General features: G+C 43.3%; 1 protein-coding gene across 1 annotated transcript; it reads right to left on the bottom strand.

The window, feature by feature from the left end:
• Positions 1–36,637: 36,637 nt before the first annotated feature.
• Positions 36,638–105,587, bottom strand: ANKRD55 (ankyrin repeat domain 55). Its single transcript, XM_077816286.1, has 11 exons — positions 105,533–105,587; positions 82,790–82,912; positions 79,501–79,631; positions 77,695–77,804; positions 72,739–72,799; positions 68,468–68,596; positions 57,225–57,409; positions 55,393–55,560; positions 53,047–53,714; positions 48,335–48,436; positions 36,638–36,921 (listed from the first exon to the last, which is right to left on the bottom strand). The coding sequence occupies exons 1-11, from the start codon at positions 105,585–105,587 to the stop codon at positions 36,638–36,640; spliced, it is 2,016 nt and encodes a 671-aa protein (XP_077672412.1).
• Positions 105,588–141,092: the final 35,505 nt, after the last annotated feature.

Here is a 141,092-nt window from a genome sequence, read left to right on the forward strand (position 1 = left end):
GGAATATGCTTTATGCAAAAAGTCTCTTGTAAGGTACCATTACAAAGCTTATAATCTATTGAGTGTGTTCATCCTATTTGTATGAATGTATCATTCTTGTATCTGAAGCTAGAAACATAAAGTATAACTCTGAGGTCCTATTGAAATTATGCAAAGTGTGGGCCATTGATGGTGGTTTAGAATCTTGATGTCTCCCATTGACTAGGATAATTGCTTGTAAATAGCTCTGTTGACTTGCAAGCCTTCCTGTGTTTGTGTAAGCCAGCCCAGGAAGAATGGTGGAATCCATCTTAAACCTGGTAGTTTTCCATTTAGCAGGAGGGGTGGGGATCCAGAGAGACAAAAGATTCCTGCCTTGTGCCAAAGCTATAAAAGGGGGTGGAAGAGAACAAAGGGGGTCCCAGTCATGAGAAAGCCCCTGCTTTTCACCTAAGATGCCTGCTGGAACTAACAAGGACTGTACCAGGGGAAAGGATTGGGCCCAGACTAGGAAGGAGTCTAGTCTATGAAAGAAGCTTATTGGAACATCTCTGAGGGTGAGATTTACCTGTAAACATTTTCTTAATGTATTAGGCTTAGACTCGCGTGTTTTGTTTTACTTTGCTTGGTAACTTACTTTGTTCTGTCTGTTATTACTTGAAACCACTTAAATACTACTTTTTATACTTCATAAAATCACTTTTGTTTATTAACCCAGAGTAAGATTAATACCTGGGGGGAGCAAACAGCTGTGCATATCTCTCTATCAATGTTATAGAAGGTGGACAATTTATGAGTTTACCCTGTATAAGATTTATACAGAGTAAAATGGATTTATTTGGTGTTTGGATCCCATTGGGAGCTGAGTGTCTGGGTGCTGGAGATAGGAGACCTGCTGAGAAGTTTTTAGTTAAAGTTTGCAGCTTTGGGGCACTGACCAGACCTCAGTCTGTGTTGCAGCAGGCTAGTGTGTCTGGCTCAACAAGACAGCGTACTGAAGTCCCAAGTTGCCAGGGAAAACAGGCTCAGAGGTAATTCTAGCACGTCAGGTGACAGTCCCAAGGGGGTCTCTGTGACTGAACCCGTCACAATTATTACATACTGGATGGCTTCTTTTAACTACTGTGGTTGGAAAATGTTTATCTACTTCCAGTCTCCAGAGGTGTCGGATGCTCACAGTTCTATTTTCTTCACTAATAACCAATGCTCATCTCTGAAAATTGGTCCATCACAACATGGGTCATCCTATCTATGAGCTGCTGTTAACGGAATAGATTGAACCAATGTTTTTAGATCTACAATTAGATAATGTCCTTATACTGGCAAAATTCAAAATTTGGCATGCACAATTACGCACACAATCTGTGCACACAATTACTGTGATTGTGCATGCAAAATGAGTAGTTGAGCTCCTAAATAGTCAATTATTCATCTCCGCATATGTTCATGGAATTACCCACTTAGCACATACAACAGTGGTAACTAGAGTCACACATTAGGCACAGAGTTGCACACCTCTAATTTTGAACAACAGCCCTGTATAAATGGAAGATTGTCTCATTTTCAAAATCTAGCCAACCATGCTTTTCTCCTGCAAAGTTCTCCAAATCGTTCAGAAACTACTGTATAGCCCTCACCCCATAGTCTATACCCCAGTGGTTCCCAACCTGTTTATTTTGGAGCCCTCACTATCCCTTGGGATGGATTGGCAGATGGCTACCCTCACATTTCCTCTCCATGTCCTTACATAGTTGCTGCCACCTCTCCTTTTTTCTTTTTGTTTCTCATTTTTAGTTCCCCCCCCCCTTTGTATATTTCTTCTTTGCTTTCTGCTCTTTTACATTTTTTGATGACTTTTCTTCTACTGTCTGGGTGTCAGTTGTTTCCATCCAAAGCTGAACTGAATGCTAAGGAGCAGCACGTCAGTGGGTGAGCTGCTGCCTGAGCCTGCAGGCCTGTACATAAGTGTCACTGCAGCCAGATACCTTAGGGGCCTGAATAGGAGCAGGGAGGAAAGGTTAGTGGCTTTCGATAAGCCATTTCCCTTATTATGTGCAGATGTATCAGCACATTTCCAGTGTTTGTATGAGATGAGGGGGGAACGGATATCTGGGTTCTTGCAGCTTGTTTACCTCTCATGCTGACACGTTCTCTCCTGTGCCCCATGCCTCTCCTGCACCAGTCAAGTGTTCTCCCTGCTTCGAGAACGCTGCCTTACACAACGGGAGGTTTGCTTACATGAAGACAGCAAGATTAAGCCTGATTCTATGATTTTGCACTCCATCGATTTCCACCATCTCTGGCCTGAAAGTGGCAATTGTTTAACAATATACAGTCCTGTACAGTCACTCAGCACCTGGCAGGATCGGGCCCTTAACACATAATGATATATGACCAGCATAAAAATACTCTGTGAATGTTAGAGATCAGAATGACATCTGATGCAACTGTAGCTGCAACTTCCAATTCTGCACAAAAAGTCAGTTAAATGACTGTGTACCTTATACTGAAGCTTTTCTGGTATCTGTCTCATACTCAACTTTCTTAATATGCAGGTGTTTTTCCATGTAGTAAGTATTCTATGTACACACCATTTTGAACATGATTGTTTTTTCTATGCTGGAAAATGCACTGATGAATCTATATAAGCATTTCCTGGAAGAGACGAGGGCTTATAAACTCAGCCAACAGAGAATATCACATTGCCATAATGGGCTACTTTAAACATTTGTTTTAATCAAAGTAACTGACAGGATGAAATTTAGCATCATGAAGATATCTAAACAAGAATGCAGCTGCGTCCTTAAGACAGGCTGCCCTTTAGTGTATTATAAAGTACTGCAACCTTAAATGGTGTAAATACTTATCTTTTTGTGTCTCTATTGTAGCTTTACAGCTATCTGCAGATTTACAGGGGTCATTGTCTAGCTGTCTTGGGCCATTTAAATACGTTTTAAAATATCTATATTCAAACATACAGTTCTTTCAAACCTGCTAGAGCATCTTCTGGTTCTTGATGTTGTTAGTGTTAAGGTAATAAATGAGAAGTGATCTCTGCCAGGTAGGATCTAATGCTAGTAGGGGAAATCTTTCCTGACACCAGCAGTGATCAGCTTAGCCATGAAACATGATATTTGATACTCTTTGATACTGCATGCCCATTTTTCAAAGGGACTACAACCCAGCGTCCAGTTTGCACACACACATCATTTCCCTGAGCCATTTTTGCACATTATTAATTGTACACATAAATGTTAGAATTTATATACACAAAACAACTTCGAGCTTGATTTCTGCATATAAGTAGGATTTTCTGCATGTAGATGGATCATTTGTGTGCACAAAAATTGTTTGTCCAAGTAATCGTACACACAGAGTTGACTATGTACAAATAGAAGCCTTATGACAACTTAGCTCAGAAAGGCCTAGTGTTTAAAAGGAGAATTAGGGTAAATCCTGGTTTGCCATTAACTTTAATGGAAAACTAATGGTGAAATTGTGGCCCCATCTTAACATAGGGCTACGTGTAGTTGCAGTCTGACAAAAGTAGGATGAAGAAATTTCACTTTAACAACAGACTTTTGGTTTTGGTTCCTTGAAAATCCAAAAATCTGTTGAATATAATAAGGTTTTGCAGCTATTAAAAAGTGTGAGTTTTGAACAGCAATGAAGATAAGCCAGTGCCAATTCCTTTGTGAAAGGAATGTAAAGCAAAACAAGAGTGTAGGGGTCCAACGACAGGATGCCACTACCTACCTCATTTGTTTACCTGCGGCTTGAATGGAAAGGAAACACTTGCAGCAGATCCACTTCCTACGCTGGTGCTAAAAAAAGAATAGGTTGATAACAGCAAGGCAATTTTCTTACAAGGGGCCACAGTTGTCATGTTTAAAAAAGAAACAAGCCCCAAACAACCAGATTACTGTATGGTGTGCAATAGTTAGCGTTGCGCTTTCTGTTTTAGCAGTCTTAACAATCTTTGGATGAAGCAGGACTTTTAGATCATTTCTATAGAAAAAAAAATCACTGGTCACTTTATTTTAAAACTCTAGTACATTTTCTGGAATATTTTCCTAAACGTTTCTTAGATCGAAGCCCATTCTGTTTCTTCTTTTAAAATACCTGGGGCCTCAGTCAGCTTCCATTTACAGTAATAGAGTAACTGCACACATGGGCCCAATTCACTCTTGTGTGAAAAACAACTTTGTTTATCCAGTTATTAATGAAATCTGTTATTTTTATTAGGTGACCCTATGCCTTCTTGGAGTAACTCCTGCTTAGCCTACTGAGATAAATAAAGGTGTTATCCCTACTCCTTAGTATAACAACCTATCATTGAACTGCAAAGCGTGGACAACACAGCCTGACACACATGAACATATGTGACATAGGGTTTTTAACATAACATAGAGAACTCCACACAAGAGACAGGGAGAGAAGGAGCTTCTGGTGCTCTCCTGGGTTAAGATTAGGCAGGGTGATCTTTTATAAGAAGTTTGTACAGTGCCTAGTACAATGGGCACTTGTACCGGTGCTACTGTAATACAAATAAAATAACAAGTGGATAATAATACATATCTGCCTTTGTAAAGTGCTTTGAGATCTACAGATGAAAGTATTAATATTCTATCACCTAATGCTGGTAGGGGAAATCCTCCTGACCACAACAGTGATCAGACTATGCCATGGAGGATGAGATCTGATCATTTTATTATTTTTGCTTGTGCAGTGAAAGCTATAAGTGTTATTATTAGTAACAGAATATATCCTATCCTGCCCTCCTTAGATAATGAAGGTCTTGAGGAGTAAAAGAAGCAAGGAAGAATAGACATTTTAAACTGAGGCAAAATACATTTAAATAAAAAATTTGAGTTTGCTAATTTTGTAAATCTACAGGATTTATTTTTCTTTTTAAATCAAGGGTATAAAGCCAAATTATTGGCTCTAGGCCTCTTACAGCCTATTAAATTTTCAATTTTAAGGACATTTTTTATTTTGCTAAGCCAGAGCACCAAACTAGGGGCTTGTGTTCACTACTAATTGTGACTAGCCATTTGGCAGCTATCAGTAGACGTAGTTTCCCAAACTATAATTTCTTTTAATTGCTATGCCAGTGGGACAGCAAGGGCTCCTCTGTGAGTGTCTCTTGTTGTATTTAAAAAAAATATTTCCAGTATGTCTTCCCCATACTTACTCCCAAAATAAATAAGGCTGTTATTTTCAGCAAATGTGGACCAATGTTCCTTTCCCTCACATTCAGCACATTTCCAAAGAATGCTGATGTCTATTTCTGGCAGTAACAGAAATAATAATGTTTCATAACAGTTTTCTTTGATGGTTCCAAGTATTGATGAGCCAATGGGTGTCTCTGACTTGATGCTATTGTTCAGAAACTACTGCCTTACCCATCTCTTATGGCTCACTTTTGAGCCAGAATGTGCTCTAAAGGCACAGGCACGTGTTGGAGATGGTGTAGAGCCACTCACAATACCTCCTGGAGCAACTTGGTGCATAGAAGAACCCCCATTCCTGTTATACTACCTCTCATGGCCATTTCTGCATTAGCAAAAAGCATGTTAACCACGACCAGGAATCATGTTTTTTCTTTTTTTTTTAAACACAGCTGTCCCAGTCTACACAAAGGACAAATTCATGTTCAACGTTGTGCTAGTTAAAATGTTTTTAAAACACCAAGTTTTTTCCTAGTGTAGACATGACTTAGGCAAATTGCACATTATGACTGAGACTATTTGCTATGGATTCTAGTGATTTAACATTAGAAACCAATAGTATGCTTTTCACTTCTATAGCATCTCAAAGTCCTTTATCTATACTAGCTAAGAAAATCCCACAACACACACTCTGGTACAGTATGAATGTATGAACCACCACTATCACCACCACCACAAGATTGGAAAGCACCAGCTTTTTAAGTTTGTATAGCAATTCTACACACCCGTTCGAACCAGGCATTTTAAGCGTATGATATCCAGTTGAAACTGCAAAGGAATTTTGGCTGGTTGTAACTTGCTAAGTTTGAATTTGTCAATGAGATAATCTAACACTCTTCTTCTGCATTTTAAATTGGGGGGGAGGGGGAGAAAGGAGGGAGGAAATCACCTTTATTCTGCAATGCTGCCGAAAAGAAAAATTGGAGCACTCCTATAAGCATTTTGAGTACTGATTTAACCCCTTCCTTAGAGAGATTAGACCAGAGATACGGGTTTTCTTAGCAACCATGTTAGTACATTCACAGTAAAGCAATTCTGTACTGAACCTAAGGCATATGAGCAAGAAAAACAGTAACACTAGTCTTATCTTTGTGGTTAAATTCTTGTGGTAGCAGAAAAATCTGCTTTCCCAGATCTCTTCATCAGCCATTTAATTCAAATCAGCAGTTCTAATCATCCTGGTTAAATTCACTGGCATTTAGAAAGCTGGCACAGGGCTCTCTGGAACACTTAAGTCCCATAGCAAATTTAAGGTTATGTCTACACTGGCAATTGAACGACAAAACTTTTGTCTTTCAGAGGTATTAACCCCCTGCACACATCCCGAAAGACAAAAGTTTTGCTGTGACAAGCAGCAGTGTGAACAGCACATTGTCTGCAGAAGCGCTCTCCTGCTGACAATGCAAATGCCGCTCGTTGGGGGTGGAAGTGTTTTGTCAGCAGGAGAGACGACAAACAGTGGCTACACTGAACAACTTTTAGCAGCATGGCTGTAGCAATGCGCGATGTTGCTAAAAGCTGTGTAGTATAGACATAGCCTAAGAAAAAGGGACTGTGGGCAGAGTGGCTGCTAATTAGGCTTCTGCATCCTCTCTAGATAAGGGAGGCCTGGACAGACAGGATAGGCCAGGGGTCTCAAACACATGGCTGCAGTGCCCCGTTCCCGGCCAATGGAAGCTTTGGGGGAGGTACCTGGAGGAATGGCCAGGGCAAAACACAGACCACTGTGCCCCCCCACCCCAGGTCCTGGCCGCTTCCTGGAGCAGCGCGGGGGCAGGGCAGGCAGGCAAGGAGCCTGCCCTGCCCCCGGTGCGTGCCGGGCCAGACACGCCCCCCCCGAGCCCCTCCTGCAGCTGAACCCTCTGCCCTGAGCCCCCTGCTCCACCCCAAACCCCTCCTGCACCCCGACCCCGTGCCCTAAGCCCTGCCACACCTCTCCTGCACCCCAACCCCCTGATGCACCCCACACCCCTCCTGCACCCCAACTCCCTGCCCTGAGCCGCCTGCTGCACCCTGACCCCCTCTGCCCTCAGCCCCCTGATGCACCCCACACCCCTCCTGCCCCCCAACCCCCTGCCCTGAGCCCCCTGCTGCACCCTGCACCCCTCCTGCACCCCCTGGTTTCACACACCTTTAGTTCCTGGCATGTAACCTGTTTTTTTTTTTCTGACTTGGAGGAGGGAGGGGTGAATTTCACTCTGTGCAGGAAAGTACCCTCTGTGTATAGTCCACTTGACATTGCTCCTGGACACCTGCCACATTTTCTAGTTGGACTTAAAGCCTCAAATGGTTTGACAGGCAACCTTATTTCTGGAAGTATCAGGGTGCATAAAATCTATATCTTAGCATCTTTTATGTAGATACTAGAACTACGCATGCGATTTGGGTGAGGCCCAAATTGGAGTTTGTCCTAAAAAGAAAAAAAATCAGTATTATTTGATGAACAAGGTGTTTTTCTCTCCATTTTCTACGTGAAAAAAATGTCAGAGCTTGTGGGTACTGCTTATAGTATTTCCTCTTTGTTTCTTGTAAGCCTGCTCATCAGTGCAAACAGCTCACAGAATTGTTGCCACAGGCATATCTAACATGTAGAAACAGGAAAGGTTTTTCTTTTTTGCTCCCTTTGACAGCAAAAGGTCAGGGTGCCTTGAGAGGTAAAAGGAGAGGTGTGGTGGGAAGGCAAAAGAAGAGATTAAAACAAAACACCCTACAAAAGTTATGGACCCTACTAGCCCCAGGCCAAGCCTCCACTCAGTTGCTTTGCATCCCATGCCCAATCCCTTATTTTTCCCCTCTACTTATGCCTTGATTCTACAATTTGATCCATACGGGCAGACTCTTTCAGGGAAGTCAGTGGAGCGCTGCACTGGTGCAGAAGTCTGCTTGTATGGATGGATTGTAGAGTCAGGGCCTTCTCCTGTAAACTCATTGGGGCAAGCACTTCTTTTCTTAGATGTCTGTAAAGTGCCTAACAAAGTATGACTACTATTGCCCAATTCTTCAAAGCACTTAAGTATGTGATTAAATATGTGATTAAGTCACATACTTGAAGTTAAGCATGTATGTAAGCGCTTTGCTAAATGTGTGTATAAATAATAGTCTAAATTGAACCTAACTGATGTCACTTCTCGTGATTATTTAATACCATCAATAGAAATACTAGATACAATCTAAATTATATAAAGACAGACAAGCATCTTCTTGAAAGCAGATAACAATGCTAGAGATAGACCTGAGCCACAGAATTCATTATTATTATTTTAAAGTAACATCTCAAATTAATACTGATAAGGGAGTAATTATTCAGAGTAGCTTAAGGAGGGAGGTAAAACAAGGAAAAGTTGCTCGAAAACGAAAGAAGGAAAATTAGAGACACACATTTAGGGCCTATTCTAAAGCCCTTTGAAGTCAGTGGAAAGACTCTCAGTGACTTCAGTGGGCTTTGAATCATGCTCTTAGTCCTGCACCCATTTGAAGCCAGAAGGAGTCTTCTTGAGTAAGGGATATAGAATCACTCTCTAGAAAATTCTTAGCTACAAAGCCGGGCAGGGAGTGGAGTCATTTACCAAGGACAGTAAGTTTGGAAGTCATTCTTAAAGAGCACGAGTGAGAAATAGATACAACACCAAGATAAATAGAATAGAGGAAGGGCTCCTGCAACTGTGCGGGGGGAGGGGGAAGGCTGGCTTAAATGGGCAAGGTCTCTTCCAGCCATAAAATCTGTGATTCATTCATCCTAATTTGTCACTGAGTCAGGGGACATCTCTTTGGCAAAAGGCAAACACTGTACTTTTATTCACCAGAGGAATGCAGAAGAAAGGAGTGGCAAGAAAGATTATATATATAAAAAATAGTTTAAATATCCTGCAGCTCAGTGACAGGGTGCATAACATCTATATCTTGTGAACACATAAATAATACTACTAATAATTAATACTAGTCTGCATCTTGAGGTCTTGGTGACATTAGCAAAAAAGTATTCCACCCCCTGCCTCCACACTAGGCTGGTAGCGGACCATCTTGACCATGCCTTGGATCCACACACAGCAGCTCTTCCAGGAGTTTTACAAACATTGATTGTAAGTTGCTTACAACATCTGGGACAAAGTCTTCAGCTCTGGTCTGGCTGAACCAGTGCAGTCTATAATGGCTTCAAACCAGTGCTGACAGAAAACCACAGGAGTTGCAGCTGCATCAATTCAGCCAGTCTTCCTTATTCTGTCGCACAATATAGTCTCTTCCTTTTGCAGATTACCCAGAATGCCCTGCTCCTAGAAATAGTGCTGTGAATTTTAGGAGCTTTACAAATTTCCTGAAAGAATCGTGCAATTGCGATTACAAGGGATGCTGTGCATGGGTAGATTAAAATGGTTTTGTCAAAATGTGAAGCTGTGTAGACATACTAAGCCACTGCAAGGACAAGCATTGCAACAAACCATGTCCTGCAAAGTGGGACATTGATTGCCCAGTGTACACTCACTTGTGCAATAGTTTCCTTATGAGGTGCTCAACCCATTAGCGTCATCACTTTAAAAATAATTAATCTTTACAACAAGCCTGAGAGGTTCAGGTATATATGAGGTTTATATTTCAGCCACCTCTGGGATGGAACACAGCGGCTGTGTAACAGCACACGTCAGCACTACAAACGTCATATGCTTCAATGCAGGAGAGTGTAATTCAGGAAGGCTTCTGGACTCTCACTCTCCAGGCCACTGGACTTTGGGAGAAAGCAAATACTAATAAAGTTTTACATTCAGGATCGGTAGGATCAGGGCCGTCCATACCCATACACAAAGTGCACAGCTCCATAGGGCGCCCTGCGCAGCTGCGTTGCTCCAGCCCCCTCCCCGCTCTGCCCCAGCCCCGCCCCCACTCCCCTGAAGATTCCAGCCAGGCCCGACCCTGCACTCACCGTCTGGTAAGTGGAGCGACTTGGCCCCAACCTGCTCCGCTCCCCTGGCTCTGCGGCACGGCTGGGAGCCAGTGGAGCAGAGCAGGCTGGGGCTGGGTCATTCCTCTTCCCGCAGAAGCAGAGCAGCCTGGGGACCCAGGCCTCCGCGGGCAGGAGTGGGGCTGGCCCCAGGCCTCCATGGGGGACGGGGGCTGGCCACTTCCTGCGGGACCCGGCCCCACCCTGCTCTGCTCCCCTGGCTCCCAGGCTTAGGGGGAGGGGGAACTGCCCCCCAGCAGTCGCTGGCGGCGCTGCTGTGAGCCAGTGGAGCAGAGCAGGCTGGGACCAAGTCACTCCACTTCCCGCAGGAAGTGGGCAGCCCTCGTCCCCCACGGAGGCCTGGGCCCAGCCCCCCCGCCCCCGCGAAGGCCTGGGGCTGCACAGGGCACCAAAATAGCTAGGGATGGCCCTGGGTAGGGTGTCACCCTTGTTCACCATAGCAATGTGTATGATGCATAACAGGGTGGAAGCAAAGAATGTGTGGGTAGCAGAGATAAAAGACCACATCCATTGGTAAAATGAGTGGTGGTGTAAGTCAGGGTACATTCGTGTGTATCTTAAACACTAAGGGTTTGATTTTCATTTATACTAAGCCCCCCGTGTACTGACAGAGCACTGTAAAGGAGCTTCTGTGTTAGTAAGACTCAGATCAGACTTCCCAAGGGAGCAGGGAAAACAAGTAACAGGCAGGTGTAAGAATGAGTAAGGAAGACCCTGACACTCACACTAATTTACCAAAATATAATTTAAACTACTAATTATGCCACCTCTGAACATGGCTCAAAGAAAAGAGAACAAAGTCCCGGAGAAGCTATTGCACTCCATGAGTTCCATTCCTCATTTGTTTTAGGAAGAAATGAGCAAATACTACAATAGATTCTCTGTGAATATACTTTTTGATTGGCTGGTAATCAGAGGCAGGTAGTGCAGCTATGCTCCCTGCCCCATGTCAGGCAGGGCCTAGTAGGCATAGTCAGGCCCCAAAGAAACACTAATATCCATTTTATACCTAGACTCTTGAGGCTGACAGCTAAAGGTCAATTCCACATTCCCATGCCCAGAGATCATTATCTGGGTCAGATGCTGGCAAGGTCTGCAGGGGAAAGCTGACAGGAATTCCATCCTCAGGCTGTAGAACAGCCATGGGATTGCGCTATGTAAGCTACACCACTCTAAGAACTAGAGCAGTCTGTGTCCTTAGCCCCCCATTCAGTTGTGGAGAAGCACTGGAAGACCTGCCCATCACCAGATTCTCTTTGCCTATCCCCATTCAAGTCCCATACCTGCATATGGCTATACAGGGATCACTCTTGCATATGGCTATATAGGGGTCACTTGTCCATGAACCCCTTCTCAAGTCTAACCCCGATGAGAGGGTGCGGGCAGCAGAGTCTATTGCATCAAGGGAGGCTTGAAGAGAGGTTCGTGCCACCGTCTTCCCTTCATCAACAATGGCCGTGATTCAGCCCTGGAGTCTGGTGGAATTAGCTCCTTGAACTTCAACATGGAGGCCCATGAGTTGAAGTTGTATCTGCTGGGGACAGCTTGTTGGTTAGCTATCCTCAGCTGCAGGCCCCTGTTGAGTAGACCTTTCTACCAAAAAGGTCTCATCTTTTAGACTCCTTTGACCACGGTCACTACTAGGGAGCAGGGCTGCAGGTGTGAAAACAATCCCTAGGATGGGACAAAGAACTTGCGCTCCATGCCCCTCGCCGTAGGCGGGATCGATGCCGGGATCTGCCACAGGGTTTTGATATTGCTCTGTACAGTTTTTATCGGGGCAGAGCTACCCTGGAGGGACACTCCAGCGTCAGGATATCAACCATGGGGTCCTCTGGTTTGATAACCTCCTCCGCCTGCAATCCTATGTTGCGGGTGATTCTGTGCAAGAGGTCCTGGTGTGCGTGGTGGTCTATCTGGGGAGGTCCCGAGGGCGAAGTCCCTGCAACCACCTTGTCCGGGGACAAGGATGAGGAGGCTAGAGGTGGTACCGGGTCCTCCTGATCATCCAGCTCTCCTGGTCAGTGCCTGTGGGCTCTGCGCTGACCGTCGTTGCAGCAGCAGTAGTCTGGCTGACAGTCAGGGCTGTAGTTGTGGTTGTGTCGATGGTGTCCTGGACAGGCTGAGGGCCCTGTGCTGGCGTTGATTCTGATCCCCGAGGCGCCGGACGATCTTTATGTGGCCGCGGCGCTCGGGTCTCAGAGGCTACTGACTGTGTGCCCTGGAGAACGAGCCCTGGGCCTGGTGATAAGCCCAGGGAGTCCAAAAGGGCTATTGAGGCTGTGGCTGCCAATGTGGAGGCCATGCTGCCAGTGCCTCAACTTTGTGCTGATGCGACCTGCGCCTGCTGTGGCATGAATAAAATGCGTCCCTGTCTGAATTAGATGACACTGATCTAGATCGTGATGACCATGGCGGTGCAGAGCAGTACTGAGCTGGGGACTGGTGCTGATGCTTCCACACAGGGGATCAGTGCCGAGAGGCCGATAATGGGGACCGATGCCATTCCACCAGTGCCAGAGACTGGTGTCGCGAAGCTGCTGACGGGGACCAGTGCCGCGAGGCTGGTGCCGGAGACCGGGCTCCTGAGCTGGGGTATAGTGTCTCGGAAATGGTGAACCCGAGCAGTGCTGAGGTGAATGGTGCTGTGCTGGAGAAGGTGATCGCCACATCATGGCCAGCTTGCCCCTAGATGGTGCCGGGCACAGCGGTACTGGGAGCTTGTCCCTGATAGCTAGAGGTTGAGGGGCCATCATTGCTATCAAGTCCCCGGTGGCTTTGAAAGTGTCCGGGATGGAGGGGGACTATCACTCCTCCACCTGGCACTGTCTGTCTGGGGGGTCGCTGGGCACCGGACTCAATGGTCCCCTCCGGGGAACCGAAGTCAATGGCGCCGACACCTGGTCTTTGGGCACTGAGTGCTCCTTCGTGGGATGCACTGCTGTTGTGCTTGGCACTGCCTTCGGCACCACGGAATGACTGCTGTCTGTCTTCTTGTGCCGCTTCTGCGGCACCAGTGAGTGCAAGCGGTGCCTGATCGTCTGCACCACTTACGGTGCTAGGGAGTGCTGGTGCCGAGGGTCTCTTGAATCAGAGTCTTTCCTCGGCACCGTGTTGCTCACCCTGCACTCCGTGGCAGGCGGTGGACAGAGAGCAGACTCCATCACAAGTTATTTCAGACAGAAATCCCTCTCTTTCTTCATCCTAGGGCGGAAAGACCTGCAGATTTTGCACCTGTCTGTTTGGTGCTCTTCCCCCAGACACTTCAAGCACACGTCGTGGGGTTGCCCATTGGCATGGGCTTACCGCAGGTCCCACACAGTTTAAACCCTTGGCCCTGAAGCATGCCCTGGAGCTGAGGGGAGGTAAGGGATATGGGATGACCCCGCATCCTAACCCAAACTACTATATACGCTAAACTAGACTAACTACTAACTGAAATCTAGACTAGAAAACTACAAGCTAAAGAAGAAAACTAAGGGAAGCACTTGCAAGGCAAGTGAACACAGTTCCAATGTCCGTCATTGACAGTAAGAAGGAACTGAATGGGGGGGGGGTCAGGTCCAGAGTTATATATGGAGCACCATAAAGGCAGCACTCCAGGGGGTTCCACAGCCGACCTGACGGGAGCTGCTAAGGGAAAACTTTCCTATGTCTGTGCACACAACTCATGCACACCTGATTGGAATCGACATGAACAATCACTCAAAGAACTCCTGTTATAAAAACAAACATACCTTTTGCCAAATAGTGCATTTATGTATCTTTTTTCCTCTTTCAATTTTTGGCAATCTCTTCTCCAGTTAGAACACATCCAGAAATCACTGGGAACATCATCATCCAATATTTTAGTCCTAGCCCACTGAGACACTGGTCAGCAATCACTGCTCCAGCTGATCACACTGCAGGTAGGATAATCACGAAGAAGTGCTAATAAAGATGTTAAGTGGCAAGTACCAATATGATCACTGGCAAGAGGGGAGAGTGACACTAGTACAAGTTACAATAAAAGGGAAAAATGACAAATCTTTCCCAGCGTAGGATGTTACCTATCAATTTACTATTTGTGTTAGGAGGTAAAAGGCCAAATAAACCACTTCACAGATGTAATGAAGAAATGTAATGGCAATAAGCAGATCAGGTATCTCAATGGAACAGCTAACTTATTTCAATAACCACACAATGTGACCAGCATTAAAGGATTACCACACAGGAACACCATTGTTTTCAGTCCAAGTTACAAGCAGGCAGTACATTTTTAATTCTTTAAGGCCAGTCAGTAATGTGGGCTACAGAACTAGGAGTCATGTCTAGTCCTGGCTCTGCCACTGATCTGCTGTGTGACTTTAAACAAGTCACGTCACCTCGGTTTCTTTTCCCACCTCTTATCTGTCTTGTCTATTGATTGTCAGTCTTTTGGAACAGGGAGTGTCTCTTATTATAGCATCTCTTATAGCATTAGTGGCTATTAGCGAAAGAATGGTGTCCCTAGCCTCTGTTTGTCAGAGGGTGGAGATGGATGGCAGGAGAGAGATCACTTGATCATTACCTGTTAGGTTCACTCCCCCTGGGGCACCTGGCATTGGCCACTGTTGGTAGACAGGATACTGGGCTGGTTGGACCTTTGGTCTGACCCAGTATGGCCATTCTTATGTTCTTATTATATACTTATACAGAGCCTGCCTCAATGATGTCTTGATCTCAATGGGTTTCCAGGTGCTAATGTAATATAAATAGATAATTTTGTATCACACACTCACATTATATATATACACATATATGGCCAGTACTGAAATCAGTATCTAATTGAACAAGCACTAATATGTTACCAGTATATCTAGCTTACAGCTGCTATGGTGCTGCAGCTATAGTCCCATAGTATAGATGCTTCCTACATTGATGGAAGGTGATTTTCCAGCCACATAGTTAATTCACCTCTTTGAGAGGTCAATGAAATAATCCTTCCGCCAACCTAGCCACGTTATCACCAGCGGTTAGGTTGACCTAACTACAGTGCTCGGCACAAAATTTTTGACAAACCTGAGTGCCATAGCTAGGGTGATCTAATTTTTAAGTGTAGACAGGCCTATATATTAGTCTGCAGCATGGAAAGGCATGTGTACAGTTTGGTTCTATGCCAACTCTTTCCACAAGCTGTATTTCTGGAAACAGTAACCAATATACAGAAAAGTATAGTGCATAATTTATAGCATATTTCTTTTTACTGTTTAAACCAGTCACATGAGCTGTTCCCTAAACGGTTTATCTTCGGTAAACTCAAGTGCAACTTACTACGTGTCCTGTTGCTCTTGTACATTCCACAGCCTCATAAACATATATATTGGTGACCCTTGCTACATACAGGGACGAGCTCCTGCCAATAAGAGTTGTGGTGTTATTTTGATGGAATAAGTGGGCCCAGAGAGTCAAAGAGGTTATCACGACCTTGTCACTGTGCAACATTACACAGTTCAACATGATTCAGGGTTTTAAATACAGAGGCCTTGGCCTGCTTAGTCCCATGGCAAATGCACTAGAAAATTCATGCCAAAGTTTGAAAATGTATTGATTAAGATACACAAGGATAAAAGAATAAAAACCAAAACAATTTCAGTTTCAAAATGCTTTTGAATGGTGATGCAAAGCCATCAAAACTTATCAAAATCCCTTTTTCAGAGGGAGGATATCAGTTAGAGTCTCTTATTCTGTCAAACACTCCTTCTTAGTGGGGTAGAAAGGGTTGGTTTTGTTGAATTTTGAGTTGACCACTGTGAACGGTCATTACTTTTCCTGCTTTTGACCCTCGCTTGACTCACAGTGGAACACTCCAGAATACCATTCCAACACTGTTTTTTGGAGCTTGAATGGCTTTTTGGTACTTCTGCTTGTCCCAGGCCAGGCAGCTCCTTTCCCCTCCCTGGCTGCAGAGCATTCCCTGAACTAGGAGTGCTCAGTGGTGGGTCAGTGTGGAAGGAGCTGGGGATACTGCAGCTAGGACCAAGCAGAGGGATGTGAGGGCTGGAGCTGCTGGGAGCCTGGGGCAGAGCTGGGCAATGTCAGGAGCTGGGTAGTGAGGCTACCTGGACAGTGGAACCACCCTAGGGGAGCAGAAGCCAGGCACAGAGAGGGAGGTAGGGATGGGATGGGCTCTGTGTCAGGCTGGGTTGTAGGTGGCCAGCCTAGTGGCTGGAACCAGATGTCAGGAATTGGAATCATGGGTCAATCTAGTCAGGAACTAAGGACCAGAGTCAGAAGCCAGAAATTAGAAGCAGGGGACAAAGCCAAGTCAGAAACCGGCCATTGGAGCCAGGAGATAAAGCCAATGTCAGGAACCAAGGATCGGAAGCAGAAGACAAGCTGCATCAGAAACTAGGTATTCGAACCAGGAAGTAGAGACAAGGTCAGGAACTAGGCATCAGAAGCAATGCAAGGAAGCAGGATCTGTAGCAGCAGCTAGCTGAGGTTCCACCTAGGTGCACAGACAAGCTTCCTGTAGCCTCCCTGGGCTTAAATAGTGTCTGGGCTAATCAGGAATGGCCTATCATTTGGGCCATCTGGGGGGTCCATCCTGCAGTGTGTGGGGTCCTTAAGGCTCACAACCTGCCAAGTGTTTCTGCTACCAGGCCTTGTTAGATGGTAGTAGTTGCGGCCTAGGGAAGCTGCAGGCCTAGAGTCTAGATATGCTGCTCCTTGTCCTTTGCTGAGCCTCTCACTGCCTTGCATTCTACTACTTTTTTCCTTTGAGACCCCAGCACAGCTTTTGACAAACCAGAGAGACAAAAAGGAAGAAGAGATAGGATAGTAAAGATGGTGGAAAGATGGGTTTTGCCATTGCTCTTGGGCAGCTGGTGTATCATGGATGGTTGGGGTGGGCTGGCAGATTGGCCATGACAGCTGCTGTTCTGGACCCTGGCTCACTTCCTAGGCTGGGACACTATCAGGCTGGTCTGGTTAGGGCCCTCTCCTTCACTGGTCGTTCTCAGTCTGGACTGAGATGGATGGCCATCTCATCCCACTACGTTGGTGACCTGTTGTGCAGTTGGTCTCAGTATGAGGTGAAAAGAAAAGGAGTACTTGTGGCACCTTAGAGACTAACCAATTTATTTGAGCATGAGCTTTCGTGAGCTACAGCTCACTTCATCAGATGCATACCGTGGAAACTGCAGCAGACTTTATATATACACAGAGAATATGAAACAGTACCTCCTCCCACCCCACTGTCCTGCTGGTAATAGCTTATCTAAAGTAATCGTCAGGTTAGGCCATTTCCAGCACAAATCCAGGTTTTCTCACCCTCCACCCCCCCACACAAATTCACTCTCCTGCTGGTGATAGCCCATCCAAAGTGACAACTCTTTACACAATGTGCATGATAATGAAGTTAGGCCATTTCCTGCACAAATCCAGGTTCTCTCACTCCCTCACCCCCCTCCAAAAACCCACCCCCATACACACACAGACTCACTCTCCTGCTGGTAATAGCTCGTCCAAACTGACCACTCTCCAAGTTTAAATCCAAGTTAAACCAGAACATCTGGGGGGGGGGGGGGAGGAAAAAACAAGAGGAAATAGGCTACCTTGCATAATGACTTAGCCACTCCCAGTCTCTATTTAAGCCTAAATTAATAGTATCCAATTTGCAAATGAATTCCAATTCAGCAGTTTCTCGCTGGAGTCTGGATTTGAAGTTTTTTTGTTTTAAGATAGCGACCTTCATGTCTGTGATTGCGTGACCAGAGAGATTGAAGTGTTCTCCGACTGGTTTATGAATGTTATAATTCTTGACATCTGATTTGTGTCCATTTATTCTTTTACGTAGAGACTGTCCAGTTTGACCAATGTACATGGCAGAGGGGCATTGCTGGCACATCATGGCATAAATCACATTGGTGGATGTGCAGGTGAACGAGCCTCTGATAGTGTGGCTGATGTTATTAGGCCCTGTGATGGTGTCCCCTGAATAGATATGTGGGCACAATTGGCAACGGGCTTTGTTGCAAGGATAAGTTCCTGGGTTAGTGGTTCTGTTGTGTGGTATGTGGTTGTTGGTGAGTATTTGCTTCAGGTTGCGGGGCTGTCTGTAGGCAAGGACTGGCCTGTCTCCCAAGATTTGTGAGAGTGTTGGGTCATCCTTTAGGATAGGTTGTAGATCCTTAATAATGCGTTGGAGGGGTTTTAGTTGGGGGCTGAAGGTGACGGCTAGTGGCGTTCTGTTATTTTCTTTGTTAGGCCTGTCCTGTAGTAGGTAACTTCTGGGAACTCTTCTGGCTCTATCAATCTGTTTCTTTACTTCCGCAGGTGGGTATTGTATTTGTAAGAAAGCTTGACAGAGATCTTGTAGGTGTCTGTCTCTGTCTGAGGGGTTGGAGCAAATGCGGTTGTATCGCAGAGCTTGGCTGTAGACGATGGATCGTGTGGTGTGGTCAGGGTGAAAGCTGGAGGCACGCAGGTAGGAATAGTGGTCAGTAGGTTTCCGGTATAGGGTGGTGTTTATGTGACCATTGCTTATTAGCACTGTAGTGTCCAGGAAGTGGATCTCTTGTGTGGACTGGACCAGGCTGAGGTTGATGGTGGGATGGAAATTGTTGAAATCATGGTGGAATTCCTCAAGGGCTTCTTTTCCATGGGTCCAGATGATGAAGATGTCATCAATATAGCGCAAGTAGAGTAGGGGCTTTAGGGGACGAGAGCTGAGGAAGCGTTGTTCTAAATCAGCCATAAAAATCCATCGGTGATCTTCCTGATAACACCATCCTGGCCACTATGGATGTAGAAGCTCTCTACACCAACATTCCACACAAAGATGGACTACAAGCCGTCAGGAACACTATCCCCGATAATGTCACGGCTAACCTGGTGGCTGAACTTTGTGACTTTGTCCTTACCCATAACTATTTCACATTTGGGGACAATGTATACCTTCAAATCAGCGGCACTGCTATGGGTACCCGCATGGCCCCACAGTATGCCAACATTTTTATGGCTGATTTAGAACAACGCTTCCTCAGCTCTCGTCCCCTAAAGCCCCTACTCTACTTGCGCTATATTGATGACATCTTCATCATCTGGACCCATGGAAAAGAAGCCCTTGAGGAATTCCACCATGATTTCAACAATTTCCATCCCACCATCAACCTCAGCCTGGTCCAGTCCACACAAGAGATCCACTTCCTGGACACTACAGTGCTAATAAACAATGGTCACATAAACACCACCCTATACCGGAAACCTACTGACCACTATTCCTACCTGCATGCCTCCAGCTTTCACCCTGACCACACCACACGATCCATCGTCTACAGCCAAGCTCTGCGATACAACCGCATTTGCTCCAACCCCTCAGACAGAGACAGACACCTACAAGATCTCTGTCAAGCTTTCTTACAAATACAATACCCACCTGCGGAAGTAAAGAAACAGATTGATAGGGCCAGAAGAGTTCCCAGAAGTCACCTACTACAGGACAGGCCTAACAAAGAAAATAACAGAACGCCACTAGCCGTCACCTTCAGCCCCCAACTAAAACCCCTCCAACGCATTATTAAGGATCTACAACCTATCCTAAAGGATGACCCAACACTCTCACAAATCTTGGGAGACAGGCCAGTCCTTGCCTACAGACAGCCCCGCAACCTGAAGCAAATACTCACCAACAACCACATACCACACAACAGAACCACTAACCCAGGAACTTATCCTTGCAACAAAGCCCGTTGCCAATTGTGCCCACATATCTATTCAGGGGACACCATCACAGGGCCTAATAACATCAGCCACACTATCAGAGGCTCGTTCACCTGCACATCCACCAATGTGATTTATGCCATGATGTGCCAGCAATGCCCCTCTGCCATGTACATTGGTCAAACTGGACAGTCTCTACGTAAAAGAATAAATGGACACAAATCAGATGTCAAGAATTATAACATTCATAAACCAGTCGGAGAACACTTCAATCTCTCTGGTCACGCAATCACAGACATGAAGGTCGCTATCTTAAAACAAAAAAACTTCAAATCCAGACTCCAGCGAGAAACTGCTGAATTGGAATTCATTTGCAAATTGGATACTATTAATTTAGGCTTAAATAGAGACTGGGAGTGGCTAAGTCATTATGCAAGGTAGCCTATTTCCTCTTGTTTTTTCCTCCCCCCCCCCCCCCAGATGTTCTGGTTTAACTTGGATTTAAACTTGGAGAGTGGTCAGTTTGGACGAGCTATTACCAGCAGGAGAGTGAGTCTGTGTGTGTATGGGGGTGGGTTTTTGGAGGGGGGTGAGGGAGTGAGAGAACCTGGATTTGTGCAGGAAATGGCCTAACTTCATTATCATGCACATTGTGTAAAGAGTTGTCACTTTGGATGGGCTATCACCAGCAGGAGAGTGAATTTGTGTGGGGGGGTGGAGGGTGAGAAAACCTGGATTTGTGCTGGAAATGGCCTAACCTGACGATTACTTTAGATAAGCTATTACCAGCAGGACAGTGGGGTGGGAGGAGGTACTGTTTCATATTCTCTGTGTATATATAAAGTCTGCTGCAGTTTCCACGGTATGCATCTGATGAAGTGAGCTGTAGCTCACGAAAGCTCATGCTCAAATAAATTGGTTAGTCTCTAAGGTGCCACAAGTACTCCTTTTCTTTTCACCTCATACTGAGACCAACTGCACAACAGGTCACCAACGTAGTGGGATGAGATGGCCATCCATCTCAGTCCAGACTGAGAACGACCAGTGAAGGAGAGGGCCCTAACCAGACCAGCCTGATAGTGTCCCAGCCTAGGAAGTGAGCCAGGGTCCAGAACAGCAGCTGTCATGGCCAATCTGCCAGCCCACCCCAACCATCCATCGGTATGTGTGTGATATATGACATCATGGGCCAGCAATGCCTCTCTGCCACGTACATTGGCCAAACCGGACAGTCTCTACGCAAAAGAATAAAAGGACACAAATCTGACATCAGGAATCGTAACATTCAAAAACCGGTAGGAGAACACTTCAACCTCTCTGGCCACTCAGTAAAAGATTTAAGGCTGGCAGTTTTGCAACAGAAAAGCTTCAGAAACAGACTCCAACAGGAAACTGATGAGCTTGAATTAATATGCAAACTAGATACCATTAACTTGGGTTTGAATAGAGACTGGGAGTGGCTGGGTCATTACACATATTGAATCTATTTCCTTGAGTTAAGTATCCTCACACCTTCTTGTCAACTGTCTAAATGGGCCATCTTGATTATCACTACAAAAGTTTTTTTCTCCTGATGATAATAGCTCATCTTAATTAATTAGCCTCTTACAATTTGTATGGCAACTTCCACCTTCTCTGTATGTGTATATGTAAGCGGGAAATAATCCCGCTATTGTGGGGAACTTTCCTGGCTTCTGTACTATCCTGGTGAAGTGGGCTAGTGAAAGGATCTGATTCCTCGCTCCCATTTCCTTTACCCAGTGGCCTCCCTGCCCTTGAGGACTCCCCTTCCACTCTCCTGTCTGGCAGAGTCCTCGTAACCCCAACAAGGCTGGGCCCAGGATTCCTGGGGGGCTCGACCCCCAACCCTGCTGTGGTCACCTAGGACAGGGGCTAGGGTGTCCCCACTCTGGGGTACTCTCTCTGCACTGGGCACTTCTCTGACCCACTGACCATTACATACTATTTAAAGCAAATGAAAGTTATTTAATCAACAATTAATTTTAAAAAGAATAAGGAAAAATGGGAAAGATTAAAGGAAACATCACCCCGCCCTGTGGCAGGGAACATCACAGTGTCTCTGGAATGTCAGGGCAGTTCACAGTCTGTTCCTTGTAAGTCCCAGGCCTTCTTCTCAGGCCCTGGCTGTGCTGCAGGGATGCTGTGGGCTGGACACTTGCTCTGGTGGTGGCCACACGCTCTCAGGCTCTAAGTGGTAGGATGCTTCTTCCCAGCGTTGCCCCCACCCTGTTGGGGTTACGATCCAAGCCTGGCCTGCAGAGCCTCTTGGCTGAGACGTCTCCCTGTGCTGGGCCCGCTGCCCAGGGTCCCCCTCGCACTCCCCAGCTGCTCACAGCACCCAGCTCCACCACTGTCTCTGCACTGCTGCTGCTGCTCTGCCTCCAGCTCCCTGGGCTGCTTCTTTGGCCCCTCTGCCTCTGGTTGCTACAGCTCTGCAGGCTGCTTCTGTGACTCTGCTTCCAGCACTGACCTGCTTTGTGGGCTGCTTTTCTGGTCCTCAGGATCTGGCACAGCTCTGCTCCCCAGCTTAGTTGGACCCCTGCTTTCTCCTTAGCTCGACCCCACTCTGTCTGACCCAGGCAATTCCAGCTCACACGGAGGAGGGGACCTCCCTGGCCTCCTGACTCCCTCATTAGCCTGCTCGCCCTGTCATTCAGGCTGACCTGGAGCATTGGCCTCTCCCCATTGTTCCTGGGGGCTGTCAGTCTCAGGGTCCTGATTCCCCATTGACCCTTCCCCCTTTTAGTACTGAGAGTTAGCAACTGAAACACCCCCACTGAATGTTAGTAAGGGGGCAACAGTCTTCTTACTACATGTTCCAGTCTATGCATCTGATGAAGGGGGCTGTAGCCCACGAAAGCTTATGCTCGAATAAGTTTGTTAGTCTCCAAGGTGCCACAAGTACTGCTGTCTTTTTGCAGATACAGACTAACACAGCTGGTACTCTGAAAAAAATTCTTTTCTTGTTTGCTAATCACGATCTCACCAGTCCTTGGCTTCTATCATCAGATTTTTTGTTCAGACTATTCCAGTTTTCCTTTCTCCCTTTTAAATACCTTTTTCTATCATAATCTGGAACACGAGAGCACAGTGAGATTGTAACATTTTATGAATTTCCACTCACTCTCCAACAGTTGAAGTAGGAACAAAGCCTCCTATGGTGCATGAGAGACATTCCTCCTCACCTCCCCCTGTTAGTTGTGTTGTGCTGTGCTGGAGGGTGTTAGTAGCCATTAACAAGTGAGTCTTTGATCTATGGGCAATCAGAGACCTCATTGGGTGTGCCTGCCTCTTTTCATTCAGGATAAATGGAAGAAGCAATTAAGCTCCTTTATGGACTAAGATAGCTGAAACAATAGAAACCATCACCCAAGGCATTAGACTACATGGGAAAGCCTGAGCAAGAATTAACTCAAAGAATAAGAAAGGTTTCCCTGGGGACTGATTGTAAATGCCTGGCACTAATTGGTTGCTGTGTGGGTCTGTGTGTGCCAGAAGCAGCAAGCAAGGAGAAAGTGACCAGAAAGCCAGGAGAAGGCCCAAGAAGCCCTGGTATTATGACCATGAGAGGGAGCAGAAACACAACTCTTTAGTGCACAGGACTGGGTGGGAAAACAAGGCTTGGATTTCCGAACCTCCTGTTTCTTTCTGTGTTCAGGGAAACAGGACTTTGTGTACATTGTTTGTAAACACAGAGTTGCACCAAAGAAAAACCTTATTCCTTTTACAAATTTCTCCCCTTAATGCAAACAAGCTGGCAACCACTTAGGTCAAATTGTATAATCAGTTCTACCATTCTGGGAACATGCTAGTACATACAGCAGTTATTCCCTGACTCATTCCTTTATTTCTGACCGTGCTTCCTCTTGACCATATTCAGCAGAGTGCCTCTATAGCAGGTGAGAGGGGAAAGAGATGGTTATATGGTGGAGAAGAATTTAACACACAGCCATCTTCCCCTCCAACACATACCCACAACCTCCCTTTATGGAGCTAGAGAACTTCCGCTTCCCTTCTACTGGCTGTATGTTGAGAACGTCATATGCCTTTGGTGAACAAGTTCCATTAAGGAAAAAAACTTCATAGATCACTGGGAACTTAATACAAATAGGTGAAAAGAAAATGAAAGAGTTTATAGAGAAAGGAATATTTTAGATTTCTGAAGCTGGACTGAGTTGACATCTCTGTAATAGTTGGCTTTGTTTTCTGAGCATTTCGACACTCACCTAGTGTTCTTTTCCCAATAAAGAAAAAAGAAGAAGCACCAAGTGCTCTTGTTCAGTGGTTTCTTGCTAACCACACAAACAAGTTTAAATCACTGGCAAATTTCCAAGGGTAAGATTGGGAAATGGTCTCCATTTGTTTGTTTTCTTTGTATCTTTGGTGCATAACAGTTTTAATTTGTACAAATACAGCCTGAACAAATAGATGTGTTTGGCTGTAGGTGATATTCCAAATCTTGATGAGTGCTAAATTATTAGAACTATTTGATGCTGCAGTTTGGTTGATTATGAGTTCTCACAAAACATTTCATTAACACAGCTGATGAGTTATTCCTGGTTCATAGCACCAAAGAATTAACACCACCTTCCCACCAAGTACACAAATTCAAATAGCTGGATGATCAGTGCTGACTGCTTCCAAGTTTCTCAAGTGTATGGCATAAAAAAATTGAACTCTAATTTTTCCTGAGTAGTACATAAGGCTATTAGGATAATTATGTGTTCTCCTAAAGATATCGCTGTAATGTTTTTCCTAAGATGACTTCTTGAGCCCGTTTCAAGGCCTGAGTTCTGCTATGCAGAAGACATTTCAGAAAGAGTTTTCAGTGTAAGTTGCTCATCTTGAATCTAGCATTAATTTTGTTAGTGACTGAGTTTGTAAGGAATGGGTTTTCACCTGTAGCTCTGCCTTGTATAAGGCTCTTAACTGAACAGAGATCTGATATGGTTAAGCTGCAGAATGACCTTTTAAAAAAAATAAAATAAAACAAAGAAAAAAGAATTTGAAATACAAATTGACTTGAGAGACTGTAAATGTAATATGACTTACTTACACATAGGCTATAGCAGAAAACAGAAAATGCCGCATGGAATTGGGAATCTGTCACACACACATTACAAGTTAGAGCAAATTCTTCTGCTAACATTGAGACAGAGAAGCCACTGATGAACTAGAGACTTGAGAAGAGGGGCCCAGATAATTAATTAAATTAAGATTTATCTTAATCAAATTGGAAATTCAACAAAGACTTGAACTGCATATCAACACAGAGGTTAGCACTATAAGGACTTTCTCCAGTACTTTATGAAAATATATCTATTAAAGGCAGTTTGATTTATAGATGGAAACAACCCCTACTTGTGCATCTCAACTGAAACTGATGTTTTAAGACTCTGACTAATACACAACAGTATTATAGAAATATTAGGTGCTTTAGCTGGGGTCTGGATGGCTACGAGTATTGGTAATGGGATAACAAGCTTTTAAGTCGAGGTCACGCATTGAAATCCAGCTCCGGCCACTAGTCATTAACAGTTATCATCATGTGATGGCTGTTTGGTGACCTCTGTGAACCGAGTTGATGATTTCAATTCAATTCTCAGAGGACAGTTGTATGCATAATTAGAGTAGGCGCCCTTGCTGGTGGCAGTGTCAGAAGAGCAGAACATGGAAACTGAACTAAGATCTTACCCCAGAGGTGGTCCATCCAGTCCAAGTCAGCTGAGACAGATTGCTGGGAAATTTGCTATACTGTTGCCTGAGCTATAGATAAAAGATCTCTTTGTCCCGTGCTGTTCATCTGGCACCTTGTATCAATGAAAACAATATGCCTATGTCCTTAAGAAGAGAGTGTGTTGGAGGTGGCAAATATACAGTGTGATGACGAGCCGTGTCAGATTTGGTGTCTGTAGGATGGCAGTGTGAAAAGAGAGTTTTAGTTTGGAATTTGAATTTGATTTTGAGAATGGAAGTCTGGCTGTGAAGATGTGTAAGGACTGGGAAATAAAATTATTCGCTGGGTCAATGGCTGTTGCATTTCCTGAATGTGTGCCTTCGACTTGTGGCTAACTGTCACTGCATATTGATTTTATCCTTTGTTCATTTTCTCCATAAGCTATTGTTGTTGCTATATGATAGGTTCAGGTGAGGTTAAGTGTTTGACATTTTCTCCATAAAATCTTCAAGTGCATTCAATTTGTATATGCTTTGTACACAAATATTGTATCTAGTAGCAGAGGTGCCAACTTTCTTATTTACCTGGGGGTGCTCAACCCCCGCTTCGCCCCAGGCCCCGCCCCCACTCCACCTGTTTCCCCAACGCCCCACCCCACCCCACCCCACCTCTTCCTGCCCTGTTCCGCCCCCCCCAGCGCACCCCACCCTTTCTGCATCTCTTCCTGCCCCTGCTTCTCCCCCATCACCTCCTGCACACCATTGAGTAGCTGATCACGGCGGGCGGGAGGCGCTGGGGGAGATGGGAAGGAGCTGATCAGCGGGGCTGCCGGTGGGTGCTGAGATGTGTGCTCTAGCCCCAGAGCACCCATGGAGTCAGCGCCTATGCAGCAGGGAGTTGGTAGGGGAACCCAGGCCCGCCTACTCCACTGGATTCCAGCTCAGGGCCCTCAAACTAGACAAGGGTTTGCCGACTCTGACAGTCACCTCCTTCCCCCAGGCCTCTGCAGGCTCTTCAGCTTGTTGGTCTGTTTCTGGGGTGTTGTCCCTGGGCAGCTCCCTAGAGGTCTGCCAACAGGAGTTCCTTCCTCAAGCATGCTCACACCTCTAGTAGCATCTCACCCCTCTGCTTCTGAGCCCTTTTGTCCTCCTGCTGTGAGGCTGCCAATCAGCTGTGGCTGACAGTGCCTGTATTAACCCTTTGGTTGCTGGGCCACCCCATGACAGGCATTTTTTGCCGAAAAGGTTTTGTCCAAAAATTCCTAACCGGCTTTAGTTTTAATCTGTCTGTCACAGGCAATGAGACTGAGGAACTTGGAATTATCCCAAGGATAATGGAGGAGGTGGTGCTGGAATTCTCCATGGTTGTTTCTTCCAAAGGGTTCAGAGAAGATGCAGCTGCAAGTCTTGACTCACTAGTTCTTTCACATCCTTTCTTTGACATGGATTATTAGAAACCATGAATCAAGAGTAGTATGGGGAAAGGCCTGAGTTATGCTTTAAAATAGTTGTAGTAGAACAGCAGCATGTGAGATAGAGTTGCACAATAACCACAACTCTGGGCAGTAAGAGCTGATCCTGCAACAGGCTCAAGTTTGGAAAAAAGGAACTAAAGTAACATCTGCTTTAGTAGTAACAAATCTGATTATATACTAGAGGAAGCTGAGCTGTGGAACAAGTTCTTCCATATATTATGTTCCCCTAGGGAGCCAGTAAAAATCTGCATAGAAATTTGCATGCAGATATCCAGCATTAAATCCTGGTGGCAGTAGGGCATAGACATGTGTCTTGTGAAAGAGTTGCATGATACAGCCAGTTCTCTTAATGGATGTCTTGCAAGGTTTAAAGCCATAACTCCTTCCCAGTCCTGCAAGACTTCAGGGAGAATTTCTTGGAAACTGGCAGTTCAGTCTTGGTTTTTGAGAACTATCTCCCGTGTTGGTTGTTTTATGGAGGGGAAACATTTTATCTTCTTCTTCACATGATAGTTAACAAAAAAGAGAATAACCAAGCGCGGAATGGAGCTAGCTGTTACAAACTCTGACCTTGTGGTGTAGGACAATGTCTGTCAACTGCTTCTGGTTGGTGACCCCTTATTTGAAGTAAACAATGTTCACGATCCTCTTACATTTACTATAAAAGTAGAAGTCAAGAATATAGCAATGATAACAATAAGCCTATATATGAGTGTTTTGAGTGGTTGACAGAGAATACTTGGCCTTTAAGAATAAAGGTTTGCGGTCAGTGGAGAAGCAAGATTTTCTTTGCTTGAGATTATATTAAAATGTTCAATACCTTGGGACCTCTCTGATCACCTTTTGGGACCCCCTCTGGGAGAGCCTGACCCACTGGTTGAGAAACACCAGTCTAGGAAGTCAGTGAGGTCTTGTTTTCCATGGTAAATGTATTTGGAGAAAATAAGGAGGCAGATTTATTAATTGGAAAGAGGCCACTGTAAGAAACCCTAATTGTGTTCCAGAGCCTTGAGAGCCCCTCACAATTCCAAACATGTAACAAACTGTATCAACTGCCTTCTTGGTTGAACCACATGTGTCTCAAATGAAAGATGGGCTAGGTCCTATCCCCCCAATACTCCACAAAGGGGGCATGCAATTGCCTTAACCCTGAAAATGGGGATTTACCTGGTGTTGGGGAGTCCCTGGGTGGTGACATAACCAGCTCTACTCCACTCTCTCTCCATTTCTTTGGCAGAGAGGACATGTGTGCCCAGGAGGTGCTGGCATGGGTGGAATACAGCAGTGTTCCCATGATCCTTGAGTAACGTAATGGCCTATTAGGGCCATTAGTTGCTGGCATAGCTATCGGAATCTTGAGGTAGTTCTGATTTACATTGGTCAGCCCTTGGGAATACCAGGGATGTTTTCCCTTCTGCTCCCTTTTAGGGCTTTGTGCTGAGTGCAGCGTGGCCCTATGATTCAGAAATGGTAAGCTTGATTGAACTTCTCCACTGAGATAGCACAGTCTTAGTACTTCCAATGAATAGTGCTCTCACTTGCAAAAGAATGAAGTATATCTGGGACAAAGACCTTAGAGACAGTGATAAAGGATTATATAGCTTTCTAAGCTCCTGTGGTATGTAATTCCTCATGTGTACTGAAAAATAGCGACACTGAAGATGGAAAAAAGCTTCTGTGAATGAGGACATACCTGGAGAACTGTGGAAAGACATTAGAAACTTTTCTTTTTTCAAGAGAGTCTGAAACCGCAAACTATGAATACATTATACACTAGGACTTTTAAAATGTTCAGCTACTACCCAGTAAGGGCACCAGACACAGAACATCATAAATGTTTGTCAGAGTTCCATGGACAGAGCAGAACTGGCCCTTACTTAGGTCCATGAAGAAATTTTAACAGTGGGAAATTTTGTCTGTAGAAGTATGTATTTTTAGTGTGACTTTTAAGATTTTGTTAGTGTGATTTTAAGATATTTTTAATAGTCTTCCCCTTATTTATATGGGGCTCATCTACAAAACACAGATCCAATTCTCTGTAATTTTTCAATTGTAGCAAAATCCTCTTGTACCTCAAAGTTTTCCCTCTTCATGCCTTTCAACATATACTTCCAAAATAAGGCCGCTTTTAGCATATAAGAAATCAAATTATGTTCCAGATGAGCCAAAGCTTCAGCAATAGCAGGTGTGTTGCATCGTAAAGTCACCTCCTGGAACTGGCATCAGAAGGGATGAATGACTAATTTAGGACCTGGTCCTTCAAGCTGCCTGTTTGAAAAGTCTGTTTCAGTGTGGTTGAAATGAGGTTACTACAAAACCAACTTAGAACATGATTTGTCCAGCCTTGTATGGAGGGAAGTCAAGCCATGTAATAAACCAGATTTGCTCCCACTGCATTTGAAACATATTTAACTACTGGGGTCTGCCCATGCCAGAGGAACTTGCAGGATTGAGAACACTTTTGATTATTTTCCTCAGATCTCTCTGTTTTCCTTTACTTTTGCTTGTAAGTGCAAGAGGCAGAGCAGTTTGATTTTGTGGATGGGCCATTCAAGATTAAGATCTAAATCTTGTTCTGATCTAGGAAACCTGGTGCAGTAGAAAGTCTAGTTCAAGGGCTACATGTCCAGTATAAAGGGTATCCTTCCAGTGCAGGGGAGAATGGATCAGTGTGGGCCATTGTAGTACATTGCAATATGCCTGTCACAGGGTGCACCACTCACCACTGGACTGGCTCCTCCTCCTGGTACTCCGAGGATTACTTGAGGCTGATGACCTATCTGCAATTTGCATACCATCACTCTGTCACTGCTATCCACCTGTGGCCCTGCTTGCAGTCTTAGGCACCACAGTGTCCTTTTTGTGTCTCAGCCCATGTCACTGTCCATATTCCCCCTTGCAGGAGAAGTTTAGCTCCTCAACAGTCCTAGGCAGTCTTCCCAACCACTACCTCAGTACCATTTGCCCAGGGGCTGGTAAGGGAACCTTTCCAGGTTCCAGCCCAGGGATCCTCAGCTCAGCAGTCTGGGCCTTCTCTCTCTGACCTCACTGCTCTATCCCTGGGCTGCTTCCTACCACTGGTTCCCCTTTTCTTGCTGGTCCTACCAGTTCCCTAAAGCCTCCTCCCTCTTCCCAAGGAGTGACTGCAATCTCTACTCAGTCCTTCCTTTCTCCTGAGAGTTGCTGCCTTTTCCCAGCAGCCCCTTCTCCTTTCAGCTCCTGGACTTTATAGGCTGTGCCCATTCCTGCCCTGCCGAGTCTCCTTAATTAGTTGCCTAATGGGTTAATTGGCCTATCTGGTCTGTATTAAACCCTGCAGGGTGAGTGTAGAGTAATCACCCCATCAAAATGCATACTGTTGCTCCTCTGAGCATATCTATATTCAGGTTAGCGCAAAGCATAAGACAATCAATATCAAGGTTACAACATTTCGGAAATGACTTGTCTACTATGAAGGCACAATTAGAATGCTCCAGTGTTGTGGGAGCAGTAAGGTTGGAGTTGCAGGACTCTTCTATAGCAATAAAAAACAAGTATAGTTAATAAATTGCAACCTTTAGTTTGGACTTTTTCCACAGACAATGCTGAGCCTTCATATGAGCAAAGATATCACGCCAGAGCCATCACATCTTCCAAAACTATGGAAGATGGGAAATCCCTATAGACCTGTGTTCAGCCTTAAGGAAAAGAAACAAAGTACAAAGGGGCATTGGTCTGTAGTTCCCAAGTCTCCCACCTTTGCTGGCTATTCAACCATCTGTGATGCGGTGTGCTCTCCACACTTGCCCTGAATGGGGTTAATGTAGGCCAGATGGGCCAATTAATGTAGTAGACTGAGAGGAAAGCCCTAATCAAGGGAAGCTCACCTGGGCAGGAACAGGCAGGGCTTCTATAAAGCCAAGGAGGTAGTAGTAGAAAGAGGGCTGCAGTCACTCTTCTTGGGATGAAGGAAAGAAAAGGATTTAGACCATGAGGAAAGGTTTAGCTAAAAGAGTGGGGAATGTGAGCCTGGGATAGGCAAGGTAGGAAGTAGTCCATAGGAGTGCTAGGAAGGTTTATGGTAGTACGGACCTTAGCTGCTGGCGATAGGGCCCTGGACTGGAACTCAGAGTAGAGGGTGGCCATGGGTTCCCCTACCAGACACTGAATAAGCGGCACAATCTGGACAGTGAACTTGAAGACTGTCTGGGTTTGTTTGCTCTAGTTACTGAGGGAGTGACTCAGCCAGGGCATTGGACTTAAGGACTGCCTGGGATGGTGAGGAAGACTGTGATAATCCCCTGGAAGGGGAGGCCTATTATGCCTTGGCTGTAAGACTTGGCTCCTGAAGAGCAAGCAGGGGGCCACAGAGCGAGAGAGTGAGATGACAGGCTGAGGAACTGTGAGAAGAGGATGTCGGGGTTCCAGAGCTAATCCCTAGACATGGCCAGAGGGAGGTGCCCCTGTGGTGAATAAAGGATCCTATGACACTGTCTTTAAATGTGGTTCAACAGCAGCTGCAGCAAAACTGGTCTAACAACAGTCTGGGTCGAGTCCATAGAATGTTGGCAGAACCATATTCTAAATTGGTTTTGCTGCAATCTAATTTCAGCCATGCAGAAATGTGATTTTAAAAACACATTTCTGCAGCCACAAAAGAGAGCAACCTAGTGAAATTCTAGGTAATCTAACTTATCTTTTAGGTATTATAGTGTGTTCACTACTATGGTAACTGAAGACTTTTGAATGAGCATTCATTCCCCCAAATACCAGAATTTTAATTTTTTTTTTACATTGGGCTATGTCAGGATAGTTGCACAAACATCATTTTACACATGAGCATTTGTTTTTACTTTAAACAATAATGACTCCAGCTAAAACATCTTGCACAATATAGCGGAAAGGAGGAACTCTGCATATGGGATAAATATATTACTGGGTGGGGGCAATGGACGAAATACTTAGGCAGATTGGAGTGCATCTCATTTTCAAAAGAAAATGTTTTTTGAGAGGGGTCAGTCTTTGGTTCTACAAATCGATTGTAAGTGTAAGAATATGCTGAATGTAAACTATGTTACAGTTTGTAAATGCATTCAACCATATTGTATTTTGGTTGGTAAATACAGTGTTCCATATGTGTAGACTGTGACAAAGCTCTGTCCTTGCCTCCGTGGGTCCCGCGTTTCCTGGCAGATTTCGCTAGCCTCAGAGGCTCATTATGACCCTCCATGTAACCCTTCTCTCTCTAGAGACAAGGGTCACAGTCTACTGAGCCATTTTCATCATAAGCCAGCGAGGGAGGTGAGGAGAAGTTATCCTTCCTTGCACAGTCTCTGTTGTCTCCCAGTCTCAGTGATTAATCAGGGGGCAAAGGTCGGGGGGGGGCCCAGGCCCACCCTCTACTCTGAGCTCCAGCCCAGGGACCCTAATAGTATCAGCTATGGTAGCTGACCTTTTAGAAACATAACATGTACAATTCCCTGGGCTACTTCCCCTCCAGCAGCCCTCACTTCCTCAAGCTCCACTTCACCCTTACTTCAGGGCCTCCTTCCTTGTGCCTGATATGGTGTGTAGTACTCAGCCTCTCCAACAGCACAACTTCCTCCCACAGCTCCTGACATGCATACCCACCTGACTAACTGGGAGGCTTTTAACTAGTTTCAGCCAGCCCCTGATTGGCTTCAGGTGTCCCAATCACCCTAGCCTTCTTCCTGCCTTCTGGAAAGTTCTTAATTGGCCCCAGGTGTCTTAATTGATCTGGAGCAGCTGCCATTTCACTTATCCTGGTACCAGAGATTTGTTTAGCCTGGAGCTAATATATCTATCTCCCACTACTTTTCCATAGCCATCTGGCCTTGCCCCATCACAATACATTCATTCCCAGATTCCTGCTCTGGGCCAAACTCTCCTCTAAGTCAGTGCTTCTCAAGCTAACTGATGTGGGGGACCAGCAACTTTTTTTCCCAATGTGTGCGCAGACCGGCAGCCGATGGCTCGCGGACCGGCACCCGTCCGCAGACCACCACTTTGAGTAGCACTGCTCTAAGTGATACTGTTGCAACACCCAAATAGTTATACTGGTGTAACTGACAGGAGAACTTGTCCAAGTCATTTTACCCATTAAATAAATAAATAAAACCCGTTGTGCCTGCCTCATCAGGCATTTCTTGGCAGCTAATAATCAATTGTGTTAAATACTCCATCTCGTCATTATTTTCCAGGAACACTCAGGCCACAATGACCTCTTGGGGGTGGAGTAATTACTGGTTCATTTATTATCTTTTATACAGTAGTCTCAAATGAACAATATGTTTCCAGTCAAGAGAGAGATTGTAAACTTGCTGTCTTTTTATTTACTGCACTGTTATTACTAGCTTTCATTGCCAAGGAGGTCATGATAGTTCCTGGTAAGATTGCTTCTGAGAATAACATTCAGTGCTTTCTCAGAGCATGTTCTGGATGTTTTCAAGTTCAATGTTTGGCATACTGTCAATTGTATAATTACCAGTACATCATGGAAACGTATCAAAATACCATTTCAAAAATGTATATGCCCCTGATTCAGGAAAGCTTATACATAAGTCCATCTCTGTTCAGGGAAGAAATGCTTTGCATTTACACTCTGTTCCTGAAATAGGATGCTTTCCTGATTTGTGGACCATTGGAAAAGAAAAATTATCTTTTTGGGGAAAAGTAAAAAGTTTACAGTATGAAAATGTCAATTGGCTTAGGTCGCCTGGCTAGCATACAAAACACTGTACATTATTATAGTGAGGATGTGTGATACCGTGCTATTATAGTGAGCAATGGTGCTTCCAGCTTCAAATTACTCCTACTTGAATTCTAAATAGTTTGGATTCTATGTGGTCTTTGGAAGAATGTATTTTCTTTGATCTAGATCTCTTTTCAGCTGAAAATGGCTGGCAACATTAGTTCATTACTCAGCTTTGTCTGTGCAAGACTGATTGATAAAACCTTTCTGGATAGCTAAATTTGTTACCTGATACTTTCTTTTCTGGGAATGACCCAACCCCTAGCCCAAGCTTGGTTGTGCTGTCTCACTCTTCTTAGAATATTGGAGGCAGTTCACACTTGTCCAGGGGTTTATTGGCTGTGCCCCGATCCAGACGAGTACTCCCAAAGCTGTAAGGAAACATTCCATTCTTATTAGTAGATTACATGTAATGTTTTAGGTAGTAATGCTTTTTAATCTGAAGAGATCACTTCACAGACACCTGAAGAACTTGTCTTAGGTGGGGAAGGCTAAGCAAATGGTTAGTCCAGAAAAGAAACAATCCTACGTTATTCACATTTACAGGTAATACATTTTCCATTCTGGATCCTGACCTCTCTCCCAGTCTCTAGATTAAGGCAATCCAGGGCCCTAGAGACACCATCATATGGGGCTGCTGTGGTGTTTCCCCACTTGGAATCTTAGAGACCAACTACATAAGCTACCTGCTGGATTGGTAGGTGGCCTGATACCACTTCTCTGTGTGCAGCCTAGGGTCCTCCTACTCCCTGGATAGGCTGTGGCAACAGCTGGGAGGAGACTCTTCCCCCTGGAGTAGGGGCTGAGTCCCCATTCCTTTCAAGAGCAGCAGGGGGAGTGGCAGAAGGATTCCCTCACTTTCCAGAGAGGCAGAGGCCTTGGCATGGGGCTCCTTCTCCCTGCAAGACAACAGGCATTTGCTTCTTTCATCCTGCAAAGGACAAGAGTGGCAACAGGGGGTCATTAAGTACTTACCCGAAGAGCCAGGGTGTATCTGCTTTGGTGAATGTTTGGTGGGCCGGGCCTGCCACACACAGTGCCTCTTTCAGGGTGGCCTTAGAGTTCACACCCCACTGAGAGGCAGGGGCAGTTCACATGTCTCAGAGCTATTATTTCAGGCAGCGTGCATACGAGGCAGACATCACTCTGGTAACACTTGGGTCACCACCTCAAACTTTCCGTGCAACCATGAGGGCTAGAAACGTACTTTTTTTCATGAAAGCTTAGATTCTGATGTAATAACATCGCTCCAGGAGAGTGGGTCTTGAGACTGCTGTATTCACATCTGTGGAGTTTTATACACGTTCATAGATAACCAAGTGGTAAGTTTGCAGACTTCCTCTGTAGTGGCTGCCACGCGTTTTGCCCAGGAGGCTGCTGTGCAATGCATTGAGTGGGCTCTGCATCCTTGTGGAACTGGTTTACCACTGACTTAGTGTGCTTCGGTGATACAGCTTTTTATCCACCTAGCTACAGAGGATTTGGATGCTTTCAAGCTTGTGCATTTAGGGCCTGATATTTGGATCAGGTGCAAGCACAGGAATCAGGAACCCATTTATAGGAGTTCTTTCCCCTCTATTTTCCCAAAACAGCTCTTGACTGTTGGGCAGGTTTTGTCTCAGGACACCTGTGAGAAGGACAAGCCATCCTTTTCTTTGACTAGATCACCTTGCATTGAAATCAGAAACTTAGGTATTGGCACTTGGACAGGTTGAATACCTAAGGGTATGTTGTGCTGGATTTGGCCTCTACTGTGAGGCAATTAAAAAAGAATCATGTAGTTAATAAAACGTTTATCTAGAACTACTTGGGAGTGCTTATTCCATTCTCATTGACAGAGTGGGATTTGGAGCTAATCAACTCATGTATTTGACTAGAAATGGAGAAGTAGGTTGTTAACTGAAGACTGTAATATGGGAAAGCAAACAGATGAGCACCCTGTAGCAATCATATGCTGACTAACTCTGTGAGCCTCCAATAAAGTACAGTGTTAGAAAATGTTTTGCAAAAGACCGTAGAGCATGCCCCCATATAACGCAATTCAAATTTCTGTTGATTAAAAGACTTTCAGTTTTGATTTTTTTTAATTTGTAGCTCAGAAGGATTAAATTGATGAAATAACAGCTAATAACACTGATCTGATTGAATTATCCTTGTTATATGAAAATAATACAGTGTCTTGTTATTGAAGAATATAAAGTATTAAGTAAATCAGATACATAAATCAATTCGTGCAATCAGCAAACATTTTGAAAGGCCCATGCTATGTCCCTGTCTGTCTTACAAAGATTTGGTTTTTTGTATTACATTTTTTTGGCATGTGGAGATCACAAAAATCACAAATTCACAGTGTAGAAAATGTGTTAGAAATAAATTGGAAAATAACAGCTGATTTACCAAAACTGATGTTTCTTTAGAGTTCAGAATTTTAGTTTAAAAAAAAAATTGGTTTTCAGCATCAGAGCCTTTGCTTTTTGAACTACAGTAGAACATCACCAACTCATATTTCACTTATCCAAACACTTTATGACTCTCACACAAACCCTGGCATTCTAGCCCTCCTTCTCAGCAAAGATTTAATACAGTGCTGTAGTGGAGTTGTACGCTACCAGGGTCTCCTTTCACAAAATATACTACAGTATATTTACTACTCACTAGCAAATTAATCATAAATTAAAATACTAAAAGTCAAAACAATGCACAAAATACAGTGTGTGATACATTATCCTTACTTTTTAAATTGTTTAACAGTCTAGTTGTCATCAGCTTTCATTAACGTGAATTAGCGAGGTTCTACTGTATAGTTATCTTGTAATAAAAAGCTTCGAAATATTTCCATCTATGTGTTTGAGGCCAGCAAGATGAGCTAATTTTCACTGTCTGATTTGCTGGAAGATTTCTTAAAGTATTCCACTGTGAGAGTAGACCCCTTCTGACTTGGGATAGCAGGCAGGACACGGCTTGTTCTGAGAGACTCCCCTGATACAACAGGTAAGAAGGAATGCAGTGAATGACTTTGAGAAAGTCCTCCTCTCTGGGATTTGGAGGTAAGTGCTGGTGGGAGAATAGTTGTGCCAGTCCTTAAGGAGTTTAAAGACAGAGACTTTGACTTCTTGACACCATGAGAAACTTCAGTAGGTGGTAGCTGGACTGAGGAAAAAAGAGAAAGAGTGCCCAGAAAGTCAGAAACAAATTCTATAATTTGTCAGTTTGTCACTTTCTTATTCTTGTACGTTTATCTTGTATCATGTGCTCTTAAATTGAATCCATGAAATTTAGAAACAGTATAGAAAATGAGCAAAGAATTACTAAAGTAATTTAAAACACACTCTGGCAGAACTAATCATGCGTGAAAATACTTTTCTTTGTAATAACCAAGCAAACAACAGAATGACAGATGATTTACAAGGAGTTTTCAGTGATCTGTGAGCCTGCATAGCTTCACTTTTGTTAATCACTGAAACACACGGATACGTGTCCAAAACTTATCTGAACATGAATCTTCATGACTCCCTCCCTTCCTTGGGCAGTTCTTCAGTTCTTTGCTCCTTCCTCACAACCCACCTGATGGGGAGATTCTCTGCACAAGTTTAAGTAAATTCTACAAGCCAACAAGGAGGAGATTCTCTCTTAATCTGATGTAAATCTTGTGTAATGCCACTGAAAACAATAGAATTAATCCAGATGTAGATTGATTGATTGACTAGGGGTTACCAAATGAAATTAATAGGCAGCAGGTTTAAAACAAATAAAAGGAAGTATTTCTTAACACAGTCAACCTGTAGAACTCTTTGCCAGAGGATGTTGTGAAGGCCAAGACTATAACAGGGTTCAAAAAAGAACTAGATAAATTCATGGAGGATTGGTCCATCAGTGGCTATTAGCCAGTATAGGCAGGGATGGTGTCTCTAGCCTCTGTTTGCCAGAAGCGGGGCATGAGTGACAGGGAATTGATCACATGATGATTACCTGTTCTGTTCATTCCCTCTGGGGCACCTGGCATTGGCCACCATCGGAAGACAGGATATTGGGCTGGATGGACCTTTGATCTGACCCAGTATTGCCATTCTTACGTTCTTATGATTTAATAGAGGAGAATTTGGAGCAATTTTTGTTAGAATCAACAGGTAACATCCTTAGCTGGTGTCAGTTGAGTATCTTCACTGAAGTCACTGGAGCTATGCCAATTTATATCTGCTGAGGATCTTGTCCTACAAGTCCACTTTAAACAATCTGAATTTACCTGGTAAGAGTAGATTTGCTGTATACGGAACACTGTTGAATCCATATTTACCGATTAATTATACCGTTAGAAAGAATAGCAGATCAAAAAATGTGCAGACAGAAGAGTGGCCTGTTTGTTACACATCTAAATCTGTTTTTATTTAGGATATTTTAATAGGTTTACAAATCCTAGCCATATAAATATCAGAGACAAATGCAATAACCGTTACAACAGTGAGCTTTGGTTTGGAGAAACATGTAATTGTTGGAGCTCTCCACTTAACATAGTGCTACCATGTTACAGAGTGAGCATCTTTACACTACCCATGACATGTTGTTGTCTAGATTTATTGAATTATATTTAACAAACCAGGTATGGCTACAGAATGTTAATATAAAAAATTAACTGGTGTGCTTTTTTTGTAGAGGTGAATGTACTCTAAATGGTAACCAGTATCTAAATATCCCATAATTTGTGACATGTTGGTTACAAACTGCACGCCAGTACTCTTTAATGACTGGACATGTCCACCACAATTTCTTCAACATTTATCCCCATTCAATCTATAAATATTCTTTAACCTGACTGGTGCGAGCGACCATTGAAGCAGTATCGGAAAGACCCAGTGTTTGGCTGGGTTAGAGTGCTCTCAGTCCACCACTGCAGGGGCAGGCAAACTTTTTGGCCTGAGGTCTGCACTGGGTTTCAGAAATTGCATGGAGAGGTGGTTAGGGGAGGCTCTGCCTCCCCAAACAGCCAGGCATGACAGGCAGCCGCATCTCCCGGCTGGAGCCAGCCATGCACCGCACAGCACAAAGCCCTGGGTCAGGCCGGGCTCTGCAGCTGCGCTGCCCCAAGAGCTCGCAGCCCCACCGCCCAGAGTATTGCGCTGGCGGTGCAGTGAACTGAGCCTACGGGGAACAGCAGGGGAGGGGCTGGGGGCTAGCCTCCCAGGCCAGGAGTTCAGGGGCTGGGAAGAATGGTCCCATGGGCTGGATGTGGCCCATGGTCCATAGTTTGTCCACCTCTGCACTACTCCTTTGAGCGGGCTGCCTTGGTAGTGTCACAGAATATTTGTAATAGCTAATTCACCTTGTTCAATAGGAGAAAAAAAGTATCTGCACTTATACTTGGTCTTTTCTTATTCCATATACATTCTAACACCATCCTCTGTATTTCTGCTAGGCTTTTTATCTGGGATGATTTCAAGAAGACTTTGAAAAAAGAAAGATATCCTTGGCAAAATGTTCATTTTGACTGTGACTATTTCTCCCAACCAAGAAATGGCATACTTCCCCCAGGACTCCAAATCTCTTTTCATTTGCTGAAGTAGAGATTTGACATTTAAATTATAAAGCTCTTCTAGGTTGTTTGAGATGTGAATTCCCAGGTATCTTTGTGAGTCTTTCTTTGGGTGCCCAAAATCACAAGCCACTGTTACCCCACTACTTCTGTGAGCGAGCGCTTTACTGGAACTTAAACTGCATGTGTCCTCTCCTTGCCACACCATGCTACCTGTCTCACCAGCAAATTCCTTGAGACTCTGCCAGTCTTAACCTTGTGTGATAGGTGGCACTCACTGGCAGTGTCATCAAGTGGTTAGGATGCTAGGTCTCTACTTGCCCCACTTCCAGTGTCTCCCACTGGCTATGGTCATGTCTTGTGGTGGTCTGCCTTCTGATGGGTGCCCATCCGACCCTCTGGTCATGTCATCCATAGCTGCAGATCATCCAGGGGACTGGGCTTGGTATTCAGTACCCCAGAGGGCATTCCCCCCGCTGGGCCATAGATCCGTAGTCTGTGATCCTCTGGAATGAGCTTATTGAGGCCTCAGTGTTCCAGTGGCCAGGCATGTGGTCACCATATAATTTTCTGACAGCATTATTGCATCAGCCAGTGTCTCAGGCTTGTGTCAGAACACTCACCCATGTCTGCCAGCTGGGAGAATCTGCATGAATTGCTTGAGTGTGACTTGCTCAACTGGAGCCACAGCCAACAATGTTCTTTAAGGCTCTGAGCCACTGCTTGAGGCTGGGATCCCGGTGAAAAGTGCTGCTGGTGGGTCTCGGCCATGATATCAAAGATGTCTAAAATGGCTGCCTTGACATGCATAGTCTTGCACATCCATGGCATCAAGGTTCTGATATGCTGCTTGAGCTGTCCTGGTAAGATAAAGTACTGGCGAAACAGCCCAGTGTTCAGATGGCTATTGAGCTGCTGCTGCGATCTTCTCAAACATAGTAAGGAAAGCATCAGAGTTGTCCCCAGACACCTTACCAGAAGGTTTGGGGTTGGGGTAGGGTTTGTGGTCCTGACCACAAGATTTGTGCTTGCCCCTAGTGGTTGTGAAAGGGTCACCAGCTGCTGGACCAGGTGTTGTTGCTGCTCTAACTGTTGTGCCATCAGCTCCTGGTTGAGCTGCTGCTGTCGTGCTGCTTACCTCTGTTGCTGGGTAGCCATTTATGTTGGAACAGCTGGTTCTGTTAATTCTGGCTGTCCATCAGCCACTTCAACAGTTTGTCTATATCCATGATTTTTTTTTTCTTTCAAGGCTTTACTGCAGACCTCCATCAAGTTGCGAAGGGTGGCTCACTGGTGATGTTGCCTAGTGGTTAAGACAGTAGGTCTTTACTTACTTTGCCTCCAAAGTCTCCCACTGGCTACTGTCATGTCCTGGGAAGGCCTGCCTTTTGGTGAGTGTTAATCTGACCTTCTGGCCAGGTCACCAATTAGCTGTAACCCTCTGTGGGGGAACAGAGCCTCAAGGAAGATATTGGGCCCCACATCCCCATGAAGGGGTGATGGGGAGATGATCTTCAGTCTGTTTAGTGACTCCTGGGGGTGTTGAGTTCCAGCTAGGCAGTTTGCAAAGTCTTTACCCTCTCTGGCTTTCCCCAAGGGGGAGTCTGGAAGAGAGGGTTTTTGTGCCCTCCGTAACAAGGTGGTTGGAAGGGGAGCATGGGCCCTCCCCCTCCACTGGGCTCTGGCACCCAGGAGTACCTTAAGGCTGCCTCTGGGACCACTTATCACTCGCTTACCCTGAAAAGTCTTACAGTTTGTCACAGTAGCAAAGGAAAGGAGAATAACTGAAATTTCTGCCCCTCCGGGCTCAGCAGGCAGGGTTTTTCTCCCAGGGAAAAGTTTTTGTAGCATCCTTCAGAAGCTTTTAGGGTAGGTGTCTCTCCCTGTCCTGTCAGGCCTCTTCTGAACTGTCTGGCTCCCTTTTAAACTCCACCTCCAGCTGGAGTATGCTCTGCAGGTGGAGATGGGTAGGGCTGCCTGGGCCCAGGGTTACTCCTTAACCCCTTCAGTTCTGGCGTGGGGTAAGTACATCCCATAACACCTTGCCTTGCAGGTAACATTCAGTAAACTCTAGTTCCTGAACCTCCGGAAGAGCATTCATTTGCAATATCCAGTCCTTCCAATTGGACAATCACAGAAATTACCAAGTCAGCTGTCTCCAAAGAGACAGAATACACCCCAGCCTATGGTCTCAACTGAGAATGCACCCCTCACTTTAGTATAACAGCACTGAGAAATTAATAAAACAAGAATAAGTTTATTAATAAAGAACAGATGTAAGTGATGCTAAGCAGAGCTAATACAAGCAGAAAATAGTTACAAATAAAACACGCTTTCTAGAGTCTAAAATTTAGATTACAATCCTGGTGTCAGGAAATTTCTCAACTACAGTCAGTTCTGTATCTTAACACATGGGAGGGGGAACCACCTTTCACAGATTCCAAGAGTGCTGGCCCCTTTTGTCCCTTAAGTAATAGGTACCAAAGGAGTCCCCTTTCTTACCTTTTATAGTCCAGAAAAGCTTTGAATTGTATTTTTTGAACAGTAAGCCCAGATAAAGTTTCTCTCCCCTGCTGCTTGTTCTTTGGGGTGTAGGTACCAAGTCTTTTGATTGTCCTCTAGTCAATTTGCTCTTTTTATTGGCTTGAGCACTTTGTTTGTAACCAAGCCATGCTATTTTTTCATCTGCCTGTGAACTGGGTCCATGCAGACAGATAAATCCACATTCCTTTGTCTAGGGCAGGCTTGTTTATCAGCTGCCTCCACACCATACTTTAAGAACTTATTTCCAGCATGCTCACATAACTCTGTATACACAATATGCACATACATCACACAATGATATTCCTGATCAGTGTGACACCAGTTTTCATGAGATACCTTACAAGACACTGTTTGGTAAAATATTCTGACAACTGTGTGTTGGGTGTGCATTTTTCCCGTCGGTATAAATGGGTTCTTAGGGCCACAATCTTATAGAATTTGTTGCCCATTTGTATCCAAATGTCTTCTGGAAGAATGACTTCTTAGAGCCTGGCAAATTTATAGCTAGCATTTCAGATTTGGCATAACTGACTTTAAATTCAGACACTTTCCCAACATCATGGATTTCTTTAGATACTAACTACAGGGAAATATTTGGTTTAGATAAAAATAGTACTACTTCATCTGAGAGATACCTCAACTAGTTGAGGATTCACTGCCTCCATGCCTATCCTTCTCCAGCCAATCTCATGACCTCCTTCCAAGCTGACGTCTAGGGAAGCTCTGTGATTTGCAGAACCCCTACGTGGAATCCCTGAATCCCACCTGCCCCTGCAGAGTGCAATCAGACCAGTATTGTCATGCTCAGAGCCCTCTATACCTGCAGAATTACAGAGGGGGTAGGGAAGCAGAATTTCCCCTTGTGCATCAAGGACCTGATTCAACTCCTATTGAAGTCAATGCTAGCTTTCCTGTTGACTTCAATGGACACTGGAACAGCTCCCCTCCCCATATATATAGAATTTTTTTTTTGTTATATGCCTGATACAACAAAGGCTGAAGTTCTCCCAACCATCCCCTTCCAAAGCCACATGCCTATATAATAATTCGTCATTTGCCATGAACAATAATTCCAGAATGGCCACTTGTTGCAAAGCAGATTCTTATAGAAAGGATTTAAAAGTACTGGAGGTCTTTTTTTAAAATTTTTTTTACTAGCTTCTAAACGCACAAGTCTATTCCAAACTCAAGCTTGATCAAAGCACACAAACCAAGTTCTCATGGGGCGTAATAGGCAGTATTGTAAGCTAACTGCCTGGTCTTTTGCAGTTTAACATGATGCATAGCTCAGATTCATGGTTCATTAATATTTAATACTGTAATTCAAGAAACATTTTTAAAAGAAAAAATGCACCAATTATGGTTTCAATCACTTTGTACAGAATTTGCCTGGGTGACTCCAGGGACACATGCATTGTGATGTTCTAAAAGGGAAGGGGTCAGGATTTCTATTTTGTGGCATGTGATAGAATTGGTTTAGTGGAGACTTTTGCATGGAAACCAATCACATCCGGAGGAGCACTCACTCATCTCTTAAGAGGACGGCACCAAGCTCAACATCTGTGACATTTGCAGATTGTTATTCACCTAAGTGAAATTCACACGAGTGCAAAGGGTCTGCAGAAGGCCCTAAACACCAAGAAAAACCTACTTAAGCCCTTAACTAAAAGTGTAAGTGGTTTAGAGAACCTTGCACAGGCCTGCTGCGCTGTGGTGATTTTACCACCAAGCATCAGAAACCACTACATAGTAACATTCTTTCAAACAGGCAAGACGAGGTGGCCAGAAATCAAGCCCTGTCTGTCTGTTGGATCCTGAATAATGCAAAACTCCCTCTAGGACAGTGGTTTTCAAACTTTTTTTCTGGGGACCCAGTTGAAGAAAATTGTTGATGCCTGTGACCCAGTAGCCCTGGGGAAGAGGGGTTTGGGGTCTGGGAGGGGGTCAGGGCTCTGGGGTGGGGCCAGGGATGAGAGGTTTGGGGTGCAGGAAGGGGTTCTGGGGTTGAGGGATGCTCAGGGCTAGGGCAGGGGATTGGGGTGTGGGGTTGGGGCATTGGCTTACCTCTGGTGGCTCCCAGTCAGTGGTGAACCCGGGGTGCAGAGGCAGACTTCCCGCCTGTCCTGGGACTGCAGACCGTACTGCACCCCGGAAGCAGCCAGCAGCAGGTCTGGCTCCATGGCGGGGGTGCGCAAGCGGCTCCATGCGGCGCTCTCCCACAGGCACCGCCCTCACCGGCCAATGGGAGTGTGGAGCTGGTGCTTGGGGCAGGGGCAGCATGTGGAGCCCCGTGGCCCCCCTGCCTAGAAGCCGGACCTGTTGCTGGCCGCTTCTGGGGTGCAGTGTGGTGTGGTAACAGGTAGGCACTAGCCTGCCTTATCTGGGCAGCACTGCTGATGGGACAGGGCAGGGTCAGTTCTCTGGGGAAGAAAGAGACTCCAGCAGCAACTCTATGCCCTTCCAGCCCTTGGTTCCTCAATACTCAAGTATGACTATTGCGAACTGCTCGTGTCTGCAGAGACAAGAGCAGATTGTCGGAGAAGTGGTGCCCAGGTGATGCTAGAAGAGAAACTGTAGAGTGAGGACAAAGGCATCATAGGTAAGGTTTGGAAGGAGAATGGAGCAAGATTAGTCATGACAAAATGAAATAATACTGGTTGGGAAGGCAAGGGCTGGGGAAATATTTGAAACAGTGACCGGCACTTCCGTAAGTTAAAAGTTGAGATTTTCACTTAAAGCAGAGATTCAACCACTTTGTTACACATGAAGAAAGTGTGACTAGAGGGCTAACCTTTCAAGATACCCTCTTTCAAAATGGCCTCTGACTCCTATTATGCCCTATGGGAGTGATGCCAACCTGCCCTCAAAGAAGATGGCGGCCTGAGTCCACAACTTCCCTGAGTAAAGCTTGGCTTCACTCTCATTGGGAAAAATGGGAGGCAGTGGTCAATTTGAAGGAGGGTGTCTTTGCAAAGGGCATTTTCAGCCTCCTCCTACTGAGACCCATAGGAGATGGCAGCCATTCTGAAAGAGGAGAGTCCTTTTTCGAATTCTCTGTTGTAGAACATTATTCTTCAGCCCATGTTGATGAAGAAACTTTCACATTTCAGAGTAGCAGCTGTGTTAGTCTGTAACCGCAAAAAGAACAGGAGGACTTGTGGCATCTTAGAGACTAACAAATTTATTTGAGCATAAACTTTCATAGGTTACAGCCCACTTTATCGGATGCATAGAATGGAACATATAGTAAGGTGTGTGTGTGTGTATATATATACACACACACACACACACACACACACACACACACCTTACTATATGTTCCATTCATACACACACACACACCTTACTACATTCTATGCATCCGATGAAGTGGGCTGTAGCCCACGAAAGCTTATGCTCTAATAAATTTGTTAGTCTCTAAGGTGCCACAAGTCCTCCTGTTCTTTTTGAAGAAACTTTCAGTTATAAAGAATAATGGCAAAAATGACCATTATTCCTATTTTCAAAATTGACCTGTTGAACCAGATCTACTCATATTTATATTTAAGAGGTGAGAATTTCACTGCAGTTCTAGCCCCTTTATGCCACATGAAAGGGCCAGAGCAGTATAAGTGGGCCTTAAAAGCCCAATATTTCACCAGGGGAGGACTCCTCCATTGCAGGAGCTGTGAAAGTCAGCCCTAAGGCTGTCTTCTGAGGACCCTTTTGCAAGCCTTGGTTTAGGAGGTATATACCAGGGGCAGGAAGGGTGTGTTGGGAGTGGGGCAGCAGCACTGAATACTGCATAGATTCCAGGCCAACAGGGAAGCCACAGGAGGTTGTGTTATGCTAGGGACCTCTCCAGCTCCCAGAAGCAGCTCAAAATTGGGAGGTCAAAATGATGGCTTAAAGACAGCCTAGTCCCTCCTCCCACCATATGTTTTTCTTTTCTTATGTTATTGTTTCAGTGCTACTTACAAACTTTTTTCTAAAAGATATTTTTAAAGTTGTTTTAAGGCAAATACATCTTCCCTTTTTTGCTTCGCTTCCTTTTTGGGGGGGGGGGTGTACTTTTTTCTGTTTACATTCATAGAGGTTTCAGTTCTCTTTCTAATTATTTTTATACTTTTATTGTGTTTTATTTCACCTTTCTATTCTATGTATTTAGCACTTGTTTCAATTTAATTAAAAAGTCATTGAATCTTGTCTTTTCTATTTGAATCCTAACATTCTTACTCAGGTAAACTTCCCTGGGAGTAAAACTTCAGGAGTGGAAACCTAGATCTATTGAAATAGTCTCTAAGGTGCCACTAGTACTCCTTTTCTTAATTTGATTTCAGTAGATCTAGGTTTTCACTCTTGAAGTTTTACTCCCAGGGAAGTTTACCTGAGTAAGATAAATCCCAACAGTGTTGGATTTCACCCATCATTTAAGTTTTTCTCTGTTTGTTTTCTATAGCAAGTGAAACATGTAATCAGTTTTGCAAACAGATTTTCTTTTTGTTATTTATATCTGCCCTAGGAAAGGTGATACCCTGTATATGGCACTGCTGCTAAACATTAATACCTCACACCTCTATCTGTGATGCTTAACTGTGACAGTAATATGCTACTTATAGCTGAAAATACCCTGGTTGCTTGTGTGAATTAAATCTACATAAATACCGATGACTATGAAATCCACCTTTGAAAGTTATACCTAACAACAGTATGCTAATTGGGGATGAGCAGAGAATATTTAAACATCAGAGTTTAAAATTAAAGAGACAACTTGAAGCTCTGGTTCTGAAAGTAGCTAAAGAATTTTTCCTTGACGACATGAAGTGTCACTTGAGCATTCTTCATGTCTTCGCCTCAAAAGAGAAGAGGTGAACATTAGTTTCTCTTTTACTTTCTAGACAACAGCAGAGTTCAGGGTTCTGTTTTTCCACCACCCTCGCTGGAAACATCATTAATGTGCAGAGCAGTGTAAGGAGTGCAGCTTCCTTTATTTTGTTGTTGTTAGCAATGGGGTCAACTTCAGCTGCAGATACACAGATTCTGGAGTGGTAGAACTCAGGTCCTAATGGGCAAGAAACCTTTTGCTTAGCTCTAAAACGTTGGTGTTGCAGGCCCTGGCTGATTTGTGCTTTGGTAAATGGCAAACGCACAAATCCTTATTCAAAACAAACATATGGGTTTGGAGCTTAATGGAACACAGAAATGTGAGACCATGCTACTGTGCTGAGAGTGGGGCTGGCATTGGTAGCATCACACACCCAAGTGCCTTACCATGTCTAGCTCCAGCTAAAGCTCTGACACTGGCCTATAGTCTTCCTCCTCTGTCCTGACTTTTTAAACATTCTCCCCGCTGCTGATGCTGATAACTGGGGCAGGGACCGGCTCTCTTTGCTCTTGCAGGAGCTGTCTTGGAGTTGCCATGGGAATGAAGAGGAACTGGCTGGCAGTCTACAGCAAGAGAGGCCCTCATTGTCTTCCTGCTCCTCTTGATTACAGCAGAAGCTACCAAGACAGCAATAATTTCAAGCACCGAGCACAGCTGTAGAGAATGAGTGAAGGCAGCTGCCACCAGCTTCCTGTGAAGGAGGAGACAGCCTCAAGCTCTACCTCCCATCCTTTCACTTGCAGATAGGATTGTGAGGCTTTGACCCACAAACTGTACACATTTGTAGCTGTGTATGATGAAATAGTGACCCAAATTACCTAGCACCTCAGACACCATGGTAAAGCGCACACTGTCAAAACCTAGACACCTAGGTTACTGTAGACAGATAAACTAATGCTTTGAAAGGTCTGTTGTAGCAACATATAATACAGTACTTTAGGTTGACTATGCGGATATGAAGTTATATGCTCTTGCTTAAGATCAAGTCCAAGCACCAGACTATAATACAGAGTAAAAGGCCAGCACAGACCACCTTCTCATTTGTGCACGATCTCTGTCTAAAGAAAACAACTTGATTTGTGGTAGGCACCCAACTAATCCAGAACTAATTCTCTTTCCTGCCATGATCATGGACAAGGACATATAAATATAAGCACATACTTATGGGAGATGATGGATTTTCTTCATCTTAACAATAGTAGAGCCATTGTTTATCCATGGTTTTATCACACACATCAAGCATTGCTCCAAAATGCACCAAGCAGGACACATCTTCACTTTTCAGTGGCACTGTACCTATTATATGTTCTATGATCTACAGCACATTGTATATACATCCCTACTCTTCAGTAGGGTAAAACATTGCTTTGGAGTATCTAGGAAGGGCTGCTACCAGAGTGGTACAAGGCACTTTCACTTCTACTGGAGACTGAGCATACCACATCTGCAACATATTCCAGCCCCTGCTATCCTAGTATTAAATTCTCCTATATGATCATGCTCTTAACTAATGCTAGACCAATTATATCAAACACATCTGGGATAAAGAAAAATTAAAAAACAATCCCAATGCAAATGATTTACAGATTCACATAGGAGTGCTACAGTAATTTAAATGCTCTACTTACTTTTCTGAACACAGTGGTCTGGTATGGGAGCTAGATTGTTCCGTACAGGAGTAAGGTCTTTTACTTTGAGTTGGTCTAGGGACATCTGTTGAAAACTTTTCCCTGTGATAGAAAAATATATACATACTATATGTACTTAGAAATAATATGGAGCATGACAGTACTCTACTTGCTGGTAGACTAACAACTTCTGTGTTAATATTCAGAAATGGGTACCTTCATGTCTACAGAAAACCAACTGAAAATGGCTAGACAGAAGGTCACTGGGGATTGCTGATATTTATTTATATTCATTTATAAAAATGAGTTGACATCATTAAGTTGTGCACATAACAAGCCTATATAACAACATGACCTTGTTACTGTCACTCTGGTTCCTGTTCTTTCATATTGTGCATAACACTCATTTGTACTGTCTTGTTTAAAACGGGCCCAAAATCTTGTAACTAAATCCACATAGGAAGCCAATAGGGCTGCACACTTGTGTGTGCGTCCATCCATAGTACAGTTTGCTGTTCCCACTTCTGAAATGAGGTATTGAAGTCAGTGTTTCTTAGTTACTGTCCTCTATGTAGACAAGTGTAGTTCATCTCACCAGTCCTGGACCAAAGGCCTGATTCAAAGCCCATTGAAAGCAATGGGGGTCTATCCACTGGCCTCTATGGGCTTTGGATCAGGCCAAAATAGCTTTGCTAAAATATGAAGAACACCTCTGAAAATCAAAGATTTTGCCCCACCACTAGAGTCTAAATGTAGGTGAAGTCCCTAGACCTGCTTTTCCTTTGTCTGGCAGTCTGTTTAGTTCCTAATGCTTGTGCCAAATGGCTGTAAAATACTGTCATTATCTTACATCCACTTTGCACTAGGATAAATGATGACATAAGCTTCAAGGTAACAGAGAATGTCCATCTGCTTCCATTACTATAGTCAAGTTGTGTTTGCTGTATTGCGATGCTTTAAATTGGAAGCTGTTGGTTTTGCTTAATTTGTATGTATTTGTCTGAGTCTGACTTTGGAATTTTATTTTGCATAAGAAAATGACTTATTTCTTAAATGGGGAAGTGTGGTCACATAATGGCCATAGAGCATAATTATATGCTTTGATATGAATGACTGGGAGACAATCCTTGTTGTTGGTTAGAAGGTCTGGAATAAAGTGGATGTATATCAGCATGCAGAGAGAATTTATCTTCCCCAAAATATTTTCTTTGGGCCCAAGGTACAGACTTTTGATGGCATTTGTTTTTGTATGAGGTAGTAAGGATATGCTGTTTTGATTGCAAAATGTTGTAATCTCTGCTGGCATTTTATTACATTGCCAGTTTTATGATAGCTGGCATTGCAGCTGTGTTGTTGCTCTTTGCTCCCCATTTGCAAATGGGGACATGATCCCTGCAGGGGGGTTTCAAGTGGCACAGAAATAACTTCTGATGCATAGGGTATCATAAGTTACCCCTTAGCTTTGAAAAGAGGAGCAGGTCACACAGATCAGCTATTGCCCAGCTCCTTGCCCTCTATGCCAAAACATGTTCCCTTTTTTATTATTAGACCATTTTTTAGATTACCCTGTCATAGCACTCAAGATATCCTGGGTGCTGTACAAACACATAACAAGGTCTAGTCTTGTGCCTGATGGCTTAGCAATATGCACAAGAAACAAATGAACAATAAAGAAGGGTGGGAGGTGGTTACATGGTGTGGGTCGGAAACATCTTGTGCACCTGCCTTTCCACCCTATACTGGGGATCCCTTTCCCATATTGCTTGGAATTTCTGTAATTTAACTCCTTTCCGTTCCACAGAGTAGATGAAGAGTTGTGTGTGTTTTACTGGCAAGGCTCATTTAAGCAAAATATTCTGTATCGCTGATGCCAACTCAAAGCTGCAGCTGACAGGAGTTTCTGCTGCAATGTTGCCAATGTTTTTTGGGATAGTTGATCCTCCTTGTTCTACCCGGGTCATGCGCTGATGGAGACAATCCAAGACAGTGTTTTTGTTCTAAATTTGTGCCAGTGATAAGATGGTGAGGCTCAAAATGCCCGATGCTACCAACACCACACACTGCCCTTTGAATAAATGTCAGGTATCAGTAAATAGATCAGCTGAGCTTTCATTGCCAAGAGTACAAAAAACCACCAAGAAATCCCCAGTTTCATGACAGATGTCTCAGTAGCATTAGCATAAAATATAGCTCTAAATTTTAGCAAAGAAAACTCCATTTTAGGGCTTAAATGCTGAATTTCAGCTGAGCTGACGACTTGCAAATTAACTTCAGCTACTAAAAACCCCCCAGATGACTGATACTCATAATTTTGTCCTATATTTTCAGTGGATAGGAAGTTATATGTAGCAACCATTGTCAGTATTGAAAATGGAGGAAAAGAATATTAACATTTAATCGCTGTAAAGAGCCAAAATGTATCTTTCTCTCTTATCCCTACCCCTGTGCAAAGATGAAGAAAATGGTGGGCTTTATGAAAGGGCCTCCCCTATATCAAGCCCAGCTGTCTGGTGGGGAACCTGAATTTACTTCCAAACATCTACGATCCTGCAGGCAGGGAAATGCTGTGAAAGCTATGGAGGATAAAAAACCCAGAGCTAAAGTAAGAGCCAAGAGGCTCTGAATTCATAAAGTAAATGCAGTGTTAATAACAGGGAAGCAGGTGTCCCTAATTACAACAGCAGACAGATTTTAAACAACACACACAGCTCTTTTCTATCATGAAATTTTAAGACAATACCTGGGCTATGCAATATGTTCCCATCAACTAGCGAGCTGCCTGTTTAGGTGCCCTTGTTTTATTCATTTCAATGGATGTCCTCTATTCTAGCTTATGGGAATCTTCTTACTGTTGGAAAATTTTCCTTGTTAAAGAGCAGCTGAGCTTGTACACAGATTACTGAACTCTCATAGTGCTCCAGCTTTATTTAGTAAGTTAATTTTCTAACTGTAATTTTTCATACCTCTAAGGTAAATTGCAAACCATTACAGATAAGGGGATACATTCTTCCCTTTGATACACAAAGAGCTCCCACCATAATGAGTTAACTGTTTCCTGTAGGTTCCATACGTGGGCCATGATCCTGCAAGCAGACCCAAGCAGGCAGAACTTTACACCCACCCCAAGCCCCATGGAAGTTAATGGGGTCTGTATGTGGATACAAATGTCTGTTTGTTTAGATTCATTTGCAAGATTGGGGCTTTAAGACACAGAAAACTCTTGGAAGGATAGCAACTAGATGATCCTGTCTGTCTGTCCATCTCTCCCTCCCTCCAGCATAGTAGGATTGACCCTTACCATATTATGCCTTCTTAAGAAAAGCCAACAATCTAGATTTAAATTACTTAAGTGATAGGGCTTTCATCATTTCCCCAGGGAAAGTGCTCCACAGACTTGGGGAATGTTTCCAAATATTCAGTCTCCGTTTTCCTTTATTCAGTTTTATCCCATTTCTCTGAGTGAAAACCTCTTGCATGACCCTAAATGATTCCTCAGCCTCCTTGGTTTTAGTTTACGCTTGGGTTGCAAAAAAGTCCGACAGGATTTGTTTCTTAAGGGTTGTGTGAAGTGAACCCTTATGAATTCAATCTAGAGATGATTGCATCACATCAATCACTGCTAGTTCATCTGGAGTCTTGGGTGCATGTAGTGAGAAGGATGGCAAAGGGGAAGGTAGGGAAAAAAACATCCCTAGGCAGAGATCTGGGGTCCCAGACTGTGTGAATTTAATCAGCCAAGGTCTGTCAAACTTTTAGGAACCTGGCTCTACTTAATCCTCTACAAATAATTTCCAGCCCTTATTTGCATAACATCAGTTATTCTGAAATTATCTTGTCTACAGAGTCTCTATTACAAATGTAATGAAAGTTCAGCTACTGTGCAGTAAGTAGCTTAGTGGATTGTTCAGTCTTCACTGCCATGCAGGAGGCAGCCATGGCTCAATAGTGATGCATCTGACCAGTTAAGAGTTTGTATCAGAAAGGAGTCCTTTCCAATCCTCCTTGAACTGAAGGATAGTGGGCTCTGACATAGTCCCTCAACAGCAGTGGTGGTAGATACAAATACTTAAATTACATCTATTCTTGGAATTGGTGTACAAATAGCGGGTTTTTTTGTTTAATTTTCAATTTGCATCTAGATATTATGGTGCTTGGTGCACTCTAAGATCCCACTTTGGGAAGGTACGTAAGCATGTGCTGAACTTGAAGCATGCGAGAAGTACAATTGGGAATGAAGTTAAAATTGCTTGTATGCTTAAGTTATTTCCTGAATCAGGGCCTGATAGACAGATTCATGAAGAGACAGACATGAATCAAAACATGGGATCCCAAACTGCCAAACGTCAGCTCCAAATTCACTTCAGAACCTTGTAGCTCAGGCTCTTCTTTAGTTTCATTATCATTATAGAACAGCTTACAAAATACTAGGTAAAAGCATTTACTTTCTCAGTAAATTTACCAACTTTAATTCAGCACTGAAGACAACATAAACTTGAACACAGCACATATAACTGAAGTGCTGAAAAGACAATATATTAACTAAAAATCTCTTAAGATGCTGTTTTGGAAGTCCTACTGCATACAGGAAGAATAAACTAAAAAAATTAGAAATATCAGCAGTCAGACTTACCTATATTTCCAACATGCCCCTATCCAACCTGCCATGTCTGTAGAGATTAGATGATACGGGGGATATTGAACAAAGAAATTACCTGATGGAGAACTAGGCAGATAGGGAAGGTGGGGAGGGCACAAAAGCACATGGCTGGATCTTTCAGAGAGTAAACCATCTATCAGTTTATCTGAAGAAGTTGCAGTACAGACTTTATATGAGAGTATTTGGTTAGCATCTGTGTTCCAAGGATTGTCTGATAAAGTCTGGCAGCTACTTCTGTGATTTAACAAGTCATGTTCACTTCTACTTTTCTGAGACCTGTGTGCAAAATGATAGGCATTAGTAGCCAAGCAGACACTTGAAGTTGCACTGTAGGAAGTTGTTCGAAAAGATTTGTCTATAGTAATGGGGGGGAGACTTTGTGTTCTTATTGGAGGAAGTCCATTACACTCTGGCTGCTTCTTTTCTGATATGAGGTACTTCTGGGTGTCTGTGCTTCTTCTTTTAAAGTCAACAGTGGTCATACATTCCTCGGAGTTGTCTTTACAGTTCGTGTCCATAATGCAATCAAATGTAGTGATAATGTCATCAACTTCCGAGGTCTCTTCCCTTTGATATCGGTCTCTGCCTCTGTCTTTCTGGTTTGTTTTCTGATCATCTTTCTTCTTTTTGCAGGAGAAGATTTGGTTAAGCATACTGAATCTTCCTTCCTTCTTTAGGATTTTATTGTTCTGTGAAGGAGGGTGATGGACTGGCTCAGATCTACTAGAAAATAATAGATAAATAAATATGAGAACGGAAAGTGGAAATCCTTCAGAGTTTTTGTACAAATGTCCTGAATCTTAAAAGAAATCTTGCCTGTCTTAGCACACAAAATGAAGACTGTCATATCCAGAAGAAGCTGCAGGAGTAATTTAAGTAGGTTGAATGGTATTGCCAAAACTGGAATGTAAAGGACATTTATGATCAAAAAAGAAACTAAAAACGGTGCCTTCTGACTCAACTGATCTGCTTTTTGTGTGTATTAAGAATACATTAGATGGTGATGCATTAGCCAAAAATAACAGAGCTTAACTCAAATGCCAGGCTGAATTTACAGGGCAGGTAGTTAAAAAAACAACCTTTTTTTTATTTGGAAACTGAGTACATTTGGTCTGGAATCTTTGAGACATTAATAGATTTGGAACCTGGGGTGCCAATTTTGTGGGCAGTTTTCAGAGTATAAATGCACTTTATGTCAGTACACTGGGACTCCTTTTAACAAGAAAAAATGCATTGGGATCTTGAAAGACAAAGCAGCCTTTGTTTTATGTCAAATTTGAAAGCAGGTATTTCCAACTGCACAGCAATCGCTAGCACCACGTGAGGGGCAATGGTTCAGCAAAACAAAGCCACCGTTAAATCAATACCATTTTTTTACTGTGCCCCAGGACTTTCCTTGGAGGTTGCTCATCCAAGTGCCGAGCAGACCTCACACAGTTTTGGGAGCTCTAAAAAGATCATAGTTTGACGTAGTCTGGCTTCAGCAGGTTTTACAGGAGGCTGTTGCTGCCTAAATAATCAACTTCTAGAGGCTGCTCAGGAAGTAGAGTTTGCAGCAGCCTCAAAGATCATTTGAAGTACGTCTCACCCTTTGTACACAGGAAATAATACTGACTGCTGATTGGAAAGAAAAGGGCAGGATAAAGAAATGTGACAAAAGTCTGAAAAAGAACCCAAAAAGCATGATAGCTTTCAGTCTTTATAAGTGAGTTTTTCTACCAGTGAAGGAGAACCTAAATGAACAAAATTGGAGCCATTGATAAAAGGAAAAATAATTGGTAGACAGACAAATAATAAAGCCTCTTTAATAGAAGAGGTTTAGAAAAGTGAAAACATGTAGACAGCAAGGCACAGAAGTAATCATAGACAAAAACATTTTATCAAGGGTGAAAACTATTTTAAAGTTATGGGTATGAAAGCTTACATTATTAGCCATTTATTGAACATGACTATTATATTTAGTGGGGCAAATTCTGCCATAGTTACATGAACCAATGGTGGTTACATGAACACATAGCTAACCTCCATGGGCTTCCACAGAAGGCAGATATTTGAGGGCAAAAATTGTCCCATAAAGTGTATTTTGTGCAGGAGACATTGCTGTATTGATTTACAACTAAATTCATGTTTGATTTGTTCTGAACCCTACAGTTATTATTCTGAACCCTATCTGAGACAGGTCATTCATTAGTTGACTGACTTTACCATTGCTATTTATAGTGAAGAATGTGAACCAATCGTTGTATAGGAACTGCAAATTAATTTCAGTAGTTACGCGGCTCTTACACTCCTCTGTAGCATGCAGAGAGAAGGAAATGTCATTTCTTTCCTACTGATATACTGTTCTAGAAAGTGACCTGCTGGCAAAAGCAAGAGGTTCTTTGATTTCTTGTTCCTTTACCTGTTCTCCTGAGAGAGCAGCTTGATGCATGCTGTGTGCCCACAGTACAAGGCGTATGTCAGAGGAGTGTTTTCATTGATGTCCCGAGAGCTACTATCTATCCCCAGCTGCAGCAGCGTCTGTACACAGTCAGCTTTCCCTGCTGCTGCAGCCCAGTGCAGAGGCGTCCTAGGGAAAATATGGAACAAATTAATGACCCAATGAGAACTATTTCAGTATTACTTAGCCCGCATCTACACAGAGTGCATCCACTAGCACTCTCAATGATGTGGTGGTAAAAATGCTTGTGGTTGATCTACATTAACACTCCATGATTGCTAGCACTGGTGGATCTGAACTAGGGAAAGAACTGCCTAAAATTCTCAGTGTGGAGTTTGAAGAAAAGCTTTCTAGTCTCCATTGTCTAGTGGCAAATCCTTCCCACCTCTGCACTGGACCCATCTGTGAGGGTGTAGGGGAAAGGATGCTCTCTCTAGCCACAGAGCAGTAGTGGATTTACTCTGCAACTGCTACTTCATCCATCAGACTGCAGTAGCTTCTTTTGCTGCTGTGTTCCTATTACATAGTGGACGATGATCAGCAGAAGACCCATACAGAGGCAGATCCATTTTCTAAATCACGCTGTCCTGATCCTTTTTTGTGTAGGGGAACCTATCTGATTTTCTGCAACCAGGAACCTCTGAAGTCACAGTGAAAGAAGCATTATTTGGGCCTAGGGTCTAGAAACTAATATTTGGGCTCAAAATTGTAACATTACCCAGAAAAACCACAGCTTATATTTCTCAAATTGAAACAAGCTGCAAGGTACAGAACATGCCAAATAAGAAAGACTGTGAATGACGATAGGTGAATATAAGAGGAAATGTGTGAACATGGTGCAACCCACTAATTTCAAATGAGCGTAACAGGGAACAGAACTGAAAGGACAGCTAATGAGGGTTTACAAGGCATTGTCCAGTCTCCAACATGGTATCCGTTAAAGGAAAACGTGAGGGAATTTAATAGAATTTTTTTTCTCATTTACATATTGAAGATGTTTAGGGTAAAATCTGTAGAATCCTGTTGGTTTAATCTCTATTAAGTTTTATAGGACTTTTCCATAAAGAATTCAATGTGTAAATCCTAAAGGAACAATCCTGCTCCCACTGAAGCTAGTGCGACTTTTGACATTGACTTTATGGGGAATAGAATAGGCCCATAATTGAACTAAGTCTGAGAGCTGTTACTGACAGCCCTCGGGTTCTAGTCTTACTGAACTCAATGCCAGAACTCCCATCGACTTTGATGGAAACAGGAGTGGGACCCTAAACAGTAAAGAGGAGGAATCTTCTGCATGTACAATACAATGGTGCAAAATGCTTCCTATGAGAATGGGAGATGAGGTTCTCAGCATCTTGGAAAATTAGGCTCTAACATCTTAGAATAGTAAGGGTGAAAGACTGCATCCACCAAAATCAATGGGAGTTTTGTCATTGACTTCAATGGGGCCAGAGCTTCACCCCAAAGTTGTAGGTTCTTGTTCTGGTATTTTGGAAGAAATGCCTAATTTTAGCGAATCAAACAGTAACAACCCCCTGTATATAATCACCATCTTTTCCTTCCAGGAATAGCATAAAAAACCATTTACATGAGTCAGCAGTTGTATAAATATCATGGCCTGATTTCCAGAGTCGCTAAGCACACACAATTCTCAGAAAATTCAGTTAAATTAAATAGGTCATGCCCTGTAGAACAGGAAACATGATTATTAAACAGACATTCTTAGGCTCAGGTAATACAATGGGACTTAGAGCTGGGGGTTTCCAGCACTTTCAGTACATTTCCATGGGTACCTGTCATCCACATCAAGGGCCTGTAGATTGCACTCCGGGACTCTAGCCAGCTCACTGATAATGTCACTGTAACCTGCAGCAGCAGCAATGTGCATACACGTCTTCCCATTCTCATCGTCATAGTTTATTATCGATGGACCCTGGTGATGGTTCAGAATGATGGAACACAGAATCCTGTTTCCACTCTGGAAAACAAGTAAGGGGAAGAGAAGCATTTAACAATGAAGCACATGTTAGACTGTGCTGTCTATTCTTGGGAGGAATAAATACAATAACAGCATTTTCTGTTTATTTCAGATTTGAGAATTCCTGCCCCTCCCAAAATTGTCTGGTTTGTGAGTTTTCTAGAATGCCTCTGGGCATTGTAGAAATAACAAATAAGGTACCATAATAGAAATATCCAAAGAAAGACAGCATATAAACATCCATTAATACTTTCTCAGAAATGTTTTGATTTTTATGAAACACAGAATTTAGACGGATACAAACATGTATTTGCAGGTGTCCCTTTGAAGAGCATTTACATTTTCCTCTCTGTTTTTAATCAAGACTATACAAAATAGTATAAACCCTCAGATTGGCTTAGGCTCTGTTATTCCCTTCTCTCGGTTCCACACTGGGGGTCTTAACTTGGGACTAAATTCTGCACCCCTTCATCGTGGTGAGTTGTACTTATATAAATAGTTCCAGTGACTTCAATGGGATTACAATTGTAAGTACTGCTCAGCAAGAGTAAGGAACAGAGAGTTGGACCTTTGATGATTACTGTTTTACAACCTTGTTTAACAATTAGTTTGTGTTCCGTGCAATGGTACTTTATCAGTTGGCATTTTTCCAGTTTATTTAGAAGCTTATAATGTGATAATTAACTGATGGCCACATTGAAATCCAAATATACAATATCCACTGGCTTCCTGTTATCTGCCAAATCGCTAACTGCATCAAAGATAACAAACCTGAGCAGTGTGTTGATTGGAATCTTTTCTCCCAAATAATGACACAATGGCTCCCTTAAAATATGTCTGAACATTTCATCCAATTGGCCAATGGTTTTCTAATTTTTCCTCCTTAAAAGTATAGTTCTTCATTTGCCTTTTAATTTTTATAGTCATCAGGTACTTTTTATAGTCATCAGGTACTCTATTGAAAATTCCTCATCTCAGTCTTTTAAAACATTAACTTGCCCCTCTCTAGAACTGGCAGTTTCTGTATTTTTTAATGATCACTTTAATTACCCTGGATCCCTTTTGTTGAATGCTGAGCAAAACAAGGTATTTGAGATTACTGTTATTTTGTAGTCCTAACTAATTTTGCTTCTTATTCTGGAATGGTCCTATGCCCACTGCCCCTAATATTTCTCTTTTTCTGAGGTATTTTCTGTAAATCCAGAAGATCCAGTCACATGAGGATTTCACATGGAAGACTCCTTGGGTGGTGTACAACCTATGCACACTTCTTCATCTACACCAGCATAGAGGAAGCATGGCTGAGACATCTCTACTCCTGGTGTTCCCAGGCTGCCACAATACCCTTTGGGACTGGAAGCCAGTAAAAAGTAAAGCAGCCCTGAGGCTGCTGTACTTTATGTTGGGGACAGGATGGGTGCAGCCCAGCATTTGGGAATATAAAGGTGCTTTAACACCATCTCCACATTTCTCCTCTCCCCGATGCTTAACCAAATACTACTTGGACACAGCTCAGAAACTGGGCCTATGAATTCATGGCATCTGATTATGGATTTCACACCAATGTAAATTAAGAATAACTCCACTGAAGTCAATGGAGTTATACAGATGAGAATCAGAATGAAGCCTGTATACTTCCCAAGTGAATCCATGATGTCATTTGTTTGCCCGTATCCTTGATGCTTCATCCTCAAAGCACCCACTGATGCAGTGACTCTTACAGAACCATACTGTCCTAATGTGGTTTTGTTTTGTGCCACTCTTGGGGGGAGATTGTATTGTGCAAAAAACTCTGCTGTAAGGGCCCTGAAAACACTACAGACAAATATTTGTCACTGGATCAGTTAGCAGACGTATTTCTAAAATAACTATCCAGCCATAATCATATTACAGTGGAACCTCAAAGATATGAACACCAGAGTTACGGACTTACCGGTGAACCAGACACCCTCTGGAACCAGAAGTCAATCAGGCAGCAGCGCAGACACAAAAAAAGCAAATACTGTACTGTCTCGGGGCTTTAGCCTTGAAGTTCAGGACTTCAGCCATGGGGGGTCAGAGCCTAGCTGCAGGGGGGTGGGGCAGTCAGGGCTCTGGGCTTCTAGCACTCCAGGCTAGAGTGCTCCAGGCTTAGACGGGAGTAGGGGGAGCCCCGTAGCTGCGCTCCTGGTTTCAGCCCCGTGCCGGGGTTCAGGGCTTTAGCTACAAAGGGGCACCGGTTTCAGCCTGAGTGCTCCCTCCGTAGCTAAAGCCCTGAGCCCTGGTGTGGGTCCCCACCCGTTGAAGCAGGGAATGGAGCCGTGGAGAGCCCTGGTGCCGGTCCCCACCCATTGAAGCAGGGAGCGGAGCTGTGGAGAGCCCCGAACCCTGGCCCCCCTGAGGGGGCTGAAGCCGGGGTTGGAGCCACGGGGCTGAAGCCCCAATCGCAGCGCTCCCCCCCAGGTCTAAAGCACTGAGCCCCAATGCTCCTGCGGGGCAGAAACCCTGAGCCTCCGTCCCGAGAGTCAGAAGCCCCAACTTTCCCTCCCTGTCCTGAGCCCTGGCTCCTCCCACTCTGCGGATGCAGCACCAGCCCTGCATGTCACTGAAGTCCATAACCTCTTCTTCAGAGTTACAGACCATTTCAGAGTTATGGAAAACCTCCATTCCTGAAGTGTCCATAACTCTGAGTTTCTACTGTATAGCCTTTGTGCTTTCCAAAAGCTACCAAATGACCAAGGATTCCTTGAGGAAAAGCTGTCTGGCTGAAGTGTTGGTTTGTCCCTGTCTTTGTTGTAAGTATTGTTCGAATAAAAGTTGTATGAAACACTGACATTGTCTATTTGACACCTTATATGTATATGGAAATTTCTGTAAAGAGTGCACAGGGTTCATCAAGTACTACGATTATGACTAAAACGAGTTGCGATCTTTCTCCCTTTTAGCACAGTATTGTGTCAACTGGTTTCTGTGGATGAGTTATGGTGTGGTTTTAACAAATGAGTGTGCTCCTGCGGGTTCTTTATTCTGTACTACAAAGCAGCAGAACTTTCCATTATTTTTGTTGTTGAGGATTCATTTGTTGGTACCCTAGGAGAAGATGAGTCATGATGCTGCATTTTGATAAGATACAGAAAATTAAAACATATGTGGGCATGCAAAAGGTGTGGGGGCATGCCCCTTACTTATGTTCTGGCATTCAGCCAGGGGGCTACACACAGATCATCTGCAAAGAAGATGTCTGTTAATCATCTGTTATTCACCTGTTGTTTCTGTCACATGGCTCCATCCCATTATTATTGAATAGTCTGGCAGTCAGTGGCTCATCTAAGGGTTAGATCACAGCTGGCCCTGCCTGTGTACTCTCTGGATTACTGTTACCATCAGTGGTGCTAGGCACATTGCAGGGAACATGGAGGTGTCATGACCCCATTCCTCTTCCACGGTAGCTGGTGGACTGGAAAAACAACATGGCATGTCTTCAGTTGAAGGGCCTGCATTTAGGGGGGAAATCATCTAAGCTCTGGTTAGTTGTTTTGATGACCTGATTACGCTAGTGAGCTTATAGCTGAATATTGAGATCCAGAGCAGTGGACAAGCCCCTTTGTTTATTATAAATCAAAATAAATAAATGTGTATATTCAAAGGCAGAGGCACATTTTTGAAAAGTCCCTGTAAGAACAGATGTAAATAGCTTTTATTTACTTAAATTCTCCTTATTTGCAATTCTTTATTATTCACTGTTTGAACATCAACAGCCCGACTGTTCAGCCCTCACTTCTGTAGAAAAAAAAACCAAACTATCCCTGTCAGGTTTCAGAGTAACAGCCGTGTTAGTCTGTATTCGCAAAAAGAAAAGGAGTCCTTGTGGCACCTTAGAGACTAACCAATTTATTTGAGCATGAGCTTTCGTGAGCTACAGCTCACTTCATCAGAAGTCCCTTTCACTTCAATGGGAGGACACTATTTGCATGAGGAAAGATCTCGGCTGTGAGTATGTTGAAGAATGAGGGAACTGAAGGGTGAGGCTTGATTCAGATTTTTTTTAAAAAATTTAGAACTTAGAAATTTTTTTTAAAGTTTCACAAAGTTAAATAGTCAGCCCACGCCTTAGGCATTCCTGGGAAAACACATGAAACCAGCAGACAGCAAGTTAAGTTGAAAAATGAAAAAGCTGTCTGAAGACACAAGCAAACTCTACCTAGCAAAGAGAAAAGGAGTACTTGGGGCACCTTAGAGACTAACCAATTTATTTGAGCATAAGCTTGCGTGAGCTACAGCTCACTTCATCGGATGCATACTGTGGAAAGTGTAGAAGATCTTTTTATACACATAAAGCATGAAAAAATACCTCTTCCCACCCCACTCTCCTGCTGGTAATAGCTTATCTAAAGTGATCACTCTCCTTACAATGTGTATGATAATCAAGGTGGGCCATTTCCAGCACAAATCCAGGGTTTAACAAGAACGTCGGGGGCGGGGGTGGGGGGTAGGAAAAAACAAGGGGAAATGGTTACCTTGCATAATGACTTAGGCTTGAATAGAGACTGGGAGTGGCTAAGTTAATTGTATCCAATTTGCAAATGAATTCAAATCCAGACTCCAGCGAGAAACTGTTGAATTTGAATTCATTTGCAAATTGGATACAATAACTTAGGCTTGAATAGAGACTGGGAGTGGCTAAGTCATTATGCAAGGTAACCTATTTCCCCTTGTTTTTTCCTACCCCCCCCCCACCCCCGACGTTCTTGTTAAACCCTGGATTTGTGCTGGAAATGGCCCACCTTGATTATCATACACATTGTAAGGAGAGTGATCACTTTAGATAAGCTATTACCAGCAGGAGAGTGGGGTGGAAGGAGGTATTTTTTCATGCTTGGTGCGTATAAAAAGATCTTCTACACTTTCCACAGTATGCATCCGATGAAGTGAGCTGTAGCTCACGCAAGCTTATGCTCAAATAAATTGGTTAGTCTCTAAGGTGCCACAAGTACTCCTTTTCTTTTAGCGAATACAGACTAACACAGCTGTTACTCTGAAACCTACCTAGCAAAGAGTTACAGGTTACACACCTTATCCACCAGCAAACATAGGGCTAGACCATGGCCCTAAAGGAAACACCCACTGAACTAGGAAACTCTTTTCTTTATTATACCTTTGGAGGGAGGGATCACCTCTCCCCAAAGAAACCAGGGGTCTCCAAGGTAACCTGAACCATAGGATTCAGGAGGGACTCCAGGCCATCCACATGCAGATCCTGCACTTCTGCATTGCCATGGGTGGCTTCACCTCCAGCCTGCGCTGCCAGCTATTCCCCCTGAAGGGGTTTCCCAGCACCTAGAGGGCTCAAGAGGCCATATTAACTCTCCTCAAGGGCTGTCTATGGGAGATGGAGGGTGAGGAAAATTATATTTCCTCTGCCTCGTGCTCCCACCTTCTGGAGCCTGCCTACTCCCTCCACCTTCTCTATATGGAAATTCCCCAGGCCAAGCGAGAGCCTTCTATGGAACCTAGTGGGAGAGAAAGGAAAGCTGCTGAAGAGGCAGCCGCGATCCTTCCATAAGCAAAGGGCGCCCTCTACCCACAGCTCCAAAGGGTACAGTCTTGTTCTCAGAGAGCCTGAACTTCAAGTAACTCTCAGTAAGTCAGAGTAAGAAAAAGCTGTCAAGTCTTCCCCTATAAATCCCAACAAATAATCTATGATTTCATCACACTACGTGTACTAATGAAAGTTTAATTGTTGCCAAGGAGCAAATGTTTCTGGGCACAAGTTTGATAAACTTAGCATCATTCAAACAACATGAACTTGCGCTGCAATAGATCAGGTGTGTGTTGGTTGGTTTCCCCCCCCCCTTCTGATTTTTGAGTCTTTAGGGTTCTGTTTTCCAACTTCTCTCTCCAACCCTAAAGCCTAGAAACGTGTTTTTGTTTTTGTTTTTTAAATGAAAGCTGAAATTTTCATATAATTACCTGACTCCAGGAGCTGGAGCTTTAAGAAAAAGACCAAATACTGTGACACTTTCTGTAAAAGTCATGAGAATTGGCAACACAGCACAGTGAGGAAACCTTTTTAAGGCGTTTCTAGAACCTTTGCCACTATTGTATTTAAGTGGCAGCATTATCTGGGATTTAGAACATTTTAAAGAAATTACATTTGGTCTCAACTTTAGTAAACATGCTTTCATGATGCAACTAAGTTTCCTTCCGGTTACAAAGATTATTGCTTGTTTGACTGAAAGGGGAAAAACAGCATCCAAGGCCCTGTTTAAATAGAGCAAGTGAAACTACGGGAATGACAGGACCGGGTGTTCACTCACCTACAGACATTCTCCTGTGTTTGTGGTGAAATCACATGCAAAGCTCCTAGTGAAGCCAAAGGGAAGTGTGTGTGTGTGTACATATGCAAGGGAAGTATTTGGCTCTAAGCAGGTGCAGAGTTTGGCATCTGATTGACTGTTCCACAAGGAAGTAGCCATGCTAACACTTAAGAATGCCGGGCCTAGTTCAACACTGCTTATTCAGCAGTATGAACTGGAGTATTTTCATGTGCGAAAGCAGGGGCTGTGTGTGTGTGTGTGTGTGGGGGGGCAGCAGGGATCTCTCAAGCAATTTTGGCTGTCTCGGGGGAGTGCATGCTGGAGCAGGGGCTCTCATCACCCTTTTTTATGGTGCAGCGTGCATTACCCTACTGAATTGGGCCAGCAGCATGGAGGTGGGTGGAGGTGCTATGGCTCTGCCTCACCAGGAGGTCAGAATTCAACTGTCCTGTATTGTTCCCAAGCAGGGCCAGATACAGCCTGCCCCCAACTTCCTTATTTTCCCTTTCTAAGTACTTTAATTACATAAATGAAAATACTTTGGGCCTGATTCACTACTGTGGCATGCCTCCATTAGATCTGTATACACTGACCCAGCAACACTGATGGAGCTGAACCAGTGCAAACCCCTAGCGCACATCTGCAAACTGTGACTTGCTCTAATATCTTATTCTCGTTTCAAAGGAGTTGTGTTTTACTCTGATGCAGCATGTCTACAATAGGGGCTTACACTAGGGCAACTACGTCACTGTTGCTCTTCCTGTACAACCAACTTCTGGTTTAGGCAGCGCCTGTCTGGTTCTCTAGTGTCACGTGCCTGGAACTCTGGTGGGGAAATCAGATGCACAAACTTTTTGTTTGCACCTTGCCAAGTACTGAACATGCATTCTTTGAAACTGTAGGCAGAGGAAATATATTTATCTCCCACGCACACATAATAACTGTAATGGGGTGTGATGGTATAAAATGGTGTATGTTTTAGCAACATCTACCCACGCTGCCTCTTTTCTGTGCCTTCTGGCACAGGTTTCTTTACTATGCCTGATGTTTCATCTGCTGCTTTCCTGGGAAAAAAAAAGCACAAGGCCCCATTCAGCTGAAAACAGCTCCTACAGCTGCTGGCTCTGGGAGTTCTCTGGGCCTCTTGTGCTTCGCAGATGTTTAGCGCAGCTCTTATGGGAAAAATATCCCCTCTTCAGCAGCTCCAGAAGTGGTTACTAGACATCCCTTGCCCCTACCACTTCCACAGCACAGTCCTGGGACTCCACCTCTGGGCTCTTGTGAAAAAGTTTGGGGGTATCCACTGAGCATTTTCAGAGTTCCCCAGATCTCAGACTGTGGCAATGAATCCTTCCCCATCTAACCACATGGGTGTCAGCTTGGCAGGAGCTTTAGACAGGCCAAAGCCTTATCCTGCATGGGCAGCAGGTCTGCTCCTGCCTGGGATCAGCTATGGAGGGAAAGTTATGCTAGTTATTAGTCTCTATTTGCCCTTATATTGACAGGGAGGTAGAGAGCAACAACTATCAAATACTACTCCCTGGCTAAGCTCAAGTCAGAGAAGGACACTAAGGCCTAACACTACACAGTTAGGGGAATGTAAGGCAGCTTATGTTGACTAAATTATATCAGTGTATACACTACAGCCTTGTCCTGCTGAGGTAGTTGTCCTACGACACCGACAAACATACATGATATACACGAGAAGTGTATGACATATGTCAGTGTAGGAAGGTAGACACTGTGTCACCCTAACATCAGCTGTCTTGTCAATTTCATGGCTCCATACTGCTGCTGGGAGGCTCCCCACTCAGGGAGGTGAGAAGCCGGGGTGGCTACCCCCCTCCCCAGCTTCCACCAAGAGCTGAGTAGGGAAGCTGAGCTCCAGGTGGGAGGGCTCTTAGCCTACCACACTGCCCTCTTCAGTCAGGGGAAGTGCTCCTGGTGAGGACACGCATCACTGACAGAAGGAGGGTAGCGTGGACATCAGCCACCGCAGTAATTACTGAGCCGACTTTAAGTCAACCTAACATAGGTCAGTTTTGGGCTGTAGTGTAGACATGTCTAAGAGACTACACCTGGTCCAGATATTTAAACCTGCCCATCCCTCTCCACTCCACACCCCCAAGAAATAAAGACTGTGAACCAGCCAGGTTCACTAACAGAAATTTCACAGAACAAATCACAGCAGTGAAACACTTATTCCCTCTGCTGTCAGGCAGACAGAGTAATCCAGCTGTGAGTGGGTGACCTGAGTGAAGCAAGAGCAAGGATTTGTTAACCACAGGAAACTGAGGGTTTATTTGTACCATTCAACCTCCCATGTTTTCCCAAGACTTGCATTGCACATTTGGTGTTCTGAGAGGAAGGTGTGGGGGGATATGGACTGAGTGGGTATGTCTACACTGCACACTAAGGTAGGGCGTCCATACACAAATCAATCTGACTTGGGTCAGCAACTGCTCGGGACATAGGTCTTAGGACCTTGCAAATGGGTTGGGTCAAAAACCAAGTCCCACTGAGACTCTGATCCAACACTTGTCATTTTGCACAGTACACACAGGTCAAGCTGCAGAGTGAAGCCAGGTCTCCATAGCACAATATGGATACATTAGCATGGCTGAGAGACCTGGGTTCAGCAATTGTAAACCCATGTTTAGAATGCAGTGTGGAAACACCAAGTCTGCAAACCTGGGACCCACAGACCCGGGCTTGATGTGCAGTGTAAACATAAGGCTTCCACTTGGCCTTTTTGAGTAGCTTGGCCTTCACCGAGCTTGAATGCTGGACCCTCCAGAGCTTGCACGGTACAGAATTTCAGAAATTTTCAGCTGGATGGAACCTACACTGGAGCAAATGTACAAGAAGTATTTAATAACTATTAGAACATATCCCTTTGAAATACCAAGGCAAAAAAAAAAAATCTATAAGACAACATATTTTTCTGATCATTTCAAAACTATAAAGTCAGAGAGGAAGTGTAGTTGAAAGTAATGCTATGTATGGAGGCTACACATTAATTCTATTCCAGACCGGAGGTGGGGGGGGAGGGGGAGAGAAGGGAGATATTGTAAGCATGATAGAGTTAAGACCAAAAATGTTAGAATGGGGATGTTTAATCAGTGTATCTTCTCCTTGCAATTCATGTTTTCTGTTTATATGATACAGAGATGTTTTGAATACTTACTATAAAAGTGTCACTATAAATCAATAAAAAAGTGTACAGTAAAAAAACTTTGTCATCAGGCATGTTGGGGAATGGGGGGTTCCAGTTAGTCAAAAATTCTGGTTAACTCAGTTATACTTACTAATGAAGGGAGTTTGGGTGTGGGAGGGGGCTCGGGGAAGGGGTATGGGAGGGGTTTCAGGGTGCCGGATCCAGGCAGCGCTCACCTGAGGTGGCTTCTTGCCAAGAGCGACATGTCCCTGCTGCTCCTAGGTGGAGGCCTGGTCAGGCGGCTCTGTGCGCTGCCTCCGCCCGCAGGCTCTGCCCCCACAGCTCGTGTTGGCCATGGTTCTCGGGCAATGGGAGCTGCGGAGCCAGCCCTTGGGGAAGGGGCAGCGCAGATACCCCGTGGCTGTTCCTCCACCTAGGAGCAGCAGGGACATGTTTCTGGGGAGCCATGTGGAGCCAGGTAGGGAGCCTGCCAGCCCCACACCAACTGGACTTTTAATGGCCCGATCAGTGGTGCTGACCGGAGGCACCAGGGTCCCTTTTTGACCAGGTCTTCCATTCAAAAACTGGACACCTTGCAACCCTATAAAGATTTATATTGGGAGATATCAGAAATGCCGATTTCTAGAGATTTCCAGTTGGTAAAGTGCTGGATAACAGAGCTTTTACTGTACTTTGATAATTGCACTGTAACCTACACACAGAACTCATATTTAGCATTAAAAAGTTATCTGAAGCAAAGTTCATGCAGGACACTTAAACAGTATTATAGATAATACCTTACCAATTGCTTAACATGATGCATCCTAAGGAAACCATTCACTTTTCTATAGGTTACTACTATTATTATAGTGCCTAGTCACATCTGATATTTGCCTGCTGTATTTTTCCACCTTTAATGAGTCCCTCAGTAATTTCTTAGCTGTTGTACATTTGGGGGAGCATTTGTGATGGGTAGTAGAAACCCTATGAGGCCCCAAAAGTGGCTCCCCGATTGCCCCATATAGCAATGATTTCTTTATAACTTGATAGGAAGAGCATTTAACATTACACTGTACTTAATGAAGTTAGGATTTCCACAGGATGAGAGCTTCAAGCCTTTAGAACACTGTCCTGTAACAATATTTGCCATTTTACACTACATGTATATTATTTTATTCTCAGTGGTCTGAAGTCACAGGTTTACAGCCCAGTCCTGACAGGCGTGGAGCACTCTGGCCCTGATCCATCAAAAATACGCATGTCCTTAATGCTCAGCACGTGACTATTTCCAGGGACATAAATGCTTTGCTGGATCAGGGCAAGAGAGCTCAGCATCTTGCAGCATCAAGCCCATATTTAATATTCGTTAATAATGGTGTTGTGCCACAGGAAACATGGGCTAGATCCTCAGCCAGTGTAAATTGGCACAGCTCCCCTGGCTTTGAGCAATGCAGGCCAGTTTACACAGCTGGGGTTTCCTGCCCTAGGCCTTTCCAACTGAAATTCTTCTTCAGTTCTGATGCCCCATGCCTTAGAATTTCAGACAACAAACAATCATTGTAATGCACGTGGTGTATTGTTAAAATATTGATAGTTAGCCCTCACCTGTACTGCCCAGTGAAGAGCAGTTTTAAAGTCTTTGTCCACCAGAGTTGGATCTGCTCCTTTCTGCAGCAGGGTTTGCACATGCTGGGGCCGATTGTGGAAAGCAGCCCAGTGAAGGGCGGTCATTCCCTAAAAATCACAATCCAAGACAGTAAAGAATTATCATTCACAGAAAGATTTAAAATGTCAAAGAATTTAATTTTCCTTTTCACTAGAAATGAGTTTAGGGTGACCAGATGTTCCGATTTTATAGGGACAGTGCTGATTTTTGGGTCTCTTATATAGGCTCCTATTACCCCCCACCGATTTTTCACATTTGCTGTCTGGTCACCCTAGATGAGTTGGGCAATTTGGAGATCGGAAATCCACCTGCTCAAGATTGAATAATTTGAAGTAGTTTCTAGCTTAATGGGGTTGTATAAAAAAAAGTAGCAGCCAATAAGAAAGGTTGACTACTATAGAAGACATACAAATATTAGATACATGCCTCTTTTATTAAAGTAATACATCAGTCAGAAGCATAATAGGTTCCTCGCATGTTAAAGTTGCATACAGTTCCCAATAGAAAGCCCTCTTTTAGGCTTGTGTTTTATCACAACGCAACAGCCTTATCTCTAACTCATAATAATTACTATGGGTTAGCTTCTCAGCTGGTGTAAAGCAGTCTAGCCCCACTGACTTGAGTCTCGGTCGGCTGAGAAAGTGGGCCAGTTATTTTAACAGTAATCTCAAAATACAAACATCACAGGCACCATTTTGAAAAACAAAAAAAAAAACCAACCAAACAATGAACGGAGAACTTGATTCTCTGCTCTATCGAAGCTGTCCTTATGCAGTGCAAACTGGTCTTAGCGGACCAAGAATCCACGTTGTATGTGCACATCAAACAACATCAAAAGCAAGTCCACATATACACTTTAAATCTATGTTACACACTTTTCCTATCAAGGTACCTAAGCAACATCAGTCTTAAGAAATATAATATAAGCACCATTCTTGTTTGGTGGCTTGTTATACACCCACTTTGCACAGGCATCAAGGACTACACAATGTGTGGAAATCAGTTCTGTGGTTTCTCTTAGTTTCCAAGAGGGTAAAAACCCAAATCACGTAGAATGGAAGAAAAATTAAAACTTCAAATAAAACTCCAAATGATGGTTGCCAATCAAGTCCAAATTCCTTAACATTAGTTTCTCTCTGCTCATCGGGTCTGGGCAGGGGTTGGGAATTCCAACTACTTGAGAGATCAGTTAAACCAGGTTTTGGTTATTTTGGTTTTGCAAAACTTCTTCACGGGGGCTTTGTTTTTTGTAAAACTAAAAAACCAGGGTTAAATCCAGCCCCATTTAAGTTAATGGGAGTCCCCCCGCCCCACCCCATCAACTTCAGTGGTGCCAGGAGTTCACCACAGGGATCTGACACTGCTGGTGGACACTGAATATCCTGGGACTCTTGACTTGAGGCACTACAGCAGTGATTTCTGCCCTGAGAAGTGAGAGCGAAGCTAGTTCAGGGGAACAATGAGTCAGTGTAGCCAGGGCAAGCTACAGGACGCCAGATCAGCCTCCTCTCATCCATCTGCTGATAAAAGTGGTAGGTGTCCCCTTGAAAAGTTACCCACCTCCCACTTTGGCCCCAATGAGCAGGCCCGCAGGCAGCAGCTCACCCACCCAAACTTCTGTGTTGCCATCTGTGCCCCCCCCCCAAAGGTGGCATGTAATGTATTAGAAAACTAATAACTCCCTAATCATTAATATTTGCATGTGATGTACATACAATAAACCCACAAAGAAGTGTACAGATATGTGCTGAAAATATGTTCTGAAAATGTATGTGTCGACCAGTGCCAGTTCCAGACAAAGGAATATGCTTGAATGAGTCTCCAGTGTAAATTAAGCAAGGTGTGACCAAAGACAAAGAAAAGCACATTGCCACGCAAGTTAAACAAAGCCATCAGGAGAGACAGTGGGGACAGATAATCACTTTATAACCTTGACAGGAGTTGGAAACCGTACCCTCAGGAAGCCTTCCTGAGTAATTGTGTGCCTCTAATTTTTGTTCAGCTGCCCTCCTTCTGGAGGGATTTTCAATACACATCTCTTGGCAGCCTCCACTGAAAGTCCTTAGAGATAGCCCCAGTCATAGAAACAGTGCGGCTGCCAGCTGTATTTCTTACTATTTAAAGTGTTTGGGTTTTGTGGGGTGGTTTTATAAAGTTACAGGAAAAAAACAAAACAAAACTTGTTTTCCTTTAAATTGGGCAATAGCTAGGAGAAGAGCTGTTAGTGCAAACAAGCTCTGAGCACATTTCCAAGCAAACATGAATAACCAGGGGTCTAGCACTGAACCGTCAGACAAATATGCTCCTGATGCCAAGTGGTGTTTAATACACTTTTGACCCTTGAGATTTTAAGTTGAATGTGGTAACATACAGAGAAAGCATTGAGGATTCCAAGTGTCCTGCATGGTTCACATTAAGTTTTAATTCTGTGCAACTCACCGAGACTATAACCCCACATTTTCAATATAGGGCCAAATCCTAGATCCTGTTCAGGCTGTTGTAAGTCCTATATAGCTAAGTAAAAAGGCTCTGCAAACCACAGTGTAGATGGGCACGAAGTACAAGGCAGGAAGGAAATTTGTAAGTTAGTGCCCTTCAGCAATATCCTCAAGCTGCTGCCAGGCTGGAGAGACATATTTGAAACAATGCACTAGATTCTCTGTTGTGTGCTGGCTCCTTTGTGCTGAATGGATGGAGCTAGTAAGCAGCCAGATGTGGCAAACAGAGTTCCTCCGGTGTGGGATGTGGAGCCAGCATATCTAACCCGTCTCCTGGCACAGGGGTATATTTAGTTGGTGTACAATTAAGGACCATAGCAATCTGGCATAAAATGGTTGCTGGACCTATAACACAGCTTCAGGCAGACCTTCCAAGAAGAACTATCTGCCTGATGGTGAGATGCTCAGTGAAGCAGAGAATCTGTCTAACTTGAAAATAAGCAAAGAAATCCCTATCTTGGCAGGTGATGTAGGAAGGATGTGCAGGGAAGCATAACTGGTGGCATGGGGAGGGAGTGGGTTTATCGACCCAGATTCCATTTGCATCTGCCAGCTCCATTTGAGAGCAGTCAGCCAGAAGATCCACAGTGAGGCAATGCAGCTAGGGTGACCAGATGTCCCGATTTTAGGGTCTCTCTTATATAGGCTCCTATTACCCCCCACCCCATCTCAATTTCACACTTGTGGTCTGATCACCTTAGATGCAGCATGTATATAAACTGGGAAAAATGAAACCAACTTCTGTAGAGTTCTCTGAGGCCATTAGCTGAGAGGTGCAAGATCAGTGCAAAATACTATAATTAGGGCTGTCAAGCGATTAAAAAACTTAATTGCGATTAATTGCAGTTTTAATCGCACTGTTAAATAATAGACTACCCATATTAAATTTAAATATTTTAAAATATTTTTGGATGTTTTCCATATTTTCAAATATATTGATTTCAATTACAACACAGAATACAAAGTGTTCAATGCTCACTTTGTAATAAAAATAAATATTTGCACTGTAAAAAAGATATAGTATTTTTCAATTCACCTCATACAAGTACTGTAGTGCAATCTCTATCATGAAAGTTGAACTTACAAATGTAAAAATAATAATTTTACATGACTCCCTTCAGCTGAGTGAGCCCTTGTTTGCAAGGGAGGGTGGATTTTACCTTGACTTGGCATGCAGCGGGGCCGGGGGAGGAGGGAGGGAAAGGCTGATGCAGGGAGTGTGGGATTGCCAGGCTGCTATCCTCTATGACAGCGTTTGTCAAACTTTTTGTGCTGGACATATATATTTTTTACCCTTCTCACTAGAAAAAATTGTGGCCCCCTACCGTCAACCCCCCCCTCGGGGCACAGGGCTTTCCCACCTCAGGGTGCGGGGCTCTGGGTTTCAGTCCCTCTTGGAAGCAGGGCTCCAGCTCAGCTTGGGGCTTTGGCCCCCTCCACTGCTCCGAAGCTGTGGGCTGGAGCTTCAACCCTCCCCTGACCCTGGCTGTCCCCCCCAAGCTGTGGGCTGGGGCTTCAGCCCCACTCCTGCTGTGGATGTTTCCCTCCCCACCCAGAGGGATCTGATTAACACTTTAATTTTGTTTTCAGTTAATTGTAGGTGTTAAATTATAATTAGGGTTGTCAATTGCAATTACTATAATAAAAAAAGTAATTCTGTGGACCCTTTTTAGGCAACAGGGAAGAATATGACCTGATACATGTTTACTTACCTCATTGTCCCGATGATTAATGTCACTTAGATGCGATTGCTGCAGCAGCACCGCTAGAAGCCTGTGGAAGCAAAGATATATTAAATATGCTACATTGACGGCTAAAACTGGATGAGAGGTTTTTAGAGAAACAGAACCCACGATCGAAAGCAAAATTAACAGCAGTGATGGATGTGAACCAGAATCCCGGATCTGGTATGTGTTCATGTTTGAAAGCCAAACCCAGATCCACTTCTGAAGTTTATGGCTTATTCTATTTGTAACTAAAACCAGAACACAAACTCAACACTTGGAATCAGAGGTCACCTGTACGTAAATGCAAAAGCAGACACCATCAGGAATAATTCCAGTGTTAGTTTCCAAAATAATAAATGGGCATTAATATATCAGAATGTGCAGTGAATACCTGAGCAATTTTTTTTATAGCCTAGAAATCCACAGAACTATTCGTTGTGATCCTTTTAAACAGAAATGCAAATTACCTTCCTATTATACTTTTGTATTCTTGGATTAAGAAGCCCCTGTATGCATGCACACACAGAGACAGGGTTAGATTACGGCTCACAGTCTCTCTGTTGGGAGTAAGGCAATTATGCCATAAACTGGAATTTATGGAGAAATACATCTGTTTACTCTTGTAGAGAAGTAGAGTATAAACACTCCCATGTTGTGGCGGGAACAGTTAGAACTATTACACATGAGATGTTGGTTTTTCATGGTATTGAGCCCTGAAATTGACAAGACAGCTGACGTAAGTAATGCAGTGTCCACACAGACCCTGCATCACCTTAGCTACACTGACATAAGCCCTATGCCTCTCATGGAGGTGGAGTTATGTCAGTATATTAGGGCACTTACAACAGCTGTGTCCCACCATTGTATGTTCACGGACATAGTCAGGTCAAAGTAAACTGCCTTACGTCGCCTTAGCTGTGTAATCGAGACCAGGCCTTAGGTGAAACAATGGTTTTATAACCTGAAAGATTTTGCCCCAGGATTTTCATAATCACCCTTCAAACTACTGCAGTTAACTCTGAAAATGGTTTGGTCACTGGATTTGGAGCAGGCAAATTATGTTTTATAGAAGTGCGCTGAGCATTGGTTAAAGTGTGGAGATGGTAGGGATATCCAGACCATCTTGTCACATCCACATATCAGGATCAGCCAACATAGACCCTTATGCCTGTTTAGAGTCCATGTGACACTGGCAGATGTAAGGGTCTGAGCTAGCAGAACCCCACTATCAGATTGGGACCATAATACTCACCCAAGGCATGGTGGGTTATGTGGAAGTACTTGCTCCCCCTTCAAACAAAATACAAGAGAAAGGCTCTTCTCGCCTTTGAAATCTTTTACTCTGTTTCTTAGCTGGACAATCCTGAATTGCTCACAGTATATTTTCTGTATCAAGTTGTCCTAGAATGTGTTCTATCAGTCTTAGGTTTAGACAGAAGACATACTATGTAACTTAAGCAATAAATACAAATCCAAAATTAGAATATTAGTTATTTCATATCATTCTATAAACACATTTGATAAATTCAAAGCCTATAATTCTTCCATGGTATTCATGTGGTATACCTCACTCTCATCTGAAAACAGGTAAAGCTCAGGTGGATGTATTATTAAACTTTAACAGTATCAGATTGCAAAAATATAGCAAACTGTGACCCAGCATCATCCCATTCCTGTCTCTTTTCTAGCCACAAACCATCTAGAGACCTTCTTCTAGTCAAACACCTTGTACAATTTATTCAGTCTTCTCCTCACCACCCTTATAAATGTTTTCAGGTCTATATTTACAATAGCATACACCCCTCCACCCACTCAATCCCAGACTCAGCCCCTAAAAGGCCCATCAGTCTCTTCCTTCCCCCTGTGCACTTTCTTCCTGTGCCTTTTCTACCTCTTGGGTAATGGGCTAATTAGCCTTTGGGGCTCTTCTCAGCCCATCCCAGTCTATCAATTACTAGGCACAGCTTTTCCTCTCAGGTTTACACCATGGCAATGTAATTGGTGATCCAGTGATCACAGAGCTGGTACAGATACAGTTGCCCAGAGCTCTGCCACACAAATCTATAATGAAATGCAGCCCTGCCATTTATTTAGCTGTTTGTGCATGAAGCCTGAAAAAAATCATTCTGCAGTCATGGATTGTGAGCTATTAGACAGTACAACTGTTTAAAGAAGCTGCATTCGAAACTGCTTAGTGATCATTTGCAGAAGTTACAATTCGCCAAGGAGGCAAAAAAATGATTTGCTCTGAAGTGACATACCAACGTGGCAGAACCAGGGTGTAACACACCCAGATTCTTTTCTAACCAGATACTCTCTTCAAAAGTATTAAATCAATTAAAAAATATTATTTGGCCAATGGCACACCAGGGCCTGGACTCAGACTGGTATGATCACTAAAAAGCAAACGGGTGTTACAGCCCTCTTCTGAGGCATGCAGCCAATTGCATAGTCAGGCCATGTTATAATGGACTTAAAAGTCAGGTCATTTTGAGATTGCTGCAGGCCTGAATCTTACCTGTTCTGGGCCTTAAAGGGCGTAGATTTTTTTTGCTGGGAAGTAGAGGAAACATTTTTGTGGTAAACTGATATAATTAATAAAACCCCAGACTGACAGCTCAGAAGTTTGGTATATTAAAATAAGTCCAGGTGGAAATGGATTAGTGGGTAGAAGGAAGGAGAGATGATCAAAAGGTGCTTGGTAAATTCATCTATCACATGGCTCTGTAATTTGTTACATAGTTCCACAAATTAACATGGGATGTAATCAATTAAATTAGTGTGTGTGTGTGTGTGTGTACATATACATACAACCCCCCCACAACGCTGAAAGTCTGCAACCACACAGATGAGCTCTGCCAATTTTAACTAAACATGTAGCATGTGGAGAGTCAGCAGGGTCCATTTACCCCATTTCTCACTGAAGGCTCAGCCACTCTATGAAACATGTATTGAAGTTTAAAAACTTGCCAGCCCTTGTGCCTGAAGTGTTTAAATGGACTGATTACAGCCTGTCGATTTCAGCGTGGTCTGTGTGTTAGCTATTCCTCCAGCGCATTGATTTATAGCAATGGGCTGCCAGTTCTTAAACTCAGGTGAGGAAGCACTTCACAATTAGCCACCGCATTTCGTCTTCCTTTCAAATCTAAATAGTTGGCAGAGAGCAAAAATTAGTCCAATGGAAAAATCTCACTAATGGGTATGGCACTCCAGCTGCGCCTTCTGGTAACAGGGCAATCATATCCAGAACTAATTTTGTTGACTTGGGCTAATAAGACAGATGAAAAAGAGCTGAGCAGCTGGCACACTGCTGTGTGGAGCAAAGGTCTGCTTGTTTCCATGGTGACTGTGGAAAAAACTTCAGGGAACTCTGTGTGCTGCTGTTGTTAAAGTAAATTACTGTTTCCTTTCTAATATCAGCATGTTCAGTGTGGCACAAACATAGCCTTTTCTCTTCAGAGGCTTTGTGTAATGATAATGCACTCTTGCTCTGAAACCCTCCAACTGTACCATCAGAGTGATGCATGAAAAACAATGATGAAGGTGCAAAATTAATACATAAGGAGACATTATAGACTGTCACAATACTCACCTGTAACTTGAACATCAAGTTACAGCTTTGCTGCATCAGATGTGTCAAACTGCCACTCTAAGTTCTATACGTTTCTTGCAACTTACATTTTCAACCAGCCTTTTTCAGCTACTCGTAAATGATTTACTCAGGAGAGATTTTGCATGAATTTAATCAACTTATATAAATCAGGACTTGAAAAGCTTTAAGAAGCATTCCTATTCACAAAGGAAACTATGATACAAATAGCACATTGGCTTGTGACTTGTTTTGGTGAACTGCTCTTCAGACTTTTTGATACATCTTTAATAACAGCTGTCAAAAATCAACTGTACTACATCTTACCTGATCCTTTAGAGCTACTTTCCATAGGATGGACCAAATCTTGACAGAGTTTGTCTTTTGAACAACTTTCCTCCCATTCCTAAACCCATAGGTTGCCTCCCCTCCCAATAATAAACTATTATATTCAAAACAATAATATAAATCATCATATTATATAACAGAGACATGTTCTATGACTGTGGCTCCAAGGCACTATAATAATACTAATGAATTATAATAATAATAATACAAATATTTACTATTTAATGCCACTAACATTATCCACGTAATATTATGGTAGCTGTAGCAATTACTTGCACGAGAAAGTAGCATTAGGAAAGTATTTAATAAATTTTTAGCTCTCTTTTAATGCAGCTGTAAACAAGGAGGAGCCAGAACCATGTGACCAGCCACTTCTCCATGAACCACGAGCAAGAGTCACATTTTGGGAACCTCTGCTTTAGCATATAGCCTATAACATTTAATTTATATAATAAGCAGTGGCAATAGAGTGCAGGGCAACTGGTTTTGTGGCTCCTGCTGGGAGACCTGCATTTGTAAATAATGCTGAAGCCTGAGTTAAGGAAGAACACCCTGAACACTGGCACCAAGTTAGCTAGGGAAAATACAGCATTGAACTATCATGGAAACAAACGTCCTGTGGTATTTCTAGTATAGAGGACAGCTTGATCACGTTGGTGGTGATTGTTCACTGTGAGAAATCTGGAGTTTCAGTCTCCATTCTGAATTCCATTGCTTTTGTGAGGTTTAAATCAGATTCTTCAACCTGCCTGAACACGTTCCTGTAAAACAAGTGCAGCAGAAAGAGCCATAGACTTACGTCTAAAGTCCCAATAGCTTCTTCATTTAAATATATGATAATCACCAGATGAAACAGCAAATCACACGGGTAATTGCCACAGCTAGCTTGCCTGCCCTACGCTGCCTCCAATCAGTCAATCTCCATGTTCTTTTGGTGACTATGTACCGGACTGAGAAGATGTTTTACTCAAATAAGCAAACGCCCTTTTAACATGTGGGCTTACCTCACATCAGGCTCTGCGGTAGCAGCGTGCAGTGGCAGTCTCCCATTTTTATCAGGTATGTTCTGCTTGGCACCATTTCGGAGCAGACTGACACAGCCTTCAAGCCACCCCTAAGAAAGAAAGTACAGAAGGTCAAAAAGGAACGGAGAAGATTTGGGGCCAGATCCTCAGCTGGTGTAATTCTGCTTACACCAGCTGAGGATCTGTTCGTTGGTTTCAGAAAAACATCTAGTTAGAGCTTCAAAGATGGTTCACGTTTGGTTCAAATCCTGGACTGGTTCATCCATCCACTTCTGTAATTAAACTTTTTAGTTCCACTGCATTTTGGCCTTTCTTTGGCTGTGGTGGGGCTGGAGGGCTGTTTTAAGATTTGCAGTAGACATGGCACTGAAAATTGCTGTTGTACTAGAAAGTCTTAAGTATGTTCCTGCATATGGATTTTAATTAAATGAGAGTCAGCCAAGAGCCTGAGCATTTGATCTGATTTTCTTTATAAGAGGTTACTACAGGTAGTAAATTGATATGAAAAATCTGAGAATTGGAGTTATTTTAGGTTTTGCTTTCAGCTGTTCGTTCTTGTTTTAGCAAGTGGCTTTTTACAGAGTTCAAATAGAAGTGTTATACTGAAAATGGCACCTTCATTTATGGAGATTGGTCACTGACGGGAGTAAAATGCTGCACTTTCACCTTCAAAAACAAACCAAAGCAGATGAGCACTCTGGTTCTCACTGAGCAAAGTATTTTGGCATGTGCTTGAGTCCCAAGGAAGTCAAATGTGTGCTTAAGTGCTTTCCTCAAACTGGGGCCTCTGCAGGGTCACTCCCCTGCAGCTCAAGTCATCTGCCTGCCAAGCATGACTAGTATTTACTGGGAAGAGGTGGAATGAGGGAATTAAAGTACCTTTGTGTTGCCCACTGATCAAAGTTTTGTTGCAGAGAAGTTTGCAAACTTGGCTAAATCCAGCACTCAGTTGCATTCATGCACACATGCAATCCCACTGAAATCAATCCTCTGGGCAGACGTCACACCCAGATTCTCACGAGGCCTCACACTACTTACAGAATAGAAACCACCACTCACTAATTTAAATCACATGTAGCACGCTCATGGATCTGAAATTTCCCCATGCATCCAAGGCTCTTACTCTCGATGTCTCTTTAATGCTAACCAAGGGAGTACATTACAATGATTCACTCTCCCTATCCCAGGCACCTGATTAAATTGCAAAGGATCGTGAGCCTAATCCTTAGGACATCCCTGAGGATTTTAGCCTATGTAAGTTTTGTGGCACTGGTCACTCTATAATGTAATTAACCATTTGGGGTGGGAAAACAAATGCTATCCTATCTTATGCCTTCTGTTTAGCTTTAGAGACCGTAAGGATAAGAATTTCAGCTTAAACTTGGGAATTCTGAAGCCATGAGGCCAGCCTAAGTGTCTGGAATGTTTTCCAGTAATTTATTTTTTCAACAGATGTTTTTTCCTCCTTTAGGAAAAGAGGAAGGGAAAACACAGCATGTTACTAATCATAGGATTTTTTGAAAATATCTAGCAAAGGAAATATCTGTTCTTGAAAGCGACATGCATATTTAATATGTTTGAATGGATTGCCCATTCTGCTACTTTTGACACATTTTCTAGCTGAAAATGTCACAGTTAAGCTGAATCACTGTTCTTTGCACAGTTCCCTAGGACCACACAAGTCTTGTACTTATTCTCCCCTTGCTGTGATTCAAAATTAGTCTTTATTACTTCACCCTCTTGCCCTCCCAAAGTGCTCTCTGTAACAGACAGAAGTCTTGGTACCAGATAGGTTGCAAGAGATAAACTGGTGCGTCCACAGGCATCTTGAGTATTAATATTTGCTCCCATCTTCAACAGCAATTTCACTGTATCGACTTGGCGTCCCGAAACAGCGTGCATCAAGGGGGTACAACCTTGGGGGGAAATAGATACTAATTAATTAATTAAATAGTTAATAATTCTTTTACAATCCTTCGTTTGTTAAAGCCATAAGGAGGAGATAGTCTTTTGTTTGCTAAATAAACCACTGGTACATTAACAAACCTCCTCTTCTACCAACTGTTTAGCAACTGTACCGGAGGCACAAAGGAATTCCTATTCAAGCTAGCTGATCATCCACTTTTTAAAAAAATGTGCCTTAATTAACAAAAGGCTTGCCTAGTTAGCATTTTGGTGGGAAAATTCTTTTTACATTGACGAGCCTTCTATGTGAGTCAGGCCTCATGTAACAATTTTGAAGCTGATATTCCTCAAAATGCACACAAGCCCAGGCCTGGGAGATGCTCTTCTCCAACTTCAGTTTCACCCTACCTGTGTGTGCCTACAGGGTTTATGAAAATAGACACCACTCTGAGGGCACAAATCAGCATGCACCTACAGATGATACTGCATGTACGCAATTGCTTCTTTAAAAATTGGCCTTCAGTCTAGAATATTTTGCCTTCTCCCACCTTTGGAAGTTAAGTTCTCTAGTAGTTACTCCATATTAGCTGTCTCCAAGGCTGGAAAGAGCAGCATAAGCAGCATCCAAACTAATACTTGATTTTCCTCAAGAATTTCATCACTGCATTTAAATTGTTTCCTCTCTTTTATGTTTTCTTAATAATTAACTACTGACTAACAGCAATATGCTTTTCTCCAACAGGTAATGGAGTGATTTAAAATGATTAAACTGATACATTGAACGCTAGCAACTATAGTTTGAAAAGTGCTGTATATTTGTGCAATTTAAGGGCCTTATTCTCATGTGAGTAGTTTCACTGAACTCTGTGGCACTACATGGGTGAATAAGTACCATTCAACATGAGAAAGCATTGCAAAATCTGGCCCTACATTTTGTCTTGAAGCAGGTTGTGATGGGTCCCTTCTAGGGTGCCATATGGAACTTGGGTAGAGCTGAGCCCTCTGTTTTACCAGTCTGGGTTCCTTCTCACACTGTGACATTGTGACAAGCTACAAAGCCCTCCAAGCTTGTGCTCACACCAACATCCACAGGCAGGTGCCACACGCAGCTGTGTTCATGAATGCTCTGCCAGCCGCTGCATGAACCAACAATAGAAAGGCTCAAGCCAAAATATCTCCAGCTCCCCAGTCTAGGACCCCAGAGCTGTAGCATCCTGCCCTGGTCAAAGCTTGACCAGTATGAATTTATTACACAGTGCACCCTTCCCTCGATGTGAAGAGGACGATGCACAAGCCCTTGTTAACTGAGCTGAGATTTTTCCACAAACACTTCACTCAAAAACATACTGGTTCAGATAAAACTTAAAAAGGGTTTATTAATTATAGAAAGGTAGATTTTAAGTGATTATAAGTGATAGCAAACAGATCAAAGCAGATTACCATAAGAAATAAAACAAAACTGCAATCTAAACCTAATGTACTAGTTAGGATTTGAATCACACAGTGTCTCACCCAGTTAGACAGTACAAGCAGGTTAGCTTTTGCATACACAGGCAGGCTTCCTTCTTTCCTGCCTGGGACCAGTACTTCCCCTCTCCCCCACTTTCAGGTGTTGTGTTGTAGGGAGAGTGAGATCCAGTTATGATGATACTTCTCCCTTTTATATCTCTTCCAACTTGCTGGAAAGCTCTTTTGCTGTGACCTGGGTCAAAGAGTTCCCATTGTGTAGGGCTATCTCTGAGAGGTTTCTATTGTACATAGTTTCTGGGGTAATCCTGGTGCTTGTGTGCATTTCCTCAATAAGCCATCAACATTGTTTGGCCTTTTTATTGTTGTACCTGAACGGCTGCTTGTGGGTGTTCTCAACCTCACAACATGTTTCAGTAGCACATACAGAGCCAAACTTCATAATGTCACATACAATGGTAGCACGTACAATCCAATGATATATTAATGTCTCGCAGTTCAAGACTTTTAGAATAATACCTCAAAAGGCATACTTTGTATAAAACATATCATAATTATATGACAGTGGTGAATATGGGGGTGCCAGGGTGTCACACAGATGATCTCAGTTACATCAGTGTGTGTATATAAGTATCATTGAGTTACTTTGGAATTGAAACGTAATGGTTAGTCTACTGCAGGCAGTTAGACACCCTGCCTTTATTCTTCTGGTTTAGGAGCTGGAAGGTCAAAAGGCTCTCGTCCTGACTTTACTGAGATCCAGGGAACTATCTGAAGATAACACAAAGATCCCAATTTCTGAATCCAGATTTTACAACCATTTTTCAGAAACAGACAGAGATATCTGCAGGGTGGTTTTTGTTTGTTTGTTTCTTTTTAAATGATTGAATCCTGCACTTTTCATGCTAATCCTGGGAAAATGCTATGGTAAAAACTAGACTCTTGATTGAACACAAAATACTTCAAGGGACAAGCTTTCAAAGATCTCTGGTTCATATTCACTTGGAAAATACATGCCTGAAAAGACAACCAAGTAACTGCATGCACTCAGATGGCACCCTGTCAGGCATGGCATGAGAACTTGAATAGAAAAAAATATGCAGCTTCAGGCATAAAACAGGAAACTGATTATACATGCAATTGCTCTTTTGGCAAGAAACTGCATATGTTACCGTTTTATTAATTGTCTGTTTGTACCTGTGCCCTTATTCAGCAAGCACAAATAACTGCTGGTGTCCACTTTTTAAAATTTGGCCAAATGAGTCTTGAAGATGTCCAAAAATATATATAATTTGGATTTGACTAGAATAAATTATTTCTCCATCCTCCCCTGAAATTTCAGCAACTTTCCAGCATTTCTCTTTCTATGACAAACAATATAAATTCATGGCAGACAACTTTGTGTCTCATGTCCACTGTCTGATACATGGGATATTCTTATTTATATGTAAATGAATAAACTTGTAAGGAGGAAGAAAATATTATTTTGTGGCCATCCAAAATGCATATTCCCCATGGATATCCCCCCCAAAATACCAATTTCCCATTTTATTGCTCATAAAGGGGAGAACTTGATATAATTCTACTTATGATGTTTCACTAATTTTTAAAGTCAATATTAAAAATGGAAAAAAGATGATAGCTCAGTCACATATTGTATTGATTAACTCGTTGGGAACAATCTAAACCCTCTAAGTTTTACCCTCGCTGTCGCAGCATTCTAATATTGAAGGGTCTTCAAGAATCACTGCAGTCAGTGTGTTGACGTCACCATTAGCAGCTGTTTGGTAAACCACAGTGAGGTCGATTTCTTCTGCTGAATCACCTAGAGACAGATACATTTAAGTGGGTATGTGGGGAAACTCTACAAATGATGAATGGTAAAAATAATGCCATTTATTTTCATGAGGCTGGGTTTCATGAGACATCTAACCAAAAATAATCCAACCAACATGATGTTGCATTTGGTCATCTGAATCATGTTCTTCAGTATCAACAACCTCCTACAAGTTCTCAGACAGAGTCACTGAGAAGTATGTACAAGCAATCTTCTGAGGGGGCTAGGTTTCTGACTCAACTCATGAAGGCCATATTAATTGCACAGAATAAAGTCTGGAGTGAGAAACACTAAGTTTTAAAAAAAGAAACCCATCAATGAAGTTTTGACAAATTTCTCAAAAGATTAGCAGCCACGTATATATGTATGATACAGTGTAAGTTAAGGATACAGGTATTTTCAGTTTCTTTATTATCTCACCACAAAACATGAGGTGGAGATTATGAATTTGTTTCCTCTGAAGTATTCTGATCCTCCTCCAGGAAATATAAATGTTTGCAATTTCGATGTTGGTTTTAAAGGCAAATAGTGTTTAAAACGAGGAAGTGTAAACTGGCCGGTGAAGATCAATGAGAATTGTATAGTCCTTATTTTCTCTCTGCATTCTATAGTGCCAGGTGGTAGAAAAACGCTGATTTAAAACTGAAGTAACATATTCCGACAGGTGATCCTGATGACAGTTTGCAAGCTGAAACGGACATTGGGCCAATTTAAAATAAGCTTCCTTGAGGGGTGAAGGTGGGGTGGCTGGTGAAGAAAGCATTGGAGCCATCTCTGCCAGCATGCCATTAGTGCAGAGTTCGCTTGTACACAGGCTGTGACACTGGCTGTCTCCAGCTGCTTTAAGGCCACTTTGTACCATGGCCATGCAGAGTGGTCTTAGTTTACTGGAGAATCCAGCCAAGTACAATACTTCTGTAACTCACAGGGATGTGAGACTTAGTTGTTTGTAAAGCACCTTGAGATTCTTAGATAGAAGGCACTATAGAAATCCAGAGTATTATTTACTCTATTGCAACACTCTGCACTATTTAACTGTACTTAAAAATGAAAGAATAAAAAGTATGGATTACACAATCTAATACTGAAGAGTGAAATCCTGTTTGCTCCAAAACTTTACTTTACAGATTACCACTAGTGATGTAAAGTTACACTGGAAGGTAACCACAAGCAGGGCTTTGCACATATTAATATTTTCAAATAATCAAACCATTTGCTTGTTATATCATAAGTAACCAGCTATTGTCATCAAACACAAACATTTTGCTTCCAGGGTTCTCTTGATTGTGCTCCATGTGTCATTTTATTCTAGCAGCTGGATTTTTAATTCTGTTTCAGAAAGGCTGGTAAATAGAGTCTACTCTTACCAGAGTGAATGGTTAGTCATTACTTTGCCTATAACTGCATTTGGATTTCATGCAACCATAAGTCCTGTTTACATATTACTGCCATGCATAGATTAGAGTCCTCAAAGGGTTGTGTGCCTGTCAAGGGAAGAGTAAAAAGCAAAAAAAAAACAATCATGGGTTGACTAGACAAATGATCTAATTTAGCCAAATTCAATCCTTCAGAAAAAAGGACTTTTTAAATTTATCATCAACAGCAACTCATAGAGAAGGCAAACAAAAAAGCCTCTATGGTTACTCAGGGATGACAGCTTGGTCAGAGGAAAAACCCAGGAGTCTCATTTCAGAGGAGGTTACACTAGTTTCATTAACAGTTACAGAAGACCAAGTGCAAAGCAGTTGTTTATTAGCAATAGTTGAGTTCTTCTTCAGCTACAATGAACTTCACCAGTCAAAACAGGTGAAAGTGTCTTTTCATCTAATTTACTCCTTCATTTCTGGGAATCTTATTTGTTTTCATGGTGGGATTCTTTTGGAATTTATCTATAATTTCACCAGTGGCCCTTATTCTAAAAAGCAGCTTAGTCTCACTAGACAGAGGTTGCAGTCTCTATGACATCTATTATTGAATTATGAGTACACTCTTCTGAGCCTTCTGTACCAGTGATGAGGAAAAATAATGTCCAAGTAAATTTCAATAACAGTGAAAACAAAGTAAAAAAATTCATGTTTTTAATACAGTATTTCTAGACCTATATAAGCTTAAAATTAAAAAGACTCCTAATTCATCATACCAAGATGAGATTTTCAAGTGTGTTGTAATCCAAAAGTCTAGCGACACAGTTGAAAGTCTCTGAATCTGTGACATTCTCACTCCACTCCCAGAAATAATTAAAAAAGATCAGCTATCTGTACAAGAGAAAAAGTAAATGATGGATGAGCATAGTGTCTCTCTATCTCACTCACTCACACACCCACCCACCCCCATTCATTTTGGTGAGAATGCGACCTGTTATCTGAATAAATAAAAATTATGATTAACTCCCAGATTATAATATGTTACATTTTCAAGGTTAGGCATGAGTGTCTAACATGGCATATTAGTATGTGCTTTATTCTTGCCAGCAAGTTAAAGAAGTATGGGCTGGATGAATGGACTATAAGGTGGATAGAAAGTTGGCTAGATTGTAGGCTCAAAGGGTAGTGATCAATGGCTCCATGTCTAGTTGGCAGCCGGTATCAAGTGGAGTGCCCCAAGGGTTGGTCCTGGGGCCGGTTTTGTTCAATATCTTCATTAACGATCTGGAGGATGGTGTGGATTGCATCCTCAGCAAGTTTGCAGATGACACTAAACTGGGAGGAGAGGTAGATACACTGGAGGGTAGGGATAGGATACAGAGGGACCTAGACAAATTGGAGGATTGGGCCAAAAGAAATCTGATGAGGTTCAACAAGGACAAGTGCAGAGTCCTGCACTTAGGACAGAAGAACCCCATGCACTGCTACAGACTAGGGACCGAATGGCTTGGCAACAGTTCTGCAGAAAAGGACCTAGGGGTTACAGTGGATGAGAAGCTGGATATGAGTCAACAGTGTGCCCTTGTTGCCAAGAAGGCCAATGGCATTTTGGGATGTATACGTAGGGGCATTACCAGCAGATCGAGGGACGTGATCGTTCTCTATTCAACACTGGTAAGGCCTCATCTGGAGTACTGTGTCCAGTTTTGGGCCCCACACTACAAGAAGGATGTGGAAAAATTGGAAAGAGTCCAGTGGAGGGCAACAAAAATGATTAGGGGACTGGAACACATGACTTATGACGAGAGGCTGAGGGAACTGGGATTGTTTAGTCTGCGGAAGAGAAGAATGAGGGGGGATTTGATAGATGCTTTCAACTACCTGAAAGGGGGTTCCAAAGAGGATGGATCTAGACTGTTCTCAGTGGTAGCTGATGACAGAACAAGGAGTAATGGTCTCAAGTTGCAGTGGGGGAGGTTTAGGTTCAATAAGGATAAGTGCAGGGTCCTGCACTTAGGACAGAAGAACCCAATGCACAGCTACAGACTAGGGACCGAATGGCTAGGCAGCAGTTCTGCAGAAAAGGACCTAGGGGTGACAGTGGACGAGAAGCTGGATATGAGCCAGCAGTGTGCCCTTGTTGCCAAGAAGGCCAATGGCATTTTGGGATGTATAAGTAGGGGCATAGCAAGCAGATCGAGGGACGTGATTGTCCCCCTCTATTCGACATTGGTGAGGCCTCATCTGGAGTACTGTGTCCAGTTTTGGGCCCCACACTACAAGAAGGATGTGGATAAATTGGAGAGAGTCCAGCGAAGGGCAAAAAAAATGATTAGGGGTCTGGAACACATGACTTATGAGGAGAGGCTGAGGGAACTGGGATTGTTTAGTCTGCAGAAGAGAAGAATGAGGGGGGATTTGATAGCTGTTTTCAACTACCTGAGAGGTAGTTCCAGGGAGGATGGTTCTAGACTATTCTTAGTGGTGGAAGAGGACAGGACAAGGAGTAATGGTCTCAAGTTGCAGTGGGGGAGGTTGAGGTTCGATATTAGGAAAATCTTTTTCACTAGGAGGGTGGTGAAACACTGGAATGCGTTGCCTAGGGAGGTGGTGGAATCTCCTTCCTTAGAAGTTTTTAAGGTCAGGCTTGACAAAGCCCTGGCTGGGATGATTTAATTGGGTATGGGTCCTGCTTTTGAGCAGGGGGTTGGACTAGATGACCTCCTGAGGTCCCTTCCAACCCTGATATTCTATGATTCTATGATTCTATATGGTGATCAGTTGCATCCTGAGCACTTCAGCCAGATCCACCAACCAGACACCTGCGAAAGAATTCTCAGTAGTAACTCAGAGCCCTCCCCACCTTCAGACATTGGAGGTATTTGCTAAGAGCAGTTGTTGATGGACAATATGCCATTGTGGGCAATCTCATTGTACCATCGCCTCCAGAAACTTGTAAAGCTCAGTCTCTGCACCTGTCCCTGTGTGAGTTAATCTTTTTTAAACATAGGAGACCAGAATTGCACACAGTATTCCCGATGAGATTTCACCAGCGCCTCATATAATGATAATAATACTTCTAGATCTCTACTGGAAGTACCTTGCCAGATGCATCCTAGTGTTGCATTAGCCTTTTTCACAGTCACATCACATTGGCAACTCATAGTAATCCTGTCATTGACCAATACATCCAGGTCTTTCTCCTTTTCAGTCACTTCCAACTGATACATCCCCAGTTTATAGCAAAAATTCTTGTTGTTGATTCCTTGTACCTGCAGGGATCAGGTGTCACTGGCCCTGTGGCAGCTTCTTCAGCCCTACTCCTATGAACCTACTCTCTCATTCCCCAGCTGGGAGTGCTGCAGCTGTCCCCAGGCAAGAGCCATTCAACAGCATGGTGCCCTCACAGTATTAACCGGTGGTGTCTTCTCTCCCCCACCAGGTCCTCAGCCTTCCCTGCACCTTGTGCCTGCAGGGTTCAGGTGTCATTCGCCCTGAGGCCATGCAGGGAGCCCTCTGCAGCTCCGCTGTCATGGCCCTGCTCACTCATTCACCAGCTAGGAGTATGGGCAAGAAAAGTTCAGCAGGGGATGATCTTCCCAATAGCCGGGAGTTTGTCCTCCTTGCAGTCCTGGCAGAGGTCTCTTTTCTGCTGGGCCAGGACCGTAGCCTCCCCTCACCTTGTGCCTGGGTATCTTGGGCCCCTTGGCCATGCAGGGAGCCCCCTGCAGCCCTGCCCTAACTCTAACTCCAGCCCTATCCCCCTTATCTTCTAGCACCTAAATTTAACATAGTTAAAAATTGAAACAAAATCTTAATAAAAATCTATATTGTCAAAATTGCAAAAAAACCACCCCCAAACCCAACTTCCCCCCAAATTCTGCCAACCCTACTTATAATGTAATAAATTAGGCTAGGTAACACTTTATGTCTTCACAGTACAACACCCCTCAAAGCCTCGCAACACCTCTGTGAAGTAAGGGGGCACTAAGGCAAAGGGGGCCAGGACATTTATGCCTAGAAAGGACTACAATATGGGTCCAGAGAAACCAGGTCGTTTGCCCAAGCCCACAGATGGCATTAGTTCCAATGCTAATGAAAAATAAGCATGTCCTCCACTGGCCATGAGTAATTCTTACAGACAAATTATATCTTTGAGCATTTCAGAGGCTTTACTGGGTGCCTATTAAAGAGCCATATGGGGTATATTTCCTAGTAGTCAGAGTTTCTTTCACTTCAACTAATCTGCTTTTGAAAGTGTACTAGATCTAATTATTATTACCCAAACTTCTGACATATCTAAGTAATCTTTCATGTGACACAGTGAATGGCAATTTCATTTTGCACATTAGCAAAATTGCTGGGAAATGAAGATGAGCATTTATGAATCTCTAGCATTCAGATGTTAAATTGGACTGTGAACATATTTTCAATTTTAATCTCCTTCTTCAGTGCTCAGTAGCATCAATATGTCTCAGGCTGTTTCAGAATTTCCTTTGCAGTCCCCTATCGTTTATCAACACAATGATTAAGGATGTTTCTGTATTTTCTTTATTATCTCATACTGAGTTTTTAAATAAACATTAAAAGGGTGTAAGCCTGAGAGTGAACTGTTCTTACAATAGCAGAAAAGTGCATGCGAACATGTCTTTCTGAACCGTCTCTGAAATACAGTTCAAATATTAAATAAAAATATGATATACAGTACAAACTCATCCCCTTAATGCAGTCTATTTTTATTAACATAGAAGTTAATAATAAGATAAAGTTCAGCTCAAACTTCCTCTCTCCTTCTCAGGTTCCTCCATCCAGCCTATGTAGCTCCCACCTAGAGCTTCTCTGTCTAGAAAGCCCCCACCCCCACTTCCCTTATATCTTGGTAGGGTAAGGAGCCATCTTTCTCAGTAAGTCAACAGAACTCTCCTACCCTTTCTCCACAGGCTCACACCTATTATGGTGTGATGTTTTAGGTAAATGCTGCTGGCCTGTTACAGTCTGCTCTTTAAGGATATGTCTACACTACATCTGGGAATGAGCCTCCCAGACTAGGTAGACAGACTCACGCTAGCAGGGCTTGAGCTAGCATGCTAAAAATAGCAGTGTGGATATTGAGGTTTGGACTCTCAAGCCCACCTGACCCCTTAGGCTCCAGAGCCCGAGCTCCAGCCCGAGTCACAATATCCACACTGCTATTTTTGGTGTGCTAGCTCAAGCCAAACCAGTGTAAGTCTCTCTACTTGGGCTGGGAGGCTTGCTCCCAACAGCCACATAGACATACCCCTGGCACAACAAAGTAGCCGCTTCAGTTACGCAATAGATGCTCAGTTACACTACCTGAGTGACATGAGCTGACCATCTACCTTAAGGCCCATTAGTGTAACTGAGGGTCAGGCCCTTAGTTCTTTAGAGTGAAGTTTGTCAGGCCACTGAACTACAATGTGAACAAAGGAAGGTGACAGAAAAGTGAGTTTAAGTAACGTGAATGGGAGGAGTTCGCCAATAGAAAGGGAATCTAAGTTAAGGGTGGCACGGCCCTATGTACATAATTTTCTGTGCTAACATAATTACATTTGAAAATTGTTTGTAGGATAAAAAAGTCCAAGCAGCTGTAAAGAAGCCTGTTCAAACCATTTACTAATATACAAACAAACAATTATTATTATTTCCTGGATGGATACGTGATAAAATGTCTTCAAAATATTTAAAAATTATTTGACGTACAAGACCAATCCATGATCCTATGTGGTCTCAGCTCCGTTCCCATTAGCTCCACATTATAATTTCCCATCCAGCATAATTCCGCACACATGACTTTCTCTCCCTTGGAAACAATCATCATTCTTACTTTTAAAACTTGGCTACCATGGAGACTGAATCAACCCTCACCCTGAGAAAAGTTAGTCTGTCACACTCAAGGCCAGTGCTTATAGTCTTGGTAGATTTAGAAAGCTGACATGAACTCTGCCTCTAAAAATACAGACCCTCCCATTCCATTACTGTTAAATTGAGACTGAAGCACGCTGTTTTCCTTTCAGTTAGTCTCTTAAATTGCACATTTTAAACAACTTACAAATAAAAATAGATAATTTTACTTTAAAATCCAGTTAGTAGTGGAAGAGGAATGCTCCGGGAGTGGTAAGTAGATATTGAGCCTTTGACCTGTAGGTCACAGCTTTCAAGATAGCTGGGATCAGAAGTGACTAAGAGCCATTACTGTTTGACGGATGCTCGGCAGCCTACCAGTATGTGAAATAATGGCAGTGGTTTCAGTTCAGTGTCCAATAATAGACAGTTTCCACATTACGCAAACCACTATCACAACTGGTAATCTCGGCAAAGAGGCTAAGACTTGATTGTATCATGGAGATTAGTTCTAATCTCTTACTCCAAGAAGAGTATCCGCTGTATGAAGTTTGAAGCAAATTGGCAGGGCAGAGAGATGACGCTTATGTTGCTGCTCCACTGCTACCACTATTCTGCAGCTAGATGGGGAATTCCCTCTTGAGTGCTGTCACTGGGAGTCTTTCACAGTTATAAATGGTTGGAAACCCTACAGGGGTGGGAAGGGGAAGAAACTGATGGAATAAAGGAGCAGGATCAATTTTTTGTGTGGGGATGACTAATGAAATTGGGGTATTTGTAGCTTGGGTGCCCACCTGGGTTTTAAAATTGCATACACTTCGCATATGCAAGCTTTATGCAAAAATCCTCAGGCTTTATACAATGTAGGCAGGCCTACTCTTGGCAGAGACATGAAGTGATCCATCTAGAAAAGGAAGCCAAATTCTCCAGTCCTTGAGCATGTGAGGCACTTACCCTCCCACAGAGCAATAAAACGAAATCAATAGAACATTAATATTTAAGTAACAGCAGGTGTACTTTCCCACATAAAAAAACAAACAAACCTTCCTAGTCACAATAACCTACCTTACCCTCCCAATCTCCATAGCAACATCATAGCAACCTCCTTCCCACCCCAGGAAAGCCAGAGAAATATTCAGTGACTCTCTCTGCCCTTTTCCCCCCTCCAAAAAAGATTGACTCTACTGCTGTCAGTAGCATAGGGCTCTTTATAAGATTTACATAGCCCAAAGCTAGCACAAGACATGGGGATAGGTGGGGAATCCTTAACCAATAACAGGAATGACTAAATGAGCATATTATGTATTCCTAACTGCACCGAAGCCATAATATATCATTTGACACACATTTTAATTAATGCTAATTCCATTGATTTGATTTCAGAAAGGATGGCTTAAACAAGATCTGTGTGTTTTGACATACCTCTAATCTCCTATACCTCCATTGCAACTTGCCAAAGTTTTGCATCACAAACAAGTTGAACTATACTGACAGACTGAGAAATTGTGTCAAAAAGGGGACTAATACAGCAGTCAGGTAACATATCACCCTTTTAATCTCCTTTGGTAAGTTGTTTACAGTACCAACTTGTGGATTTTTATTGGACGATTGGGGTCACATCCTCAGCTGGAGTAAACAGACTGTGATGGCACGACACCAATTTATCCCAGCAGCAGAGCAGGTCCTCTGCATTCAAGTGTGTTTACCTAACTTAATTTGCTTTCTCACTATGCTGTTAAAAACACCAATAAATGCTACATTTGTTTCATCTAAGCTGACTGTTAGACTGTTTTATCTGGGAAATTACTGTCTGGCACTGCTGAATGGAAGCTGTCACTCGTCTTCTGGGAAGCGAAAAGGTGCATATGGGTCAAGGAGAAGCCTGTAGTGTGGCTATACATAGCAGTGCCACAGAAAGATCTGCAGGTAACATTGTGGGCAAAGAGCCAAATGATGTATGGGTTCAAAATGCTGTCACAACAAGAGATCTGTGTTTAGGGTTTTTTTTAAAACTCTTCTAGTGTATCTTTAATGTTCAGGAAAGATGAATGTTCAAAGTTGACATCTCTGTTTAGCATTTCTGAAATACGTAGTAGTGTTCCACAAGGATATAATTTCTTTCAAGACATTAAATGCTAGAAGTTTGGTCTCAAAGGAAGTATATGAAATACATACAATGTGATCTTAATGTAGTGTTTTACGAGGAATGTGTTATACGTGCATGCGATCTTTTTGTTAGACTAGACTTTAGTTCTTAATATCCACATAGAATTTCTGGAGCTAAATGTATATGATCGTACTGACAAGACGACATTTATACATTATTAATGATTGCAAAACAGGAAAGTTGAAAATCAAGGTGTTACATGTTCAGTGTTGTGAAGAATTCTTTTTGCGGATACAGACTAACAAACACAGCTACTACTCTGAAACCTGTATTTTTATTATTTGCTTTCCCCACCATCAATAAGATTCTGTTGGTCTCCTCATAAAGACCACCAGTGTCTGGCAGATAGTGAAGTATGTCATATCAGGCTCACTTCCCAGCAGTTCAGCATGAACAACAGTGCTTAGCAACAAGCGTCCATCTCCCCCAGCCCTTTGATGCTTGAAGTAATGGGACATGCTTTCCTTTCTGGCTGTATTGTGATAACCTGTTTCATGAATTTTCACTGTATTTTCCACTGAATGCATCCGATGAAGTGAGCTGTAGCTCACGAAAGCTTATGCTTTAATAAATTTGTTAGTCTCTAAGGTGCCACAAGTACTCCTGTTCTTTTTGCGGCTACAGACTAACACGGCTGCTACTCTGAAACCTGTTTCATGAATGTTAGTATTCTATTCGGCCCTCCAACAACAGCCTATTAATACTAAAGTAACAGCATGTAGTGTATGAATACAGAATTCAGCAATCACTTAATTCTCTTATTTTATGGTTTTGATTATTTAAAACATTCTTGTGTTATTCAGACCTGTGAGTTAGCAATGTAAGAAAGAACAACTTATTAATGTAGAGACCAATTGTATGGATTCAGAAAAATTTGGACCTCGTCTCTTGATACATTTGGATAAAGAATGCTAAGATAGCTCAAATAATACCTCTGCGCTTTCCCCCTCCGTCTTCCTGCCACCTCTCCCCCAAACCCCTCCTTTCCTTCCTTTTCCCCCCTTTTTTTGTATTATTGTTACCACCACCCTAACATGTTATGTCTGTGTAACATTTTCCGATTTTATATTGACTGGTCTCACAACTTTGACAAGTTGCATAATTTTATTGATATCTTGTGAAATGTGGGACCACATAATGTGGTAACATATACAGGTTGTGAGCCGTTATTTTTTTTGATTGTTTCTTTATGAAGATATATAAAGACACACACCAACAAAACCATCACTGGTTGTGCCAGAGTAGGGACATAATTTCAATCCATAAAGATAAAATTCTTGTTGCAGAGAGTCCTGAAACTACATGTTGTTCTTTGGGATTGTCATTTTGAAAGTGAATTATATCTAGAAGACAGGAGTGCAATATGTGATTCTCTGCTCCATTAGAGAAACCCCCAAAGTCCTGGACCTAAACATGATGTTTATTCACCATCACATTGTTTATGCAATTTCTGTGTTCAGTCTCCCCCCCCCCCCCCCCCCCGCAAGTCTCTGTTTTTCTTATTTAGCCTAGAAGCTCTTTGGGACTGCTGCACACTCACTTGTACAGTACCTAGAGCAATGGGACTCTGATCTTGGTTGGTTAATGGTGCTGCCATAATACAAATACATATTAATAAGCATTACTATCTGAGGGAAAGACAACAGGATTTTCAAAGCCCAAATATTTTGTGCCTAAACCAGTAGTTACATGCAACAATATGACAGGTTTCAGAGTAACAGCCGTGTTAGTCTGTATTCGCAAAAAGAAAAAGGAGGACTTGTGGCACCTTAGAGACTAACCAATTTATTTGAGCATAAGCTTTCCTGAGCTACAGTGCACATACATCAGTATGCATCCGATGAAGTGAGCTGTAGCTCACGAAAGCTTAGGCTCAGATAAATTGGTTAGTCTCTAAGGTGCCAAAAGTACTCCTTTTCTTTATGCAACAATATGTCATTTTGATACAATTTTACAGAGTGTACTTTAAACAGACTATCAGGTTCTTTTTGGTTGATGGCCCCACTGGCCCGTTACCAGGTAGTGCCCCCTTCATCCCACATGGATGACCCAGAGATCATTTTAGGAACTGCAGGAGCTTAAACAACACTTAACCTAGTGGTTCACAGACTTTTAATAGGACACTTTCCCTCCCATGCTTGGTAAATAAACTGGAAATCTCAATCTATTTCAGTGTTATCCCTGGCTCCTCCTCAATTTCCTTCCCTCCCCTGCCCCATGTGTTTTATCTTCTCTCCTCTGCATGCTCTTGGACTAGCTTAGTATCCATCCACCCTGGGGGCACTGCCAACAGGGGTAGAATCATAGACGATTAGGGTTGGAAGAGACCTCAGGAGGTCATCTAGTCCAACCCCCTGCTCAAAGCAGGACCAACACCAACTAAATCATCCCAGGTACCAGGTGACCAGAAAGAGGAGGTAGCATACGTTACAGAGGACATGGGATGAAGAATAGAAAGTGTGTGTGAGAGAAGTATTTGTTAGCAGGAACCTGGAAATAGCAGTTGAGTATCTAGTTCAAAAAAGAACTAGATACATTCATGGAAGATAGGTCCATCAATGGCTATTACCCAGGATGGGCAGGGATGGTGTCCCTAGCCTCTGTTTGTCAGAAGCTGGGAATGGGAAACAGAGGATGGATCACTTGATGATTACGTGTTCTGTTCATTTGCTCTGGGGCACCTGGCATTGGTCACTGTCAGAAGACAGGATACTGGACTACATGGACCTTTTTGGTCTGACCAGTATGGCCGTTCTTATGAGAGCTGTAGATCAAGTGCTAGGTCCTGACAGCTGTCCAGAGGTAGAACTGGACCATGAGAAGCAGCCCCGAAAGGCTGACTGATACAGCCATGAACCAGCATAGAACAAGCTTGAGAACAGAAGAGCAGCTTATAGAGTAGGCTGCTGTGCAACCCCCTCGTGGAGCTAGGAGAGTGCCTGGAGAGCTACAGTTGTGACAGGAGAGCTGGGTTCTGGGCAAAGGCAGCCCAGCCCATGGGTGCTAGGGGGCATAGTAAATTCAAATAAACAAACTTCCCAAGTTGTGAGGAACCCAGGCACTAGTGGCTATGGAAAGAATAACCTGAGTATCTACTGCTCTTGCCTTCAAGACTGTAGCTTACTGGATATGCCACTAAGGGCTTATCTACACTTAAAAAGCTACAGTGGCACAATGACTGAAGCTGTAGTACTTTAGTGTAGATGCTACCTATGCTGATGTGAGGGGTTCTCCCGTCAGCGTAGGGAACTCACCTCCCTGACAGGCAGTAGCTAGGTCAACAGAATAATTCTTCCATCAGCCCAGTTCTGTCAACACAGGGACTTGGGTCGGCTTAACAGTGCTGCTCCGGGGTGTGGATTTTTCACACTCCTGAGCAACGTAGTTAAACCGACCTAATTTTCTATCAGAGACCAGGCTTACCCCTGTGAAAGGGAGTGGTGTCCCACAATGACATGCTCCAGGGAGAGAAGGGTGCCATTACACTAGCATTGGCGTGGCTGTCTGGTGTTAATTCCTTAAACAATGGGCTGTGCGTTCAAGGCAAGTTGCATGGGCCCTTGTGTAATGGATGTTTACACAATCCTAGTAGGTTGCGACTCCATGGGTAACCACTTGTGTTCGAATTCAGCTTTGGATACTGACACTGGCTGGTTTCTTGACATGTGGAGTACCTAGGTGTGTTATCAGTGTGTTGGGGTAGCCTCTGAGACCTTGTCCACTTGGTTCCCAAGAACTCAGCTCAATTCCAAACTCATCTCTGAGGTTTCTTTATTGGCATACAATCAAACTACATTTGAACTGGTCAGGCTCAGGTATAGGAGGTGCATATAGGGTGTACCAGACATCCAAAGTTACACAGCAAACCTCTTCCTTTATATACATTTATACATTACATTGCCTCACATCTTTTGGGACTGGCTTGGTTATTTTGTAGGACCCAATCCCTGTACCGAATGCTCTGTCTATGCTCTGTGTCACTACATCCCATATTCTTCATAGAAATATTGTTATGATATAAATATGACATAACTAAGATATGTTTAATCAAGATAGGTCATGTAAGTTATCTTTGGAAAGGTTATGTTTTACTGAATATGATTATCCTATTTGTATACATGTATCATTTCTGTATCTGAAGTTAGGAATATTAACTATGTAACAATTACAACTGTGGTTACACCTGAGAAATGACCGCCAGACAGTATGCAATCAGCCTGGATGACCCATTAGGATAGACAATAGGTTTATGAAGATGCTGATCTCTCGTCTTCATGGAGTTCCTTCTTGTGGTTGTTACAAATAAACCTTGTCTCATAGTGGCTTTAACACTGTAAGGTCATGTGATAATGTCACCTAGTACAGAGTACCACCTTGGACACTGCTGGTATTTTTCCACTGGAGACAAAGGATTCCCGCCTTATGTAAATTGTACTTAAGGCTGGGAAATAAGTCAATCAGGGCTCTTCTCCATTACCTCCCCACCCAAGAAGGAAAACTGCTGAAAGTACCTGAAGAAACAAAGGAACTAAGCTGGGGAAAGGCAAGGGCTGAGTCCAGGCTGAGACACGGGTCTAGCCTGTGAAGAGAAATAACTGGAACTCTAAGCTGCAGAAACTCTGCAACCTGCCTAAAACAACATTTAGGGTGAGAAATTACTATTTGTAACCTGTTTCTTTAGTGAATTAAGCTTAGGTTGCGTGTTTTGTTTTGTTTGCTATCCCTTATAATCACTTAAAATTTACCTTTTGTAGTTAATAAACTTGTTTTTGTTTATTCAAATACCCAGTTTGTACAATTCATATCTGGGAGGACCGGATGACAAAAAGCTGTGCATATCTTCCTCCACATTGAGGGAGGGGCAAATTTTTATCAGCGTGCATGGTACAGATCTTTCTATACAGTGTAAGACAATATTATTTTGGGTTTAAACCCCAAAGGAGGTGTGCATGTGAGTGCTGGTTAAATGCCCGAGCTGAATCCTCCCACACAGAGCTGATTTCAGTCTGTCTGCTATGCGTGTGCCAGGGAAGGCTTGAGGGTCTCGCACAGCAAGGAAACGGGGAGGAAGCCCAGGCTGGTGTAATGCGTGGGCTCAGTGGAATCCCAGCACATCAGGTGGACACCCAGACAGGGGGTCCAACCCGTCACATGCACGCCTTACTCTTTATCTCATTTTACATTCCAGGTTTGTCTTATTCATTATTAGTGGTTCCCTAGGTGTTCCCCTTATTTTAGCTAGTACCAACATTCTGTTTCCAGCCTGCTGATTTATTTACCTCCCTAATCATCTCCCTCAAGAAATGAAGCCCCAGCCAGTGCCCAATTACTTATGTCAAGCCAGGCCTATATTCCACTGTTTTTCTTTTTTTTTTTTATATTAGCATTTGTTTCATTTGCATTACATTCCTGTCTTTCTGGGTTTCTTTTTTAAGTTCACTACCCAGTGACAGATTCCCGAGACCGGTAGCTGTAATCATTTGAACCACCATTGATACTGGTCTCAAAGTACAAACCAGGCAGTGCAAGCTCACCTCCTCCAGTATAGTCCAACAGGGTGTAATCCCACATTATAAGATTCCCTGCCTTTAAAGCATCCTTCTGTAATTTGCTTTCAGTATAGGATAAAAAACCAGTACAAAATATATAAAAAAATCTTTCCATTTATTACCACAAGAGATTTGGGTGTGAAACAGAACATAGGCCAATTAAAATAGCATTCCCTGGGTCTATACCGGAAGTGGTCCTCTTTAGCCACCACATAAAACTTATCACCAGCATAGGCAGTTTTTACTTTATCAGCCTTCCAGCATCTCAACTGTACGGTGAAATTTGGAGACTGTTCCCAACATGCCAGCAACTCTGTTTGTAAGACATTACACCTGCCCATGCAAGTGTCCTCCAGGTGCAAATAGCAGTACAAACCTGGGACTTTCCAGACCTTGCATTGTCTTACAACAGTATTTGAGAAGGGAAAACAAACTTCTTCCACATTTCAGAGTAGGAGCTGTGTTCGTCTGTATCCACAAAAAGAAAAGGAGGACTTGTGGCACCTTAGAGACTAACAAATTTATTTGAGCATAAGCTTTCGTGAGCTACAGCTCACTTCATCGGATGCATGCAGTGGAAAATACAGTGGGGAGATTTATATACACAGAGAACATGAAACAATGGGTGTTACCATACACACTGTAACAAGAGTGATCAGGTAAGGTAAGCTATTACCTGCAGGAGAGTGGTGGGGGGGGGGAACCTTTTGTAGTGATAATCAAGGTGTTCTTTCTTCCACATTGTACGTGTTACAGTGATTTCACATTTAACTTCATGGTATTGTCCCCTTGTTAATTTTCTTATCCTGCACCAACTCGTGTCACCTCTTGTGCCAAATTTTTAGCTTTTCTGTCGGGTTAAAAGAGCACATGTTTTCTTGCTCCTTATATTTTAAGGCTGCTTTTACTTTGTATAGCACAGTGGCTCTCAACCTGTTTATCATTGTGGGCCTCAGGCTGAGAACCACTGCACTCCCCACACACAATCCCTCCACAATCCCTTATGCCTAGTGCCACCACCCAGAGCGGGGCCAGGAGCAGAGCTCTGGGTGCTGGGTTGGGCAGCAGAGACCCAGACCACCGCGTGGGATCGGGCCCTGCAGCAGGGCCAGACACCAGACCCCGACATGGAGCTGGGTGGCCGGAATGCGGGACACCCCTCCCTTGTGCAGGGCTGGATCCGGACCCTGCAGCACGGGACCAGGCACCTGGAGTCCGGGACCCCGTGGTGCAGGGCCAGGTAGCAAGAAGCCAGACTCTGGGACCCTGAGGTGTGGGGCTGGACAGAGGGACTGGACCTAGACCCTACAGTGCAGGGCCAGGCAGCCATACACGGAACTGCCTTGTGGCCGGACCGGCTGACCGACAGCCGGGGCCTGACCCTGGAACCCTGCTGCATGGGGCCGGGCAGCTAGAGCCCGGAACCCCGCCACGCAGGGCCAGGCAGCGTGACCGGGACAGCTAGCAGCTGGACCAGGACCCCGCAGCTCAGGGCCAAGCAGCCAGATCCCAGGACCCGGGGGCCCGCAGCTGGACCTGAACCTCCCACCCCCAACAAGGGGCTGGGTAGCTGGAACCGACCCCTGGAGCTGAACCCTACCTAAAACCTGGGAGTGCTGCAGTACCCCAGCAAAACTCTAAATCCCAGCGTGGCCCCCCCGTCCAATCTACCCACAGACCCACTCTCTCCTGCCCCTGAAGTACTCACCAGCCCCCTGCTGGGAGCAGCACTTCTGCAGGCTGCCATTCTCTCTCCCCTCCTTCAGGCAGCCCCTCCCCTGCCAGACCAGCAAATCTTTTTTTTTTTTTTTTTAAAAGCACACGTGGCCCACAGGCTGAGAACTGCTGATATAGCTGTATTGCCCACATACTACATGTGGTGTTATTATTAGCACACCTATTAAAGAGATGTTTTGTTAAATTTTGTGGTCGCTTGCTACATTGTAAACAATTTAGTAAGAGAGACCAAATAAATCTTTTAATTTTGCTTGGCTTAGCCTTGTCAGCTGAACCTTTGAACTTTCTTCTTTTTTAAAATGGTTTTACACACCTGACATTTTCCTTTTGTAAATTGCAAATTGTAAGCAAAAACCTTTTAATTTTTTTACTTTTTTAAACTGCAATTTTTATATGTAAGCTTTGAACAAGTTTTTTTTTAAAAAAAAAAAAACCAAGAAGTGAGAACTTTTTGGCTTGGGCTCTGATAACTGCACTGTTTTGTTTTACTGCTGTCTCTAAAGCCCTTGTTTTAATTCTGTGGCTCAGCTAGCTGAAGCTTTAGTAAGCTAATTGCTACACTGAAATTTGTGACAGGCGGTATTTCTTTTTAAAACTTACTAGGCATTCCCTTCCCACCCCTTGTTTTTGCTTGTAGTTACTTTTTTACACAACTGTATCCAAGTTACACCTCCCTAGTATATTCAGAAGCAGTTAATCCATATTGGAAATTTCAGTGGCATTCAAAGGATCCCTGCTGTGCTCTTCCAAGCAGTCCCCCCATCCCCATAACACTCTCTGGAGTTCCTTTTTCACCTGGTCCCAAACTCCCCCTAATACTTCACTGAGGAGTCCAGAGGGTCCACCCTTAGATTTAACCCACTTCTCCAGCATGGTACCCACTTGTTCACATTTAAACCCTTCCAGTGCCATTCTTTTAATGCTAGGCTGTGAGGTGTATATGTTACCTGCTCCAGACTACAGCATCTGAGTGTGATGGGATCTCCAGGGTGCAGCCTGGGACCATGGGACCACTGTGACCCCTTAACTCTCTCCAGCCTGGGCTGTCTCTCACAATGCCTTGCTAATGACCAGCAGCAAACCCCTCCAGGTGTTATCACTCAGCACAACCGCATGTAGAGACCCCACACCCAGCTAGTTTGCATGAATGATCCCAGAGCCACTCGGGAATCACACAGGGAAAGGCACCAGCCAAATCCTCCCCCTCCCCCCAAGACGAGCAATGGAATTTTATTCATTGGTTCACTATTACTTCAATGGAAAGTGCATATATACCAGCCTTTGCAAATGTGGGCAGTTTTGCCACACACTTCATACAGACTCACCGGTAAAGATAAACAGTAAAAGAAGCTTCTTGGCTACAAAAGATAGATTATAAGTGATAGGCAAAAAGTCAGAGCTGGTTACCAAAATAAAATATAAGCATGCAGTCTAAACTCTCATCCCTATTAGAGTTGGCAACAGCTAGATTAAGCAGTTTTTCTCACCCCACTGGGTACTGCAGTTCATAGTACACAGATTTCACCCTTGAAATCTGGGGCAGTCCCCTCAGTTGGAGTCTTCAGAGTCTCCTTGTTGCTTGCCGCGTAGGTGGGTGAAGGAGAAAGGCCCAGCCTGGGCCCCCTGTGTTCAGTTTTATACCCTCAATCCATGTGCTTGGAAAACACAAGTCCAGGCATGTCTGGGTGGGCATTGCTGAGTCTCCAGTCAAGGCTGAGCAATTCCTCTGGTGTGGCCTCATGCAGGTGAGTCATTGCATTGTAGCTCCCTTGTTGGACAATGGCTGTTGATGGGCTCATTGACATCCCGCCTGGGTGTTGGTTACTTTCCTTGCTGTTGTCTCTGGGGAGCTAATATGTGGCTGATTCTTCCCCAACATACAGCATGTTTTAGTGACAACCATACAACACAATTCTCATAACTTCATATGCATTAATGATATATATATATGGATAGAGAAATGACTTTCAGCAGATCATAACCTTTCCCTTGATACCTTACAAGACGTGCTTTATATGTAAGGTAACAATTAAGGTACAGAATGTCACACTGAGTCATGGCACCAGTACGCTGGGGTAGCCTCTGAGACCTTTTCCACTCAGGAGTCTGTTGGGGTGAATTCTGAAAACTTATGCACTCAGTAGGCTCCCAGACCTAATCACTGAGGTTTCTTTATTAGCATACAATCAAACTACACTTGAGTTAATCAGGCTGAAGTGTAGGGGGCAAGTACAGGGTATACCGCACTTCCAAAGTTACAAAACAAACTTCTTCCACGCTTACGTATTACACTGCATTTACTATACCTTGCATTACATGTTTTGGGACTGGCTTGTTTACTTTGTAGGAACCAGTCCCTGTGCAGCACGCTCTGTCCATGCACAATTTACTTTTACCTCATTTATATGCCAGGCTTATTTTATCCATTGTTATCTTGTTCATTGTAAATGATGTTCCCTCTTATCTTAGCTACTACAGATATTCTGTGTACAGCCTCCTGATTTATCTACTTCCCTAATCCTGTCTCCCAAAATATAAGGCTATACCCATGGCCAATTATTCATGTCAAGCCAGGCCTACAGAATGACCAATAACGAAGTTTGGCAAGAATGCTTACGTGGGAAGAGTGAATCCCACCAAATGCAAGAGCCAGCACAATGAAGTAATGGGTTTTTTTCTATCTGTTTTGATTCAAAACTGCTCAAGCTAGTTAAGTCCCAGGCAGACTGCAAAAAGCTACAAAAGAGCTCTCAAAACTAGGTGACTGGGCAACAAAATGGCAGATGAAATTCAGTGTTGATAAATGCAAAGTAATATACCTGGGAAAACATAATCCCAACTATACCTATAAAATGATGGGGTCTAAATTAGCTGTTACAACTCAAGAAAGAGATCTTGGAGTCATTGTTGACAGTTCTCTGAAAACATCCACTCAATGTGCAGTCATAGTCAAAAAAGCGAACAGGATGTTGGGAATCATTAAGAAAGGAATAGATAATAAGACAGAAAATATCATATTGCCTCTATATAAATCCGTGGTATGCCCACATCTTGAATTCTACGTTCAGATGTGGTTGCCCCATCTCAAAAAGATATATTGGAATTGGAAAAGGTTCAGAAAAGGGCAACAAATTATTAGGGGAATGAAACAACTTCTGTATGAGGAGAGATTAATAAAACTGGGACTTTTCAGCTTGGAAAAGAGATGACTAAGGGGGGGATATGATTGTGGTCTATAAAATCATGACTGGAGTGGAGAAAGTACATAAAGAAAGAACTAGGGGTCACCAAATGAAATTAATGGGCAACAGGTTTAAAACAAACAAAATGAAATATTTCTTAACACAACACACAGTCAACCTGTGGAACTCTTTGCCAGAGGATGTTGTGAAGGCCAAGACTATAACAGGGTTCAAAAAAGAACCAGATAAATTCATGGAGGATAGGTCTATCATTGGCTATTAGTCAGGATGGGCAGGGATGGTGTTCCTAGCCTCTGTTTGCCAGAAGCTGGGAATGAGTGACAGGAAAAGCGACAAACTTTAGCAAAGCTTTTGACACGGTCTCCCACAGTATTCTTGCCAGCAAGTTAAAGAAGTATGGGCTGGATGAATGGACTATAAGGTGGATAGAAAGTTGGCTAGATTGTCGGGCTCAACAGGTAGTGATCAGTGGCTCCATGTCTAGTTGACATCCGGTATCAAGTGGAATGCCCCGAGGGTCGGTCCTGGGGCCGGTTTTGTTCAATATCTTCATAAATGATCTGGAGGATGGTGTGGATTGCATCCTCAGCAAGTTTGCAGATGACACTAAACTGGGAGGAGTGGTAGATATGCTGGAGGGTAGGGATAGGATACAGAGGGACCTAGACAAATTGGAGGATTGGGCCAAAAGAAATCTGATGAGGTTCAACAAGGACAAGTGCAGAGTCCTGCACTTAGGACAGAAGAATCCCATGCACTGCTACAGACTAGGGACTGAATGGCTCAGCAGCAGTTCTGCAGAAAAGGACCTAGGGGTGACAGTGGACGAGAAGCTGGATATGAGTCAACAGTGTGCCCTTGTTGCCAAGAAGGCCAATGGCATTTTGGGATGTATACGTAGGGGCATTGCCAGCAGATCGAGGGACGTGATCGTTCTCCTCTATTCAACATTGGTGAGGCCTCATCTGGAGTACTGTGTCCAGTTTTGGGCCCCACACTACAAGAAGGATGTGGAAAAATTGGAAAGAGTCCAGTGGAGGGCAACAAAAATGATTAGGGGACTGGAACACATGACTTATGAGGAGAGGCTGAGGGAACTGGGATTGTTTAGTCTGCAGAAGAGAAGAATGAGGGGGGATTTGATAGCTGCTTTCAACTACGTGAAAGGGGGTTCCAAAGGGGATGGATCTAGACTGTTCTCAGTAGTAGCTGATGACAGAACAAGGAGTAATGGTCTGAAGTTGCAGTGGGGGAGGTTTAGGTTGGATATTAGGAAAAACTTTTTCACTAGGAGGGTGGTGAAACACTGGAATGCGTTACCTAGGGAGGTGGTGGAATCTCCTTCCTTAGATATTGTTAAGGCCAGACTTGAGGAAGCCCTGGCTGGGATGATTTAGTTGGGGATTGGTCCTGGTTTGAGCAGGGGGTTGGACTAGATGACCTCCTGAGGTCCCTTCCAACCCTGATATTCTATGATTCTATGATATTCTATGAAAAGGATCACTTGATGATTACCTGTTCATTCCCTCTGGAGCACCTGGCATTGGCCACTGTCAGAATACAGGATAGTGGGCTAGATGGACCTTTGGTCTGACCCAGTATGGCCGTTCTTATGCTCTAATCCTATAGAAGACTTTAAGAGAAAAACGCAAATCAAAATGGATCCAGAAAATGACCGTGACAAAACTGTGTTTTGCACAGTCACTGATTCCCATTGCAATTTGATGCATATATATCTGATTTATATCAATTTATTCACAAACAGCAGAATTGGATGCTGATGTGTTAAAGAGACTAAACAAGCAGTATTCTTGGTGCACCGCTTGCATTTTGAAGAATTTTGATGTTAGCCTTTTCACATACGCAGCAAGCCACAACCTTTTGTTTTGGGGCCAACTCTGCTTTATCAGCATGTACACCTTGCAGATGCATACTGGTGATTGGGAAGATTGCACATAAGTCATTTTGGGGCTTTGTAAATAGACAGAGAGATTTGATGCAACATAGTTGTTTAAACAATGAAAATTTCCTGCTTTGTGAAAAAAGGGGAATATAAAGAATACAGAACTTTAGTGAATTAGGCAAGAAAGGATGTAAATTATATTAGATATAGCATAGCCCCCACCCCAACAAATAAAATTCAAATAATCTAACTACAAAATAGATAACTAAGATCCATCTATATTTCCATAGCAACCTATTCGTGTAGAAAATTTATCATTGCCCTAGGGCTTATTTTAGATATCTTATGTTCAGACATAGTAATATTTGCGCAGTACATCTAAAGAGTTCCTGAATTAAGATCACTTGTTAGTGTGTATTTCTTTCATTATTTACATCTTATAATTCCAAAATAGGTGAATTTAATTAGGAAAATGGGCACTTAGTTTTGTACAAGTCAAACACCACATTTTTAACTGGTTCTAGTTTAATGTAACAACCATTGTATACACAACTCTCATAGCTGACCTTAAAAAACTGCTGTCATTCTTCCTGATGAAATCATTGCTTTATTTTTAAAGCAATACTAGTAGGCAGAAATGTCTGTCCTTAACACTAATGGAAGAAGGTCCCTTTTGTATAAACACAGAGAAACAACATACGATAAACATATAAGACATTCACATTAGACCAGACCTCCACCATAAAATATGAGGCATTGATTTACCAGCCAAAACCATACAATTTCAACAGGGATGCTGGGATTTTAGTAGCAATTGACTTACCTTTGTGCTGATCAAACACCGATGAGGTACTAAAATCCATTGTGGTCTCTCTCATTATTGACTGTTAGACCAGGCAAATACCATCTCCGTGGTTTCCAGGGAAGAATCCCATATATTACAGTAAACAATATATGCAATGATAGCTGTCGCCAATCTTCTTGTTTGAGAATTAAATTCGCTTTACGGCTGCAGGTTGTTGTCAAGGCAAAGACACGGTCGCTCACATAGTGAGAATGGTATATTCTGTTAATTAAAGACCCTATTAAAAAGACTTCTCCAGAAATGGCCTAATTGAGCTTCTAGGTCTTGAAAAAACACTAGCTTAAGAGGGGCAAACTGTCTATGATCAGGCCTGAGAAAGACACTGCAGATCACCCAGCATCAGCAATGAGAATGCTGGCTTTAAACAAACAGAAATCTCAATGGGTGAATGAGGATTCACTATGGCAAACAGAGCATGTGCAAAACTGCCAGTGCAATTTGGATGCTTCTGATGTACTCATTTTAGAAGCCAAACGGCATATGCTGTGTTCACAGACAATGCTGTCTTAATTGACTATTATATAAATATTGTAGTAGGCATACATTCTGTCGTTTATTAATTAATCAGCCACCCACCTATTTAACTGAGTGAGTTTTGAATAGCATGGAGAACATAAATAAAAGGGAATGACGTTTTTTGCTGTATTTAATAGATAAGGTTTAAAAGTTCAATGTAACCGTTCTCAGTAACTACGGTCAGTTGAAATAGAAAGCCTTTTTAATGTAGACATGTTTGGTGTGTTTTAGCAGTGTTTTAATGAGATATTACAATGCAACTTGTAATATACACATTTTATACTTACTCTCCTAGTCCTATGTCCAAGCCAAAGGAGAGGGAGTCCAGCTGTAGGCTGGTTAGTCTGACATCAATTCTGGGCTAGATAATGGAGAGGCTGATATGGGACTCGATTAATAAAGAATTTAAATGAGGGTAATATAATTAGTGCTAATAAACAAGGACTATGGAAAATAGATCCCAACAAACTAACTTGACACCTTCTTTGAAGAGATTACGAGGTAAACGTTTTGATATAACGTATTTAGACTTTTGTAAGACATTTGACTTGATACTACACAACATTTTGATTAAAAAACCTAGCTAGATATAAAATTAACATGGCGCATATTAAATAGATTAAAATCTGGAAAGGTCTCAAAATTGTAAACAGGGAATCATCATTGAACAGTGTTTCTACTGAAATCCCGCTGGGATTTGTTCTTGGTCTTACATTATTTAACCTTTTTATTAATGGCTTGGAAGAAAACACAAAATCATCACTGACAAAAATTGGGGGTATAGTAAATAATGAAGAGGACAAGTCACTAACACAGAGTGTTCTGGTTGACTTGGTAAGATGGCCGCAAGCAAACTATGCATTTTAATATGGCTAAATATAAAGGTATACATTTAGGTACAAAGAAGGTAGGCCCTACTTACAGGATGTGGGACTCTATCCTGGGAAGCAGAGACTCCGTAAAAGGTTTGGAGGTTGTGGGGGCTAACCATGAGCTCCCAGTGTGATTCTGTGGCCAAAAAGGCTAATGCGATCTTGGGATGCATAAACAAGGGGAATCTCAAGTAGGAGCAGAGAGGTTATTTTACCTCTGTATTTGGCACAGGTACAACCATTGCTGGAATACTGTGTTTAGTTCTGGCATCCACAATTCAAGAAGGATATTAATAAATTTGAGAGGGTTCAGAGAAGAGGCCTGAGCATGTGTATAGGATTAGAAAACAAGTCTATTACTAAAAGGTTTAAGGAGCTCAATCTATTTAATTAACAAAGAGAATGAGTGACTTGATTATAGTCTATAAGTATTTCCATGGGGAACAAATATTTAATAAATATTCTCTAGAAGAGAAAGGTATAACATGGCTGGAAGTTGAAGCTAGACAATTCAGACTGGAAATATGGCAAATATTTTTTAACAGTGTGTCATGGGTCATACATGCCCTGTCCATTTTGGGGATGCGGCACGGGTTGTTATAGGCCCGCGGGCAAGTCTGTGTGACCCGTCTGGTCTCAGAGTAATGTGGTCTAACAGCCAAAGTCACTCTATCTGCCCTCCCAACCAGGGCTGTGCGGCCTAGCGGCCAGAGTCCATAGGGTCGCCCTCCCAACCAGGGCTGTGCGGCCTAGCGGCCAGAGTCCATAGGGCGGCCCTCCCAACCAGGGCTGTGCGGCCTAGCGGCCAGAGTCCATAGGGCGGCCCTCGCAACCAGGGCTGTGCGGCCTAGCGGCCAGAGTCCATAGGGCGGCCCTCGCAACCAGGGCTGTGCGGCCTAGCGGCCAGAGTCCATAGGGCGGCCCTCGCAACCAGGGCTGTGCGGCCTAGCGGCCAGAGTCCGTAGGGCGGCCCTCGCAACCAGGGCTGTGCGGCCTAGCGGCCAGAGTCCGTAGGGCGGCCCTCGCAACCAGGGCTGTGCGGCCTAGCGGCCAGAGTCCGTAGGGCTGGTGAGGCAGGCTGCCACCCCAGGGTGGGTGGCAGCCAGGATAGGGGGTGCCAAGCCAGGGCCCTGTCGGTGGTGGGGTTACCCGCCACCAGCTCAGTGGGGATCCAGCCAAAACACACCGAGACAGTCTCCGGATCTCCAACTACCACCCTGCAAAACCTCCCTAGGTTACTTCCTATCCACTTCTCTGCAGCTTGTGGTCTCATGGTTCCCCCAGGCTCTTCTCCCTCTGTGGCACCCAGAGCCTGGGGGTTGTGAGTCACTGCCATCTGACAGGTTTCAGAGTAACAGCTGTGTTAGTCTGTATTCGCAAAAAGAAAAGGAGTACTCGTGGCACCTTAGAGACTAACCAATTTATTTGAGCATGAGCTTTCGTGAGCTACAGCTCACTTCATCAGCTGGCTTCTGTGTCATGGAGTGTCAATGATCCTTCAGCAGGAGTCTACATCACACCTCCTTCCTCTCCAGTGGTCAGCCCCAAATGAACTAGGCTGCTCCCTTTTATACCTGGCCTCCAGCCAGAGCATACCCAGCAGGGTCAAGGGGGCGTGGCCTGCTCGGCCCAAAGATAGGAATTAACCCCTGTAGTCCCATGCGGGGCATGCATGACCTGTCACACAGTGAGAGTAACTGGAATAGCTTACCAAGGGTCATGGAGAATCTGCCATCACTGACAATATTTAAACTAAGAGTGGATGTTTTTTTCTAAACGATATAGCCTAGGAATTATGTTGTGGAAATTCTATGGCCTGTGTTATATATTTTTCTGCAGGACCTGTGCCTGGCTGCCTTCTTCAGTGTGCAGGCTGGATTCTGTGCAGTGTATGAGACAGAAGCCCTTCAGATCTTTGCATTACACTGGGTCAATGTCTAGTTGCAATTACCATTGTGTAAGTATGATAAAATGGATTTACTCTGAATTTACTTTGGCCTCATGAGAACACATTTGGGCCAGCAAAGGACAGAAAGTTGTGGATGATGCAGGACCCTGCTTAGTGAACAGTAAGGGCAAAAATAAGTTCACTGAACACCATCTAACCTGTAAAATGAATGAGTTAGGGGTCCTGACTCAATAAAAAAGCTGAGCAGTGCTGACACAGGGGATTGGGGAAAGCTGTCAGAAAGCCAAATCTAGTTCCCTGATTCTCCATCAACCCAGTTCTGGTATGAGTCAGAACATAGGCGCTGACTTTTGTTTTTGCTGGTGGCTGCTTTTGAAGAGGTGTGTATGTTTGAGGGGGGTACTCTGTCAGTTTTGGGGGAAGGCTATTTTCAGCATATTTATACACTTCTTTCATATTCTAGTTATTGAATGTTTATCATTGATATCTTTACTATTTTAATAATGATTAAATTGCTATGAACTACATAATTACATTATCATGCATTACAGTATATTAAAACCATTGCAATACCTACAAGCTGTCTTCACTAACATCCCAGTTTAAAGACATTATGTCTCTTTGTAGCCTTCTGGATGAAACTGTCAGCAATCTTATTTACATCTGGTTCTCTGGTATTATCTTGATGCACGTTAAGGACAGCTACATTATTCAGTTGCATCTATCCCATTGATGACTGGAGTTAATTTTTACGTCTTCTGAAGCTGGAGCATGAGTTCAGGATGATACGGACACAATGAGAAGGATTCTTATAAATTTGCAGTACTTTGGAAGCATCGTACTTCCAGAGTACTGCAAGTGACTCCAAGATCTCTTTTTTGATGGGTAACAGCTAATTTAGGCCCCATCATTTTGTATATATAGTTGGGATTATATTTTGCCATATGCATTTCTTTGCATTTAACATTGAATTTTATCTGTCATTTTGTTGCCAAGTCACCCTGTTTTGTGAGATCCGGTTGTAACTTTTTGCAGTCTGTTTTGGATTTAACTATCTTGAGTAATTTTGTATCATCTGCAAACTTTGCCACCTTACTGTTAACCCCCTTTTTCCAGATCATTTATGAATATGTTGAAAAGCACTGGTCACTGTACAAGCCCCTCGTTGGACACCGCTATTGACTTCTCTCCATTCTGAAAATGGACCATTTATTCCTACCCTTTGTTTCCTATCTTTTAACTGGAGTGCCTGGAAATGCTTTCAGGATCATCTAATGATTCTTAATTTAATGACAAACCTTTTGATATCTTAATCACCCTGCCTCTGTTTATAAACAGACTCCCTGCCCCAAGGATGGAAGTTGGTAGCAGCACAGAGCTCACCACATTGCACACTCAATGTCCGACTCCTGGGTGCTGAGCACCCACTATTTTTTACCATGGGTGCTTGAGCCCTAGAGCGGCCACGGAGCCAGTGCCTATGAGTCAGAGAAGTCTAGAGAAACTCACATTAGTGGTGGATCAGTGAGGAATAGCTCTGCTCCACCTGACCTTGATTTCTCTATATCCTCATCATGCCCAGATTCCCATCAGAGTTTTCTCCTTCAAAAGAAGATTCTGTGCTGGATATTTATAGCCAGAATCCAACTCCTTTGCACTAAGTGGTGAAAAGGAGCTGGATCACACCAGAGAATCTGGCGCAAAGACTTGATCATTATATTCACCCACAGGGCAGAGTTAAGACTGTGTAGGGCAACCTTAACACGGGTGTTTCCTAACTTGATTGCTTCCTTTGCATTCTTAACATAATGTAGTTTTATTATTTAATAGTTGCAAACATTGCTTCATTGTGAAGAACCTACTGTAGATGTAATAACACTTGTCAAACATTCAGAAACTCCAGTGTTCAAATTTGAGTCTGAATCCAACCTGCCTAAAATTCAGGGCTGTTAAGCGACAACAAACAGTTTGAGAGAGAGAATACACCACAAAATTCCAGGCCAGTTCTGAAGTTCTCTAACAGTTGAAGGTGTTCAGCTCTGGAGCACTGGTTTGCATGAAGAAATCTTGTTGTGGTATTTTGATGTCAAAGCTTTGACTTATTTATATTGCTTTCTTTACTTGACTGCCAATGTATTCAAATAGGGAATTTGGACATTATTTCCTTTGAATAAGATCAGGCTTATTTATATTGCAGTAGCGCTCCCTATGCACTAGGCATTGTATGTACACATAAGAACACAGTCTATTCTGTTCTGCAGAGATTCTTTTATTGCCTTCATCACGGTAGTATCTGAGTCCCTTCCAGTAGTCATGCCCTGGGGAGCTACAGTCTCAATAGACAAACAGCAATATAAAAGTAAAAGAAAAAAGAACCTTTTGTAGTGATAATCAAGGTGGGACATTTCCAGCAGTTGACAAGAACGTCTGAGGAACAGTGGGGGTGGGGATAAACATGGGGAAATAGTTTTACTTTGTATAATGACCCATCCACTCCCAGTCTCTATTCAAGCCTAAGTTAATTGTATCCAGTTTACAAATTAATTCCAATTCAGCAGTCTCTCGTTGGAGTCTGTTTTTGAAGTTTTTTTGTTGAAGTATTTCCACTTTTAGGTCTGTAATTGAGTGACCAGAGAGACTGAAGTGTTCTCCAACTGGTTTTTGAATGTTATAATTCTTGACGTCTGATTTGTGTACATTTATTCTTTTACGTAGAGACTGTCCAGTTTGACCAATGTACATGGCAGAGGGGCATTGCTGGCACATGATGGCATATATCACATTGGTAGATATGCAGGTGAACGAGTCTCTGATAGTGTGGCTGATGTGATTAGGACCTATGATGGTGTCCCCTGAATAGATATGTGGACACAGTTGGCAACGGGCTTTGTTGCAAGGATAGGTTCCTGGGTTAGTGGTTCTTCCTGAAAACAGCATCCTGGCCACTATGTATGTAGAAGCCCTCTACACCAACATTCCACACAAAGATGGACTACAAGCTGTCAGGAACAGTATCCCCGATAATGTCACGGCAAACCTGGTGGCTGAACTTTGTGACTTTGTCCTCACCCATAACTATTTCACATTTGGGGACAATGTATACCTTCAAATCAGCGGCACTGCTGTGGGTACCCACATGGCCCCACAGTATGCCAACATTTTTATGGCTGACTTAGAACAACGCTTCCTCAGCTCTCGTCCCCTAATGTCCCTACTCTACTTGCGCTACATTGATGACATCTGCATCATCTGGACCCAGGGAAAAGAAGCCCTTGAGGAATTCCACCATGATTTCAACAATTTCCATCCCACTATCAACCTCAGCCTGGACTAGTCCACACCAGAGATCCACTTCCTGGACACTACGGTGTTAATAAGCGATGGTCACATAAACACCACCCTATACCGGAAACCTACTGACCGCTATTCCTACCTACATGCCTCCAGCTTTCATCCAGACCACGCCACACGATCCATTGTCTACAGCCAAGCTCTATGATACAACCGCATTTGCTCCAACCCCTCAGACAGAGACAAACACTTACAAGAGCTCTATCAAGCATTCTTACAACTACAATACCCACCTGCTGAAGTGACGAAACAGATTGACAGAGCCAGAAGAGTACCCAGAAGTCACCTACTACAGGACAGGCCCAACAAAGAAAATAACAGAACGCCACTAGCCATCACCTTCAGCCCCCAACTAAAACCTCTCCAATGCATCGTCAGGGATCTACAACCTATCCTGAAGGACGACCCATCACTCTCACAGATCTTGGGAGACAGGCCAGTCCTTGCTTACAGACAGCCCCCCAACCCGAAGCAAATACTCACCAGCAATCACACACCACACAACAGAACCACTAATACACTGGAAAACCACTGGATACAATTAACTTAGTCTTGAATAGAGACTGGGAGTGGATGGGTCATTACACAAAGTAAAACTATTTCCCCATGTTTATCCCCACCCTCACTGTTCCTCAGACATTCTTGTCAACTGCTGGAAATGTCCCACCTTGATTATCACTACAAAAAGTTCCCCCCCGCCCCCGCTCTCCTGCTGGTAATAGCTCACCTTAAGTGATCACTCTGGTTACAGTGTGTATGGTAACACCCATTGTTTCATGTTCTCTATGTATATAAATCTCCCCACTGTATTTTCCACTGAATGCATCCGATGAAGTGAGCTGCAGCTCACGAAAGCTTAAATAAATTTGTTAGTCTCTAAGGTGCCACAAGTACTCCTTTTCTTTTTGCGAATACAGACTAACACGGCTGCTACTCTGAAACCTGTCAATATAAAAGTAAAGATTCAAAGTGATATTAGGTTGATATTAGGATATTAGATACATAGAATGTAAGCTCCATCTTTTCATTATCTGTGTGCACAGTGTCTAGCCCAGTGGGGCCCTGATCTGCTCCTAACCAGGACCAGTTGATGCTACTGCAAACCAGGAAATTAATGTAATCAACAAAAGCTGTTGTTCCTACTTCTTCCCCTAACCCTTCCTCTATCTTGATAGCCGATGGCCTCACCTGCCCCCAACAGTCCCTGGGAGTCTTTCTCTGCCACCCATCCTCATCCCTGAATGGATGGTTTGGAGGGCATCTATATATTCTTAATTTTAATAGTTTTCCTGAGGACAAGAGACACTGTAGAGCATATGGCCACTGACTGACTGAACATTCCCATGAAGCAAGGAGATAAACCTGTATAAGCCTTTTAGGGATCAGATTAATTTTGGGATCCCGTAAAAGGCACAAGAAGACTTCTTCCAGCAGAATAGGATTTTATTTGGTGATCACTTAAAACCAGCATGTCGTCTCCAGCTGAAAATCTGAGAGCAAAAATCTCTTGCTCTGTCCCATCCATTGAAATACCCCAACTGCTCCCTTATGAACAGATTCAACACAAATTAATTAATCAGAACACTGTAGTCACTGCTTTTCTTCATGCATTTTAGAAACCAAATACTCAAAAGAAAGTCGATCCTTCCCGAGAATTATATTCACTCCTGAAGGTTTATTGAAAGAACACAAGGGGTTTTACATTTTAGTCTCGGCATGAATGTCGTAACACAATTTTTTACTGAGAGGCCAGCAGTGTCCACAAGACAAATGGCTGATGAATCACGCTAAAAATCCCACTCATTCTTTCTTCTGGACTTCTCAGTGTAACCGTTCCACTCTGTCCCACCGAGCCTGGGAGCTCCTCAGGGCAGGGCCTGTTTCTGCTTCGAGTCTTGTAAGTGTTGGACTTAACATGTATCTTTTACCATCATATACGATATTAAGCCATTATTAAAAGAATCTGACATACAAAATAAGGCCCTGAACCTTCAACTGGCTTTGCCAATGTAGATCTGATTGCAAGATTAAGGCCTCAATCTGTATCACAGCAATGCTGGACACATTGGAGCTTGAAGCTGCTGAACCTTAGACTTGGCTCAAGTCCCCGGCATTTTTAGTGGAGAGGAGTTGGGACGGGTGGTAGTTTAAGACCCATGGAAATATCTCAAAAAATTTAAGGCTACTGTCAGCGTGATGGCCATGGATTGTGAAAGTGACACCAAGTAGGACAGAGATGGAATCAAAGAACTGGTACTGTCCAGTCTAGGCAGGAAGCAAAGAGGACAGTTCTTATACTACAGGCATTTGGATTTAATTGAAGTTTTTCTGATTTTTAAAGTGATGCCATTTTTAATGGAAGAGAAGCCTGGCTACAGGTAGGGGTTGGAGTGATCATAGAGGAAAACCTCAGGTTTGAGATTTACTACTGTATGCACGTACAGAATGGTAACTGTGTGTTTACACAGTGCCATGGTAATTCCCCCATGGTGCTTGGTGTGTAAAGAAATTGTGACATTTTAGGTCTAGGCACAAGGCTGGGAATAAGGAACTTTAGAGTTCAGTTTCTATCTCTGCCACTACCTTCCTGTATGACCATGGGCAAGTCCGGTTCCAACTCTGAATTCATTCTGCACTCATAACGTTGTAGGCTATGGGGAAGGAACCATGTTTTTGTTGGGTGTTTGTACAGTATCTAGGCCTGGTCCATGACTTACCTTCATCCTAGCTCATTATTTCTCACAACACACCTAACATTTGTACAACACAAATATTGTTCTTGGAGGATATGATCTGGTGAGCCAAAGTCAAACTCTGAGCACAGGGATAAAATATACCCCAAGTACATAACATTGACTCTTTGGTCTTATTGAATTGCCATTGTACTAATCTGATTACTGATATATAAAAATAGGTTAAAAATAACCCCCAAGGAGTTTTGGTAACCTGCTTCTACCTGCTCCCAGAAGTGTCTGTCATCTCTCTAAAGATCTGGCATAGCAGGTTTGCCATGAAACAGTTTCACTTGGTATGTGAGTAAGCATGTCAGTGGGCTGGGATGCAGGGCTAACTTCACTGCTGGCAACACTCCACCAAAGTGTACAAAGTTGTGCCCACTTGTCCAGGGTAAAGTTGACCCACAGTCTGAGTTCTCACAAAAGTGGGATTCTAAATGTCATATCTCCTGGTACATTTCTAAGCACCTATTTATGCCTGCACATCTGGGCTGGCCTGTAGTCCATGTCATAATCTAGCCCTCAGTAGATGCAATATTTTTGCAGAATACAGAGTATTATTATACACAGTAGTGCCTCCACTGAAGTCCAAAGCAAGACTCCCATTGACTTCAATAGGAAAAGGATTGAGATCATTCTTTCAATTCTTATTTCTTCAAGGAGGTTTTGAAGGATTTAATAATCCTGTGTTCTGAAATTTCTATTGTTTCATTGTACCAGATGGCATTGCACCACTGCACTGAAAGTTCAGGACTGATACAGTCACTAGAACGACCTCCATTTAGTCAACAGATCAGTGGTCCACAAACATTTTCGGTTGTGCCCTCCCCGTTACCCAGTCCACATCACCCCAGGAGCCGGGATTGGGAGATGGGAGCGGGGCCAGGGCCGTGGTCGAGAGCCAGGGCCAGGAGCGGAGCCATGGCTGGGTTGGGGCCGCTGTCAGGGCCGGAGCCGCAGCTGGGAGCCGGGAGCCAGGGTCAGGAGTGGAGCCGCAGCCAGGAGTGGGGCTGCGGCTGGGAGCGGTGGCCAGGGCTGTGGCTGGGGATGAGGGTGGGTGGCGCTCCCTCCCCGCCCCCTGTAGGGATTGGCCTGGGTCTTGCCATACCCTATCCCCCCCAGAACGTTCCTGCGTCCTCCACAGTTTAGGGACCACTGCAACAGATGGTAACTAATAGGGAGATGTTTCTGTACATTTTTCATAGCTTTGTAGTTTGAATCCAAGTTTTAAAGATGCTGTCTCAAAGTAAGACCATTAACTTCACATACAAATTCTACATATTAACATTCAACCACATGCTTCTGAAACCTACATTAGTTTCTGTTTGAGTATAGAGACAGGAGACAATCACTTTGTGCTTCTGGCAGGACAAATCAGTCATTATTAGAGCTGGACAATATTGTGTGTTCTAAACTATTGACAAAGGGGCTTTTTGAGGAAATTTTTCTCTTTCAGTATTTCTACCTCCATTTTTTTAATTTCCCTTTTCTTTCTCCCTGCATTTCTTCCACTGTGCCACCAGAAAAGGGGGGGAAACCACCACAACATTCAGTGTATTTTTTTTTTTTGTTAAAAAGTCTCAACGCTTCGTAATTTTTCATGAAAACGGCTTGAAATACAAGATTTTTTGTGCAGCTTTAGCCACTATGTTGTCTACTAAAGCTGTAGAGGCAGAGGAGTTGATCATCGATACAGAACAAGGAGGGAAAGAGTAGCAATTGTTGCAAGACAGCAGGCAATCAGAGAACACGAGGGTTCCATGGTTAAGCACGCAAGTCAGGGAGTGACAAAGGTAACAGTAAGCTCCCACGTGTGGATAAGTATCACGATAGGGCTTGATTACTGACTCAATCCAAGAGGGCCTTGTGGCTCCCAGGAGCCAGTTGTGGCTCCCTGATCTGGACACTAAGCTGAAGCTCAGAAGAAAGTCTCAAAGGGTATGTCTATACTGCACCTGTGAATGCGCCTCGCAGCCTGGGAAGACAGACTTGTGCTAGGTTGGCTCGAGCTAGTATGCTAAAAATAGCAGTGTGGACTTTGTGGCACTTGTGGAGGCTTGGGCTAGGGACCAAAACTTGGACCGAAGGGGATCAAGTGGGCTTGAGAGCCCACTCTGCCACCTGAGTCACAACATCCACCTGGCTATTTTTAGCACACTAGCTTGAGCTGAGCTAGTGCAAGTCTGTTTTAGGGTTGTCCTGGAGTCTCCAAGATTAATCTTTTTAATTAAAGATTGTCATGTGAGGTAACCTCCAGGAATATGTCCAACCAAAATTGGCAACCCTAGTCTGTCTACCCAGGCTGGGAGGCTGGCTCCTAGTTGCCGCATAGACATATCCGAAGAGCTTGTCTTGTTTAGTCTAGCAAAGCAAAGGCTGAGAGGGGATATGATTGCTCTGTATAAATACATCAGAAGGTTAAATACTAGGTAGGGAGAAGAGCTATTTAAGATAAAGGACAATCTTGGCAGAAGAACAAATAGATATAAACTGACCGTGAATAAATTTAGGCTGGAAATTGGAAGGGTTTCTAACCATCAGAGGAGTGAAATTCTGTAATCAACAGGAGCAGTGGGGGCAATCAGTTACTTTTCAGATGGATCTTGATACATTTATGAACGGGATTATAGAATGGGGCTGCCTGCACTAGCAAGTGCCTGGACTCGATGACCCAGGAGGACCCTTCCAGAGTGGTAAAGCACCAAGCTTTGATGAGACAGAAGCTGAAATGTTAAAAGCTGGAAAGCAAGTGATGGTGAGTTACATGTGCTGTATGGTTTGGGAAAAGGAGATTATCCTAAAGGTTGGAGGAAAGGTGTCCTCTATCAATTCCCTAAAAAGGGGGAGCAGTTTATTTGTGATACCTGGAGAGAGGTGACACACCTATTTATACCTGGCAATAAAAAGTGTTTTGCATTATCATTTTGAATAGGATGAAAACTGCTGTTGACAAAGTACTCAGAGAAGCAGCAGCTGGATTTTGATCTGGTAGGTTATATTCAGACCAGATTTTAACCTTGAGAAGACTTACTGAGAAAGGATTAGAATACCAGCAGAAGATGCTTTTCTAAAAGCAAGGAAGTTAAAAACTATTTACTAGTCTCCACAGAGAAGCCCTGTGGAAGATCCCCTGAGACACTATGGAATTCCAGCAAAGATTTTTAATTTAGTATAAAATTTCTATGACAAATCTGCAGGTCGAAGCAGGACAGAGTGGAGACACAGAATGTTTAAATTGTGGCATAAGGCAAGGTTGCATACTATCCCCACTTCTCTTCTGCATTGCCATAGACTGCAGCTGCCAAGGGCACTGGCATTGTTTGGGCGAGAGAGAAGCTGAGAGACTTGATTTTGAGATGACACAGACATATTGGATATTAACTTGGATGGAATGAAAGGCTCTTTATTACCATAAAAACAGAAGCTGCTAAAGTGGGACTTCATATGAATATGCAGTAGACCGAAGACCATGGAGACAGAGAATGTTGTCAACACTGGCGGATGTGTGATTAATGGAGAAGAGTAGGAAAAAGTTGATGACTTTGTCTATCTTGGAAGTACAATAGCAGGTAGTAGCCAGCTCACCAAAGTGAAGGCAAGAACTGGTAAAGTCCCTTGATATTTTCCCATTTGTCAAATATCTGGAAGAGTAAGAAGATAGATCTACACACTAAAATTAGATTGTACAATGCTATTGTCCTTCCAACACTACTGTGTGACTAAAAATGTAGAAGTAGCCAACAAGAAGCTGAATGCATTCCACTAGCATTGTTTAAGAAAAATCTTGGGAATTCATTGGAGAGAAGTGTAACCAGTGTGGAAGTGCTGCACTACATGGGTCAGCAGTAGGTCTGCTAGGCGTCCATTTTTTGTCCGGAACTCCTGGTCGAAAAGGGACCCTGGCAGCTTCAGTGGGCACTGCCGACCAGGCCATTAAAAGCCCGGGGCTAAGGCAGGATCCCTGCCTGACCTGGCTCTGTGTGGCTCCCAGAAATGGCCGCCATGTCCCTGCGGTCCCTAAAGACATGGGCAGCCAGTCCCCTGCCCTGAGTGCCAGCTCTGCAGCTCCCATTGGCTGGGAACTGCGACCAACTGGAGCTGCAGGGGCAGTGCTTGTGGGTGCGAGGGCAGTGTGCTGAGGCTCCCTGGCCGCCCACACACCTAGGGGCCATAGAGACCTGGCAGCCACTTCCTGGGAGCTACAGTAAGCACCACCTGGACCCTGCACCCCCCCCCCCCACCACCAACCCCTTGCTCCACCCCAGAGCCCGCAATGAAAAATCAAATCAAATTTGAATCAAATGGAATTTTGTTGGCCTCAAATGATTTTTTTGAGGGGAGGGTTCACATTTGTCATGAAAAACAAAAAAGTTCAGTTTTGGTTTGAACTAAAAAAAAAAATTTTTTTTCCAGATTTTTCATTTGGCCACCGATATACATGGCCACATCCTGGTCCTACTGAATCAGTCTGAATTATGCCATTGACTTCAGTGGGACTAGGATTTGGCACAATATCTTTGTTATATTGCCAAGATTCGATTAGACAGTAACATGTCACAGTCATCCCTGCAATTCCTCTCAACTGTTTCTAGTATTAGCGTAATGCTGCCAAATTCCACTAGATGGTGAACTTTGATCACCACTTTTTTCTTTGATCCAATTTGTAGCAGAATTGACTCCATGTATAGACACTGATGTTGCTTTTCCAAATCATTTTAAAGAGAAGAGGAAAAGAAGAAGATTAGCTGTTGGGAACAGGGAATCTCCAACATTATGCAGTGCATTAAGAATAAAGAGTGGTTAGAAAATTCATTCATTCTCATTCCAGAAGCTAGATTACAATGAAGACAAATACAAACTAGATTATACAGCAATACCAAATCTTGAATCTCTGTATAAACCTTTGATACCAACATTTTCATTGATATGTAAGCAAATAGTCTACTTTACACATCAACTGACACTTACCTGCTTCTAGAATGCGATTCTTTTTTTCTCTCCCCTGCTCCCGATCCCTGGTCACTCACTTGTCGTCGTGTTCCTTATTCTTCTTATTGACCCTGTGTGTTCTCAGACTTCTTATAATTCCCAGATTACCTCTAAATCACAGACCTTTTCTCACTCAATCTGCAGCATAAGGTATAGTTACATTTTGCCTCTTCTCATTGTGGAATGGGACACTTGGATGGTTTAACCTGGGAAGTGTGCAAATCCAAATAGGCAAAACTAAACAGAGAACAGGGAGCTCTAGGTTGAAAGAAATTGTCAGAAGAAACCTAGGAATGGGTTTTACCATCACTGTAGTTAATTCATCTCTCTGAGAGGTGTTAGCCAAGACGATGGAACAACTCTGTCGACCTAGCTTCATCTACACTGGAGGTTAGGTCTATTTAAACTACAGTGCTCAGGGCAGGAAATTTTTCACTGCCGTGAGTGGTATAGCCAGTTCAATAAGAACATAAGAATGGCCATACTGGGCCAAACCAAAGGTCCCTCTAGCCCAGTATCCTGTCTTTCAACAGTGGCCAATGCCAGATGCCCCGGAGGGAATGAACAGAACAAGTAATCAAGTGATCCATTCCTTGTCACTCATTCCCAGCTTCTGGCTAACAGGAGCTAGGGATACCATCCCTGCTCCTCCTGACTCATAGCCATTGATGGACCTATCCTCCACAAATTTATCTAGTTCTTTTTTGAATCCTGTTATAGTCCTGACCTTCACAACATCCTCTGGCAAAGAGTTCCGCAGACTGACTATGCATTGTGTGAAGAAATACTTCCTTTTGTTTGTTTTAAACCTGCTGCCTATTAATTTCATATGGTGACCCCCAGTTCTTGTGTCATGAGAAGTAAATAACACTTCCTTATTTATTTTCTTCACACCAGTCATGATTTTATAGACCTCAATCATATCCCCCCTTAGTCATCTCTTTTCCAAGCTGAAAAGTCCCAGTGTTATTAATCTCTCCTCATACGGAAGCTGTTCCATACCCCTAATCATTTTTGTTGCCCTTTTCTGACTCTTTTCCAGTTCCAATATATCTTTTTTGAGATGGGAGGATCACATCTGCACACAGTATTCAAGATGTGGGTGTACCATGGATTTATATAGAGGCAATATGATATTTTCTGCCTCATTATGTATCCCTTTCTTAATGATGCTCAACATTCTGTTTGCTTTTTTGACTGCCACTGCACACTGAGTGGATGTTTTCAGAGAACTATCCACAACAGCTCCAAGATCTCTTTCTTGAGTGGTAACAGCTAATTTAGACCCCATCGTTTTATATGTATAGTTGGCATTATGTTTTCCAATGTGCATTACTTTGCATTTAGCAACATTGAATTTCATCTGCCATTTTGTTGCCCAGTCACCCAGTTTTGAGAGATCCTTTTGTAGCTCTTTGCAGTCTGCCTGGGACTTACCTATCTTGAGTAGTTTTGTAAGATCTGCAAATTTTGCCACCTCACTGTTTATCTCTTTTTCCAGATCATTTATGAATATGTTGAATAGGACTGGTCTCAGTACAGACCCCTGGGGAACAGCACTATTTACCTCACTCCATTCTGAAAACCGAACAATTATTCCTACCCTTTGTTTCCTATCTTTTAACCAGTTACCAGTCCATGAGAGGACCTTCCCTCTTCTCCCATGACAGCTTACTTCGTTTAAGAGCCTTTGGTAAGGGACCTTGTCAAAGGCTTTCTGAAAATCTAAGCACACTATATCCACTGGATCCCTCTTGTCCACATGCTTGTTGACCCCCTCAAAGAATTCTAGTAGATTGGTGAGGCAAGATTTCCCTCTACCAAACCCATGTTGACTCTTCCACCAACAAATTATGTTCATCTATGTGTGTGACAATTTTGTTCTTCACTATAGTTTCAATCAGTTTGCCTGGTACTGAAGTCCAGCCTGCAGTTGCCAGGATCACTTCTGGAGCCCTTTTAAAAAATTGGCATCACATTAGCGATCCTCCATTAATTTGGTACAGAAGATGATTTAAACGATAGGTTACAGACTACAGTTAGTAGTTCTGCAATTTCACATTTGAGTTCCTTCAGAACTCTTGGGTGAATACCATCTGGTCCTGGTGACTTATTACTGTTTAGTTTATCAATTTGTTCCAAAACGTCCTCTAATGACACCTCAATCTGGGACAGTTCCTCAGATTTGTCACATAAAAAGAATGGATCAGGTTTGGGAATCTCCCTCATGTCCTCAGCTGTGAAGACCGATGCAAAGAATTCATTTAGTTTCTCCGCAATGGCCTTATCGTCCTTGAGTGCTCCTTCAGCATCTCGATCGTCCAGTAGCCCCACTGGTTGTTTAGCAGGCTTCCTGTTTCTGAGGAGCTTTTTTTTTGTTGCTATTACTTTGAGTCTTTGGCTAGCTGTTCTTCAAACTCTTTCTTGGCCTTCCTAATTATATTTTTAGGCTTCAATTGCCAGAGTTTATGTGCTCCTTTCTGTTTTCCTCACTAGGATTTACCTTCCACTTTTTAAAGGATGCCTTTTTGCCTCTCACTGCTTCTTTTACTTTGTTGTTTAGATACAGTGTAACTTTTTTGGTTCTCTTACTATTTTTTTTAATTTGGGGTATACATTTAAGTTGAGCCTCTATTATGGTGTCTTTAAAAAGTTTCCATGCAGCTTGCAGGGATTTCAGTTTTGGCGCTGTACCTTTTACTTTCTTTCACTAACTTCCTCATATTTGTGTTGTCCCCCTTTCTAAAATTAAATGCTACAGTGTTGCACTGCTGTGGTGTTTTCCCTGCCATAGGGATGTTAATTATATTATGGTCACTATTACCAAGCGGTCCAGCTATATTCACCTCTTGGACCAGATCCTGAGCTCCACCAAGGACTAAATCAAGAATTGCCTCTCCTCTGGTGCATTCCAGGACTAGCTGCTCCAAGAAGCAGTTATTTAAGGTATCAAGAAACTTTATTTCTGCATCCTGTCCTGAAGTGACATGTACCCAGTCAATATGGGGATAGTTGAAATTCCCCATTATACTGAGTTTTTTTATTTTAATAGCCTCTCTAATCTCCCTGAGCATTTCACTGTCACTATCCCCATCCTGGTCAGTAATATATCTCTACTGCTATATTCTTATTATTAGAGCATGGAATTACTATCCAGAGAGATTCTATGGTACAGTTTGGTTCATTTAAGATTTTTACTTCATTTGATTCTACGCTCTCTTTCACAAATCACAATGTAATTTTTGAGCGTAGACCCGGCCTAGGTGTTCATCTAAGTCTGCTCCTGGGCAGCTTTGCTTATATGACTGGCAAATAGTGAACATCAAATCCATTCAGACACTGGCCTCGGCAGTAGTAGAAATGTAATTGTACACAAATGCAAATATTAGCTCTAGCCATCAACTACTACACTATATTGGGTATAAATAAGTTTTCCTAGAATACCAGTTATGAAGGCTCATGTTTTTAAACAACATTCATATTAAAGATTTCCATTTCATGCTGCTGTGGTGATGTTAGAACTCCAGTAGTTCCAGGCCTTTGGAATGAATTTTTCCCCTCTGCCTGACACATGAAGATCTAAAGAGTGCCTTCTACCCTTGTCTAGGAGTGATTGGGAATGTGCTAGAGACTGTGCCAATGTCTTCAGCTCTGTCTTATGAAGCCAGTTTGAATGGAGTGGAAGATATTGGGACGGTGCTAAAACCAGTGAGAATTTAGGTTTATTCACATAAAAAGTAAAACATTTTTTGCAAAATTAAAAAGAAAAAACCTGTTTGGATTGGGACACGTTTGCAGCTTCAAATATAATTAAAAATTAAGAATGGACCTTCACACAGTTCTAAAACAAAACCATAAGGGTTTTGTACATTATACAGAGACTGTATACCATGACCAGGCTGCAGCATCTATTTGTTATTATAAACCATAAGAAATTAGTTTGACTTTTCAGTCTTTGAGCCCTATCCCATAGTTCATAAACTCAAACATAAAAACCTGTGTGGAAGCAGGTGAAAGTAAATGATATAAGCCTATACTTTCTTGTTTAACTTTGCTTTTTACATAGCTAGTCCATGTTTAACTAGCTAAATATCAGATGTATAAGGCTTACATATATATAAAAATAACACTCCCCCATACATGGATGTTTCTTAATCCATGTTAAATTTGCGATCAAATATATTTTACATTTCAAAGCAAGTGCTTCCCTAAGCCCTAAACATGAGCACAAGTAAGCTCATTAGAAACTGCGGCCTGACTGCATCACAAAGGGCCTAGCGCTGCATTGCTTGCTCACTCAGAACTCTCACTGAGCGCAGACCTTAGATCATTAATTTGTCTTTTGATCTGTGGCCTTCTGTTCCAGTCTTCTCATAAATGGTTCTGACACCTCTGGTTTGTCACAACCACAGCGCACTTTGTGTTTTATTAACCATCATCCTCTTATAGCTCCATGCAGCAATTCTATTTACAGTGTCATATAACCATAAGAGGGGGCAGAGATCTCCCTTTGCCCTGGCCCTGCTGACCTTTTTCCCTCTCACTGTGTGCTTCCTTCCTGTACTTCTTTTCCACTCTTGCAATTAACAGGCTAATTAGCTTCTTAGCTCTTCCCAGTCTAGTAATTAGCCACTCCTTTCCCTCAATCAGATCCTCTCCAGGGAACTTACTGGATTTACAGTGACCAGAGTGCTGCTTCAGCTGCTGATTCTCAGCACTCATCACAGTCCAAAAGGCGTTATGTGCACTACCAGTAACTGGGCACAGTAGATCTGCACATTTTTATTACTGCATTTGTATTGTAGTGTTCGATTTAACCCTGTGCATGTATCCACAACACTCAAACCACAAGGAGAATATTTAACCCTGCTGACTGACCATAATCAACACGGGCATGCACAGGCAGAACTGAAGGATGAAGAATTTGAAAGTTTCAGAACAAAAAAAATGGAAGAAAAGTGACTGATCAGCCACTGAGTATCCCAAATCGCTATTATACCTGGAGCAGTGCTTTGTGATGCAGTTATCAAGAGCTGATGCAGTTCCAGATGCTGAGTGCACATGAAGTCCACACTTAATATGGCTCTGAAAGAGGCAATGAATTATGGTGGTTTTAGGTATTACTTTGATATAGCACAAATTATCTAGACAGTTCCCCAAGGGCTTTGTTATCTACGTATGAACTCACCTGTCCAGCTGTATCACTGGAATTATTATTTATATTACTATAGCACCTAGAGGCCCACGCTAAGACCAGGGCTTCGCTGTACAAACACTGAGGTGAAGTGACTTGCTTACAGTCACACAGCAGGCCAGTGGGAAAGCTGGGACTAGAATCTACATCTGCCTGAGTGCCAGGCCAGTGCTATCCATTGGCCTGCTCTACTTCTCTTGCAAGGGGTTAACACCTTTACTCATCCAACTTTGTTTACTGAGAATACAGGCAGACACGATTCACAGTGAATAATTTATTTGGTGAATGTGTCTTTATGTTAGCTGTCCAAGACTGCTTCAATGGGTAAATATTCATCTGTAGCTTCTCAAATGGAGACTCAGTCTGTTCTTCTCTGCGTGGATTAGTTACACGTCATATGGAATTGTTTCTCCCTTCACTGGAGAACTTAAATAATTAACCAACAGAGGTCGTGTAAGATTCCCAGTGTGAAAGTTGCACACTTGTTGGTTAGTTGCACAATTCAGAGTGTGCTCTCAGTGAAAATGCAAGCATACAAGCTTAAAGTGTGCTTCTCAAGAGAATCTACACTAGGGCTGATGGTAGAGAGAAGAATGATGGTCTTCGGTTGAGGTGCTAGACTGGGAACTTAGGAGATCTAGATTCTGCCACTAGCCTTGTGTGTGACCTTGTAAAGTCACATAGGTCCTGATCCTGCAGTTTACCAGGAGCAGGCAGACCACTGTGTGTGTATGCAGCTTGTTGATATCAGGATCAAGTTCTTAATCTCTGTGAACTTCACTTCCCCTCTGTAAAATTGGGATAATACTTCCTTTCTCCTAGCCTAGCTTGATTGTAAATGTGTTGGAGCAGAGTTGCATGAATACTAGGCTCATGTACAGTGCCTAGTCCAGTGCATAGTTCAGTTGCAGCACATAGGTGGTACTATAATACAAGTTATAGTAACAAAGGTCAGCAGACAGTCATAGAAAGCAAACAAAGACCTGCACACAAAATGGATGTGAGTTTATTTTAAAAGTCTAAATGAGCATTTTCAGAAGATTTGTTGCAGTTCTTGCCCATCTCTAAATTGTGACACCCACGACTGGGTATGCAGCACCAAAGCAGAGGCCATTTTTTGTTGATGGCTTACAGGAGGGTTTGAAAAAATCACTTTATATAAACTACAAAGGACTTTTGCTGAGAGAAGGAAAAGTCGGCCTAATTGTGGCCCTAAAGTACTTGAGCAATCTCCCTTTAATGTTCAGAAATAACTGGGACCTCACTGTGAACGTGTGAAAACTATGGGGCAAAAATAAACCTACAGTTAAAGAGGAAAGTCTTTCCTCGCAAATGAGACTGAAAACTCAACCAAATGCAAATATACTGTTCAGAAAGACAATTTATAGATTAAGTATTGAAAGCTCCAACCCTGTCTCAGTGGGTCCCGCGCTTCCAGGCAGATTATGCTATCCTCAGAGGCTCACTGTGACCCTCCACGTAGCCCTTCTCTCTCTAGAGGCAAGGGTCACAGCCTACGGAGCCATTTTCATCATAAGCCAGCAAGAGAAGTGGGAGGAAACAACTCTCCCTTGCACAGTCTCTGTTGCCTCAAAGTCTCTATGATTAATCGGGGAGAGTGTCGGGGAGGGAAGCCCAGGCCCACCCTCTACTCTGGGCTCCAGCCCATGGACCCTAATAGTAGTAGCTATTGGTAGCTGACTTCTTGAAACAGGACGAGTACAATTCCCTGGGCAACTTCTCCACAGCAGTCCCCCCCTTCTCCTTCTCCACCACATCTACTTCACCTTTACCTCAGGACCTCCTTCCTTGTGCCTGATAGGGTTTGTCCTGCCCAGTTTCCCCAGCAATGTGGCTTCCACCTACAGCTCCTGATGCACACACCTCTGACTGACTAACTGGGAGGCTTTTAACTAGTTCCAGCCAGCCTTTGATTGGCTTCAGGTGTCCCAACAAACCTAGCTGTTTCCACTGCTTTCTAGAAGGATCTTAATTGGCCCCAGGTATCTTGATTAACCTGGAGCAACTGCCATTTGATTACCACGGTAACAGGGATTTGTTTAGCCTGGAGCTAAACACTACTTTCCCATAGCCATCTGGTCTTGCCCCGTCACAGTATGTAAACATTCCCATAATCGGTCATTATTTATACTGCTGAAAGTCAAGAGTAGTATCATGATTAGGGCTCCGTGTCTGTCATGGAGATCACAGAAGTCACAGATTCCGTGACTTCCTGTGACCTCTGTGACTTCTGCAGTGGCCAGTGTGGCTGACCCCAGGGCTGCCCAACCAGCTGGCTCTGGCTCCAGCTGCTCAGGTGGCCCCAGGGACAGCCACACTGACCGCTGCTGGAGCGGCTCTGCATCCATTCACACTGGCCGCTGCTGGAGTACCCCAGGGTCAGCTACACCGGCTGCTGCTCAGGCAGCCCCGGGCAGCTGGCCCCAGGGACTGCTGGAGCAGCGGTCCCGGGGTGGCTGGGTCAGCTGCTGCCTGGTGATCCCCAGCACCTGGTTCTGCTGGCCTTAGCCCCCCCGCAGTGGCCCCCTCCACCCAAGATTTAGTCGGGGGTATTTATAGTATAAGCAGGGCCCTATCAAATTCATAGCCATGAAAAATGCATTATGTACCGTGAAATCTGGTCTCCCCCCCTCCCATCGCTGTGAAATCTGGTGTTTTGTGTGCTTTTACCCTACACCATACAGATTTCATGGGGAAAGACCAGCATTTCTCAAATTGGGGGTCCTGACCCAAAAGGGAGTTTCAGCGGGGGTCCCAAGGTTATTTTAAGAAGTGTGTGTCACAGTATTGCCACGCTTACTTCTGCGCTGCCTTCAGAGTTGGGTGGCCAGAGAGTGGCAGCTGTTCGCCAGGCGCCCAGATCTGAAGGCAGTACCCTGCCAGTGCAGAAGTAAGGGTGGCAGTACCATACCATGCCACCTTCACTTCTGCTTTGCTGCCTTCACAGCTGGGCTCCCAGCCAGCGGCTGCCACTCTCCAGCTGCCAGAAGCAGCATAGAAGTAAGGTAGTATTACCGCACCCCCCTACAGTTACCTTGTGACCCCCTCCACCCCCCACACCTCCTTTCTGGATCAGGACCCCCTACAATTACAACACCATGAAATTTCAGATTTAATTAGCTGAAATCATGAAATTTATTATTTTTAAATTCCTATGACCGTGAAATTGACCAAAATGAACCGTTAATTTGGTAGGGCCCTAAGTACAAGTCATGGACAGGTCACAGGCCATGAATTTTTGTTTATTGCCCATGACCTGTCCATGACTTTTACTAAAAATACCCATGTCTAAATTGTAGCCTTAATCACGATGAAATACTGTGTAAACTGAGCTGTAGCTCACGAAAGCTTATGCTCAAATAAATTGGTTAGTCTCTAAGGTGCCACAAGTCCTCCTTTTCTTTTCATGTAAACTGTGTGTGTGAGATACTTGGAATATTTAGGTCATCTTGTACTTACTAAAGCCAGATTCTGCATGACTCTTACCTGGGTATCCAATAGTTGGAGAGCGTGAGAGCAGCCTCAACCCCTTGTGCAACGTGTATAAGGGCAGGAAGAACTGGAGTACCCATGTTAAGAAAAAAAAGCAGGGACAGCTCCCTCTTTATTCCCATAGGCACTTTAGAAAGGATGGGAGAGTATGTGGCCATGACTCCTCTCACCTCAGCATTTGGCCACAGAGGGCGTAAGGAATCTAAACCTCGTGAGCATAGCATAAGAATGCTGCCTCTGTGTAATGGGGAGCTCTTGGAGGCATTGTTCCTTCTAGAGTACTGTGGCTCTGCACAGCCTCACATATAGGACTATGTCCATGTGACATAACCAAGCCCTAAACTAGGGCTTTGCAGGTCTGCAGTTTGACCTGAGGCAATAATTAGCTTGGCATTTTATGGAGCCAGAGTACATGATCAGAAGAATAGCACTGCATGGCCCAGTGTAATATTTGAGTGCAAAGTACTTTGCACTGGGATAAATTTTATGCGACACACAAGGTGATACATGAAACTGCAAATCTTCCTCCCAAATCCTGAGTCTGCATTACATGTGATGCTCAAGATATCACACACACCCCTTTTTGGCAAAACTGCCATTCTTCTGTTTTCAATGGAAAGAGAAACATTTCTCACTTTGATCAACAAAAATTAAAGTAAAGCATGTACTGGACAGGATGAGAGAGAAAACAAGTGTTAGGAAAGATAAGGGGGTGAGATTTTACTCCCTTAGGAACAATGCAAAACAAACATGTACTTTTCTGCAAGCATCTAGTTCAGGGGGAAATACTCTTGCAATGTTTATTCAATTAAAGCAGCACTAAGGACAGAAAGGCCCGGTAACCAAAACATAATATTCAGTTCTCAATAGAACTGTGTGCCTGAGATCCTCAGATGCAGGACACTCTAGCGGCCAGCTGGTGTCAGAGATGCTCCTTGTCTGACCAAGAAAAGTCACTGTGACTTGCTCATTGAGCTAAGTGTAGATCCATCCTAAGAGCTAAATTCTGCTGACAAGACACCCAGGCTGCTCTCCCAATTGGCTGCCTATCTGTGTGTGAGCGGGGCAATGGGAACATGAATCTCAGTAAACAGATCAGACTGTCAGAGGGGGGTTCTCATTTGCTTTGAGAACACATGGCTAATATTCTGTCAAAAGCTGGCCCCATATTTTTGGGTTAGATTTAAAGCATATGTTGGCTTGTTCTGGCTGCCAAACACAGACCAGGCTCTTGAGCTACATTCCATCCTAGAACCACACAAAATATCTTCCTAACTAGGAGACACATATTATCAGAGTGATAAGAGATACTCAGTGCTGGTTCCTCCGTGCCCCCCCCCTTTCCCAATTGATTATCTCAGACAATTCTGTGTTAATATTCCCTGTTCTGGATACTCAGTCTAGTCACATTTTTGATCACCTGTTGAGTTTCTCACTAGATGGTAGCTGTGATACAGATAGCATCAGAGCACATCCCAAGCATGTCTGCTTGTAGCTCAGCTGCCCAGCTCACCCTTCTTCATACACACTATTTGAAGCACCTGCTGTGTGCAAGTCACATGACTTCCTGAGCAGAGCAAAACAAGACTCTCAAATAACACTGATCATTTAACTCTTTAGGAGAGAAGACCATGAAGAGTAGGTGCCAAAGGAAAGCTTCTGGTCACATGTTAAACATATATTACTGAAGTGTCAGGCATGCCACACCTGCTTTTTGATTGTACTATGCTACTGCTAGTTATGCAGGCATTTTTGCTTCATCTTTGTTTTTAATGGAACAAAGCAAGGAGTGATTTGGCCCCCACTCTCCCTCTCTCCATGTATGTCAAGCTATGTAACTTGTGTCTCAATCTTTCAGAGTATTGATGTAGTGTTAGGTATAACAGGAATTAACAGAAAGGCAGTGAAAGCAGAAAGAGAAGAATCTGAGTGTAGCCTGGTATGAGGGAAGGCATGGCTGTCATCTCACTAGCTCATTGACTCTCAAACCACCACAAAAAGAGATGACTTTGCAAGACAAGCCTTTGGACAGCACTGAAAGAAACATACAAGATAGAGTGAATGTCTATTTAAATGGTAGTGCACTGACTAATCCTAGTAGTATTTAAAGTTCCTTACTCAGGTTTTTAATCTTCACTTTGTGGAACAATCACATTCTTACAGAATAATAGCTCATTCTTTTCTTTAACTGGGTGGCAATTAAATCCCAAATTATTAATTACCGCATTATCTGGGGGACGAATGAGGCTGTGTGTATGGAAGAAAACATGAGACATTGACTTTATTACTAATACAACAAGGAGTCCAGTGGCACCTTAAAGACTAACAAATTTATTTAAGCAAAAGCTTTCGTGGATAAAAACCCCACTTCTTCAGAATGGTTCAAGTTATAAACTCAAGGCTGATTTTTATGGATTAGATCTGGTGTTTTTTTGTTTTTTTTTTTAACTCTAAGAAAAAGATGCTTGGATGTGAGGTGTATCAACATTAGGGGCTCTGTGCAGAAGTAGTAAAGAAACTGATTTGTGTACACTTTCGCTGTTTAAAGCCTTGACTTTGGTTTGATGAGCTCATGAAGTCATTAGTTGTTCACAAGTATTCTGGCAGCCATGTGACCAGATAATCTTGTTTGTGAATCATGAAACTTTTATGATTCACAAACTAATCTTAATATAAATTAATACTTAGTTATCTTAATTTTGAACTGGCAATGTGTTATTTGTTGTCCGCTGCCTTTTCCTGTCATACTTTACTGCTTTCAGAGTGAAACTATACCAGGAAAAAATGCACTCTTATTCTGAAATAAGAATGTCCACATGGGAAGTTATATCAGCATAGCTAGAGTGGTATAATATACTCGTATACTTCTGCGAGTAAATTCCCCATGTTGACAATCCCTTAGATGAGCAATCAAACAATTTAAAGATAACTTTTCATGAATAGTTATTTGTAGGTTTTCAAGTTGTTTGAAAGAACACCTATCAGCCTAGTAAAAGAGAGGATAGTAAAATTAGCATCAGCCAAAAATATTTTCATTAACTAGAAGAGGGCTAATTTTGAATATTATTTGTAATCTAGTGTTGAATCAACTCTAACTCATATTACTTACACACATACACAGTATCTTTAACTGGATGTTAAGTTTGATTATAGGAAAGTTGATGAAAAGAAAGATTGCAATGAACATAGAAACTCAGAAAAAATGCCTTATATTAAACAAAGATAATAGAGAGCCTTATACTGAACTTTCTTACACTATAGCAGATTTATAATTTATAATCAGGATGGAACAACTTTCATTCTAGCAGAATTCTACACTCACTGAGACAAGTTGTAGAAAGGATGATGTCCTGCCTTGGACAAGTGCCTCCCAGCTCCTGTGGTGGAAAGCAAGAGTTTAGATCTGACCTCTGGTCTCTCAATGGCCCTCTTTCCCTTCCAACATCAAGGACTCTTTCTTCAGAACCGTAAATTTTTAACAGTGAGGCTGATTAACTACTGGAACAGTTTAAAAAGGGTCACGGTGGATTCTTTATCATGGGTGATTTTAAAATCAAAATTGGATGTTTTGCTAAAAGACTCGCTCTCAAAATTATGCTGGGGAAGTTCTATGGCCTGTGTTATACTAGAGGTCAGACTAGTTTATACAGTCTTGACACAGTCACATGAATCCCCCGCAATACGCTTTCCTTAAAGAGCGGAGGGTCACAATAGGGGCACTGGAACATGCACAAGCACTGCAGTGACCACTGCACCATTATGTAGCCAGATACTATTTGTTGGTGTGAATTTGGTTCTTGGAAAGAGGCTGGACTAATTGTTTTCAGTACTGAAGTGCTCAGCTGTCTCTATAGAGCAGGTACAGTGCAGGTAGTAGCAATATACAAAACTAGTACCGTGCAGATAATAGCAATATAAGCTACTCATCGGTTTACTTAACCTCCTTACAGAGACAGTGTTCAATCTCTTCCCCAATAAGTCCTTGTCTTCTTTGAGGATATTGGCTGTCAGGATACAAATTAGTATCAATTAGTGATGTGGACATTTGTCCAGTAGGAACAACACGGACACCACCAACTCATTTCTCATAGGCCACCAAACAGTAATCAGATAGCAATGACTTGCAGTCACTACCGATCTTGTTTGGATTTGATCTGGTGACCTAGAGGTGAAAGGTTCTGTATGCCATTACCAATCCCCCAATGCATTCCAGTTCCCCACATGCTTTTTAAACCATCTGTTGTCAGTGCTTTTTTAAAGAATTCAAAGAATGAGAAATAAAGGCTGTTCCATATTCATCAGGAACTCCGTTACGTCATGAAACTGACATGCATCTTAAGATGCACATAGTCTAAGGTATACTACTTTGAAGTTTAGATTTAATGGAACACGCTGAGAAATGAAGTTCTATAGCAGGTCTGGTGCAGTTGCATTATTTTGTGCCAAACTTTTACAAATCAGAATCATAGAAGTGAGGAAAACTACAAAGAGACCCCCAAAAGGAATAATTCTCTGATTAGGGAATAGCAAGCAGATGTTTCATCAGTGCTTTGATAGGTGACTGAAAGGTCAGTATAGCTGTCAGCCGGAGCTGGTACAAGAGCTGATTAAATACAGTGGACAAATCCATCCTGGCAGAACTTCATGGATATCAGTGGAGTTCACTGGGGGTGAATTTAGTCCAACAACTAACAAATCATCTGAAAAGGCAGTAACAAAATATTGCACACAATAGCTGTCAGTGTTATGATCAGATGTCTCAGCAGGTTTACTCTTCCTGCAGTAGTGAAGGGAGAAGATAAAGTTCTCAGACTTGGAAAGCAGATAGAAAGCTTAGCATACATAAGACTACTTGGCAAAGATCAGCAAACAGCAGCTTATAGGAAAGCCATGGTTTGGTGTAAGGATGATTAGCATTTCATTGTCTTGGTGTTCAGGAGAAGGAATGGCTGGATGTTTGCTAGGGGTGGGGGCCAAAGACCAGTGGAAATTCTATCAGAAGCACAGGAAATGAGGATGAGGACCAAAGTCTCAATATTCCAAAGGGGTCTGCCTGAAGTTCCACTCAGAGTTTCTCCCCTATATAGCCTGCTTGCTTTTTCTTCACTGAAAAAAGTCCAGCCCAGAACTGCCCTCCCTAGACAGAATGGTTCTTGCTCTGCATTTGTTGTTGAGATGTCAGCTATGCAAGGCACCGTTCTTCTCCTGCTCTGACTTGGGCCTATAGACAAGTCCTCCCCAACATGGGGGTGAAGATTCAAAGAACATTAACTTTTCTTCCCCTGAGCCAGCAACTATCAGAATAGTAAAGGGAAAGCTCCAACCTCCAAGAGAGCACAGCCAGCAGCAGAGCAAGTGGTGACCGGATGTCACTGTACCAAATGCTGAGCTCGAAAGCACCTCTTCAGGATACATTGCAGAGCAAAGCGATTGTAGCCTCAGCTGCAAAGCGTAGAAGGGGATGTAGCATGAGTGCATTAAGGGATACTGCACTGTTAAAGTTGTCATTTTAGTTGTTCTACAGCAGTAGGAAATGTGTAATATTCCCAGTGTCCCAGCCAATATTCTCTCCACAAAATAAGCAGGTCTGATAACCAAGGTGATAGGCATCATATAAATATGATAGCTAGATTAGATACAGTAATGTACCTACTGTCGAAGGCTGTGTATAAAATACTACGGAAGATCATAGACACTGTAGTTGCCTGAATAGCCACTGCATAACTGGTCTCTAAATTATTATTATTTTTACAGTGCTAACTTTTAAGATCCCTTGAATGTAAAAGGCACTACTTTACTGTCTGAGAATTACAATTAAAAATTGCAGTCCTATGAAACTCTTTTAGCCACACACTGTCATTTGTTGTTGGCTGCACATTTTAATCAGGATTATGAAGTCTAATGAGATTATCTAGATAACACTGCTTGTTAATTAGGGTGGCCTTTCCACTGGACTCTTTCTGAGGGGGATGGTGGTGGAGCAGAATGATTTGGAAGACAAGAGGCTCTATCAGAACAGGGTCAAAGGGTATGGGCCTGAATGCAAACATGGAACATACATGGCAATGTTTTTTTTAAAGCAATGGATTAAAAATAGATGGAAGGATGGAAAAAAGACTAATATTTACAGGAAAAATTCTATCCACTGAATTTTGAAGCAGAGGTGGGTTGTATGGGCAGTAAGTGGAATAATAGGAAGAAAGCTTATTCCTTGAAGAAACAACATAAAATTTGTTTTAAGTTGGAGACAGATCCATGCGGCATAGCTCCAAAATATTCACTAATGTTCTACCTACTGTGTCCCACTTATACTTCCTATCTATTTTAGGATTTTCCACAGCACCTAACTCCAGAGTTATTTCACACTTCCCAAGAAGCCAAAACCTAAAGGGATCCAGGTCCTTTATGTAGCAGTAAAAGCAAGGACAACAATTAGAAATAGTGGGATGAAACCGAACAAAGTAAAAATGTAGGCGATCTGAAATTTTTTCCCAGCAATGGACTACAAAATAGTCTGACGGAAGCCTGAAGGTCACTTAAAACTAAACAGGAAAAGATACTCCAAAATATATTGTAGGGAACATTCCTGAACTGACAGGGGGAGGGACAAGATAATAGATCTTTTTCCATCTTATATTTTCTAGTTTCTATAATCTGTGATAAGACATAGGAAAACATGTGTATGGAGCTAGGCCAGTATTTCTAAGCATAGGCACTGACAGTTTGGATCAAGTTTAAAGCAGTATACATAATCAATCATCGGGAGCTGTTCCAGAGCTCTGAGAGATGATGCAAAAGAGTTCAGGAAATTATTTTGTTGAATAGACAAGTCATGGGTTAGGGGCACGGATTCTGTGTTTGTGCAGAGCCTAACATAATAGGGTCCAATCTTAGTTGGTCCCTAGACATTATTGTAATAAACCATGACTGATCCTAGTGAGTTCCTGCCCCTTCCTGGCTACCCACTAGGCCTGCTGCGAGGGGAATCCAAGCCTCTGCCACTCTGGATCCCTGGGGTGTTTCAAGCTCCTGGAGCCTGAATGGAGTCCAGCCAGTGCCCCACTCTCAGGATCACTAGGAACACCCTCAGCTTGCAGACCTAATGTCTGGTACTCCCCAGAGATGCCCCGGGGGGGGGGCAAGTGGAGCAATTTGCCCCAGGCCCCGGGCCCCGCAGAGGCCCGCACGAGAGTTTTCAGGAGCCCCCACGAGAGTTTTCGGCGGCGGGGGTCCTTCCACTCCATGTCTTTCGTGAAGTGCCCCGAAGTGGAAGGACCCCCACCGCCAAAGACCCCAGGCCCCCTGAATCCCTTGGGCAGCCCTGGTACTCCCACCTCAGTGTTGGAACCCACTGTCCAGCCACCAAGCCCCTTGGGCACACTGCTGACCCTTCAGACTGCCCAGGACTTAAACTCACCCCAGGACTCCATCCAAAGCTGTGAAGCTTCTGGTAACTTCACATTACTCCCAACCCCCATCCCTTCAGACAAGAGGAGGAAGGGTCTTCTCCCCGCTAGAACAAACCCATTGTCCCAAGGGGTGTGACTTTGACTAGATCATCAAGAGCTTCTCACTCCCCACTGTCTCTGGCCTGGCAGAGATATGACACAACCTTGCTAAACCCCTTTCAAGAACAAACCCTGGAATACTTGTGTACCCCTACTCTGATGTTCTAGTACCCCACTTCTAGACGGAATATTTTAGTACTCTGCATTGGTAGCTGCAACCCAGTTTAAAAGACTGACACCTACGAGAGCCCTATGTTGGATTTGGGGATGACCTCTGGTACACTTTTAGCATACATGGAGGTTCTCTCATGTGTTTTCTCTGTAAATGCTTTTGCCCTAAGAATAAATGGTTTGCTTTGTGAAGGTTGGCTGGTAATTGGCATATACTGTGTTATCTTCTGAAGAAAGAGAGTTAAACCCAGATGCTAGACACTGATCAGACCTCCTGGGAAATTGTAGTGAGGTGTAGAAGGACTCCAAGCCTAAAACCCCCAACTGAAGGGAGGGACACATGAATCTCCATTCCTAGAGAAACGACAGGTGGAAAGCCTAAAATCTTAAGTGGGTGCCCTCAAGGAAGACTGGGAATGTGTGTGTCAAAGGTGCAGTTAATCCTGAAACTGTGACAAACATGATTATTAATAAATAATGGAGTACTATTACCCACCTATTGATAGGAGAGTCCAAAACTGTACTGATTATGACCAAAACCTGCATTTGGATCATAGAAAGCTCTGTGTAGACACTTCATTTAAAATCAGAATCTTTGAAAACAAAAATTGGGCAAGATATAAAAGTCACAATGGAGACATGCATTATCTCCTCAGCATCACAAGATAACATGATTGTGTTATCACGTCATGGGAATTAACGCTTTCAGCTGCCAAGGAAAAATATGGCTTCTTGATACTGAATGCTGGCATTCCATGACCTGCAAAATCGCAGGGTGTCTACACAGAGCTTTCTGTGATCCAAATGCAGGTTTTGGTCATAATCGGTACAGTTTTGGACTCTCCTATCAATAGGTGTGTAATAGTACTCCATTATTTATTAATAATCATGTTTGTCACACTTCATTTAAAATCAGAATCTTTGAAAACAAAAATTGGGCAAGATATAAAAGTCACAATGGAGACATGCATTATCTTCTCAGCATCACAAGATAACATGATTGTGTTATCACGTCATGGGAATTAATGCTTTCAGCTGCCAAGGAAAAATATGGCTTCTTGATACTGAATGCTGGCATTCCATGACCTGCAAAATCGCAGGCTATGATGTGCTAGGCTGGAAGTTAATACATACTATCATTATACTTTTGCTTCCAGCTGCAGTGAAGAAATAACCATAGTGGGAGAACTGTGCCACCCACTCAGCCTGGATAGACAGACTTGAGCTAGTACGCTAAAAAATAGCGGTGTGGCTCCAGATCTAAAGCTGGGGAACCTGACAGCCTAAGCCACAACGTTCTCACTGCTATTGTTAGCATGCTAGCTCAAGCCCTACTGGAACAGTATTTTCTCCTAGGCACTATGAATGCTGCAATTACAAATATCCAGGCTAATTTGTATCACAACATTCTGTAGCCTAAATTTTTTGTAAGATATTTTTATGAATTCTTTTCCGCTATAAAAATGTTAATATACATAAGAGGAAAACACAATCTAGGAGAAAATATCATTACAATACACTCACCTATATGAAAGCTATCAAGAAATACTGATGAATCGGTGATTAGCCACAGCATAGTATCTAAATTAATACAGGCTTCCAGGCTATATATTTACACTGGAAGGAGATTCTGCATTTATAGGATAACATTTTTAAAAGCAGCCTAACTCTGCTCCCATTGACATCAGAGAGACCACAACTGACATCAGAGAGACCAATACGGAGGACTTTTGAATATCCCACCCATAGTCTATGGCAGTAAGGTTGGGAAACCCATTACATAACCTTACTTTCTCTGAAACATCAAGTTTTGTCCATAGCAGGAAGTATTAAGGACTAAGGCCCTGTCTACACTACGAAATTAGGTCGATTTTATAGAAGTTGATTTTTAGAAACGAATTTTATACAGTCAATTGCATATGTCCACACTAAGCACATTAAGTTGGCGGAGTGCGTCCTCACTACTGTGGCTAGCATTGATTTACGGAGCAGTGCACTGAGGGTAGCTATCTCACAGTTCCCGTAGTCTCTGCTGCCCATTGGAATTCTGGGTTAAACCCCCAGTGCCTGATGGGGCAAAAACATTGTCGCAGGTGGTTTTGGGTACGTGTCCTCAGGCTCCTCTCCCTTCCTCCGTGAAAGCAACGGCAGACAATCATTTTGCACCTTTTATCCTGGGTTACCCATGCAGACGCCATACCATGGCAAGCATGGAGCCCGCTCAGCTCACTGTCACCGTAAGTCTCCTGGGTGCTGCTGGCAGATGCGGTACTGCATTGCTACACAGCAGTAGCTCCTTGCCTTTGCAGCAGACGATGAAGTAGGACTGATAGCTGTTGTACATCTCCTGAGTGCTCCTGGCAGACCTCGGTGAGGTCGATCCGGGGCTCCTGGACAGATGTGGCTATCCTCCTCTTAGGGTACGTCTACACTACGAAATTAAGTTGAATTTATAGAAGTCGGTTTTGTAGAAAGCGTTTTTATACAGTTGATTGTGTATGTCCCCACACAAATGCTCTAAGTGCATGTAGTCGGCGGAGTGTGTCCACAGTACCGAGGCAACCGTCGACTTCCAGAGCATTGCACTGTGGGTGGCTATCCCACAGTTCCCGCAGTCTCTGCCACCCATTTGAATTCTGGGTAGAAATCCCAGTGCCTGATGGGGCTAAAACATTGTCGCGGGTGGTTCTGGGTACATATCGTCAGGCCCCCGTTCCCTCCCTCCCTCTGTGAAAGCAAGGGCAGACAATTGTTTCGCGCCTTTTTTCTTGAGTTACCTGTGCAGACGCCATACCACGGCAAGCATGGAGCCCGCTCAGCTAACCATCACCGTATGTTTCCTGGGTGCTGGCAGATGTGGTACTGCATTGCTACACAGCAGCAGTTAATTGCCTTTTGGCAGCAGACAGTGCAGTATGACTGGTAGCAGTCATCAACATAGTACTGGGTGCTCTTTTAACTGGGTTCCTGGGCAAACATGGGAGTGACTCAGCCAGGTCATTTCCCTTGTTTCGTCTCGTTGCGATTCAGTCCTACCGGCAGTGCACTGTCTTTTAATCTCCAGCCAGCAGAAGATGATGGCTAGTCGTCACACTGCACTGTCTTCTGCCGAGCACCCAGGAGATGATGATGGCTAGCAGTCGTACTGCACAGTCTGCTGCCAACAAGCTGTATAAAGATAGATGAAGTGGCTCAGAACAAGAAATAGACCAGATTTGTTTTGTATTCATTTTCTCCTCCCTCCCTCCTTCCCTCTGTGAAATCAACGGCTTGTTAAACCCAGTTTTGAGTTCTGTCCTTGAGGTTTTGAGTTCTATCCTTGAGGGGGCCATTCAGTTTCTCACAAAGCCACCCCCTTTGTTGATTTTAATTCCCTGTAAGCCAACCCTGTAAGCCATGTCGTAAGTCACCCTTCCCTCTGTCAGGGCAATGGCAGTCAATCGTTCCGCGCCTTTTTACTGCGCAGACGCCATACCACGGCAAGCATGGAGCCTGCTCAGATCACTTTGGCAATTAGGAGCACATTAAACACCACGTGCATTATCCAGCAGTATATGCAGCACCAGAACCTGGCAAAGTGATACCGGGAGATTAGGCGAGGTCAGCATGGTGACGTGAGTGATGAGGACATGGACACAGACTTCTCTCAAAGCATGGGCCCTGGCAACGTGGGCATCATAGTGCTAATGGGGTAGGTTCATGAGGTGGAACACTGATTCTGGGCTCGGGAAACAAGCACAGACTGGTGGGGACCGCATAGTGTTGCAGGTCTGGGACGATTCCCAGTGGTTGCGAAACTTTCGCATGCGTAAGGGCACTTTCATGGAACTTTGTGGCTTGCTTTCCCCTGCCCTGAAGCGCAAGAATACCAAGATGAGAGCAGCCCTCACAGTTGAGAAGCAAGTGGCAATAGCCCTGCGGAAGCTTGCAACGCCAGACAGCTACTGGTCAGTCGGGAATCAATTTGGAGTGGGCAAATCTACTGTGGGGGCTGCTGTGATGCAATCAAAGATCTGCTGATATCAAGGGTAGTGACCCTGGGAAATGTGCAGGTCATAGTGGAAGTCTTTGCTGCAATGGGATTCCCTAAGTGTGGTGGGGCCATAGACGGAACCCATATCCCTATCTTGGCACCGGAGCACCAAGCCGCCGAGTACATAAACCGCAAGGGGTACTTTTCAATAGTGCTGTAAGCACTGGTGGATCACAAGGGATGTTTCACCAACATCAACGTGGGATGGCCGGGAAAGATACATTACACTCGCATCTTCAGGAACTCTTGTCTGTTTCAAAAGCTACAAGAAGGGACTTTATTCCCAGACCAGAAAATAACGGTTGGGCATGTTGAAATGCCTAAAGTTATCCTTGGGGACCCACCCTACCCCTTAATGCCATGGCTCATGAACCGTACACAGGCAGCCTGGACAGTAGTCAGGAGCTGTTCAACTAAAGGCTGAGCAAGTGCAGAATGATGGTAGAATGTGCATTTGGACATTTAAAAGCACGCTGGCGCAGTTTACTGACTCAGTTAGACTTCAGCGAAACCAATATTCCCACTGTTATTATTGCTTGCTGTGTGCTCCACAATACCTGTGAGAGTAAGGGGGAGACGTTTATGGCGGGGTGGGAGGTTGAGGCAAATTGCCTGGCTACTGGTTTCACACAGCCAGACACCAGGGCGGTTAGAAGAGCACGGGAGAGCACGGTACGCATCAGAGAAGCTTTGAAAACGAGTTTCATGACTGGCCAGGCTACGGTGT

This window comes from Eretmochelys imbricata, chromosome 5, assembly GCF_965152235.1.
Source record: "Eretmochelys imbricata isolate rEreImb1 chromosome 5, rEreImb1.hap1, whole genome shotgun sequence".
Classification (NCBI taxonomy): domain Eukaryota; kingdom Metazoa; phylum Chordata; order Testudines; family Cheloniidae; genus Eretmochelys; species Eretmochelys imbricata.

What these genes read in the sequence shown, in the direction of transcription:
- ANKRD55 (XM_077816286.1), bottom strand. Translation starts at nt 105,587, where the DNA reads ATGAGAGAGACCACAATGGATTTTAGTACCTCATCGGTGTTTGATCAG. An exon ending in AGAATGCTGCGACAGCGAGG is followed by an intron (nt 79,632 to 82,789) that starts GTAAAACTTAGA and finishes TTTCCCCCCAAG; the next exon opens with GTTGTACCCCCTTGATGCAC. An exon ending in ACCGCAGAGCCTGATGTGAG is followed by an intron (nt 72,800 to 77,694) that starts GTAAGCCCACAT and finishes TTGCTTCCACAG; the next exon opens with GCTTCTAGCGGTGCTGCTGC.